The sequence below is a fragment of the Heterodontus francisci genome, chromosome 23 (assembly GCF_036365525.1).
Source record: "Heterodontus francisci isolate sHetFra1 chromosome 23, sHetFra1.hap1, whole genome shotgun sequence".
Taxonomy (NCBI): domain Eukaryota; kingdom Metazoa; phylum Chordata; class Chondrichthyes; order Heterodontiformes; family Heterodontidae; genus Heterodontus; species Heterodontus francisci.
Genome location: NC_090393.1, coordinates 50,704,134 through 50,810,578, shown reverse-complemented (window position 1 = coordinate 50,810,578; position 106,445 = coordinate 50,704,134). Strand labels below are relative to the sequence as shown.

The 106,445-nt window shown below is 45.7% G+C and overlaps 1 protein-coding gene across 4 annotated transcripts; it reads left to right on the top strand.

Moving 5' to 3' along the window:
* Positions 1–16,978: 16,978 nt before the first annotated feature.
* Positions 16,979–105,894, top strand: LOC137382804 (solute carrier family 2, facilitated glucose transporter member 11-like). Of its 4 annotated transcripts, none has more exons than XM_068055234.1 (13): positions 16,979–17,106; positions 23,884–24,058; positions 25,558–25,656; positions 25,759–25,919; positions 33,837–33,961; positions 39,960–40,089; positions 44,238–44,386; positions 45,284–45,471; positions 47,409–47,519; positions 80,452–80,553; positions 88,556–88,631; positions 91,504–91,631; positions 102,546–102,730. In XM_068055234.1, the coding sequence occupies exons 2-13, from the start codon at positions 23,906–23,908 to the stop codon at positions 102,717–102,719; spliced, it is 1,596 nt and encodes a 531-aa protein (XP_067911335.1). In that variant the 5' UTR covers positions 16,979–17,106; positions 23,884–23,905; the 3' UTR covers positions 102,720–102,730. The 4 variants fall into 4 exon arrangements, with proteins under 4 accessions (XP_067911335.1, XP_067911334.1, XP_067911336.1 ...); XM_068055233.1 differs by having other exon boundaries at positions 23,658–24,058; XM_068055235.1 differs by lacking the exon at positions 102,546–102,730 and adding an exon at positions 95,451–98,631 and having other exon boundaries at positions 23,658–24,058.
* The last annotated feature ends 551 nt before the right edge of the window (positions 105,895–106,445 follow it).

Sequence of the window (106,445 nt, the reverse complement as noted above, 5' to 3'; positions counted from 1 at the left end):
GATGCAGAGGGATCTGGGAGTCCTCGTGCATGAATCACAAAATGTTAGTATGCAGGTACAACACGTAATTCGGAAAGCTAATAGAATGTTATCATTTATCGCAAGGGGAATTGAATACAAAAGTAGGGAGGTTATGGTTCAGCTATACAGGGCATTGATGAGACCACATCTGGAGTACTGTGTACAGTACTGGTCTCCTTATTTCAGGAAGAATGTAAATGTATTGGAGGCATTTACTAGACTAATACCTGGAATAGGTGGGCTGTCTTATGAGGAAAGATTGGACAGGCTGGGCATGTATCTGCTGGAATTTAGAAGAGTAAGAGGCGACTTAATTGAAACATATAAGATCCTGAAGGGTCTTGACAGGGTGGATGTGGAAAGGATGTTTCCCCTTGTGGGAGAATCTTGAACTAGGGATTCACTGTTTAAAAATAAGGGGTCGCCCATTTAAGACAGAGATGAGGGGAAATTATTTCTCTCTGGGGGTCATGAGTCTTTGGAATTCTCTTCCTCAAAAGGCAGTGGAAGCAGAGTCTTTGAATATTTTTAAGGCAGAGGTAGATAGATTCTTGATAAGTAAGGGGGTGGAAGGTTATCGGGGTAGGTGGAAATGTGGAGTAATCAGTTCAGCCATGAACTTATTGAGTGGCGGAGCAGGCTTGAGGGGTCGAGTGGACTACTCTTGCTCCTGTTCGTTTATATGATCTCCCCCACCACCAAAGTTCAGAACCTTTGTCCTTTACCCCTTCCCATCACCCCCCAAACCAATCTGAAGAGTTTGAGCCTGCTCACCAGCTCCCCCTCCGCCCCCACCCCACCCCCCCCCCCCCCCCCAACACTGAGAAAAGTACCTCCACCCCCTCCCCACAGGAGCCGCCAGAATGAAGATCGGTGCAGCAAATAAGGAGGCGACTGGACATTTAATAATTCAGGTAGGTTAATTTATTTACATATGGAAATTGTGGTTCTGTTGCCAAGCGGCGGGGTTAGTGGGGTAGTGCCGCCACAAGGCCTGTCCGCCTCCGTTGAGATTGGGCCAGGCCTTGCCAGCGTCGGGTTCAGTGGCGGGCCTCATCCGTAGCAATCTACATGCTCCCCCCCCCACCTACCCCCACCACCGTTCCCGGTGTCAGGGACCCTTTAAAATCCACCCCTTCATTCAGAATAAAACAATAATGTTATTGTTTATTTTAAAAACTTGGTTGTTGTGCTTTATTAGAGTCATGGAGTCATTGGAAACAGGCCCTTTGGTCCATCGTGTCCATGCTGGCCATCAAGCACCTATCCATTCTAATCCCATTTTCCAGCACTTGGCCCATAGACTTGTATGCTATGGCATTTCAAGTGCTCATCTAAATACTTCTTAAATGTTGTGAGGGTTTCCACCTCTACCACCCCTTCAGGTAGTGTGTTCCAGTTTCCAACCACCCTCTGGGTGAAAAAGATTTTCCTCAAATCCCCTTTAAATCCCCTCTCCTGCCCCTTACCTTAAATCTATGCCCCCTGGTTATTGACACTTCTGCTAAGGGAAAAAGTTTCTTCATATCTACCCTATCTATGCCCCTCATACTTTTGTATACCTCAATCAGCATCCCCCCCCACCCCCAAGCCTTCTCTGCTCTAAGGAAAACAACCCGAGCCTATCCAGTCTCTCTTCATTGCTGAAATGCTCCTCTGCACCCTCTCCAGTGCGATCACATCCTTCCTATAGTGTGGCGATCAGAACTGTACACAGTACTCCAGTTGTGGCTTAACTAGCGTTTTATACAGCTCCATCATTACTTCCCTGCTCTTATATTCTATGTCTCGGGTAATAAAGGCAAGTATCCCATATGCCTTCCTATCCATCTTATCTATCTGTGCTGCTGCTTTCAGTGATCTATTGACAAGTACACCAAGGCCCCTCTGACCCTCTGTACTTCCTAGGCTCCTACCACCCATTGTATATTCCCTTGCCTGTTAGTCCTCCCAAAATGCATCACCTCACACTTCTCAGGATTAACTTCCATTTGCCACTGCTCTGCCCATCTTACCAGCCCATCTATAATCGTCCTGTAATCTATTTACGACACCACCAATTTTCGTGTCATCTGCGAACTTACTGATCATACCTCCAATATTCACATCTAAATCATTAATGTACACTACAAACAGCAAGGGTCCCAGCACCGACCCCTGTGATACACCACTGGTCACAGGCTTCCGATCGCAAAAGCAACGCTTGACCATCACCCTCTGTCTCCTGCCACTAAGCCAGTTTTGAATCCAATTTGCCAAATTGCCCTTGATCCCATGGGCTCTTACCTTCTTAATCAATCTTCCATGCGGGACCTTATCAAAAGCCTTACTGAAGTCCATGTAGACTACATCAACTGCTTTATCCTCATCTACAGATCTAGTCACCGCCTCAAAAAATTCAGATCTCCCCCTGACAAAGCCATGCTGACTATTCCTGATTAATCCTGTCCCTCAGACTATTTTCCAACAGTTTCCCTACCACTGATGTTAGACTCACTGGCCTGTAATTACTTGGTTTATCCCTGCTACCCTTCTTGAACAATGGTACCACATTCACTGTCCTCCAGTCCTCTGGCACCTCTCCTGTGGTCAAAGAGTATTTGAAAATTTGTGTTATTCTGGGGACAAATAGAGTATCTAATCGGCTGTTTCGGTAAGTGGGAAAATTTGTTCATGTGTTGTGACCTGTGGAGATGTAGGACTGAATTGACAGTGCACTCCTCCCACCTCAGTCATAACATTTAGATATAACATCATCTTTCTGTGATGACCTAGCACGACTAACCAGAATGGAAGTAACACTCTCTAAATAGGATTGTCGATTTCAAGTTTTTCAGACCTACTCTGCTTAATATTTAAACCAATGTATTTAAAAGCCTCAGAAGCCAATCTTAAATTCTACTCTAATCTTATTAATAACACATTTCTCAAATTTCACAATCCAGGCCAGAAGAAATCATCAACATGCATCATGAAGATGTATGAAAGTTTGCCTTTATGATACCAATGAAACATTACAGGATCTACTTTTAGTTGAACACAACCTAATTTCAACCAAACAGATCTCACTGAAAAATGCCACATACTGGAAGCATCATTCAGGCCATAGATTCATTTGTTTAGTTACCATAGTTTTCCTTCTGCCTCTGTTGCTTCTTTAGGCAGTTTCAGAAACACTTCTCTCTGAAAACTATTGCCCTTTTATATTGATTGATCTACACTCCCATGAATATGTGTCCAAAAGAGCTAAAAAAAACTTTCAAGATTACTTTTTCAACTGTGGAACAGTCCACTCTAACGTCTGTATCACCCAGTCGCTCTTCAAAATGTCTATAACTAGCCTCACTTTAACCTTAAAAGTCCCATCTGCAAGGACTTTTCCAGTACAAATCCATCTGTTCATCAAGGTCAGCTGCCCCTTATCTGGTATTTCAGAATAAACTCCGAACTCTCTCCAACTATCTAATTCCTTTTGTTTTGCTTCTCTAGTTTGTTTATTCTCAGGTTTATTGGCAGCCACCAAATCTTCACGGTCACGAGGACTTCTCCTTCTAGTTCTGTTCCGAGACTGTTCTGTAGCCTTCATTTCATTGTGTAATCTATTCAAGCTACGGCCTCTACTTGCACTTTGATGTCTGTCTGGACTACTGCTGTGAGAGCTCCCTCACATGCTTGTGGAGGCTGTGCGGTACGTGATTGTTTTCTGATGGAAGAGTCATTTTCAAACTCACTATTAGAACTTACTCTGCGCTTTCTTACTCTCTGCTCTTTCACCCCTTGCTGCTAGTCCAGGAACCTCACTTGTTGGCCATCATCCTGAGCATTCAACCAATATTTAAACTTGCCAGTAGTTTTTCCTGCACATCCCATAATTGTCACAACCCTCCTTTCATTTGACATCTCTGGAATATATGTCACCCTAGTACTCACACTGAGCTATTGGCCTTCGGATGCAATAGTTCTGTTCTGCGAGTCATGATCACCTACATTACCACTATCCAGCCCTTGATTTATTGTATTCTGGTTCCTTCATGAGCATTTGAGGTACAAGGTGCCTCATTTACTTCTATCAGCTGCTCAGAGTCTGAGACTTTCTAATTAATCCCAATTAATCATGAGGAATGAACAATAACAGTTTGATTGTCATGTGTGATAACTACTGTTTTACTATCACAACCTATTACCTTACCAGGGCCTTTCCATTCCCTATGACCTCTTTTATAATACACCAAATCTCTTGAATGAAGTTCTGTCACAGATGGTCTTATATGATGCCTCAGATCTCTCCTAATTTTCCCTGAGACCTCAGCCTTGATGAAAGCCCATCTCCCTGTAATGTGCAAACCTGCTAATGTGCAATGGGACTAATTGTAGTATCTCGTAGAGCAGGAGTACTATCGCACAGCACGTAAGGCAGTTTGGGATTTCACCCATAGTCCAATTTATAGGGACTAATTCTTTGCATGAACCGCCCATGCTAAGGCAGTTGTCAATTTGCGTGCTGGTTGATCAGCAGGTTTTATGCAGAATTTAATTGATCACTGTATGATTCTTGCTGGCATGGACTCAATGGGCCAAATGGCCTCCTTCTGTGCCATTCTGACTCTATGTCAGATCCCATTGCTGAAAGGATTTTCAGCTGCAGTATTCGTGGCCATAATGTTCGTGTTTCATACATGTCTCTGGATTTGTCATTGGCAAATTCCCCTCCATTTTATCCATCTAACTGGTGCCCCACATCCAGTCCTTATCTACTTCTCCATGTTTTTTTTTTCTATACCATGTATTATTGTAGAAAATCTAAATCAGGTTGTCACCTCTATAAAATGTAGAATGAAACTGTTTCTATCTTTGTCCCGTACCTTTAGATAAATGGCAAATTGGCAACTACTTTGTTTAAGTCATGGGCCAATGGAAGGCTTACAATAGGAAATTGCAGCATCCTACAATACTCTATACCGATTTCACACCTCACAGTGGCATAGTGGTAATGTCACTGGACTAGTAATCCAGAGGCCCAGGCTAATGCCCTGGGGACATGGCTTCAAATTCCATCACGGCAGCTGGTGAAATTTAAAAACAATTAATGCATAAATTCAATTAATAAATAAAAATCTGGAATTGAAAGCAAGTCTCAGTAATGGTGCCATGAAACTTTCATCGATTGTTGTAAAAACCCATCTGGTTCACTAATGTCCTTTCGGGAAGGAAATCTGCTGTCCTTCCTTGGTCTGGCCTACATGTGACTCCAGACCCACAGCAATGTGGTTGACTCTTAACTTCCCTCTGAAATGGCCTAGCAAGCCACTCAGTTCAAGGGCAATTAGGGATAGGCAACAAATGCTGTCCTTGCCAGCGATGCCCACATCCCATGAAAAAACCCTAATCTCTTCTATTAGCCTCACATATTCTTGATCAATCTCACCTGCATCCTCTTAATCTTTGACAAGTCTATGTCTATGTACTGTCTATGTAACTTTAAGACAATTGCTTTTTTCTCAATGGTTCTTATCACCTGATGCTATTAATACTTGTCTAACACTCTGATGAGAAATATCAGGTTTTGTTAAGGGGATACAATAATGTCCTGATTGGGTAAACTGCAGATCCACTTACTTTCCAAAAACAATTGCCTTATCATCCTGCAACACAAGGTTCATTTGTGCCTTTTTCATAGAAGATTTACTCAACAGCGAAGGCATCTCACCAAAGACTACATCAGTAGTGATAAAGTGTCTTACTCCAGTGATTTTACATGGAATTACATATCTCTTTAGTGACCTCAAGTTGTTGTCATCACCAAACCTAAAGCAAGTAGTACTTTTATATTCCTTAACCTTGCGTCAGTCCTTACTACTGAGTGAATCTACATACTGTAGAAGTGCAAGCACTATCTAGCATAGTGCAGTTAAATGAGTTCTTGATGAACACATTCATCACAGGACTAAAACTCCTTGTGACGAGTACAATTAATTGTGATTCATCATCATTTGCATCTTCTGCCTCAGGATTCTCTGTGTCATATGCCATTTCTGTTATGTTTGATTGCTCAGTGATTAATTGTTCTGTGCTTTGTTTGTAAGACTGCTCACTATGCTATCAGTCAACTGTGAGGGAGCATGGCTCCAAAAGTGAAACTAAGACTGATTGGTGTAGCCATCTGAATAAAGCTTACACACACAGAAATTGTGAGTCTAGTTTCTTCATGCTTGGGGTACAAAGACAGCGAGTAATTTAGATATACCGTCCCCAGCACATTTCCTGTTATCAGCAGGAGATCCTCCCATTCTGGGACAGATGGATTTCTGGGTTTGAAATCTATTTGCTCACTGCTGGTAGTGAAGCGACCTGCAAGACAGCGATACTTGTGCATTTCCTTGAAGCAGAGGGCCAGCGTATATTTGAGCAGTTAATGGATGATAGATCTACATTCGATAAGGTGATAAGTACTCTAAAGAAATACCTTGGCCCAAACATAAGTGTAATAATTGAACAATACATGTTCTGCCAGAGATGCCAGGGAAATGGTGAGCCCATAAAACAATATGTGGCAGCATTGTGTCTGTTGGCTCTACATACAGATTTGGCACACTAACTAATGAACAAATTCATGACCAACTAATTGAAAAAACTTCAATCCCACGAATATGCAAACGGCCAATCATGGAGGATGATGGTTTGACTTTGGAAAAGGCCACAACCTTAGGTTCAAGATGTTACAGAAAAATACATCTTCAGGCTCTGAGTTGCAGACAGAGCTTGCCTAATCAGCTCAAGTGCAAGGGTTACAAACAAAGAGACCTCAACAGGCTCATCAACACTTGCCCTCTCACGGTCAGGCACCCTCCCTCAAAAACTGCCAAAATTGTGGGGGTGCTCATGGATTCAAAACACTATGTCCAGTACAAGGGAAAAAGTGCAACTCATGCTCAAAGATGAATCACTTTGAAAAGCATGCAGATTGTGGAAGATGATGACTTCATCAGTTCGACACATGGAGGAGCCTATTCTTGAGAGTGAAACACAGTATGTGTATACTATCGCATTTAGTAAAGCACCTAGTTCCATGCATGGGGGTCACTTCAAGGATTGCACAGTTGCGATCACAGGCATTTCAGTGTTGCTCCTCATTGATGTGGGTGAGAAAGTATCCATATTGAGCAAAGACCTCTACTGTCATTATGTTTGGCAACTTTCTCTCATTCCTGTGACAAACACTCTTCAAGCTTACAATGACTTGATTATCCCAGTCTTTGGAATGATCACAGTTCTAGTCAGATACAAAAATATCAAGCTTGCTAAATTCACATTCTATGTAGACAAAGGCAGGAGCCTTATGGGCGTGGAACTGTTCAATAAGCTTGGCTTCAAACTTGCAGACCCCATCGGAGCACATATTAATATGATCGATGATATAGACCATGTACAGCAGTATCCTTCCTTATTCACCATATTTGGGTAGATTAAGGGGTACTGTCATGCTCCTCACATTGTGATGGAAACCATACCTGCCAAATGGAAACATATTAATTTTGTCATGTGAAACACTACTTGAACTTTTTACTCAATATTGAACATAACTTGTTTAAAAGGACCACGGAGCTGAACAGCTAAAACATGGCTGTACATTTGCATTCCAAGACAGTTGCATAGGGAGGCAATGGAAATGCTCCCTGATTCAATTAACGAGATGGGTTTTGTCAATAGTGAAGATCAGCGGACATTGACAGCCATTGACTTTGTAAGAGACAGCATGCCACCACCCCTCTCCGCACCCCCCCAACATCCCCCCCACACCGTGGATGCTGGATATGCGCACAATCCACCACCGAGTCCATAAGCCCTGTGCATCAATGGCTGGGCAAGAGGGGAATGAGGTGCCTCACTTCACTGCCAGGTCCTCGGACTACTCAGATCAGCAGTGTGCCTTATGAGGGAGGAGGAGCAGCCGCCTTCTGCATCTGGGGGCTCCTCTCAGGGTGCTCCTGCTGTGGACAGTGGCTCCTCAGCCCTCTGCCAATGACACCAGCACCTTAAGGAGCTGCAATGACAGAGCAGGCTGGGGCCCTACAGGTCTCAGGGGGCCAGAGGTCGGCCTCCAAGGTCATCCCAAGCCTCAGGATAGCAAGGTCAGCAGACTGCCTCCACCTCAACTGATAGCGCAGAGTGAGACCTCACAGAAGCACACACAGAAGAATTAAGAAGTGCCACTAGCTGCATTTGGAGGTCCATGGGTGAAAACACTGTTAAAGATTTATTGTTTTCGTCTTTGTATGTGCTGTGAAAGTGTACTGTGTTCTGCCGATAACTTCTTTCCATTACTTGCAGCCATCTGGAGCTTTAGGAGTATGCTGGCTCACCCCAAGGTCTGGCTGGGAGGGCCATACTGCATATGTTCTTTGCTTTCCCCATGCCAGAGATCAAGATGTCACTGGGTGCAGGATAATGGGATATCAAATGAAGCAGAATGAACAGTCCAGCAGAAAGGCAATGTTTTATTGGAATGAAAAGATCAGGTAGCAAGGGTCATCTGAAACATCCCTGTATTAGGGCGTTCCAAGTCTTCCTTGTGCCTATCTCATGGCACCTTTCCTGTGGTCCCTGAGGTCCTTCATGATGCATCGCCTGGTCAGCAGCTTGCTCCATCCTCGTTGTCTGAGGAGACATCGCATTTTACTATATCCTCATTGTCCAATTGCTCTCCACTCTGTAGCGCCAGGTTGTGTAGAGCGCAGCAGAGCACCACAAGATGCAAGACCCTTGTTGGTGCATATTGAAGGGCACCACCAGATCGATCCAGACACCTGAATCGCATTTTCAAGAGACCAATGGTCTGCTCAATAGTCACTTGGGTTGCCCCGTGGCTTGCATTGTACCTCTCCTCTACGTCCATCCTTGGGGTCCTTACAGGAGTAAGTAGCCATCTCTTTAGTGGGTAGCCCCTGTCTCCGAGAATCCATCCTTGAACGTGTGCGGTAGGTGTGAAAAGGTCCAGAACCTGGGACTGTCTAAGTATGCAGGCATCGTGGCTGCTTCCCAGGAACCATGCACACAACTGCAGGATTTTTTTTATTCTTTCGTGGGATGTGAGCATACTGGCATTTGTTGCCCATCCCTAATTTCCCTTGAGAAGGTGGTGGTGAAGGCGCCTTCTTGAACCACTACAGTTCATCTGGGGTAGGTACACCCACAGTGCTATTAGGGAAGGAGTTCCAGGTTTTTGATCCAGCAACAGTGAAGAAACAGTGATATATAGTTCCAAGTCAGGATGGTGTGTGGCTTGGAGGAGAACTTGCAGATGGTGGTGTTCCCATGAATCTGCTACCCTTGTCTTCCTAGGTGGGAGAGGTTGTGGATTTAGAAGGTGTTTTCGCAGGAGGCTTGGCGAGTTGCTGAAGTGCATCTTGTATTTGGTACATCCTACTGCCAGTGGTGGAGGGAGTGAATGTTTAAGGAGGTGGATGGGGTACCAATCAAGTGGGCTGCTTTGCCTTGGATGGTATCGAGCTTCTTGAGTGTTGTTGGAACTACACTGATCCAGCAAGTGGAGAGTATTCATTCACACTCCTGTCTTGTGTCTTGTACATGGTAGACAGGCATGAGTTAGGAAGTGAGTCAGGAGGTGAGTTAGTCAACGCAGAACTCCCAGTCTCTGGCCTGCACTTGTCGCCACAATATTTATATATCCCAGGGTGCTTCTCAGGAGTGTTATCAGAAAAAATTTGATGCTAAGCCACATCAGGATATGTGACCAAAAGCTTGGTCAAAGAGGTTTTAAGTAACTGCTTAAAGAAGAGAGAGATGTGGAGAGGCAGAGACATTTGGGCAGAAAATTCGAGGGTTGAGGGCCTTGACAGCTGAAGGCATGCTGCCAATAAAGGGATGGAGACCAAGGTGAAAACATAAGGACAACAAACAAAAAGTGCTGGAAAATACTCCGCAGGTCTGGCAGCATCTGTGGAGAGAGAAGAAAGTTAACCTTTCAAGTCAGTGATCTTTCATCAGACCTTTTCTGAAGCTGGACTTTGATCATTTTAGACCGTGTAGTCAACCTGCTCATCGCTCTGGTCAAAAATCTGCAGTGTTCTCCTTGCGGATCATGGCATTGCCATTCACTAGCTGCCTTGTTGTCCCTGAGAACTGTTGTGAGACAGCTTCCAGTTCCATGGTAGAGGATTGCCAACTGATTAGGAGAGAGGCTCTGGAAAATCCTTTGGGTAATGCATCTTCCCACAACTCAGAAATAATTTGCTATTACTAACTACATGAGCAACAAAGCTTGTCTTGCCAGTTATCGAGTCCTGTGTCCTAAGAATGAGGTGGTCATGTTTTGTTTGACATAATGGGTTTGAAGTGAACTGTTGTAGTGTCTGAAGTGCATGCAGAATGGTACATTTTATGATTCACCAGCAGCAATTAGACATCATGGCTGGTGTTGCCTCATTAGAACATGTCTTTTAAAGATTCCAGAAAGTTCATAAAATAACAGATAAAAATATATTTTTTTTATTTTTATTTTAATCTTTGGAAATGAAGCTCCTCAGTGCAGTAAAAGTGACAATTTTCAGCAACTGAGCTTTAATTCCGAATAATTTTTATATTTAATGTGTTTATGAGCTATTCTTACATTGTAGAAAGTTACTCCCTGTTATCATTTCTGTAAGTTGCATGTGCAAATGTTGTTTAACTTGTTAGCTTCTTCTCAACAAATTGACTTAGATTTGTACTGTGCCACACATCTCTCAGCAGTGCAGATATTCTCCAAGATTACTTCGACAGTACCTACCTGCCTTATAACCTCTACCATTGAGAAGGACAAAACCTGCAATATCGTGGGAATAACATGATCTCCAAGATCCCTTCCAAGTCCCACACTGTGCTGATTTGGACATGTATCAAGTGTTCGAGGAGAAGACTTTTGTGGAGAACAAGGGATGGGCAATAAATAATGGTTTTATCAGCATCAGCCTTCTCCATATCCTGAATACAAATAAAAATTCATATGTATTGAATTATTTTGAAAATGCAATAACTGTTTTGAAGGCAAATGAAACTGCCATCTTGCACACAGCAATGGGATGGATGACTAGATCATCTATTTTTGGTGGAGTTAGTTGAGGTGGTCATGTCTTGTTAGTTGAAGGACAAATGCTAGGCAGGACAGGAAGAATGATTCCTTCTCCATTAAGAAGTGCCATGGGATTGTGAATGTCCACCTGAGCCAGTGGGGTATCTTTTCAACATTTCTTCTGAAGGATGGCACCTTCAACAATTGACCACTCCCTCCATATGATGCAAGATGGACAATATGTCCGTTGCAAGGACATCTAGCACAATTCAAAAAATGCAATGCCTCTCTTACATCGTCCAACTGGGTGGGACTACACTTGGCTGGTTCCATTCTTATCTGTCCAGTCATGGCTAGAGAATCATTGAGAATGGCTTTTCTACCTGCTTCTGCAGTGTTTGATCTGGAGTTTCCTAAGCATCTGTCATTGGTCCCCTTCTATTTCTCATCTAATTGCTGCCCCTTGGCGATATCATCCGAAAATACAATGTCAGGTTCTATATGTAGGCTGGCAACACCCAGCTCTGACTTACCACCACCTCTCTCGATTCTTCAACTGTTTTTGATTGGTCATGTAGCTTGTCTGACATCCAGTACTGGATCACAGAATCACAGAATAATACAGTGCAGAAGAGGCCCTTCGGCCCATCGACCCTGCACCGATGCATTAAAGACACCTGATCTGTCTACCTAATCCCATTTTCCAACACTTGGTCCATAGCCTTGAATGTTATGACATGCCAAGTGCTCATCCAGGTACTTTTTAAAGAATGTGAGGCAACCCGCCTCTACCACCCTCCCAGGCTGTGCATTCCAGACCGTCACCACCCACTGGGTAAAAAAATCTCTTCCTCAAATCCCCCTTAAACCTCCTGCCCCTCACACTAAACTTGTGTCCCCTCGTAACTGACCCTTTAACTAAGGGGAACAGCTGCTCCCTATCCACCCTGTCCTTGCCCCTCATAATCTCATACACCTCGATCAGGTCACCCCTCAGTCTTCTCTGCTCCAGCGAAAACAGCCCAAGCCTATCCAACCTCCCTTCATAGCTTAAATATTCCATCCCAGGCAACATCCTGGTGAATCACCTCTGCACTCCATCCAGTGCAATCACATCCTTCCTATAATGTGGCGACCAGAATTGCACACAGTATTCCAGCTGTGGCCTTACCAAAGTTTTATACAACTCCAACATGACCTCCCTGCTTTTGTAATCTATGCCTCGATTGATAAAGGCAAGTGTCCCAAATGCCTTTTTCACCACCCTATTAACCTGCCCTCTGCCTTCAGAGATCTATGGACAAACACGCCAAGGTCCCTTTGTTCCTCAATGATCAGAAATGTTCTCCAACTAAATACTTGGAAGACCAATGTCACTGTCCTTAGTCCCTACCGCAAGCTAAATTCCTTAGTTACCGATTCCATGGGCTGAATTTTCTCAGTCCTGCGGAGACGGTTTTCAATCTTCCCCGTGGCAGAGCTGTCCCTCGCTAAGGCTGAAATCTGGCCTTTGTCTGGAGACAATCTTCCAGTGGCATGGCCAGAGGTCCATGGCGCCTACTTTAAATTCCACTCCCAGAGGAGTTCCCCTCCACGATGATGTCCTGGCAGCTGCGGCCACACTTACTTTTAACTATTTTAGAAGTCATCAGAGAGCGCCTCCAGCTTGAGGCACCCTCGCAGTCTCCCACCAACATTAGCAGTGCCAACCTATCCCAGTGGGGCTGCCGGCTGCCCACAACCTGGGGTGCTCTGATTGGCCCTCCCACCTGTGCAACTCACCCGCCATCCCTAACTGGACACGGCTCCCGGAGGCTCCTTGTTAGTTGGCAGCCTCTGGAAAGATCATGCTGGCAGACCGGACTTAGACATCATCAGTGTCAGGTCCCGTAAATGGTCTCAATGTCGGGGTCCCAATGTCCGCTCAAAAATTCAGCCCCAGTTGCTTGGCAAATGCCTGAGGCTGAACTAAATTGCTCGCAACCTTGATTGATCATTGACACTGAGATGCGCTTCTGCCCACATATAGGGGGAGATGGTGGTGTAGCGGTAATGTTACTGAACTAGTAATTCAGACTAAGCCCCTGGAGCTATGGGTTCAAATCCCATTATGGCGCTTAGTGGAATTTAAATTCAATTAATTAATAAAAATCTGGAATTAAAAGCTCATCTCAGGAATGGTGCTATGAAACTATCATCAATTGCTGTAAAAAATCCATGTGGTTCACTATCCTTTCAGGAAAGAAAACTGCTGCCTTCACCTGCTCTGGCCTACATATGACTCCAAACCAACAGAAATGTGGTTGACTCTTAACTGCTCTCTGAAATGGCCTAGCAAGCCACTCAGTTGTCAAGGGAAATTAGGGATGGGCAACAAATGCTGGTCTTACTAGTGATGAAAGAATAAAAAAAATCTGTGACATCACAGCAATCTTATATTTCTACCTCCATAACTTGGCCCAACTCTGCTGATGCCTCAGCTCATCTGTTGCTGAAACCCTCAAGCATGCCTTTGTTACCTCTAGACTTGACTATTCCAATACAATGCTTGCTGGCCTCTCATCTTTCATCCTGCGTACTCTGAAGCTGATTCAAAATTCTGCTGCCTGTATCCAAACTCGCACAAAGTCCCATTCACACTTCACCCCTGTGCTCCCTGATTACATTAGCTCCTAGTTAAGCAGGGAATTTTAAAATTCTCATCCTTCTTTGCAAGTCCCTCTATGGCCTCGCCCCACCTCTGTAGTCTCCTTCAGCCCTAGAACCCTCTCTTATTCTGGTCTCTTGTACATCCCTGCTTTTCATCGCTACACCATTGGCGACCATGCCTTCAGCTCTTGGCGTCCTAAGCTCTGGAATTCCCTCCCCAAACCTCTCCGCCTCTCTTTCCTCCTTTGAAATGTTCCTTAAAACCCACCTCTTTGACACCTTATGTACCTCGGTGTCAAGTTTTGTTTGATAACATTGCCTTGGGATGTTTTATTCCATGAAAGGCACTAAAAAGTTGAAGCGGTTGTCGATGCTGCTACTTTCTGAGGTTTCCTCATTTATATAAATATGCAACATTTCCCATCCCTGATTGGGTCCTGGGCTGGGGGCATTGAAACTTGAAACAGGAGATGAGAGGAGGGATCTTCAAAGAGAAACAACATTTTAAGTTACTGATGAAAATCTTTGTATCCTCATTGGCTACAGATGAGGTCCCAGAGGACTGGAGAATAGTGAATGTTGTTCCTTTGTTTAAGAAGGGTAGCAAGGATAATCCAGGAAATTATAGCCCAGTGAGCCTTACGTCAGTGGTAGGGAAATTATTAGAGAGGATTCTTTGGGACAGGATTTATTCCCATTTGGAAACAAACGAACTTATTAGCGAGAGGCAGCATGGTTTTGTGAAGGGGAGGTCGTGTCTCACGAACTTGATTGAGTTTTTTGAGGAAGTGACGAAGATGATTGATGAAAGGGCAGTGGATGTTGTCTATATGGACTTCAGTAAAGCCTTTGGCAAGGTCCCTCATGGCAGAATGGTACAAAAGGTGAAGTCACACGGGATCAGAGGTGAGCTGGCAAGATGAATACAGAACTGGCTCAGTCATAGAAGACAGAGGGTAGCAGTGGAAGGGTGCTTTTCTGAATGGAGGGCTGTGACTAGTGGTGTTCCGCAGGGATCAGTGCTGGGACCTTTGCTGTTTGTAGTATATATAAATGATTTGGAGGAAAATGTAGCTGGTCTGATTAGTAAGTTTGTGGATGACACAAAGGTTGGTGGAGTTGCGGATGGTGATGAGGATTGTCAGAGGATACAGCAGGATATAGATCGGTTGGAGACTTGGGGGGAGAATTGGCAGATGGAGTTTAATCCGGACAAATGTGAGGTAATGCATTTTGGAAGGTCTAATGCAGGTGGGAAGTATACAGTAAATGGCAGAACCCTTAGGAGTATTGCCAGGCAGAGAGATCTGGGCGTACAGGTCCACAGGTCACTGAAAGTGGCAACGCAGGTGGATAAGGTAGTCAAGAAGGCATGCGGCATGCTTGCCTTCATCGGTGGGGGCATAGAGTATAAAAATTGGCAAGTCATGCTGCAGCTGTACAGAACTTTAGTTAGGCCACACTTAGAATATTACGTGCAAATCTGGTCACCACACTACCAGAAGGACGTGGAGGCTTTGGAGAGGGTACAGAAGAGGTTTACCAGGATGTTGCCTGGTCTGGAGTGTATTAGCTATGAGGAGAGGTTGGATAAACTCAGATTGTTTTCACTGGAACGACAGAGGTGGAGGGGCGACATGATAGAGGTTTACAAAGTTATGAGCGGCATGGACAGAGTGGATAGTCAGAAGCTTTTTCCCAGGGTGGAAGAGTCAGTTACTAGGGGACATAGTTTTAAGATGTGAGGGGCAACGTTTAGAGGGGATGCGCGAGGCAAGCTTTTTACACAGAGGGTGGTGAGTGCCTGGAACTTGCTGCCTGGGGAGGTGGTGGAAGCAGGTACGATAGCAACGTTTAAGAGGCATCTTGACAAATACATGAATAGGATGGGAATAGAGGGATACGGACCCCGGAAGTGCAGAAGGTTTTAGTTTAGGCAGGCTTGGAGGGCCGAATAGCCTGTTCCTGTGCTGTACTTTTCTTTGTTCTTTGTTCTTTGAAAATGTTTTAATTTTTTTTGCAATTTCTGTTAGCTTTGCTGAATTTTGCTCCATGAGTTACTTGGTTTTACCAGGTAGTACTTTTACATTTTCCGTTTTTCCCTTGCCGATATTCATCCTCCCCCATGGCAGCTGGACAAAGACAGACTGATTATTGCAAAGTGACCATTTGTTGATTTGTCTTTATGGAACAGGTAATGCACCTTTTGCTCGAGTAAGGAAGCTTGATTTACCTCATTCTCTCTCCTCCTCTTTTCAATCTTGGTACTGTCCTGTCTTGTCTTTGGAACCTGATCCCCCACCTAACGTCCTCACTAGGAATGTTTCTAGATGGTTGAACATTGTTAATAGTAGAGTTTTGACAGAGGAGATGGAAGAAGTGCTATGGTTCCTGTCAATAATTGATGTTAAAATAACAAGCTTTTCACATGCATGGAAGAAATGGAAATTATGCACGAATATCATTTGGAACATAAGTTAATGCAAACCCTTTGAATCAATACAGATTTCAGAATTTTCTGCTGTGCATTTCACAAGCACTTTCTGAGGGATCCAGAAGCATTGCCCATTCTTCAGTTATTGAGAGGAATTGGCTGAGACCTTTCATTCATTGATAGGACTGGTGTCCACCACAAGGACACACCATTAACCTTGGCTGATTTTATGACCTAAGAGTCATCATTTTCCTGGTAGATCTTCCCCACTACAGGCAGATCATGGTGGCTTATGTGTCGTATCCTAACATGCCAGGGATCTGATGTGGCTTTAAATTCATTGTCTTTTATTCAACTGTTTGAAAGCATTGCCTATCTGTGATTAATTACATTGGCTTTTGGCCATATTAAATGTAAAGGTCGATAGCAACCCTGGATGCTATCAATGAGCAGACATGCCTATTGTCAGGTGATACGTCAGATGATGTATTTCCACTCTATTCTCTGGTCAGACTACTCCTTGAATACTTGAGTTCTGGTCACCAAAGAGCAAGGGCACATTCAAGTACTGCAGGCCTCCCATTTTTGGGTGTCAGTATTTAGGGATTTTCTGGTAATGGCAGGGCGAGGACAGAGCCAGGGGAGAGATGCACAGTCAATCCTCCACTCTTCACCTGGTGGCAGTTAGTTCTACTGCTACTTGTAAATGGGTAACTTTCGTGTGACTATATAGATGTACCAAATGAAAAATAATTCATGAGTCAACCATCCGTGAACTGAATCCATCATTCACTTGGGCTTTTCTCATGTGATCCTGGAATGTGTAGATGTATAATATTTTTTTAAAACACTGAATAAATAGATTGGCCAGTATCAACAACTTCTGCAATACCTGGTGGGCTGAAGACTCATCGCACAGATGCTGAGCAAGTTGGTGAGCGTTTAAATGTCTTTTTCTTTAGCTGAAAGATTTTCAAGGTTTTTAATTGAATCAGCAAAATTTCTTCCAGAAAATGGGCTCCAAATGTTCCCAGCATAACTCAGTCCCTTTACAGAGGTATTTTCGGTCTTCTGCTGTGATATTAGCCAAAAACAGGGACTGGGTGAGCGAACATTGTTTCCTTTTGATTTATTTTCCCAATTCTGATCAAGGAAGGTTTCAGATAACATGGTAGTTGATTCTGGTAAGTGCACCATTAAACTGCTAGGTGTTAATATAAAGAACTTGCATAACCTGAAGTTTCATGGATGATGTTCACAATGGATACTCAATGTGTTGTGTCGCAATATGAAAGGACAACAACACAGTGGCACAGTGGTTAGCACCGCAGCCTCACAGCTCCAGGGACCCGGGTTCGATTCTGGGTACTGCCTGTGCGGAGTTTGCAAGTTCTCCCTGTGTCTGCGTGGATTTTCTCCGGGTGCTCTGGTTTCCTCCCACATCCAAAGACTTGCAGGTGATAGGTAAATTGGCTGTTATAAATTGCCCCTAGTGTAGGTAGGTGATAAGGAGTATGGGATTACTGTAGGGTTAGTATAAAATGGGTGGTTGTTGGTCGGCACAGACTCGGTGGGCCGAAGGGCCTGTTTTAGTGCTGTATCTCTAAATAAAATGAAATAAAAAAAATAAAATAAAAGGATACAAAATTGTTACAGAGCTCGACAGGGTAGATGCAGGAAGGAACTTTCCCCTGGAAGGTGAGTCTAGAACCAGGGGACAGAGTCTCAGAATAAGATGTAAGCCATTTAGGACTGAGATGAGGAGGAATTTCTTCACTCAGAGGGTGCTAGATCTTTGGAATTTTCTATCCCAGAGGGTGTGGAGGCTCAGTCATTGAGTATATTCAAGACAGAGATCAATAGAATTCTAAATATTAAAGAAATCAAGGGATATGGGGATAGTGTAGGAAAGTGGCATTGAGGTAGAAGATCAGACGTGATCTAGTTGAATGCAGAGCAGGCTCAAGTCGAGGGGCCAGATGGTCTACTTCAGTTCCTATGTACAACCGTCTTCCTTTGTGTAAGGTACGACTCCAGCAAGTGGAAAATTTACCCCAATTCCATTGGCACCACTTTACTAGAGCTCCTTGTTGCCACTCTCAGTCAAATATTGCCTTGATGTCCAGGATAATCACTCTAACCTCACTGAGGTATCTGAAAACCAGAGATTCAATAAACCTAAAGTAAGAACAGGTCATGCTGGAAATGTTGGGACGTTTTATTGCATTAAAGGCAATACTTAAATGCAACTTGTTGCTGTTGGACCTTAAGAACATACGAATTAGGAGCAGAAGTAGGCCATTCAGCCCGTCAAGCCTACTCCACCACTCAGTAAGATCATGGGTGATCTGTTTGTGTCCTGAATTTCACACTCCTGTCTAACCCGATAACCTTTGATTTCCTTGCCTAACAAATATTTATCTACCTCCACCTTAAAAATATTCAATGACCCCACCTCCATCACCTTCTGAGGCAGAGAGTTCCAAAGTCACACAACCCCCGAGAGCTAAAAATTCTCCTCATTTTTGTCCTAAAAGGGCGACCCTTAATTTTAAAACAGTCCCTCCTAGGTCTGGACTCACCCACAAGAGGAAACATCCTTTCCACATCCACCTAGTCAAGACCATTCAGGATCTTATAAACTTCGATCAAGTCTCCCCTCACTCTTATCAACTCCAGTGAAAACAAGCCCAATCTGTTCAACCTTTCCTCAAGACAACCCGCTCATTCCAGGTATCAATCTAGTAAACCTCCTCTGAACTGCCTCCAATGCATTTACATTCTTCCTTAAATAAGGAGCCCAAAACTGCACACAGTATTCTAGGTGTGGTCTCACCAATGCCCTGTATAACTGAAGCCTAACATCCTTACTTTTATTTTCAATTCTTCTCTTCTTTATTACTTGCTGTACCTGCATACTAACTTTTTGTGACTGATACATTAGAACACCAGATCCCTCTGAACCACGGAATTCTGCGGTCGTTCTCCGTTTAAGTAATACTCTTTTTTTTATTCTTCCTGCTAAAGTGAACAAGTTCACACTTTCCCACATTATACTCCATCTGCCAGATTTTTGCCCACTCACTCAACCTATCTATACCAGTCTGCAACCTCCTTACAGCCTCCTTCACGACATACTTTCCTACCTCTCTTTGTGTCATCTGAAAATTTAGCTACCATGCCATTGTTCCTGTCATCTAAGTCATTGATGTAAATTGTAAAATTTATTTCTCCTGATTAACCTTTTAGAACTTTGCTGTTCTTCATATTCTGACCAATCATCTGAGCTGCAACTCATCTTTGTGCAATTATGTGCTTTTTCCTTAAGTTTGATGTTTTCTTTAACTTCTTTAGTTAACCAAGGATGGTGGTTCCTCCCCTTAGAATTTTTCTTTATAGTAGGAATATACTTATCCTGAGTATTCTGAAATATCCCTTTAAATGTCTGCCACTGCTTCACTATTGGTCTATCTCCTAGCCTAATCATAGAGTCGTACAGCATAGAAACAGGTCCTTCGGCCCACCGCGTCCATGCCGACCATAATGCCTATCTATACTAATCCCACCTGCCTGCATTAATTCCATATCCCTCTATGCCTTTCTCATTCAAGTACCTGTCCAGATGCCTCTTATATGTCGCTACTGTTCCTGCCTCCACCACCTCCTCAGGCAGCTCATTCCAGATACCACTATTCATGGTGTGAAAAATTTACCCCTTTGATCCCCTTCAAACCTCCTCCCTCTCATCTTAAATCTATGCCCTCTAGTTTTAGTCACCCCTACCATGGGAAGTGGCCTCCGGCTATCTACTCTATCTATGCCTCTCATAATTTTATATACCTCTATCATGTCCCCTCAGCCTCCTTCGCTCCAGGGAAAACAGACCCAGCCTATCCAATCCCTCTTTATAACTCAAGCCCTCCAAACCAGGCAACATCCTTGTGAATCTTTTCTGCACCCTCTCTAGCTTAATCACATCTTTCCTGTAGTGCGGCAACCAGAACTGCACACAGTACTCCAAATGTACTTCTCGTAACCCAGTTCACTTCAGCTAGCTCAGCTTTAATTCCCACATAGTTGCCCTTATTTAAGTTTAAAATATTAGTCAGACCCACTCTTCTCTCTTTCAAACTGCATGTAAAATTCAATCATATTGTGGTCGCTACTACCTAAAGGTAAAGGCCTGTTCGGGTATAAAATGGAAACCTGACCTGGGCCCGACCTGACCACAGCCAATTGAACCTGACCTGGGCCCGAGTCCTTTAATATTTTTTCGCACCCGGCCTGACCCGACCCAACCCGAATATCACAATAAATTTAATGATATCAAACATGTTATTGTGCTCAACCGTGTCCAAATGGTAATACTTGTGATCCTGTTCATCCATTCTGGCAGCAGGCTATTCCTGCAGATGCAGTTGTGGGGAATCATGGGTGAGTCAGATCCCATGAGTTACCAGAGGCAACATTGTCCAGCCCGACCCGACCCGAGCCTGAATGCTGGACTCAGAATACAGACCCGACCCGACCCGAACCCGACATATGTAGTCGGGTTTGGATCGGGTGGCCAGGCTTTACCTCGAGGTGCCTTTGCTCTGAGGTCATTAATTAATCCTGTCACATTTCACCACATTACAGGAAGGACATAATTTCTCTGGAGAGAGTACAGAGGAGATTCACAAGTATGTTGCCAGGGCTAGAAAATTGCAGCTATGAGGAAAGATTGGATAGGCTTGAGTTGTTTTCCTTGGAACAGAGGAGGCTGAGGGGTGACTTAATTGAGGTATCCAAAATTGAGGGGCCTAGATAGAGTATACAGGAGGACATGTTTCCCCTAGCGGACAGGTCAGTTACCAGGGGGCAAAGATTTAAGGTGATTGGTAGAAGGATTAGAGGGGACATGAGGAAAAGCTTTTCCACCCAGAGGTTGGTGGGTGGCTGGAATTCACTGCCCAGATCGGTGGTAGAAACCCTCAACTCATTTAAAAGGTATCTGGACCTACACCTGAAGTGCTCTAACCTGCAAGGTTGCGGACCAGGTGCTGGAAGGTGGGATTAGATTGGGCAGCTAGTTTTTTCAGCTGGTGCAGACATGATGGGCTGAATGGCCTCTTTCTGTGCCATAACATTTCTATGACTCTATGATTCTATTACACAATACCAAGTCTAATATAACCTATCTCTGGTTGGTTCCAGAACGTGATGCTCTAAGAAACTATCTCGAAAACATTCTGTGAACTCATCATCCAGGCTATTATTGCCAGTCTGATTTTTCCAGTTTATATGTACATTAAAATCACCAATGATTATTGCTGTCCCTTTATCACAAGCACCCAATATTTCTTCTGGTACACTTTGTCCTACATTGTGGTTATTGTTAGGGGGGGCCTGTAGACCACTCTCACTAGTGACTTCTTACCCCTACTATTCCTCATCTCCACCCAAACCAATTCTACATTCTGAGCTCCTGAACCAAGGTCATCTCTAACTATTGCACCAATGCCATCTTTGATTAACAGTGCTACCCCTCCACCTTTACCTAGTGTCCTATTCTTCTTGAATGTCATCTACCCCTCAATATTGAGGACCCAATCCTTATCATCCTGCAGCCATGTCTCCATAATGGCAATCAGATCATATTTATTTACTTCAATGTATGCTATCAGTTCATCTACTTAGTTATGAATGCTACATGCATTCAGATACAGAGCCTTTAGTTTTGTCTTTTTGTTATCTTTGTAACATCTAATATTGACTGTTGATGTGTTCTTAGGTTTTTTGTCTCTGTCCCTTCCTGCCATTCTCTGACCTTCATTTCCTATATTACTATTCTGCTATCCTGCCTTGACTCTACCCCTTAATTTGCGACATCTACCCAGGCTTGATCCCTCATCCCCCTTGTTTAGTTTAAAGCCCTCTCTATTTCCCTAGTTATATGGTTTGCTAGAGCACTGGTCCCAGCACTGTTCAGGTGCAGACCGTCCCAATGGTACAGCTCCCACTTTCCCCAGTACTGCTGCCAGTACCCCACGAACCCAAACCCACTTCTCCCACACTACATATTCATTTCACTAATCTTATGTGCCCTCTACCAATTGGCACATGGCTCAGGTAATAATCCTGAGATTATTACCGTTAAGGTTCTGCTCTTCAATTTGATGCCTAGCTCCCCATACTGTCTAACCAGAACCTCTTTCCTAGCCCTATCTATGCTGTTGGTACCTACATAGACCACAACAACTGGATCCTCCCCCTCCCACTCCAAGTTCCTGTCCAGCCCAGAGCAGATGTCCCGAACCCTGGCACCGGACAGGCAACACAGCCTTCTGGATTCACGCTCTTGGCTGCATAGAACAGTGTCAATCCCTCTCACCAGTGCTGTAGCAAACCGTACAACTAGGGAAGTAGAGAGAGTTTTAAACTAAACTTTTTGTGTTGTATATTTTGTTAGATTTCAGCCAAGATTCGGTTAGATGAGAAAAATCAGTACCAACTTAACAACCTGAAATGTGGTTTGATGTCAGATAGGAGGGAGATGAAAATGATCCCAATGGTTAGTTACTGTACATTTATCTTAGGCATGGCGTCTCACCTCTGATCTCTTAACCCTAGTTTAGGGATCTCAGCAAAATCTGAGCTGCGAATTGCTAGCTCTCTGGGTCAACCAAGGCCCAGAAGGATGGGCATGCTGAGATGATTGTCCCACATTTATGTGGTTAGTTTACTTGAATAATTAGTATAAGCCCCCAGCGTAGCTTTGGCCTCGTGCTGGCAACAGACCTAAAGAAGAGATGGGCAACTCTGGCCAGCAACTCAAATTTTAAAAATGTGTGCACCTAAGGTAAGTGGCTGCATATGGATTCAAAAACAAAGTTTCAACAAGATGAAGTGAAAGGAAACACGCAGTGGATGCATGAAATGGAATCTGTGGGTAGGGGATGGTGTAGCAATTAATGTCCAGCAAAATATACTTGCAACTGTGCAAGGTGGGTACAAGGAGATTGTACTGCTTGTTGCTTCAGGGCATCCCCTGCAATGGTCAGAACTACTGCAGCCAGGCTCAACAGTCTGTTCAGTGCACTCTTAGGAATCCTGATATCTGGAAAATGTGGGGTGTTACATTGAGCTGTTGAATCCTTTCCATGGGAAAAGTAACAAAAATATTGACCTGGAATTCGACAGATACCCTCCTCATTTCCCATCATAACTTCAGCTGAAAATGGCCAATTAGGCCATTTCCCTGGCAATGCTGGCCATCTGCCATCAATTTTCTGACCTAAGAGTCATTTGCATTTTCCAGGTAGACCGTCCCTCCCAGCCTCTGCCAAATTGTCTGGGGGCTCGGGGGAAAAGGGGGATGTTGGCATGATTGGCTGCAGCAGATGACCTCAGATGGTCTCTGCTGCTGCTTTAAATTCTTTTTTGTGGAACCATTGATTAAGCACAATTAGTCACAATGGCATTTTTGGCCATATCATTTTAAAGGTCCCTTCAGCTGTCAGTAGCAACACTGGACACCATCAACGAGCAGATGTTCCTGACATTCAAACTGATCTGCCATCAAAGTTCTGGTAGGAAATCGGGAGAATCCCTGTGGAATTACTGGTTGCAGTCTCTGCAAATGAGGCCTCTTTGACTTGATGCGTGCATCGATGGATTGTTGATGAACTAATTTCATATCAGTCACTTGGATTGGCCCTGTTTTGTAAAGGTTTAATGTCATTGTGACCTTCATGCTCTGTTGGCGCAAGTCTGTCTCCAAGCAACGGCATTGCAATGTGGCAGACTCTTCGACAAGAGAAGGCTCCTCTGACATGACCAGAAGGGATTGTTTGTGCAAGCATGTGAATTCTGAGGTGAAGACAAGTGCGTACATAATGCTTGAGGGAGCTGTACCATTGGGACGGTCTTACTTACCTTTCTTGTCCCTTCAAGAAATGTTCTTCCTTCTCCAAATTTAGAGATGCAATTAGAATATCCCTACCCTCCACTCCCCACCTCACCACCACAAAGGAATTCCCATCCTGCCCATTTTGGTTTCTGCAAGCGAAATAGCAGCTATAAGATAGACTGCTGAAATAAGTAGAGTTAAAAATAAGTGTCTTGCAATACAAAACAAAAAATTCAGACATGATCAGCACTAAAGAAAGCAGCCAAATAATGTAATAACCAAAAAAGGAAATATTCTATCCAAAATTGACATGTGATACTTATTTTTAATAAGCCCACAAGTCAGTATACAACTTGGCTGCCTCATCTGCCTGAACGAAAACAGTGGCTATCGTTGAAAAAAAATGGCTGTGAAACACTCCAGGATGTTCTGAGGATGTGTGTGATGGAAATCACACCTGCCAAATGGAAACATAGTAATTTTGTCATATGGGACACTACTTGAGCTTTTTTTAACTGGACATTGCACAGAACTTGTTTAAGAAGAAAGAACTAGGCGGCTGAAAACATGGTTGCACATTTGCATTCTAAGAGACAGTTGAGTAGAGAGACAATGGAAGTGCGCGCTGATTCAATTAACAGGATTGGTCTGGGCAACAGTGATGATCCACATCTTGTAAGAGCCAGCACTCCACCCCCCACTGGGTGTGTCTAGTAAGCTTTGAAGTCCATTAACCCTCACCACCCCCCCCCCCCCCCAAGAACCTGCTGGCCAAACTGGGGACTGTTTGAATTGTGCCACACAGAAAGGAACAGTCTGCAATTTGAAGACAAAAGAGAAGGAAGGTCTCTTCCTGTCTCTCTCCAGCAAAGTCCCAGGGACCCACGGTAACAGCTTCAGCCTCAAGACAGGGCACTTCTTCAGCCTTCTGGTACCAAAGTAGCAAGTTGGAAATTGTGCACTTGGCCCCAGCAAGAACTCCCAAGACTTCAACTTTTATCAAGGGTGAATTCTATTTCAACCCCGCACCCACCCCCCACCACCCCCCCCCCCCCCCCCCCCCACCACCTGCCTAATTCTTTTCTCCCCTCTGTATCTATTTGTGTGTGTGTGTTTCTCTCATATACATGCTAGCATGGTTGGGTCACGTATTTTAATAATTTGAACTGAGTTAGAGTGATAAGGCTAATAAACTTACATCTTTCTTGTTTAAACCTAAGAAAACCTGTCTGATTGATTCAATTGCAATTACAATTAGAGTGCAGTAAGCAAAGGGCTCACTGAGGGGGTAAGCTAAAATCACTGTGTTTTTAAAAGATAAACCCTGTTATGGCCAAACCAGGAAAGGGGCAAGAGGGGGGCCTAAGACCCCTTCCTCACCCGGTCGTAACAATGTGAAATGCCCTGTGTATATGTAATCTCTTTCTTTTGTTTTTCAGTATAATTAAGCCTTGCTGGAAAATAATTCTACCTATTTCCTTTGTGCCCCTGTAGCTGCAGATCAGAAGTCTCCTTCTGACTATTTTTGCTGCCTGTATTGGTGGTACCTTCCAATATGGGTTTAACCTGACAATCATCAATGCACCAACAACTGTGAGTCCAGATGTGATGATCAACATTAAAAGGTCTTGTGTCTCCATATTTGTAAAGGCATAATTAAACTAAATCTGTTTTTTTTTATCCTCAAAATGACAGTTCATCCAAAACTTTATCAATGAAACCTGGACTGAGCGCTATGGCACGCAACTGGAGAGCTGGGTCATCACACTGCTCTGGAGCTTTATTGTGGCCACTTATTCTGTTGGAGGATTGGTTGGGGCACTTATTGCTGGACCCATGGCTGTAAGGGTTGGAAGGTATGAACTACAGGGGGAATGTTGAGGTTAAACCCCAATAATCTGACTATTTTCTGTCAAGAAATGGCATATCTGGGTCAGGACTTGCATAAACCACAGGAAAGAAAAACTCAATCGGGTAGATCTTGGCTTTGGATGCCAGTGTGAAACTGGAGATAGCGAGTTGGCAGCCTGGTTTCCAGCTCTCCCATTTTAATTTCCATTTACCTCAGCAGAAGAGAAAATTGGGCAGGATGTCAATATCACCCATTTCAAACCATCATCTGAAGTGAAAATAAAACTTCAGCACTTTGCTAACATGACTCTTACAACCTGTCTAATTATTTATGCCATCCTTTTCCTTCTATTCATACCCCATTCATTCCCTTCCCTTCTCACCTCCACCCTCTTCCTCCATTCTCACCCTATCAATTCCTTCCATTCTTATCACCATCTTCACCTATCTTTCTATCTGTATCCTCACTCCTATCTTCTCCCTGTACTCTCTCCCTCCATCCTCACTCCCATCGTCCCCCTCCATCATTTCCCTCCATCTTTCTCTCCATCGTCACTTCTGCCCTCTCCCTCCATCCTCTCACCCTCTCCTTCTTTCCTCACTCCCATCCTTTCCCTCTATCCTCACTCCCATCCTTTCCTTCCATCCTCACCTCTAACCTTCTCCCTCATCCTTCTAATGCAAAGTTGTCCAACATACGACCTGCGGGCCAGGATCAGGCCCATCAAAGGTTTCCATCCAGTTTGTGGATGTATTTCAGATATGAGAAATTTTCCATTGTTGTCTACTTTCAGAGTGGGTTTTAAAAAAAAATCACATCAGTTTCACAGCTGACAGGTACTGACATTGGGAACAACGGTTTCTGGGTTTTCTGGCAGGTTCCAATTTTTTTTAAAGCCTGCCGGAAAACCCTGAATCTGCCCGAAGTTCAGAAACTGCTGTTCTTGATGTCAGTATCTGTCAGCTGTCAAACTGACCTGCAATGTTTTAAAAAACTGACCAACCCCAAAGCTGCTGTTCTGAGCACTTGTGCTCTTTACAACTGTCAGAGAGAGAGGGAGAGAGGGGCAGAGAGAGAGAGGGACAGAGAGGGGGGAACAGAAAGAGGGGGGGAACAATGCAGAGAGGGAGGACACAGGGAGAGAGAGACAGAGAGAGAGCGAGAGAGAGTGATCAAGATCACTCTTGACAGATGGACATATATCTGGAATACTCCGCATCGCTATAAGTACGGGGGCAAACATTGACTACTTGTGCAAGCAAAGAAATGCCAGTATCTCACTAAATCAGTGTCCAACATAGTGATGAGAAAGTAAGTCAATAAATTAATCTTCTCATTTAAAGCTTCTTCACAAAAATGCACATTTGTTGCTTTGATTAATAGTAAGATACATTTTTAATGCCTTTATCTTTCCGAAATTGTCTCATCGGCCCCCCATGCGAAAAGATTGGACAGCCCTGTTCTCATTCGTCTAAGTTTGAAAGCCGACTAGACTGAGCTACAGCTTTTTCAACTCCAGAGGCTGGAGCCTGATTGTGGCCACAAGTCTGTTCCCCGATTTGGCTAAATCCACCAATGAGGGAACAGCCTTTTAAATCCTGCAGCCCTGGAGAGTTTAGAGTGGCTGCACCGAGTTTTCACTTCTAATATTTAAGTGTAAAATGCCAGCTTCGATTATGGTCAATTGGAGCTCCTGGTGAAACTACCTGTATTTGAAATGAGCTTTGTGTGTTTCATGCAAGAAGTAAGGGACAGATGAGAGGAAGTTATGGGTCATATTTGTCCTCTGGGTCCACTTGTTTGGACACTGCTGTGTCAAAGCACACTTGCTATTTAAATAACCCCAGTCACAACACTGTTCTGAGCTACTCCTGATTCTGCAAGTGTAAATCCCGTTCAGATTGATGGTATTGACTGTCTGCTGGCTACAAGGTTTATGAGTGACATGAGCTTCTGCACTCTCAAGCAGTGTCTTGTGGCCTCATAACTTGATGCAGTGGCATTGTTTCAGAGGATCAAGGCAGTTCTGGTGAATCAGACTACAACTACAGATTGTATTGAAACAGAACTACTTGGCGGTGGGTCAAAGGCAGAACTGCAATCTAGCTGTCCAGATAATGTGTGTAAATCACTTGCGCCTTTTCTCCCCTGGTTTCTGATGTTATTAAATCCCTGTGTGATAGCTTATATCCAGAGAATAGTTTATTCACAGTCTGTTAAGGTTCACAGCAAACTCATTTTTCAAAGAAGAAAAACAATCTACTTGCAATGATCATGAATTCACCAGTAATCTGTTACTGACTAATGAAGCAGTCTGTGCTCACCTGTAGCATGTCCTGGACAATATTCAGGCTTGGGCAAATAAATGGTAATTAACATTCATGCCACACAAATGCCAGGTTATGACCATCTCCAATAAGAGAGAATGTAATCACCTCCTCTTGACATTCAATGTCATTACCATTGCTGAATGCCCCACCATAAACATCCTGGGGGTTACCATTGACCAGAATCCTAACTGGACCAGCCACATAAAAACTGTGGCGACAAGAACAGGCCAGAGGCTAGGAATTCTTCAGCAAGTAACTCAGCTCCTGACTCCCCAATCCTATCCACCATCTGCAAGGCACAAGTCAGGAGTGTGCTAGAATACTCCACACTTGCCTGGATGAGGGCAGCTGCAATAAAACTCAAAAAGCTCACTACTATCAAAAACAAAGCAGGCTCCTTGATTGGCACCCCAACCACCATCTTAAACATTCAATCCCTCCACCACCGGTGCACAGTGGCAGCTGTGTGCACCATCTACAAGATGCACTGCAACAACTCACCAAGACTCCTTCAACAGCACCTTCCAAACCTGCAACCTCTAACACCTCAAAGAACAGGGGAGCAGGTGCATTGGAACATCACCACCTGCAAGTTCCCTTCCTGATCACACATCATCCTGACTTGGAAACATATTGTCATTTCTTCAACATCACTGCGTCAAAATCCTGGAGTTCCCTACCTAATAGCACTGTGAGAGTACCCGCACCACATGAACTGCAGCAGTTTAAGAAGGCGGCTCAAGGGTAATTAGGGATGTGCCATAAATGTTGGCTTTGCCCATAATGTTGAAGAGGTAACAAAGAAAAATATCAGAGCTGATCCCTGGGAGTAAACTGCTTCTAATCTACATATTTTAAATGGAGAAAACTGTAAGTCTTGAATATAAATATCTGCTCTGAGGATGCAGGCACATTTACTATATCGAGGAATGTAAGCAGTTCTGAAGAGTTCAGTTCCATTGATTTTTTTTTTTTAATATCCAAAATATACTTTATTCATAAAAATCTGGACAAATTACATTGCCAAACAGTTTCCAAACAGCACCAAAAAATACAAACATTGCAAGGGAGATCAGTTTCCTTCAATACTGTCATGAGTTTCTTCCCAACCCTTCCGTTTCACAATTGTCATGTCAATTACAGTTTTACATTTACAGCAATTGAGAATATTAACGATACAGTTCGAGAGGTTTCCCATGGATCCAGCCCCTCAGTCCAGCTTGGTGGGGGAACCTTACACTGTGGTCTTTCCCCATTGAGCCTTTGCTGCGGCTGCCCCAAGCTTTAGTGCGTCCCTCAGCACGTAGTCCTGGACCTTGGAATGTGCCAGTCTGCAACATTCGGTGGTGGACAACTCTTTGCGCTGGAAGACCAGCAAGTTTCGGGCAGACCAAAGGGCGTCTTTCACCGAATTGATAGTCCTCCAGCAGCAGTTGATGTTTGTCTCGGTGTGCGTCCCTGGGAACAGCCCGTAGAGCACAGACTCCTGTGTTACAGAGCTGCTTGGGATGAACCTTGACAAAAACCACTGCATCTCTTTCCACACCTGCTTTGCAAAGGCACATTCCAGGAGGAGGTGGGCGACCGTCTCTTCCCCACCACAGCCAACGCGGGGGCACTGTGCGGAGGGGGCGAGACTTCGGGTGTGCATGAAGGATCTGACGGGGAGGGCCCTTCTCACCACCAGCCAAGCTACGTCTTGGTGCTTGTTTGAAAGTTCTGGTGATGAGGCATTCCGCCAAATGACTTTGACGGTCTGCTCGGGGAACCATCCAACAGGATCCACCGTTTCCTTTTCCCGTAGGGCCTTGAGGACATTCCGTGCAGACCACTGCCTGATGGACCGGTGGTCAAAGGTGTTTTCCCGCAGAAACTGCTCCACGAAGGATAGGTGGTACGGCACGTCCCAACTGCATGGAGCGTTCCGCGGCAATGTGACCAGGCCCATCCTTCGCAACACCGGGGACAGATAGAACCTCAGCACGTAGTGACACTTGGAGTTTGCGTACTGGGGATCTACACACAGCTTGATGCAGCCGCACACGAAGGTGGTCATCAGGATGAGGGCCACGTTGGGTACATTTTTCCCGCCCTTGTCCAGAGATTTGAACATCGTGTCCCTCCGGACCCGGTCCATTTTAGATCCCCAGACGAAGCGGAAAATGGCTCGGGTGACTGCCACGGCGCAGGAGTGGGGTATGGGCCAGACCTGCGCCACGTACAGCAACAACGTGAGCGCCTCGCACCTGATGACCAGGTTCTTACCCACAATGGAGAGAGATCGCTGCCCCCACATGCCCAACTTTTGTCGTACCTTGGCTACTCGCTCCTCCCATGTTTTGGTGCACGCCCCGGCTCTTCCGAACCATACCCCCAGCACTTTCAGGTAATCTGACCTGACGGTGAAGGGGACAAAGGATCGGTCAGCCCAGTTGCCAAAGAACATGGCCTCGCTCTTGCCGTGGTTAACTTTGGCTCCCGAGGCCAGTTCGAACTGGTCGCAGATGCTCATCAGTCTGCGCACGGACAGCGGATCCGAGCAGAAAACGGCGACGTCATCCATGTACAGGGAGGTTTTGACCTGAGTGCCTCCGCTGCCTGGGATTGTCACCCCTCTTATGCTCGCATCCTTCCTAATAGACTCAGCAAAGGGTTCAATACAGCAAACAAACAAGACTGGGGAGAGAGGACAGCCCTGTCTGACTCCAGATTTGATCGGGAAACTTTCAGAATCCCACCCGTTGATTGACACTGCGCTACTGATGTTTGTGTAGAGCAGTTGGATCCAATTGCAGATTCCCTCCCCAAACCCCATTTTGGAAAGCACGTCCATCATGTAGGTGTGCGATATCCTGTCAAAAGCCTTCTCCTGGTCCAGGCTGATGAGGCAGGTGTCCACCCTCCTGTCCCGTACGTAGGCGATCGTATCCCTGAGTAGCGCGAGACTATCAGAGATCTTCCTGCTGGGTACAGTACAGGTCTGATCGGGGTGAATCACCAACTCCAGAGCAGACTTGACTCGACTGGCTATGACTTTGGACAGAATCTTGTAATCAACATTAAGCAGTGAGATGGGCCGCCAATTTCTGATTTCTGCCCTCTCCCCCTTCTGCTTGTAAATGAGGGTGATGATGCCTTTTCTCATGGATTCTGACATGCTGCCGGCCAGGAGCATACTCTCGTATACTTCCAGCAGGTCCGGGCCGACCCAGTCCCACAGGGCCGAGTACAACTCGACCGGTAAGCCGTCGCTCCCGGGAGTTTTACTCGTCTCGAAAGACTCGACGGCCTTTGTCAGCTCGTCCAGAGTTAGCGGCTTGTCCAGTCCCTCCCTCCTGCTGTCATCTAAGACCTCTGTGATAGATGACAGGAAGGACTGGGAGGCTCTGCTGTCTGTGGGCTTCGCGTCATACAGCCCAGCATAAAAGGATTTGCTGATCCTTAGTATGTCGGACTGCGAAGACGTTACCGAGCCATCTTCTTCCTTCAGGCTGCTGATAACAGAGCTCTCTCTGTGTACCTTTTGGAAGAAGTAACGCGAGCACGTCTCATCCTGCTCGATGGAGCGGACTCTGGACCGGAAGATGATCTTGGAGGCCTCCTTGGCAAAGACCGAGGCCTGCTGGCTCTTCACCTCTTGGAGGTCCTCCTTGACCTCGACCCCCATTGACTGCAACCGGAGTAGATTTTGCATAATTTTCTGGAGTCGGGACAGTTCCCTCTGTCTCTCTCTCGCCTTCTGAACACCTTTGTGGATGAAGAACCTCTTGATGTTCTCCTTAATCGCTTCCCACCAGTGAACTGGAGACTCAAAGAGGGGTTTCACGGTCCTCCAACCATTGTAATCCCTTTTGAGTTCCTCAACGTTCTCTGGGGTCAGCAGTGTCGCATTGAGCTTCCACGTCCCTCTGCCAACCCGCTGGTCGTCCTGTAAGTGACAGTCGGCCAGTAAGAGGCAGTGGTCGGAGAAGAACACCGGCTTGACGTCGGTGGATCTGACCGTGACAGCACGAGACACAAACAGGAAGTCAATCCTGGAACGGGCAGACCCGTCCGATCTTGACCATGTGTATCTGCGCTGCGCTCCGTCTGCAGGTTTGCTGAAGACATCGTGCAGTTTGGCATCCTTAACTGTTTCTACTAGGAATCTGGACGTAGCGTCCAGTTTGCTGTCGTCACTGCCGGATCGTCCAGCCGCATCGATGATGCAGTTGAAGTCACCGCCTAGGATGACCGGCCTGGACGTCGCCAGCAGCAGTGGGAGCTGCTGGAAGACGGTCAGCCGCTCGCTGCGTTGTACCGGGGCATACACGTTGATCAACCGGAGCGGAGCGTTGTTGTACATCACGTCTGCTACGAGGAGGCGGCCGCCCACCACCTCCTTAACTTCGGAGATGGTGAAGTTACCTCCCCGCAGCAGAATACCCAGGCCGGAGGAACGGCAATCATTACCCCCCGACCAGATCGATGGCCCGTGGGACCACCATCGCGACCACTGCCTGTAGGTGCTGAGGTGTGGTATTCCACACTCCTGCAGAAACAGTAGGTCAGCTTTGACCTTGGCAAGGTAATCCAAGGTTGAAACATATCGCGTAGTAGATTTAATGCTACGCACATTAATGGAAGCAATTCTTACACCCATTTTTTACTAAAAATTAGTTGTTGCTTCCCATACCATTTGTCCTCGCTAGTCCCAGTCCTTCGGGATGTTCCTGCATACCCATCGTGTGCGCAAGCAGTTTCACGTTGGTTGGGCTCAGAAACCCCTCCTGATTTTTCATGCAGGGTTTGTGCCGCTCGGGTGACATCGGGGGGGTCTTGTAGGCAGAGAGCATTGGGTTGTCCTCAGCTGCTTCCATCTGTTCCTCCTCGAAAACATCACAGCTCCCGGTCTCCCGGAGCTCAGGTGCGCCAGACGTGTCTTTGCTCCCGGTGTCCTGGAGCTGAGATGCGTTGGCCACGTCGTTACGTGTGGGGCATTGGGGTTGGGGCACGCCGGGCCCATCACAGCTTCCAGTACCCGGGGGCTGGGATGCTTTATCATCCATCTCGGAGTTCTGCCGCCTCTTTTGAAGGGGCTGTCGTTCCAGCATTTCCCCGTCCAGTGAAGAGGAGTTGTTGCAGTCTGATTCAGAAGAGAGCCTCCTCTTGCCACTGGTTTGGGTGGTGGCTTTGGGATGTTTTTTCTTTGTGGTTTTCCTCTGGACCACTTGCCACTGACCTGTTTGTCCATCTGCTGCCTCCTCCTCCATTGATTCTGTCTGTGGAGGAGGGGTTTCCAGGCGCTGGGTAGGTGCTGGGTCGTTGTTTTCAGCTGCCTCCCCTTCCTTCTCAGGTTGAAGTTCCTCACTGCGGAGAAGGTTGCTGGTCTCCTTTCGAACAGCGGACGCCTTCGTCGAACCTTCTCCCGGCCTTTCCTTGGACCTTGCCGCCTGAGCATAGCTGAGGCAACGTTTAGTTCCATTGATATGACTGAGAAAAATCTGGTGAAAGTTTTCAGAGAGGAATTTGCTGCTGTTGCAATTAGCATGATATGGAGGCGCTTGCAGCACATTTTACTGACTAACTTTCATGACTTTGTTTTCTCCCAGGAGAAATTCGCTGTTACTAAGTAACATTTTTGTACTCGCTGGTGCTTTGCTAATGGGGCTGAGCAAAACAATGAAATCCTTTGAGTTGATCATAATCGGGAGATTCCTTTCTGGAATAAACTCAGGTAACTTTTACAAACAAATCAGGGGGTAGAAATTTGCCTTGGGCAGGAGTACAAAATGGAAGATATAGTATTAGCCTCCTGTTATATTCCTGTCTGGTACACCCGCTGCCCGATATACACCCCGCCCAATATGCACACCACCCGATATACACCCCGCCCAATATACACACCACCCGATATACACACCACCCGATATACACACTGCCCAATATACACATTGCCCAATATACATACCATCCGATATACACACTGCCCAATATACACACAGCCCGATATACGCACCGCCCAATACACTCCTTGCCCTCTATTCTCTTTGACCAAGCTTTTGGTCATCTGGCCTAATAATGCCTTATATGGTTCATTGTCAAATTTAGTTTGATAATGCTCTTGTAAAGCAGCTTGGGATGTTAAATTACTTTCAAGGTGCTATATAAATGTAAGATGTTGTTATAATGGTGAAGTATGTTTGTGTAATGTGCCTGTCACAATTGAATAGCTGGCACTGTGTGTAAACTGTGAGATTTGAGTGTGAGGCTTGCAGCAATGCTAAGTGTGTGAGAGTGAAGTGAGGCAAGGGATATTGGCTGCTTGATTAAGACTGTTGGTTGATGAGTGAAGTGGGGTTGGTGAATGGAAGAGTGTGGTTCATTTGTAAGGATACAGCATGTGAAGATGCATTCACTAAGACTGACCACTCATGTGAGGTCATTGAACTATTTTGCAGCACTGCATCCAAGTACATAGAACATAGAACATAGAACAGTACAGCACAGAACAGGCCCTTCAGCCCACGATGTTGTGCCGAACCTTTAACCTACTCTAGGAACCTACATACCCTTCATACTACTATCATCCATGTACCTATCCAAGAGTCGCTTAAATGTCCCGAATGTATTTGCTTCTACTACCACCGCTGGCAGTGCATTCCGCGCACCCACCACTCTCTGTGTAAAGAACCTACCTCTGACATCTCCCCGAAACCTTCCTCCAATCACCTTAAAATTATGGCCCCTGGTGATAGCCCTTTCCACCCTGGGAAAAAGTCTCTGGCTATCCACTCTATGCCTCTCATCATCTTGTACCCCTCTATCAAGTCACCTTTCATCCTTCTTCGCTCCAATGAGAAAAGCCCTAGCTCCCTCAACCTTTCTTCATAAGACATGCCCTCCAGTCCAGGCAGCATCTCCTCTGCACCCTCTCTAAAGCTTCCACATCCTTCCTATAATGAGGCGAGTACTTGGAATGAGACATCAACCGCGAAGGCTATTTGCTCCCATTGCCTTTGTAATGTCTGTTTGGAGGGCATCATGGCCACCTAAGGGAGGAGGACTCTTCTCCTCCTGTCCTCTCTTATACCAAGGCCTCCAGTGCTACATTGGAGAACCTACGGGCATGCTTTCTGCCCTGTTGCACCATTTCCACTCCTCTTTCTGCTCATAATCTCCTCTTTAACCAGTTCCAACAGCTGCTGCAGTGAGAATGAAACTCATAGTTCATACTGTGTACAGTATTGGACTCCTTACTGAAGGAAGGATGTAAATGCATTGGAAGCAGTTCAGACAAGGTTTACTAGACTAATATCTGGAATGGGCGGGTTGTCTTATGAGGAAAGGTTGGACAGGCTAGACTTGTATCCGCTGGAGTTTAGAAGAGTAAGAGGTCATTTGATTGCAACATATAAATAAGATCCTAAGGGGTCTTGACAGGGTGGATGTGGAAAGGATGTTTCCCCTTGTGGGAGAATCTGGAACTAGGGGTCACTGTTTAAAAATAAGAGGTCACCCATTTAAGACAGAGATGAGGAGAATTTTTTTCTCTCAGAGGGTGGTGAGTCTTTGGAATTCTCTTTCTCAAAAGGCAGTAGAAGCAGCGTCTTTGAATATTTTTAAGGCAGAGGTAGGTAGATTCTTGATAGCAAGGGGGCGAAAGGTTATCAGGGGTAGGCGGGAATGTGGAGTTGAGGTTACAATTAGATCAGCCATGATCTTATTGAATGGCAGAGCATGCTCGAGGGGCCGAGTGGCCTACTGCTGCTCCTAATTCGTAAGCTCGTATGCAGTTAAGAGGTGTGATCTGGCTTTAATTAGGGCAGGCTAACTTTAAGTAAAATAAAAACAAAAAATGCTGGAAATGCTCCGCTGGTCAGGCAGCATACCTGGATAAAGAAACAGAGTTAACGTTGCAGGCTGATAACCTGATGGTGCCATCCTCGAGTCAGCTTGGGACCCCTGCTGAAGCATGCAGTCATTCAGCAACTCTCTTTTTCTGGGCTATGTGCCATTTTTTTTTATTCATTCATGGGATGAATTTTAAGAGGCATCTTGACAAATACATGACTAGGATGGGAATAGAGGGATATGGGCCCCGGAAGTGCAGAAAGTTTTAGTTTAGGCTGGCATCAAGATCGGCGCAGGCTTGGAGGGCCGAATGGCCTGTTCCTGTGCTGTACTGTTCTTTGTTCTTTGGATGTGGGCGTCGCTGGCTCAGACAACATTTATTGCCCATCCCTAATTGCCCTTGAGAAGGTGGTGGTGAGCTGCCTTCTTGAACCGCTGCAGTCCATGTGGGGTAGGTACATCCACAGTGCTGTTAGGAAGAGAGTTCCAGGATTTTGACTCAGCGACAGTGAAGGAATGGTGATATAGTTCCAAGTCAGGATGGTGTGTGGCTTGGTGGGGGACTTGCAGTTGGTGGTGTTCCCATGCATTTGCTGCACTTGTCCTTCTAGTTGGTAAAGGTCGCGGGTTTGGATGGTGCTGTCCAAGGAGCCTTGGTTCGTTGCTGCAATGCATCATGTAGACGGTACACACTGCTGCCACTGTGCGTCGGTGGTGGAGGGAGTAAATATTTACGGTGGTGGATGGGGTGCCAATCAAGTGGGCTGCTTTGTCCTGGATGGTGTCGAGCTTCATGAGTGTTGTTGGAGCTGCACTCATCCAGGCAAGTGGAGAGTATTCCATCACACTCCTGACTTGTGCCTTGTAGATGGTGGACAGGCTTTGGGGAGTCAGGAGGTGACTTACTCGCCGCAGGATTCCTAGCCTCTGACCTGGTCTTGTAGCCATGCTATTTATATGGCTACTCCAGTTCAGTTTCTGGTCAATGGTAGCCCCTAAGATGTTGATAGTGGGGGATTCAGCAATGGTAATGCCATTGAATGTCAAGGGGAGATGGTTAGATTCTCTCTTGTTGGAGATGGTCATTGCCTGGCACTTGTGTGGCGCCAATGTTACTTGCCACTTATCAGCCCAAGCCTGGCTATTGTCCAGGTCTTGCTGCATTAGAGGAGTCGAAAATGGTGCTGAACATTGTGCAATCATCAGCGAACATCCCCACTTCTGACCTTATGATTGAAGGAAGGTCATTGATGAAGCAGCTGAAGATGGTTGGGCCTAGGACACTACCCTGAGGAACTGCTGCAGTGATGTCCTGGAGCTCAGATGACTAACCTCCAACAACCACAATCATCTTCCTTTGCGTTCGGTATGACTCCAACCAGCGGAGAATTTTCCCCCTGATTCCCATTGACTTCAGTTTTGCTAGGGCTCCTTGATGCTATGCTCGATCAATTGCTGCCTCAAGGTCAAGGGCAGTTACTCTCACCTCACCTCTCAAGTTCAGCTCTTTTGTCCATGTTTAAACCAAGGCTGTAATGAGGTCAGGAGCTGAGTGGCCCTGCTGGAACCCAAACTGTGTATCACACTGAGCAGGTTATTGCTAAGCAAGTGCCGCTTGATAGCACTGTTGATGACACCTTCCCTCACTTTCCTGATGATTGAGAGTAGGTTGATGGCTGCTTTTTGTGTACAGGACATACCTGGGCAATTTTCCACGTTGCAGGGTACATGTCAGTGTTGTAGCCATACTGAAACAGCTTGGCTAGGGATGCAGCAAGTTCTGGAGCACAGGTCTTCTGTCCTATTGCCAGAATATTGTCAGGGCCCATAGCCTTTGCAGTATCCAGTGCCTTCAGTCGTTTCTTGATATCACATGGAGTGAATTGAATTGGCTGAAGTCTGGCATCTGTAATGCTGGGGACTTCAGGAGGAGGCTGAGATAAATCATCAACATGGCATTTCTGGCTGAAAATTGTTGCAAATGCTTCAGCCTTATCTTTCGCACTGATGTGCTGGGCTACCCCATCATTGAGGATGGGGATATTTGTGGAGCCACCTCTTCCAGTTAGTTGTTCAATTGTCCACCACCATGCATGGCTGGATGTGGTAGGACTGCAGAGCTTAGATCTGATCCATTGGTTATGGGATTGCTTAGCTCTGTCTATCGCATGCTGCTTACACAGTTTGGCACGCAGATTGTCCTCTGTTGCAGCTTCACCAGGTTGACACCTCATTTTGAGGTATGTCTGATGCTGCTCCTGGCATGCCCTCCTGTACTCTTCATTGAACCAGGGTTGGTCTCCTGGCTTGACGGTAATGGTAGAGTGGGGGAAATGCAGTCCATGAGGTTGCAGATTGTGGTTGAGTACAATTCTGCTGCTGCTGATGGCCCACAGCACCTCATGGATGCCCAGTTTTGCATTGATAGATCTGTTTGAAATCTCTCTCATTTAGCACGGTGGTAGTGTCACACAACACAATAGAGGGTATCCTCAAAGTGAAGGCGGGACTTTGTCTCCACAAGGACTGTGTGATGGTCATTCCTACCAATACTGTCATGGAGAGATGCATCTGTGGCAGGCAGATTGGTGAGGACGAGGTCAAGTATGTTTTTCCCTCACCACCTGCCGCATACCCAGTCTAGCAGCTATGTCCTTTAGGGCTCGGCCAGCTCGGTCAGTAGTGGTGCTACTGAGCCACTCTTGGTAATAGACATTGAAGTCCACCATCCAGAGTACATTCTGTGCCCTTGCCACCCTCAGTGCTTCCTCCAAGTGCTGTTCAACATGGAGGAGTACTGAGTTATCAGCTGAGGGAGGGCAGTAGGTGGTAATCAGCAGGAGGTTTCCTTACCCATGTTTGGCCTGATGCCATGAGACTTCATGGGGTCCGGAGTCGATGTTGAGGACTCCCAGGGCAACTCCCTCCCTACTGTATACCACTGTGTAGCCACCTCTGCTGGGTCTGTCCTGCTGGTGGGACAGGACATACCCGGGGATGGTGATGGCAGTGTCTGGGACATTGTCTGTCAGTATGACTATGTCAGGCTGTTACCTGACTAGTCTGTGGGACAGCTCTCCTGACTTTGGCAAGAGCCCCTAGATGTTAGTAAGGAGAACTTTGCAGAGTTGACAGGGCTGGGTTTGCCGTTGTCGTTTCCAGTGCCTAGGTCGATGCCGGGTGGTTTTGTTCTTTTGTTATTGACTTTGTAGCAGTTAGATGCAACTGAGTGGCTTGCTAGGCCATTTCAGAGGGCATGTATGAGTCTACCACAGTGCTGTGGGTCTGGAGTCACATGTAGGCCAGACCAGGTAAGGACAGCAGATTTCCTTCCCTAAAGAGCATTAGTGAACCAGATGGGTTTTTACAACAATTGACCATGGTTTCATGGCCATCATTCAACTAGCTTTTTAATTCCAGATTTATTAACTGAATTCAAATTCCACCTTCTGCTGTGGTGGGATTTGAACCCATGTCCCCAAAGCAATACCCTGGGTCTCTGGGTTACTAGTCCAGTGACAATACCACTACGTCACCGCCTCCGTCTACACCACTGCCTCCCCCTTGTTTAATTGTTTAAAATAGTAAGCAGAAGGAAGTTTGTGAGTTGCCTTCGTCGCTATGCCCTGTGTAGTTAATCTTGCATTGCAATCCCTGCACCTAATTACCAGCCAAATCCAAATTTTCCCACTATGATCCTATACAGCTGATATCCAAGCAAAATACTCGTGCATCATAAAGCACCTTGAAACTAAATTTACAGATTGAAGAAGTCAGCAGCGTTGCGAACATGCACTAAGAGTAAAGTAGAAACAACAGTGGACAAGAATGGCCGGATCCGTAAAAGTGGCTCATATAACTTAATTTTTCCTTTGCGTAAGGTGTGGGATTGAATGTTAACCCCATGTATCTCGGTGAGAGTGCACCAAAGGAAATCCGAGGCATGGTGACCTTGTCATTTGCTCCGTTCACTGCAGCTGGATTAGTGGTGGGTCAGACCATCGGTCTTAGGTAAGTCTTATGTTTTACTTATTTTACAAGATCTGTGGGTAATTAAGTTTTACACTGCTAGGTGTGTTTCTGACAAAATGGTGCATAAGATACAGGGCCCAAAATTCTGCTTTTTATTTTTGATGCAGAAGTGGTTTAGATCTGGAATGGGGGGGAGCAGATTTAAATGTGTAACCAACATACATCTGTTCTAAAATACATGTTAAATTTCAATAGAATTCAATGCTTATAGAGGATGAGCCCTCTGCTAAGAAAATTCTACAGTTTCCTCTTCCCACCCTTCCGTCATCGGGCCCTTACAATGAAGTTCACCATGGCCATTCCCATGTACAGTCTTATGGTGGAGGCACAACAGGAGCAGGAGGAAGAGGAATTGACTAAGCCACATTGCAGAAGGAGTGCCCATCACCTTACCCATGCCATTGAATTCAGACAGGGTTGGGGAGGGACGACGACAGCCTTTCCTGCCCAGAGGTCAATTGAGGCCCGTAAGTGCCAATTAAAGGCCTCATCCTGCCGCAACTGGTATTTTACCAGCAGCTGTTGGGGCCCCTGCCATGTAGGGAGAGTGCCCAATAACACCAGGCAGCCTCCCTGTGCGTTGGGGGTGGGAAGTTTCCTGCTTAGGCAATCTGTGGCCCATGGAGGGACCTCTGGTGGCAAAGGCCATACCTCCCCCACCCCACCCCTGTGAGAAGCCCCAGTCCTCACCAAGCATCCACCATCTCCCGCACCTCTCACCAGGGCTTGTCTGACTGGCCCCAACAAACCCATCCCACTCACCTGCTTCCAGCGTCCACGTTGCCTCTTCTAGCTGGGTGCTGTCCCAGCAGCAGCCACCGCTCCCCGTCCTTAAAGGGACAGGAACCCTGGCAAAAGGCAATTAAGTGCCTGAGCGCTGTAAAATGCAGCTGGGCCCCCCCCCCCCCCCCACAAACAGCCAAGGTGGGGATCCCCCTGCTTTTCTGACCCAGTGTTGGGATCCCCACCACCTCCATAAAATTCAGCCCAAAGTCTGATGGTGGAGACAGAACAGGAGCAGGAGGAAGAGGTATTGACTGAGTCACATAGGCTAAGATTATGGTAAAAGAGAAAACTGGCAGAAGTACCTTTCTGTCAGAGGCTACAGACCAAGCCATTCCCTCAATCGTATCAAGAAGCAATTCCTGCTTATGGAGGCAGTGGTTCAGTAGATGGAGCTGTTGTCTATTGCACACCAACCTCTAGACATCCTCACAGGCCCTAAAACCAAATTTACTTTGGAACACTGAATGTCATCTCACAAAATGGTTTTACTGTGCACATATATACTTCATATTACTACTGTATTTGCCCCAGCACATCTTGGTGATGATCTTAAGCCTAACCTGGTGCAGCACAATGTGCTACCTGAGGGACGGGGTCAATGGTGGTCCTTGGTTGTCCACTCCAAGGTGGTCCTCATTGCAGGGATTATGAGTCCCAGGAGGATTATTCTACAGGCCATGTTACCACTGCAAGTGCATGGGCAGCCTTCTCCTGTATCCTGAGACTTAAATTAAGCAGCCATTTTAAGAGGCTGGCTATCAGAGAGACAGGATGGCATCATGAAGCAAGACTTCATGCACCTACTGGATTGCTGTAAAAATGCATCTGGTTCACTAATGGCCTTTAGGGAAGCAAACCTGCTATCCTTACCTGATCTGGCCTACATGTGATTCCAGACCCACAAAAATGTTGTTGACTGTTAACACAGAACGGTAGTATTGTGGTTATGGGCTGGATTTTGTGACAATGGCGGGGAACCCTGCCTGGGCCAACTAACAAAAGGGGGAGGCTCCATGAACATTCCCATCCTCAAAGGTAGTGGAGCAAAAGACAAGGCAACCATTTTCAGCCAGAAGTGCCGAGTGGATGATCCATCTAGGTCTCCTCCTGAGGTTTCCATCATAACGAATGCCATTCTTCATCCAATTCGATTCACTCCATGTGATATCAAGAAACAGCTGAGCGCATTATATGCAGCAAAGGCTATGAGTCCAGACAACATTCTTGCTACAGTGCTGAATATTTGTGCTTCAGAACTAGCCGTGCCTGTAGCCAAGCTGTTCAGTACAGCTACAACACTAGCATCTATCCAACAAAGTGGGAAATTGCCCAGAAATTTGTGTCTGCAAAAGAAGATAAATCATCACCAGTCCACTGTGAATCAGCAGTAAGGTGATGGAAGGTGTCGTCGATAGTGCTATCAAGCAGCAGTTACTTACTCAGTTTGGGTTCTGCCAGGACCACCCTGCTCCAGACTTCATTACAGCCTTGGTCCAAACATGGACAAAAGGGCAGAATTCCAGCAGTGAGGTGAAAGTGACTGCCCTTGACATCAAGGCAACATTTAACTGATCATGGCTTCAAGGAGCCCGAATAAAAATGAAGTCAATGGGAATCCTGGGAAAACATTTCACTGGCTGGAGTCATACCAAGCAAAAGAGAAGATGGTTGTTGGAGGCCAATCATCTCAGCCTCAGAACATTGCTGGAGGAATTCCTCAGGGCAGTATCTTAGGTCAAACATCTACAGCTGCTTCACCAATGGCTTTCCCTCCATCATAAGCTTCAGGCTTTGGCTGATAAGTGGCAAGTAACATTTGAGCTACATAAGTGCCAGGCAATGACAATCTCCAACAAGAGAGAATCTAACCACCTCCTCTTGATGTTCAATGGCATTACCATCATTGAATCCCCCACCATCAACATCCTGGGGGTCACCATTGACCAGAAAACCTAACTAGACCAGCCACATAAATGCTACAAAAGGTCATAGACTGGATATTCTGTAGCAAGTAACTCAACTTCTGACTCCCCAAAAGACTATCCACCATCAATAAGACACAAGTGAGGAATATGATGGAACATTCTCCACTTGCCTGGATGGATGCAGCACCAACAACACTCAAGAAGCTCAACACCATCCAGGACAAAGCAGCCTGTTTGATTGGCACCCCATTTTCCACCTTAAACCACCAGTGCACAGTGGCAACAAGATGCACTGCAGCAACTCACCAAGGCTTCTTTAACAGTGCCTTCCAAACCCATGACCTCTACCACCTAGAAGAACAAGGTCAGCAGGCGCATGGGAACACTAATGCCTGCAAGTTCCCCTCCAAGTCACACACCATCCTGGTTTGGAAAAACATCACCGTTCCTTTACTATTCCCTAACAGCATTGTGGGTTCACCTACAGCACATGGACTGCAGCAATGCGAGAAGGCAGCTCACCACCGCCATCTCAAGGACAAATAGGAGTGGGCAATAAATGCTGGCCTTGCCAACGACACCCACATCCCATGAACAACACTAGTTATACCACAGGTGCTGGGTGCTGGATCTGATTGTCCACTGACCAGCGGGAGGGCGGACTGATGGTATCAGATAGATCCTGTAGACACTGAAAGATGTTGCACCGAGGCTTTGAGAAGTTATTTTCCATCGTTTGGTCCGAAAGGTTCAGGGTGCCATCACCTACTCCAGGTAGCAGGGCATTGTGTCAAATCATTCTGATATTAGTGCTGAAAGTGGCTGTAAACCTGTTATCTGCCTCAATAACTACCTTTACAAGCATTTAAATGGCACCTTTAATGCACGAAAACATCTCTGGATGGTCCTCAAAGCTTCTGCTCATCCAATATCCTTTTCTTTGAAGCCAGGGCTGACTTCTGTGAACCTTCCTCTCCCCAGTGTCAAGATCCCGTTTCCATCTCTGGCATTGCCAAGCTAATGAATGAAGGAGTGTCACACATTTAAGGAAAGGTTGGCAGGAGCAGGTAGATTACCCAGCCTGCTCTGGTGAAGTTGTTTGTGTGCCAGTGTGAAAATTAACAAGTTTGATGCCTTTACTGCAAATATACCTATCAATAAATGTTAGTTAGTAACTGGGAAATGTTTGTTCCATATATAATTACATATTTATATATATTCTACATCATTATAATTTTTAACTTAATTCTTTGGGATGTGAGCATCACCGGCGGGAACAGTATTTCAATATTGTCCCACCACAGATCTCTGCTCACTGCTGATCCTTTGTCCCTATTGTGATTATGTTGGTTGGCCATGTTGCTAACGCAAGTGTATCCATAAGGAAATGAAACCATTTTATAATACTAATTGCAGGGAGATTTTGGGCAGTGAAGAATTGTGGCCTCTACTGTTGGCGTCCTGTGCAGTGCCAGCTCTGATCCAGCTAATCACCCTGCCATGGTGCCCAGAGAGTCCCAGGTACCTGTTGATTGACAGGGAGAACAAGAACTTGTGCATGAAGGGTAAGTGGTGGAGACAGGAGAGAATAATTATTTTTGCCCATTGGCTCAGGGATCTTGGAGATAGCTGGAAAAGAAGTGACCCCAAGCTGCTCTTTTCCTCTATAAGCAAACCTTTCCTCATCTTAGTTGCAGAGTTTTATTTATTTTTATAACTATAGTTTGTGAAGGGAACAAATTTATTTCTTTGATCATCTACCTGTAATGGATAAGGAAGATGCTATTTGTATTCCAGCAATCAAACAAAAGAAATCATTGACTTCATTGTCTCTGAATGCATCTGTTGTAGGCTTCTTTCCAAATTCCTTCATTGGAAATGTGCTGTCCTCTTCCATCCCTCTTGCCACAGTATAACCTCCAAATCTTTGTGATCAACACCATAGGATATTTGCTAATGCAGATAAAACAATGGGGAAAATCAGTTGATGGGGACTGTAAGAAAACTGAGGTGTTTTTATCCAAGATTTAACTTGATATTGGCTTTTATCATTCTATGAAGAAGTTAAAAATACAGTTCTACTCACAGAAATCATAACCCAGTATAATCTAACACAATGTTGCAACAATAGTTTAGTTGCTTTCCGGGTGGTTTGCTTGAGGGAAACGCCAAGTCACTCAATTCAAATGCAAGTATGCTGCATCATTGTTCAGGTGTGCCTCTGGCTGGCAGCTTTCTGAGCTAAACATACAGTTATGTAAATCCTGGCAGGCTCCAGTTACTGTCTCAACAACCAAATTCTTTTGAGACAGACCTGGAGCCTTCAAAGAAATGTTATCTAAATGGAACTTAACTGAAGAGAATAGAATAAGAAAGACAACTTCCATAGTTGGTAGGGAAAGGATTAATAAGGTCTGATTGCCCCTCTGGTCACCAAAATATCACTCTTTCCATCTCTGTAGCATTGAGGAAATTACGTGGCGAGGGTGATCTCACCGCCGAAATTGATGAAATGCTGGAGGAGCAAACTGCGCTTGAAGGTCAAAGGGCAAAGAAACTATGGGATCTGTTCCGTGACCGCTCTGTCCGAAGACAGTTGATCATCACCTTTGTGCTGGGTAGTGCCATGCAGTTATGTGGGAACGATGTCGTAAGTAAGACTGAGGTCCACTGGTAGCCTAGCTCCTAATAATGGAAAATAAATCCACTGGGGCCAGTGTAAACCTGCAGCCATGTATACGATGACTAGACTCTCAGCATGGTGAACTCGAGCTGATTTCCAAACGGCTGTAGAAAAGTAAAATACTGTGGAGGCTGGAAATCTGAAATAAAAATAGAAAATGTTGGAAAAAGAAAACACAGTTAATCTTTCAGGCCTGTTGAAAGGTCACCGCCCTGAAACGTTAACTCAGTTTCTCTCTCCACAGATGCTGCCTGAATGCTGAGTATTTGCAGCATTTTCCATTTGCATTGCTGAAAGGGTGTGTTGTGCTTTTAGCCTTGTGTCTGCCTTCCATCATCAGGTGCGAAACCACACTGTGCCAGCCTAGCAGTGTGGTCAGGGTAACAGCCAGGTGTTGCCCAGAGGGTAGCAGGAAATATCAGATCCCCCTGCCTATTTTATAATACGCTCCAAGCCATGGGATGGCAGACCCTGTCTGTATCGAGTCGATCTGTAAAAGCCCTCCATGTTGCAAATGTTCATGACTTTACACCCTCCCCCTCACCACTCCTTGGTAGTTCTTGCCCCCTCCCAGCATTTTCTCCATTGCCAAGCCCCTATGCACAAATAAAAACTCTACTTCTGTGCACCTAAGCAGTACCTGTGAAATGACATTGCTGCAGGAGTTCCTCAGGATAGTGTCCTAGGCCACACCATCTTCAGCTGCTTCATCAATGACCTTTCCTCCATCATAAGGTCAGAAGTGGGGATGTTTGCTGATGATTGTACGATGTTCAGTACCACTCTCAACCCCTCAGGTACAGAAACAGTCTGTGCCCATATGCAGCAAGACCTGGACAACATCCAGGCTTGGGCTGATAAGTGGCAAGTAGCAGTCGCATCACACGAGTGCCAGGCAATGATGATCTCCAACAAGAGAGAATCTAACCATCTTCCCTTGACATTCAATGTCATTACCATCGCTGAATCCCCCACCATTAACATACTGGGGATTACCACTGACCAGAACCTGAACTGGAGCAGCCACATAAATACTGTGGTTACAAGAGCAGGTCAGAGGATGGGAATTCTGTGGCGATAACCCACCTCCTGACTCCCCAAAGCCTGTCCACCATCCACAAGGCACAATGCAGAAGTGAGGTGAAATATTCTCCACTTGCCTGGATGAGTGCAACTCCAACAACTCTCAGGAAGCTTGACACCATCTGGACAAAGCAGCCCACTTGATCGACATCCCATCCACCACCTTAAACATTCACTCCCTCCAACACCAGCACACAGTGGCAGTAGTGCGTACCATATACAAGATGCAGTGCAGCAACTCACCACGTCTCCTTTGATAGCACCTTCCAAACCTGGGACCTTTTCCACCTAGAAAGACAAGGGCAGCAGATGTGTGGGAACACCACCAACTGCAAGTTCCCCTCCAAGCCACACACCATCCTGACTTCGAAATATATTGTAATTTCTTCACTGTCGCAGATCAAGATCTGGAACTCCCTGCCTAACAGAACTGTGGGTGTACCTGCACCAGATAGACTGCTCCAGTTCAAGTAAGTGGCTTTCCACCACCTTCTCAGGGGCAATTAGGGATGGGTAACAAATGCTGGCCTTGCCAGTGACGCCCACATCTCATGAAACAAATAAGAAAAACCTTCTTTAAGTCTTTCGGAGAGCAATGCTATGGGGTATCCATGAATAAAACGTATACAACCACCACATTGCAGGAAATAGCAGACCTTGTATATTCTTAATGGATAAGATAATGGAATAGCAGACACTTGTGTATATTAAAGTTAGACTCTGAATTTTATTTGTATTTTATCTACTTTCTTCACATCTACTGTATTGGCAGAGCCTCTGTGTATTTCGTTGGACTCAGTTTAATGCCTTTCCCCCACCAGACATATACATATGCTGTGTATGTATTCCGTGCTGCTGGAATTCCCAATGAAAATATCCAGTACGTCACTATTGCAACTGGGTGCTGTGAGTTCACTACTTCACTAACAAGTGTACGTACTGTTTTAATTCTGCTTTGTTTCACAGAGAACGAATTTTTGTTGTGATTTATTTGTTATGTTTAGTTGATTAATATTCACTTATTTGAAACTCCTAAACTACCTTCTTTTCCCACTTGAATCACAGGTGAGCAGGACTGCACCAGTGTTGACTGTCTCACCATCTTTAATTTTGACCCATGATAAATTGGTGCACCTAACAACATCAAATTACTCAGTAACCCTTCCTTTCTCAGAGTCAAAAGGATAATTCACAGTTTGAAACATGCTATCCAAAGGATAACACACAGGCTTAAACAGTGGTTCTAAAACTAGGGTCTGCTGACTTCTGGGTGTCCATCTGATAATGAACTTACTGTATTATTGTTGCAAACATTCATTTTAAAACTCCATACAGAGCAGTACACATTAGCTTTATGGCAAAAACATATATGCAGAGAACTTTGCGGCATATATATGCATGGCGTATCCAAGCCTGTTTAAGTTACTTTGCCTTGAAGGTAGTGTTACGACTTGGTGAGGAAGGGGTCTCAGGTTTCCCTCTTGCCCCTTTCCTGGTTTGGCCGTAACAGGGTTTATCTTTTAAAACACAGTGATTTTAGCTTACCACCTCAGTGAGCCTTTGCTCACTGAACTCTAATTGTAATTGCAAATGAGCCAATCAAATAGGCTTTCTCAGGTTTAAACAAGAAAGGTCTAAGTTTATTAACCTTATCACTCTAACTCGGTTAAAATTACTAAAATACCTGACACAACCATGCTCACATGCATACGAGAGAAACACACACACACAATAGATACAGAAGGGAAGAAAGAATTTTGGAGGGGTGGAATTGAAGTAGAGTTTGTAATAAATGGAATTTAGTTACTGGCTGGTAATGTCCTTGATACAATGTCCTGAATTGAAGTTAAGGTCTTGGAGTCCTCACTGGGCCGCAGTGCACAATTTCAAGTTTGCTTCTCTGGTACCAGAAAGCCGAAGAGAGGCTTTGTCTGTAGTCTTGCAGTTTACTTGTCACTATGGTTTTCCTGGGACTTTGTTGGAGAGAGAGAGAGAGAGAGACACTTTTCCTTCTGCCAGTCCAGTTGCATTCTTTCTCCTTTCTGTTCAAATTGCAGTTTGTTTCCTTTCTGTGAGGCACAATTCAGAAAAGCCCCAGTTTGTCCAGCAGGTAGGTCATGTGACCATCTCTTTGTTTGCAAACAGCAGATTCTTGGAGGGTTGATGATTTCAAAGCTTTCCATATACACATGGGGGGTGGAGTCAAAGGATGTTGATCACCACTATTGACAAAACCCATCTCACTAATTGAATCAGTGAGCACTCCCATTGTCTCTCTGTTCAACTGTGTCTCAGAATGCAAATGTGCAACCATGTTTTCAGCCACTCAGCTCTGCTTTTTTTAAACAAGTTCTTTGCAATGTCTGTTAAAAAGTTTCAAGTAGTGTCCCAAATGACAAAATTAATATATTTCCATTTGGCAGGTGTGATTTCCATCACATCTCTGCCCATCGCCCAATGAAATGCGATATTGGGAGCATTTCATTATAAGTTAGAAGGAAGAGAAAATGCAGGAAAGCACACATCCAGAAATCTTAAAATTGTTTCAGCCTGTCTTTTGCTTTGTAGCAGTGCTGCTTTAAACTGTCCCTTTTCCCCTTGAGGTAGGTCTGAGATAGTTAGGTGTTGCCCAAGGGATTTAATGTTCTTTAACAACAGCTTGCAATAAGTCAGGAATGAACATCCCAATAAACATGTGATTTTTGGGGAGCTTCGATATTTGCATATTTCCATAATTGTCTAGGGTGCCTTTGTTCCTGTTGGGGTCTGCAGTGGGATGGTTAGATTTAATTAGCTCTGGGTTGGAGCTCTGATCATCAGAGTCAGCAATGGGTGGATCCGCTCTGACCTCACTTTCAGTGCTCTGGTGTGTCATGCAAGTGCTGTTCACTTCAGGGCATTGTTGGTTCCCTTTGCTCCTGATTGTGGGGGTAGATTCTTTGCTAATCTTCCTTATGTCATCTGGGACTTTTCTGCTTACAGGTATTTGTCCACCTTCCGCTGCACTCCCCTGCAGCACTCCGACTAGGTGAGGGATCACCTTCACTGGTTCTCTTGCCCACTTGAGGACTTTCTTCATCTCTGCAGGTTTCTGCCAATGCTGTTAGCAGCTCTGGTAGGGTGCTTCTGTTGTCTGCATTTACATAGGAGGATGTGGGGTCTAATTTTTCCAACGTTTCAGTGTCGGCTGACCAGACAAGAGGGGTTTTCATTTGGGAATCCTCCCAGACCTCCTTTAACCTGTCTCCTTTGTCCTTTTTCCCCTTTCCTCTCTAACTCTCTGCCAGACCTGTGTCTGTTTGTCCCCTTTTGTTCTTGACCGGGGTCCCTTACAGTTCACCAGTCCTGTGCTGGAGGGTCCTCCAAACACCGGTGCAGGAATTAGAGGTGCAGACTTCACTGCAGGTTCGGGTTTTCTCACAACTTGGCATATGTGGCAAGTTCTACAGTGCTCCACCACATCTTTGTGGAGTTTTGGCCAGTCAAACTGCTGCCTTATGCTGGCTTTGGTTTTTTGTATACTGACATGTACAGACATTGTCAACTCATGGGCCATTCTTAATATTTCTCTCTGGTACCTCTGTGACACCACTAACTGGTGAACCACTGTCCACTCTTTGTCCTCAAGTCTGTGAGGAGAACTCCATTTCTCATCAGTACCTTATTCTTCAAATTGTAGCAATCAAGGACTATCTCTGCTTCAGTTTCAGTCTGAGAAGCCTGTACTAACTTTCTCAATACTGGGTCGGCTTGCTGAGCCTCAGCTCGGGAAGATCCATTTAATCCATCCCCTGGGTCTTCTAACTTTCCAAAGAAAGTTTCAGACAGACAGACCTCATGGTCTGCAGTGCCAATTCAGTCTACTCTGGGGGAGCTGGTTTGGCCATGGCCCGATTCACTACACATTCAGGGGAACTGTAGGGAACCGTCTCCTGCCACTGCCCTGTCTCTCTGACCCCCTTCAGTCTCTCTTTCACTACTGAGGAAACTACCAGCCTCACCCCCGCCAGATCATTACCTAGGACCTGGTCAACCTCGTCCACAGGTAACTAGGGACAATCCCTACAATCACCAGTCCCAAAACTGGGTCGCACTCCATGTGCACCCGATGTAAAGGTATGGGCGTACACTGCCCTCCAGTACCATTTACTATCATTCTGGTACTTACTGCACTCTCTGGCAGAAAGGTCATGCCTTTTCCTAGAAAAAGGGATCTAGTGGCTCCTGTATCCTGGAGTATTACTATGGGCTTGTTTGCCCCACTCAAGGGTTTTGGGGTTACTTTCCCTTCAGATACAAAATCCTGATAACCTTCAGGGATCTTATTAGATTTTCCTGGACCTGCAGCATTATGTTTTCTGGGTCTTACTGCTGCTGCAGTTAAAGCCACAACCTGCTTGGCTGCACTTTCCATCAGGGTCCCTGCTGCTGCACTGAGCGGGTATGCCCTGATTAACCCTACAGGCTTTCCCCGTAGTTTCCATCAGTCAGCTCTTAGATGACCTGCCTTATTGCAATGGAAGCACACAGGCCTCTGGGTCTGACTCCTACTTTCAGCAATATCCTTTTTGGCTGGAGGAGGGCCCCGGTGTGTCCAAATTTTCTTTCTGTCCCAGGACTGCTTGGGCTCCTATCACCTTGCCACCCTTTGTCCTTTTCGGATTTGTGGGGGTGATTAGGAAAGGTTTTCCCCTGGGGAACCGACTTGTCAATGAGGGCAAACCCATCTGCTAGAACTGCAACTTGCCTTGCTCTACGTACTCTTTGTTCCACCACATGGGTCTCAATGGAGAGGTGAGAGAGTTTTTAAATTCCTCAATGAGAATTACCTTTCTAAGGTTTTCATATGTAGGCTGTACTTTAAGAACCCTCAGCCACTGGTCAAAAGTCAGCTGCTTATTTCTCTCAAACTCCAGTTAAGTTTGTTCAGCTTGTTTCCTGAGGGTTCGAAACTTCTGGCGGTAGGCGGTACTAGCTCATATGCCCAGAGGATAGCATTTTTAGTCCGTTCATAATTTGATGAACTTTCGACAGGCAACAGGGCTTTTCCTGTTAACTTGCTTTGCAGCAGGAGAGTCCAGCTCTCAGTCGGCCACTTTAACTGCCTTGCAAGTTTCTCAAAAGTTACAAAAAATACTTCTACATCTCCCTCATTGAATTTTGGAATCAATTGGGAAAATTTTAAAAGCTCAGCACATAGCCCTGAATTACTTGTATTCTCCATATTGGCCATGCCTTCACTGGGGTTACTTTGTCGCCCCCTAGCTAACTCAAGCCGCCATAGTTCCCTTTCCTCCTATTCCTTCTGGAAAGTTCTTTCTCTCTCTCTGTCTTCCAATTCAAGTTTCCTTTGTTCCAGTTGTATCTTTGCTACCATTACCCTGTCAGACTCTAATTCTGATCCTTTCTCTGATTCTTCAGGTTCGAGGGAAAGATGGTTGGCCACTAGTCTTAGGCATTCCGATTTTAGAATTAGAATTAGAACATTACAGCGCAGTACAGGCCCTTCGGCCCTCGATGTTGCGCCGACCTATGAAACCATCTGACCTACACTGTTCCATTTTCATCCATATGTCTATCCAATGACCACTTAAATGCCCTTAAAGTTGGCGAGTCTACTACTGTTGCAGGCAGGGCGTTCCACGCCCCTATTACTCTCTGAGTAAAGAAACTACCTCTGACATCTGTCCTATATCTATCACCCCTCAACTTAAAGCTATGTCCCCTCGTGTTTGCCATCACCATCCGAGGAAAAAGACTCTCACTATCCACCCTATCTAACCCTCTGATTATCTTATATGTCTCTATTAAGTCACCTCTCCTCCTCCTTCTCTCCAACGAAAACAACCTCAAGTCCCTCAGCCTTTCCTCGTAAGACCTTCCCTCCATACCAGGCAACATCCTCGTAAATCTCCTCTGCACCCTTTCCAAAGCTTCCACATCCTTCCTATAATGCAGTGACCAGAACTGCACGCAATACTCCAGGTGCGGTCTCACCAGAGTTTTGTACAGCTGCAGCATGACCTCGTGGCTCCAAAACTTGATCCCCCTACTAATAAAAGCTAACACACCATATGCCTTCTTAACAGTCCTATTAACCTGGGTAGCAACCTTCAGGGATTTATGTACCTGGACACCAAGATCTCTCTGTTCATCTACACTACCAAGAATCTTCTCATTAGCCCAGTACTCTGCATTCCTGTTACTCCTTCCAAAGTGAATCACCTCGCACTTTTCCGCATTAAACTCCATTTGCCATCTCTCAGCCCAGCTCTGCAGCCTATCTATGTCCCTCTGTACCCTACAACATCCTTCGGCACTATCCACAACTCCACCGACCTTAGTGTCATCCGCAAATTTACTAACCCACCCTTCTACACCCTCTTCCAGGTCATTTATAAAAATGACAAACAGCAGTGGCCCCAAAACAGATCCTTGCGGTACACCACTAGTAACTAAACTCCAGGATGAACATTTGCCATCAACCACTACCCTCTGTCTTCTTTCAGCTAGCCAATTTCTGATCCAAACCTCTAAATCACCTTCAACCCCATACTTCCGTATTTTCTGCAATATCCTACCGTGGGGAACCTTATCAAACGCCTTACTGAAATCCATATACACCACATCCACTGCTTTACCCTCATCCACCTGTTTGGTCACCTAGCTTTGGCATGGAAAGTGATCGTACGAGCATACGAATTAGAAGCAGGAGTAGGCCACTCGGCCCTTCGAGCCCGCTCCGCCATTCAATAAGATCATGGCTGAATTGATTATTCCACATTTCCACCTACCCCCGATAACCTACCACTCCCTTGCTTATGGGGAGGTGGTGGCGTAGTGGTATTGTCACTGGACTAGTAACCCAGAGACCCAGGGTATTGCTGTGGGGACGTGGGTTCAAATCCCACCACAGCAGAAGGTGGAATTTGAATTCAATTTATAAATCTGGAATTTTAAAAAAAAAGCTAGTCTAATGATGGCCATGAAACCATTGTTGATTGTTGTAAAAACCCATCTGCTTCACTAATGTCCTTTAGGGAAGCAAATCTGCTGTCCTTACCTGGTCTGGCCTACATGTGACTCCAGACCCACAGCAATGTGGTTGACTCTTACATGCCCTCTGAAATGGCCTAGCAAGCCATTCAGTTGTATCTAACTGCTACAAAGTCAATAGCACTGTGGGTGTACCTACCCCACATGGACTGCAGTGGTTCAAGAAGGCAGCTCACCACCATCTTCTCAAGGGCAATTAGGGATGGGCAATAAATGCTGGCCTGGCCAGCGATGCCCACATCCCATGAATGAATAAAAAAAAAGAATCTTTCTACCTCTGCCCTAAAAATATTCAAGGACTCTGCTTCCACTGCCTTTTGAGGAAGAGAATTCCAAAGACTCATGATCTTCTAAAAGAAAAAATCCCTCCACATCTCTGTCTTAAATGGGTGACTCCTTATTTTTAAACAGTGACCCCCTAGTTCCAGATTCTCCCACAAGGGGAAACATCCTTTCCATATCCACCCTGTTAAGACCCCTCAGGATCTTATATGTTTCAATCAAGTCGCCTCTTACTCTTCTAAATTCCAGCGGATACAAGCCTAGCCTGTCCAATCTTTCCTCATAAGACAACCCGACCATTCCAGGTATTAGTCTAGTAAACCTTCTCTGTACTGCCTCCAACGCATTTACATCCTTCCTTAAATAAGGAGACCAGTACTGTACACAGTACTCCAGATGTGGTATAGCTGAAGCATAACCTCCCTATTTTTGTATTCAATTCCCCTTGCGATAAATGATAACATTCTATTAGCCTTCCTAATTACGTGCTGTACCTGCATACTAACCTCTAGCGATTCATGCACTAGGACAACCAAATCCCTGTGCATCTCAGAGCTCTGCAATCTCTCACCATTTAGATAATATGCTTCTCTTCTATTCTTCCTGCCAAAGTGGACAATTTCACACATTCCCACATTATACTCCATTTTCCAGGTCTTTGCCCACTCACTTAACCTATCTATATCCCTTTGTAGCCTCCCTACTTCCTCTTTACAGCTTACTTTCCTACCTATCTTTGGGTCATCAGAAAATTTAGCAACCATACCTTCGGTCCTTTCATCTAAGTCATTTATATATATTGTAAAAAGTTGAGGCCCCAGCACAGATCCCTGTGGCACACCACTCGTTACATCTTGCTAACCAGAAAATGACCCATTTATGCCTACTCTCTGTTTCCTGTTCGCTTACCAATCTTCTATCCATGCCAATATGTTACCCCCTATACAATGAGCTTTTATTTTCTGCAATAACCTTTGATGTGGCACCTTATCAAATGCCTTCTGGAAATCTAAGTACAATACATCAACCAGCTCCCCTTTATCCACAGCACATGTAACTCCCTCAAAGAACTCCAATAACTTGGTTAAACATGATTTCCCTTTCACAAAACCCTGTTGACTCTGCCTGATTACCTTGAATTTTTCTAAATGCCCTGCTATAACATCTTTACTAATAGCTTCTAACATTTTCCCTAAGACAGATGTCAAGCTAACTGGCCTGTAGTTTCCTGCTTTCTGTCTCCCTCCCTACACTACTCAGCCATATTCCTCAACTACTCCATAGATAGTGCCTTTAACTTATCCCAAGTTACTTCACCCTGGCTTCAATCACAGACATGTTAGTATTATAGCACACAAACCATCAGAAAACCTGAAATAAAAACAAAAAATGCTGGAAATAATCAGCAGGTCAGGCAGCATCTGTGGTGAGAGAAGCAGCGTTAACGTTTCAGGTCAGTGACCTTTCATCATGCTCTCTCTGCCTCCAAACAGGGGACAGCATAAATTTCCCCCAATGTTTCACTCAGTAGGAACTTTTGACCACTGTGACAGAAATCACACCTGCCAAATGGAAACATATTAATTTTGTCATATGGGACACGACTTGAATTTTTTTTACAGGAGATTGTAAGGAAGTTGTTTAAAAAAAGCAGAGCTGAGCAGCTGAAAACATGGGGCTGAATTTTACCGGCCCCTCGACACCGCAGGTCGCGGCGCGGGGGCCGGTAAAATGCTGCGGGGAGAGGCCCGCCTCGACCCATGACGTTGAGCGGCAGGACATTGGCATGGTACCGGTGGCGGCAGGACCTCAGTGCAGCCCCCCACTGCACAGTGGTAGCACCACTGACCTATGCTGATTATGCAGCCCGCCCGCCGCCTCTCCACCGACACTGCCGGATTTTCCGTTGAACCTGCGGCCGTCACGTGCCTTCCCATTCACGATCTGAAAAGCCGGTGTGTCCTCACTCTGCATTACGGAAGGGAGGAGAGAGGGGGGATATACAGGGGTCTAACTCTGCATTTTTAAAGGGAGGAGGGTGGGGGGATACACAGGGGTCTAACTCTGCATTCTGGAAGGGAGGGGGTCTGGGATTACTGGAGAGAAAGCTGTGCTGGCATGAAGGGAGGTACCGTGTACCATCCCTCCATTAACAGTGTATGCTCTGTGTTTGTGACGGGGCAATGGCAACCTAGGCACCCTGTATGCGGGGAGGGTGCCAGAAAGGGCAGTAACGTTAGGTTTTATGGACAGTGTGGGCAATCGATTAAGCTGGTAGGATTTTGATGTGGTCATGCTGTACCACTCTGAGTGTTGGCCAAGATGGGCAATGCCATGGCACGCCACATAGTTGATCCAGGAAAGCAGCTGATGTACCCATCAACACCAGCCCATGCCCTGTTAGGAACCTTCGAATACAATCAGGGTTCAACTTTATTTATCACATAGAAATAGGTGTGGCTCATCCTAAATTGTGTGATCCTCGGCATGTTAGGATCCGTATGCGCCAGAGGCAATATCAACAGGCAAGTGTGATCCACATAGTGGCTCTTGGTCGTGAGCAGCAGTCCCCAAAGGGAGCCCGCCATTATGGTTGCTGTGCATCTACAGGCCCCACATGACATGTCATCAGACGTCAGTGCAGCAGTGTCAGAGGAGATTGCGCGTATAGAGAGGGTGGTGACACATCTCTGTGCTCAGCTCAAGGATGACCTGCAGCCCAGGGGCTCCAGTGGACATCCCATGCCTTTGTTCCTCATAGTGGCAGCGGTTCTCAAGCCTGACCCCTCTGCAGCCTTTTTGGGGCCCACCAGAGACTTTTGTGGGGTCACACAGTCAGCAGTGCACCGCTGCATCAGGGAGGTCACCAATGCCCTGCACCGGAGGGCCAGTGAGTATGTCTGTTTCAGGAGCGACTCTCACAGCCAGGCCCAGAGGGCCATTGGTTCTGGCACCATTGCGGGAGAATCATAGGTTGTAATGTTCATTGACTGCACTCATGTGGCCATCAGGTCTACTGCCAGACTACCACCTGCAGATGTTACCATTAAAGGATCCCTCTCAATCTAGGTGAAGCTGGTATGTGAACACCACAGATGCTTGCAGCGAATGTGCAACCGCTTCTCAGGCAGCTGCTATGACACCTGGGTCTTGCGCCAGTCCCGGCTGCCACCGCTGTTCACTGAACTGGCTCAGATGGAGGGGTGGCTTCTTGGAGATAAGGACTATCCTTTGCAGACATGGCTCCCAACACGAGTGAGAGACCCCACCACTGCTGCAGAGGAGAGATACAATGCCAGCCACTGAGCTACATGAGCCACCATTGAGCAGGAGATCGGCGTGCTGAAAGAGCGCCTCCAATGCCTGTATGGACAGGGTGATGCCCTGTAATACAGGCCGAAAAGGCCAGCTCCTTTCTTTGCTGCTCTGCACAACTACACACCCAATAGGAGTCAGGCCTGGCATGATGAGGAGAGACATCAACAGGATTCCTCCTCGGACTATGAGGATGCTGAGGACCTTCAATGTGAAAGACGCATGGGAGGGCAGATGGCACCCAGGCTCTGCACGCAGGGCTAGCAGTGAGGTCGGGATGTACGGCAGTGGCTTATCAGCCAAAGGCTCTCTGCTCCATAGGAACTGACATGAGCTCTGCAAGCCACACATCACCCTCACTCTCCTGCTGTGCAGCAGTCCACATCTGCAGCATCTCTGTGTAAACCGTTAGAGGCAGCAGCTGATTGAGCCAATGTCCATGTCACTGCATCTGCGGAGATGCTCATGTGTAATGGTGGCACAGCAATGATATTATTGCATACGTTGGCTCTTCAGAAGGGCCAACGGTGCAAAGGGATGTGACATTGGCGCTACATGTTGGCACACATCATTCGCACAGAGAAAAGGACACACATGTTGGTGAGGAACATTTAGTGAAAGACGTATTTACATTGGTGTGACACCTGTGCATTCCCATTTGTGTCAGTGAATCTCTGTAATACCTTTTATGGTGTATTTAAGTCTCACGTCCTGGAATGTGCAAATTTAAGATTATTCACCCAGGTGTGGCACGCCTACTGGATGGAATGTTACACTTGAGAGGGAGAAGAGGATCGCAATTTCACAGGACACAGCAGGGTAAGTATGTGGCAGCAAAGCGGAAAGTGCTGGAATCACTCAGCAGGTCAGGCAGCATCTGTGGAGAGAGAAGCAGAGCTGCTTCTCTCTCCACAAATTCTGCCTGACCTGCTGGATTTCTGCAGCGCTTTCTGCTTTGCTGCTAGATTGACAGCAGCCCCACTCTTCAGCAGATTAATATCGCGGGGCCTTGGCAGTTGCCGATGAATGCAAGTGCACCGCCAAGTTCAAAGGGCGTTGCCGCAGATGGCGTAGCCCCAATAAAAATCAGCCCATGGTTGCACATTTGCATTCTGAGAGACAGTTGAATAGAGAGACAATGGGAGTGCTCACTGATACAATTAGTGAGATGGGTTTTGTCAATAGTGGTGATCAACATTCTTTGACTGTGTAACAGCCAGAACTCCACCCCCTACCGAGTGTGTCTGGAAAACTTTGAAATTATCAACCCTCCAAGACGTTGCTGTTTTGAAATAAAGAGATGGTCACATGACCTACCTGCTGGCCAGACTGGCGTTTTTTGAATTGTGCCTCATAGAAAGGAAACAAACTGCAATTTGAACAGAAAGGAGAAAGAAAACCTGTATTAAAGTCTTTTTCTCCTTTTGATTGGGATCAATTTGATTTTTCATTTCCAATTTCTCATTTGTGGGTCCAATCTTGGATGATAGCCTCCAAATTTCTGTTATGACTGAATGAGGAAGGGGTCTCAGGCCCCCCTCTTGCCTGTTTCCTGGTTTGGCCGTAACAGGGTTTATCTTTTAAAACACAGTGATTTTAGCTAACCACCTCAGTGAGCCTTTGCTCACTGAACTCTAACTGTAATTGCAAATGAACCAATCAGACAGGTTTTCTTAGCTTTAAACAAGAAAGGTCTAAGTTTATTAGTCTTATCACTCTAACTCAGTTAAAATTACTAAAATACGCGATGCAACTACGCTCGCAAGCATACGAGAGAAACACACACACAATAGATACAGAGAGGGAGAAAGAATTGAGCGCGGGGGTGGTGCAGGGGTTGAAGTAGAGTTTGTAATAAATGGAATTCGGTTACTGGCTGGTAATGTCCTTGATACAATGTCATGAATTGAAGTTAAGGTCTTGGAGCCCTCACTGGGCCTCAGTGCACAATTTCAAGCTTGCTTCTCTGATACCAGAAAGCCGAAGAGAGGCTTTGTCTGTAGTCTTGCAGTTTACCCTACCACCATGTTTTCCTGGGACTTTGCTGGAGAGAGAGAGAGAGAGAGGGACTTTTCCTTCTGCCAGTCCAGTTGTAGTCTTTGTCCTTTCTGTTCAAATTGCTGTCTGTTTCCTTTCTGTGAGGCACAATTCAAAAAAGCCCTGGGCTGGCCAGCAGGTAGGTCATGTGACTATCTCTTTGTTTGAAAACAGCAACTTCTTGGTGGGTTGATGATTTCGAAGCTTTCCAGACACACTTGGTAGGGAATGGAGTTCTGGTTCTTACACAGTCAAAGAATGTTGCTCACCACTATTGACAAAACCTATCCCACTAATTGTATCAGTAAGCACTCCCATTGTCCCTCTATTCAGCTGTCTCTCAGAATGTAAATATGCAACCATGTTTTCAGCAACTCAGCTCTGCTTCTTTTAAACAAGTTCTTCGCAATGTCCGGTAAAAAGGTTTCAACTAGTGTCCCATATGACAAAATTAATATGTTTCCACTTGGCAGGTGTGATTTCTGTCACAGTAGTCAAACATTCCTACTAAGTGAAACATTGGGAGAAATTTATGCTGTCCCCCGTTTAGATGCAGAGAGAGCATATAATTGGTTGGGATGGTGGCAGGGTGACACCGCCACCATCCCACCTCCACTGAAATTATGTCCAAGGCAGGATGGCCTATGAATGGCCTTCCTGCCCCACCGCCAATTGAAACCCTTAAGTGGGCAATTAATGCACCATTAAGGGCCTCATCCTGCCACCGCTGTCATTAATTGAATGGCAGATGAGCCTGTTGCTGCATGGGAAGCATGGCAGGAAAAACTGTGTGGGCTGCTTGCTGGGTCTGAGAGTGGGGGGGGTGGGGCTCCCTCATTAAAAGGCTCAGTGCCTGAATGAGGGACCTGGCATCAGGAGGAGGGGGACTTGCTGGGAGCCTACCCCCTGCCCTTGCTGCCGACCCCCTACACCCCCCACGATGCTCAGCCCACGTGATTGCGCCTGCCCTGACCTAGCTGTTGTCTGGGTTCAGCACCGATCCTAGGCCTTGACTGGATGCTCCACCGTGGCGGTGCTCAGTTAAAGAGCTGCTGACCTCTGATTTGCTGGCAGCTGTCAGAAGGCGGGACTTCCATCACTATGGTCCTTGATCCCATGGTAGGTCTGTCACTGTCCAGTTAAGTACCTAATTGGCACTTGATTTGATGGGTTTGAGACCCATGCCGACTGGATAAAATCCTGGCCATTGTATCACTATTCATTTCATTTTCTTTCACTGTCTAGTTCTTGCTTGATTCAACCTCACTGGGTGTTTTATGACCCTTAGGTCTTTAAACAAATTACTGGACAACTTTGGGATGTGCTTATGTCCTATTATATTGTACTTTACTTCATATCTTTGCTCTTCCTGAATTATAGCCTTCATTGTACAAGGCTTGATACAGGTTTTAACCTAACAACCCTTTTAGTTCCATATTCTATCAATAGTGCCAACTGGCTTATTTATTTAACATTCTACATATGCCTATCCTTGTAGTATAATGTCTTTAGCCCTGAAATACATCACTCTCCAATGTTAAAAGTGACATTAGTATAACAATACAATATAACGGGATTATAATTACAGTCCTTTGAGTTCAATGTGGAGTCTTTGGTTTCCGGTAAGTCCTGCTGTTTGTTAGGGCTCAGTTCACGTTTCAACGTGTTTCGATGTCGGGGTCTTTTCTCTCTTGAGGTTTACGTGTCTTCTGTGGGTCCAGTGACTTGGGAGAAGGCGAGAGAAAGACAGCCAGGAGAGAGGCTTTCTTGTTCCAGCTTCAGTTGCAAAACTCTGCATTCTCAATTCAAACTGTCCTGTGTCTCATTCAAAAGCCTAGACCAGCCAGTTAGTCATGTGACCTGCTGATTTAACCAGTCCTGTCCTTGTGGATTGTATCATCTTAGCAGTTCCTGGAATGCACTTCCTTACACCTTCAGTGTCTGGTGATCAAAATCCATTTGGGTTAATTGGCCCAGGGAGTAGTTCTTTGTCTCCACAAGCACCGTCTCTTAGTATGCAAATGTCCTCCAGTCAAAGGGCTGGTGATCTCTTTAACAAGTCATTTCTTCACTTCAACAACAGTTTAAAATCAATGTTCATATGGCAAAATTAATATGCCTCATTCTTGGCAGGTGGGGGTCTGCATGATACCTCCACTGCCAGCAGAATGAAATACGATTTTTTTAAAAAGAGCATTTCATTAAAAGGGACTCGAGAGAAGATAAGTATTGGAAAACACACATGCCTCTCTCTCATTCATTCTGAACCGGAAACAATTGTTACAGCCTGTCTTTTCTTGGTAGCAGTGCTGCTTTAAATGGCCCTTTTTGGCATCCCAATAAACATGTGGTTTTTGGGGAAGCTTTTTCCAGTTTGCACATTTCCATGACTGCCTAAGGTGTCTTTGTTCTTGTTCAGGTCCCTAGGTTGGAGTTCTGCCCATGGGTGGCAGCAATGGGCGCTTCCACTCTGAACTCTCTTTCAGTGTTTTGGTGAGTCATGCTTTTCACCTCAGGGGACGGCTGGTTCCCTTTTCTCCTAACTGTGAGGCAGAAGTTCTTGCTAATCTTCCCTTTGTCCTCTGGGACACTCCTGCTTATAGAATCCTGTGATATAGAATCAGTTTGGGTGGAAATAAGGAATAGCAAGGGAAAGAAATCACGGGTGGGAGTGGGCTATAGACCCCTGAAGAGTTGCCTGTCTGAAGGACACGATATAAATCAGGAAATAACGGAGGCGTGTAAGAAGGGCACTGTAATTATCATGGGTGATTTTAATCTGCATATAGACTGGACAAATCAAATTGGCAAGGGTAGTATGGAAGACAAATTTGTAGAGTGCCTCAGGGATTGTAACTTAGAGCAATATGTTGCAGATCCTACCAGGGAACAGGCTATTTTAGATTTGGTAATGTGTAATGAGGTAGGATTAGTAAGAGATCTCATAGTTAAGGTTCCTTTAGGGGGAAGCGATCATAACATGGTAGAATTTCAAATTCAGTTTGAGGGTGAGTAACGCGGGTCTCAAACCAGTGTCTTCAACTTAAACAAGGGCAATTACGTGGGTCTGAAGAAAGAGTTGTCTGAAGTGGGCTGGGAAGATAGACGACAGGGGAAGTCAGTAGATGAGTAGTGGCAGACTTTTAAGCAGACATTTCATAACACTCAGCAAACATTTATTCCAGTCAGAAGGAAGGACTCGAAGAGAATGATGTATCACCCGTGGATGACAAAGGAAGTTAAAGAGAGTATTAAATCAAAAGCAAAGACATACAATGCAGCGAAAACAAGTGGTAGGCCAGAGGATTGGGAAGTTTTTAGAAACCAGCACTGGATGACTAAAAAACTAATAAAGAGGGAGAAAATTGATTATGAGTGTAAATTGGCAATAAATATAAAAACAAACAGTAAGAGCTTCTATGGGTATATAAAAAGGAGGAAAGTAGCTAAAGTAACTGTGGCGCCCTTAGAGGATGAGAATGGGGAATTAATAACAGGGAACAGGGAAATGACAGATAATTTAAACCAATATTTTTCATCAGTCTTCATGGTGGAGGACACTATAAACATCCCAACAATAATAGATGAACAAGGTGTAAATGGGAGGCAGGAACTTGTAACAATCTCTATCACGAGGGAAAAGGTGCTGGACAAACTGATGGGACTAAAGGCAGACAAGTCGCCAGGACCTGATGCCTGCGTCCAAGGGTTTTAAAAGAAGTGGCTGCAGAGATAATGGAGGCATTGGTCATAATATACCAAAACTCACTGGATAGGGTATCAGCGGATTGGAAAACCATTAATGTGACACCCCTATTCAAGAAAGGAGGGAGACAGAAAGCAGGAAACTATAGACCAGTTAGCTTATCATCAGTTTTGGGAAAATGCTTGAGTCATTTGAGATAAAGAACAAGAACAAAGAACAAAGAAAAGTACAGCACAGGAACAGGCCATTCAGCCCTCCAAGCCTGCGCCGATCTTGATGCCTGCCTAAACTAAAACCTTCTGCACTTCCGGGGTCCGTATCCCTCTATTCCCATCCTATTCATGTATTTGTCAAGATGCCTCTTAAACGTCTCAATGGTACCTGCTTCCACCACCTCCCACGGCAGCAATTTCCAGGCACTCACCACCCTCTGTGTAAAGAACTTGCCTCACACATCCCCTCTAAACTTTGCCCCTCGCACCTTAAACCTATTTCCCCTAGTAACTGACTCTTCCACCCTGGGAAAAAGCTTCTGACTATCCACTCTGTCCATGCCGCTCATAACTTTGTAAACCTCGATCATGTCGCCCCTCCACCTCTGTCGTTCCAGTGAAAACAATCCGAGTTTATCCAACCTCTCCTGATAGCTAATGCCCTCCAGACCAGGCAACATCCTGGTAAACCTCTTCTGTACCCTCTCCAAAGCCTCCACGTCCTTCTGGTAGTGTGGTGACCAGATTTGCACGCAATATTCTAAGTGTGGCCTAACTAAAGTTCTGTACAGCTGCAGCATGACTTGCCAATTTTTATACTCTATGCCCCGACCGATGAAGGCAAGCATGCCGTATGCCTTCTTGACTACCTTATCCACCTGCGTTGCCACTTTCAGTGACCTGTGGACCTGTACGCCCAGATCTCTCTTCCTGTCAATACTCCTAACGGTTCTGCCATTTACTGTATACTTCCCACCTGCATTAGACCTTCCAAAATGCATTACCTCACATTTGTCCAGATTAAACTCCATCTGCCATTTCTCCGCCCAAGTCTCCAACCGATCTATATCCTGCTGTATTCTCTGACAATCCTCATCACTATCCGCAACTCCACCAACCTTTGTGTCGTCTGCAAACTTACTAATCAGACCAGCTACATTTTCCTCCAAATTATTTATATATACTACAAACAGCAAAGGTTCCAGCACTGATCCCTGCGGAACACCACTAGTCACATCCCTCCATTCAGAAAAGCACCCTTCCACTGCTACCCTCTGTCGTCTATGACCGAGCCAGTTCTGTATTCATCTTGCCAGCTCACCTCTGATTCCATGTGACTTCACCCTTTGTACCAGTCTGCCATGAGGGACCTTGTCAAAGGCTTTACTGAAGTCCATATAGACAACATCCACTGCCCTTCCTGCATCAATCATCTTCGTCACTTCCTCAAAAAACTCAATCAAGCTAGTGAGACATGACCGCCCCTTCACAAAACCGTGCTGCAGCTCGCTAATAGGTTTGTTTGTTTCCAAATGGGAGTAAATCCTGTCCCGAAAAATCCTCTCTAATAATTTCCCTCTTCTTTGGCCTCCTTATCTCGAGAGACAATGGGTAAGCGCCTGGAGGTGGTCAGTGGTGTGTGGAGCAGCGTCTGGAGTGGCTATAAAGGCCAATTCTAGAGTGACAGGCTCTTCCACAGGTGCTGCAGAAAAATTTGTTTGTCGGGGCTGTTGCACAGTTGGCTCTCCCCTTGCGCCTCTGTCTTTTTTCCTGCCAACTGCTAAGTCTCTTCGACTCGCCACACTTTAGCCCCGCCTTTATGGCTGCCCGCCAGCTCTGGCGAACGCTGGCAACTGACTCCCATGACTTGTGATCAATGTCACAGGACTTCATGTCGCGTTTGCAGACGTCTTTAAAGCGGAGACATGGACGGCCGGTGGGTCTGATACCAGTGGCGAGCTTGCTGTACAATGTGTCTTTGGGGATCCTGCCATCTTCCATGCGGCTCACATGGCCAAGCCATCTCAAGCGCCGCTGACTCAGTAGTGTGTATAAGCTGGGGATGTTGGCCGCCTCGAGGACTTCTGTGTTGGAGATACGGTCCTGCCACCTGATGCCAAGTATTCTCCGGAGGCAGCGAAGATGGAATGAATTGAGACGTCGTTCTTGGCTGACATACGTTGTCCAGGCCTCGCTGCCATAGAGCAAGGTACTGAGGACACAGGCCTGATACACTCGGACTTTTGTGTTCCGTGTCAGTGCGCCATTTTCCCACACTCTCTTGGCCAGTCTGGACATAGCAGTGGAAGCCTTTCCCATGCGCTTGTTGATTTCTGCATCTAGAGACAGGTTGAGTTGAGCCTTGGTAGGTGAACTCTTGAACCACTTCCAGAGCGTGGTCGCCAATATTGATGGATGGAGCATTTCTGACGTCCTGCCCCATGATGTTCATTTTCTTGAGGTTGATGGTTAGGCCAAATTCATTGCAGGCAGCCGCAAACCTGTCGATGAGACTCTGCAGGCACTCTTCAGTGTGAGATGTTAAAGCAGCATCGTCAGCAAAGAGGAGTTCCCTGATGAGGACATTCCGTACTTTGGACTTCGCTCTTAGACGGGCAAGGTTGAACAACCTGCCCCCTGATCTTGTGTGGAGGAAAATTCCTTCTTCAGAGGACTTGAACGCATGTCAAAGCAGCAGGGAGAAGAAAATCCCAAAAAGTGTGGGTGCGAGAACACAGCCCTGTTTCACGCCACTCAGGATAGGAAAGGGGTCTGATGAGGAGCCACCATGTTGAATTGTGCCTTTCATATTGTCATGGAATGAGGTGATGATACTTCGTAGCTTTGGTGGGCATCCAATCTTTTCTAGTAGTCTGAAGAGACCACGTCTGCTGACGAGGTCAAAGGCTTTGGTGAGATCAATGAAAGCAATGTAGAGGGGCATCTGTTGTTCGCGGCATTTCTCCTGTATCTGGCGAAGGGAGAACAGCATGTCAACGGTCGATCTCTCTGCACGAAAGCCACACTGTGCCTCAGGGTAGATGCGCTCGGCCAGCTCCTGGAGCCTGTTTAGAGCGACTCGAGCAAAGACTTTCCCCACTATGCTGAGCAGGGAGATTCTACAGTCGTTGTTGCAGTCACCGCGATCACCTTTGTTTTTATAGAGGGTGATGATATTGGCATCGCGCATGTCCTGAGGTACTGCTCCCTCGTCCCAGCACAGGCATAGCAGTTCATGTCGTGCTGAGAGTATAGCAGGCTTGGCACTCTTGATTATTTCAGGGGTAATGCTGTCCTTCCCAAGGGCTTTTCCACTAGCTAGAGAATCAATGGCATCACTGAGTTCCGATTTTGTTGGCTGTATGTCCAGCTCATCCATGACTGGTAGAGGCTGGGCTGCATTGAGGGCAGTCTCAGTGACAACATTCTCCCTGGAGTACAGTTCTAGGTGGTGCTCAACCCAGCGGTCCATTTGTTTGCGTTGCAGAGTGATTATGTCCCATGCCTTACTGACGTAAGGCTTATAATTTCCTGGATTATCCTTGCTACCCTTCTTAAACAAAGGAACAACATTGGCTATTCTCCAGTCCCCTGGGACCTCACCTGTAGCCAATGAGGATACAAAGATTTCTGTCAAGGCCCCAGCAATTTCTTCCCTTGCCTCCCTCAGTATTCTGGGGTAGATCCCATCAGGCCCTGGGGACTTATCTACCTCAATGCTTTGCAAGATGCCCAACACCTCCTCTTTTTTGATAACGACATGACCGAGACTATCTACACTCCCTTCCCTAGACTCGTCATCCACCAAGTCCTTCTCTTTGGTGAATACTGATGCAAAGTACTCATTTAGTACCTCGCCCATTTCCTCTGGCTCCACGCTTAGATTCCCTCCTCTGTCCTTGAGTGGGCCAACCCTTTCCCTGACTACCCTCTTGCTCTTTATATACATATAAAAAGCCTTGGGATTTTCCTTAATCCTGTTTGCCAATGATTTTTTATCACCCCTTTTAGCCCTTCTGACTCTTTGCTTAAGTTCCTTCCTACTGCCTTTATATTCCTCAAGGGCTTCGTCTGTTCCCAGCCTTCCAGCCCTTATGAATGCTTCCTTTTTCTTTTTGATGAGGCTCACAATATCCCACGTTATCCAAGGTTCCCGAAACTTGCCAAACTTACCCTTCTTCTTCACAGGAACGTGCTGGTCCTGGACTCTAATCAACTGACGTTTGAAAGACTCCCACATGTCAGATGTTGATTTACCCTCAAACAGCCGCCCCCAATCTAAATTCTTCAGTTCCTGCCTAATATTGTTATAATTAGCCTTCCCCCAATTTAGCACCTTCACCCGAGGACTACTCTTATCCTTATCCACAAGTACCTTAAAACTTATGGAATTATGGTCACAGTTCCCGAAATGCTCTCCTGCTGAAACTTCGACCACCTGGCCGGGCTCATTCCCCAATACCAGGTCCAGTACGGCCCCATCCCTAGTTGGATATTTAGAAAAACATAATGCAATCAAACAGTCAACATGGTTTCATGAAAGGGAAATCATGTTTGACAAATTTGTTAGAGTTCTTTGAGGATATAACATGCAGAGTGAATAAAGGGGAACCAGCAGATGGAGTGTATTTGGATTTTCAGAAGGTGTTTGATAAGGTGTCACATAAAAGGTTATTGCACAAAATAGGAGCTCAGGGTATTGGGGTTAATGTGTTGGCATGGATTTAGGACTGGCTTACACACAGAAGGCAGAGAGTCGGGATCAATGGGTCCTTTTCAGGTTGGAAAGCGGTAACTAGTGGGGTGCCACAAGGATTGGTCCTAGGGCCTTAACTATTTACTATCTATATTAATGACTTAGAGGAAGTCCCAGGGAATAGGACTGAGGTTTCTCAAGGCTTTGTCTCTGAAGATAAAGTACAAGGAAATGGGGAGTCACAGAAGGCTGGAGTCCGAGAAACAGAAAACATGGAAAGAGATGTAAGGCAGGAAGAGGTAACAGAGATAGGTTTTGATAAGATTGTGAAGGGATTTGTAGAGAAAGATTTTAAATTTGAACCACTGGTGAGGCCTGGGTGTAGGTCAGTAAAGATGATTGGGTGATTTAGGCTGAATATGGGAAAGGAATAGGGTGATTGAGTTTTGAATAATTTGAAGTTAATAGAGAGTGTACATCAGAAGGCTGACAAGGAAGGCACTGCAAAAGTCAAATCTCAAGGTATAACTAAGACAGGCAGTAGGGGTAAGCTCGAGGCAGAGGCAATCAATGTTGCTTTTTGCTTTTGGGCCTCCTTATCTCGAGAGACAATGGATACGCGCCTGGAGGTGGTCAGTGGTTTGTGAAGCAGCGCCTGGAGTGGCTATAAAGGCCAATTCTAGGGTGACAGGCTCTTCCACAGGTGCTACAGAGAAATTTGTTTGTCGGGGCTGTTGCACAGTTGGCTCTCCCCTTGCGCCTCTGTCTTTTTTCCTGCCAACTACTAAGTCTCTTCGACTCGCCACAATTTAGCCCTGTCTTTATGGCTGCCCGCCAGCTCTGACGAATGCTGGCAACTGACTCCCACGACTTGTGATCAATGTCACACGATTTCATGTCGCGTTTGCAGACGTCTTTATAGCGGAGACATGGACGGCCGGTGGGTCTGATACCAGTGGCGAGCTCGCTGTACAATGTGTCTTTGGGGATCCTGCCATCTTCCATGCGGCTCACATGGCCAAGCCATCTCAAGCGCCGCTGGCTCAGTAGTGTGTATAAGCTGGGGGTGTTGGCCGCTTCAAGGACTTCTGTGTTGGGGATATAGTCCTGCCACCTGATGCCAAGTATTCTCCGGAGGCAGCGAAGATGGAATGAATTGAGACGTCGCTCTTGGCTGGCATACGTTGTCCAGGCCTCGCTGCCATAGAGCAAGGTACTGAGGACACAGGCCTGATACACTCGGACTTTTGTGTTCCGTGTCAGTGCGCCATTTTCCCACACTCTCTTGGCCAGTCTGGACATAGCAGTGGAAGCCTTTCCCATGCGCTTGTTGATTTCTGCATCGAGAGACAGGTTACTGGTGATAGTTGAGCCTAGGTAGGTGAACTCTTGAACCACTTCCAGAGCGTGGTCGCCAATATTGATGGATGGAGCATTTCTGACGTCCTGCCCCATGATGTTCGTTTTCTTGAGGCTGATGGTTAGGCCAAATTCATTGCAGGCAGCCGCAAACCTGTCGATGAGACTCTGCAGGCACTCTTCAGTGTGAGATGTTAAAGCAGCATCGTCAGCAAAGAGGAGTTCTCTGATGAGGACTTTCCGTACTTTGGACTTTGCTCTTAGACAGGCAAGGTTGAACCTTGCAGCACCTGTGGAAGAGCCTGTCACTCCAGAATTGGCCTTTATAGCCACTCCAGGCGCTGCTTCACAAACCACTGGCCACCTCCAGGCGCGTATCCATTGTCTCTCGAGATAAGGAGGCCCAAAAGAAAAAGAGGAAGGGACAGAGTGCAGTGTATCCAAATTTACTGACGATACAAAAATAGGTGGGAAGGATGTTGTGATGAGGACACAAAGAATCTGCAAAGGGATATAGATAGGTTAAGTGAGTGGGCAAAGATTTGGCAGATGGTGTTCAATGTGGGAAAGTGTGAGGTAATCCACTTTGGTAGGAAGAATAAAAAGGCAGATTATTAGTTAGATGGAGAAAGACTACAAAATACTGCAGTACAGAGGGATCTGGGTGTTCTTGTACATGAAACACAAAAGGTTAGCATGCAGGTGCAGCAAGTAATTAGGAAGGCGAATGGAATTTTGGCCTTTATTGCTAGGGGGTTAGAGTTTAGAAATAGGGAAGTCCTGTTGCAACTGTACAGGGTGTTGGTGAGGCCACACCTGGAGTACTGAGTACAGTTTAGGTCCCTGTATTTAAAGAAGGATATACTGGCATTGGAGGCAGTTCAGAAAGAAATTGTAGCTGATTCCTGGGATGAAGGGGCTGTCTTATCAAGAGCGGCTAACCAGGTTAGGCCTTTATTCATTGAAGTTTAGAAGAATGAGAGGTGATCTTATTGAAACATATAAGATTTTAAGGGGGCTCAACAGGGTAGATGTTGAGAAGATGTTTCCACTAGTGGGGGAATCTCGAACTAGGGGACATATTTACAGAATAAGGGGGCACACATTTAAAACTGAGATGCAAAGGAATTTCTTCTCTCAGAGGGTGGTGAATCTTTGGAATTCTCTGCCTCAGAGTGTTGTGGAGGCTACGTCACTAAATGTATTTAAGGAGATGGTAGATAGATTTTTGAATTCTTGGGGAGTTGAGGGTTAGGCAGAGCAGGCCCAAGAGAGGAGTTGAGTCCTGGGACAGATCAGCCATGATCTTATTGAATGGCGGGGCAGGCTTGAGGGGCTGAATGGCCTACTCCTGCTCCTATTTCTTATGCTTGCAGGTATTTGTCCAGATTCTGCTGCACTCCCCTGTGGCACTTCGACTAGGTGAGGCATCACCCTCACAGTTTCTCTGCCCCAGAGGTCTTTCTTTGTCTCTGCAGGTTCCTGTAAATGCTGTTAGCCACTCTGTTGGGGGGCTTCTAATGACTGTATTTACATAGGAGGATGTGGGGTCTAACCTTTCAAATATTTTGGAGTTGGTTGATCAGACAGTAGTGGTTTCCATTTGGAATTTCTCCCAGACTTCCTTTAACCTGCCCTCTTGATCCCTTTTTCCCATTCCTTTCTAACCTGTTGCCAGCCTTGTGCCTGCCTGTCCCCTTTTGTTCTCAACTGGGTTCCCTTGCAGTTCACCAGCCCTCTGCTGAAGGGTCCTCCTAACACCGGTACAGGACTTAGGGGTGCAGGTTTCACTCTAGGTTGGGGTTTCCCCTCAACCTGGTACATGTGACAACTCCTACAGTACTCCAACACATCTTTGTGAAGTTTTGGCCAGTCAAACTGCTGTCTTATGCAGGTTTTGGTTTCTTGTATACCAACATGAACATCCAATGTAGTCTTATGGGCCACTCTCACTATTTCTCTTGTGTACCTCTGCACCACTAACTGGTGAACTACTGTACACTCCTTGCTCCTCAGGTCTGTGAGGAGAACTCCATTTCCTCATCAGTACCTCATTCTTTAAATTGTAGCAATCAGGAACTCCCTCTGCTTCACTTTCAGACTGGGCAGCCTGTGCTAACTCTCGCAATACTGGGTCAGCTCGCTGAGCCTCAGCTAGGGAAGATCTATTTAACTCATTCCCTGGGTCTTAACTTTCCAAAGAAAATCTCAGACAGACAGACCTCATGGTCATCTGCTTGCAGTGCCAATTCAGACTCCTCTGGAGTAGCTGGTTTCATCATGGCCTGATACATTGCACATGCAGGGAAACTGCAGCAGACTGTCTCCTGCCACTGCCCTGTCTCTCTGACCTCCTGCGGTCTCTCTTTCACTACTGGGGAAGCTATCACCTTCATCCCTGCCAGATCATTACCCATTCACAGGCAAACTAGGGACAATCCCTAAGGTCATCAGTCCCGAAACTAGGTCGCACTCTAAGTGCACCCGGTATAAAGGTACAGGCATACACTGCCCTCCAATACCATTCACCACCATTCTTGTGCTTACTGCACTCTCTGGGGGAAAGGTCATGCCTTTTCTCAGTAAAGGGATCTAGTGACCCCTGAGTTCCTGAGGATTACTAAGGGCTTGCTGGTCCCACTCAAGGGGTATGGGGTTACTCTCCCTTTAGACACAAAACCCTGATAAACTTCAGGAATCCTATTAAATTTTCCTGCACTTTTAGCCGTAAGCTTCCTGGGTTACACTCAAACTGCAGTTAAAGCCACAGCTTATTCTGCTGTGCTTTCCATCAGGGTCTCTTCTTCACTGGGCAGGTGTGCCCTGATTAACCCTACAAGTTTCCCCCATAGTTTCCAGCAGTCAGCTCGTAAATGCCCTGCTTTATTACAATGGAAGCACACAGGTCTTCGGGTCTCACTCCTACTTACAGCACCTTCCTTTTCCCTGTGTCTTCTGCTTTTCTTTCCCTCCCAGGACTGCTTGGGCTTCTATCACCTTCCCACCCTCTGTCCTTTTCAGATTTGTGGGGGTGATTAGGGAAGGTTTTCCCCTGGGAATCCGACTTATAAATGAGAGCAAACTCATCGGTCAGGACTGCTGCCTGCCGGGCTCTGTGAACTTTCTGTTCCTCTACACATGTGTCTTTATGGAGAGTGGGAGAGAGTTTTTAAATTCCTCTAACAAAATTACTTCTGTGAGAGTCTCATAGCTGAGCTGTACTTTAACAGCCCTCAGCCACTGGTCAAAAGCCAGCTGCTTGCTTCTCTCAAACTCCAGGTAAGTTTGATCAGCTAGTTTCTTGAGGGTTCTAAACTTTTGGCGATAGGCTTCCAGTACTAACTCATATGCCCCGAGGATAGCATTTTGTGTCAGTTCATAATCTGATGAACTCCCATCTGGCAACATGGAATAAACCTCAAGGGCTTTTCCTACTAACTTACTGTGTATCAGCAGTGTCCAAGCCTCAGCTGGCCATTTTAACTGACTCACCAATTTTTCAAAAGAGACAAAAAATGTTTCCACATCTCCCTCATTGATTTTGGGATCAATTGGGAGAGTCTTAACAATTTTGTACACAACCCTGAATTACGCTCCTCCATATTGGCCATGCTTTCACTGCGGTTACTCTGTCGCCCCCTAGTTAACTCAAGCTGCCTCAGCTCTTTCTCTTGGCATTCTTTCTGGAAGGTTCTTTCTCTTTCTCTCTCCTGTCTCTCTTTCTTTCTCCTCTCTCTTTCTTCATGTTCCTTCTGGAAGGCTCTTCCTCTCTCTCTCCTTCCTCAAATTCAGCTTCCTCTGTTCCAATTTTATCTTTGCTAGCAATACCCTGTCAGAGTCTACTTCTAACCCTGTTTCTGTTTCTTCAGATTCAAGGGAAAAATGGTTGGCCACCAGCCATAGGAGTTTAGACTTCCTAGCCTTGCCACATACAGTGATCCCACACTGCTCAGCCATTTTCCTTAATTCCTCCATAGACATTGCTTTTAACTTGTCCCAAGTTACTTCACCCTGGCTTGGGGGCTACTGGCTGCAGTCACAGACATGTTAGTACTCTAGCACACACAACCACGAGAAAACCTGTATTGAAATCTTTTTTCTTTTTGATGGGGATCAATATGGCTTTCCACTTCCAATTTCTTCATTTGTCTGTGGGTCAGTTTCAGGACACTAGCCCCCAAATTTCTGTTATGACCAGGTGAGAAGGGGTCTAGGGGTTCCCTCTCAGCCTTTGGCTGGTTTAACTGTAACAGGGTTTAATTTTGGAAACACTGTGTTTTTAGCTCCCCCTCAGTGAATCCTTGTTCACTGCTCCAATTGTAAGGCAAAGAAATTAGACAGGTTTCCTTAGATTTAAACAAGAAAGGTAGAAGATTATTAATCTTAAACTCTAATCCAGTTAACGACTACAAATATGTGACGCAACCACACTAGCATATGCGATAAACACACACGCAGATAGAGACAGAAAATGTAGAAAAGAATGAAGGGGAAAAGTTTGAGGCAATATCGGGATTATAATTAGAGTCCTTTGAGTTCAATGTGGAGTCTTTAGTTGCCGGTATGTCCTGCCTTTCAATGGGGCCCAGTTCACGTTTCAACTTGTTTCAATGTCGGAGTCTTTTCTCTCTTGAGGTTTACGTACCTTCCATGGGTCCAGTGAATTGGGAGAAAGCAAGAGAGAGACAGCCAGGAGAGAGGCTTTCTTGTTCCAGCTTCAGTTGCAAAACTCTGCAGTCTCAATTCAAACTGTCCTGTGTCTCATTCAAAAGCCTGGACCAGTCATGTGGCCAGCTGATTTAACCAGTCCTGTTCTTGTGGATTGTGTCATTTTAGCAGTCCCTGGAATGCACTTCCTTACACCTTCAATGTCTGGTCATCAAAATCCATTTGGGTTAGTTGGCCCAGGGAGTAGTTCTTTGTCTCCACAAGCTCCGTCTCTTAGTATGCAAATGTCCTGCAGTCAAAGGTCCGGTGATCTCTTTAACAAGTCATTTCTTCACTCCAGCAACAGTTTAAACTCAATGTTCATATGACAAAATTAATATGCCTCATTCTTGGCAGGTGGGGGTCTGCATGACAGTACATACAGCATTACACACAGTCAACACTTTAGGGAAGAGAAGGCAAGAGATTCCTTTTGGAGACTACCAGAAACTAGGAGATAAATTAAGGAACAGGACCTCAAGGATTATAATCTCTGGATTATTACCTGATCCATGTGCAAGTTTGTGTAGGGATACACATTTTAGGGAGCTGCAAATATGCTGAAAGAGTGTTGCAGGAAAGAGAGGTCCCACTTCATGGGACACTGGCTCCAGGATTGGGAGAGGAAGAAACTGTGCCATTGAGATGGGCACCACTTGAACCGGGCTGGGACCCGAAAGGATAATAAGGTGGTCATGAAGACTTTAAACTAGTAAATGTTGGGGTGGGGGTGGGGGTGGGGAGCAGGCAGTGTGGTTGGAGGGCACAGGTGGAAAAGGGAAATGGTAGTATAAATATTAGTTCAAAAAAAACTAAGGAGATTAGAGTAACTGTCAGAAATTATGCTTTAGGCATTACAGATAAAGGGAAAAGATGAAAAATATTTAAACCAGGAGAGAGAAATAAGAAATATGTGAGTAAAACATTAGAGCTGAAGGACAGGTTAGGGCGTGTGGCCCAAATAGTTGTTCTTTATACAAATGCACAGAGTATATAGAATAAATTGAATGAATTGTAGGTGCAAATGCAACTTGGAGGATGTGGCATTCTAGTTATTACTGAAACATGGGCCTGAATTTTCCTGACCCTGTGGTGGCGGACATGGAGGCGAGAATGGCTCCCCGACACATTCCCACCATGGGGGAACTTTCCCAAGGGCAGCCTGGGACATGGATTGGTTGCCCGCTGGACAGAGGAAGGCAGCCAATTTGCATGCTTAAGGCCCAATTCGGAGCAATTTTGCGTGCTGCCAGTTATTTGTGGGTAGAGGCCGCCAGCTCCAGGGAGGCAGCCACCCTGCGGCAAACTGGGGAGCCCTCGAAGCCAGAGGCTCCATGCCCCAAAGAGGGGGCTGCTGGTAAGAAAGGCCACACCCATGGCCCAGACGCTTCCGCAGGAGGGGTTGTTCCTGCTGTCGGGTGATCCTACTGGCTTGGCCCATCTGAAATCTTCATATAAGATTTTGCCTCCAAGGGCGCCTCTATGTTGAAGCACCCTCGAGCTCCCCTACCTGCCTCAGCAATGCCCACCTCTCCCGGTGGAGCTGCTGAGGCTCTAGAGAAGCCAGCCCTCTGACTGAGCCAGCAGCATGGGTGCTCGGCTGCCCCCCTTAATCAAATGGCAAGCCTGGAGGTGGGCAATTAGGAAACTGCGTCTGGGAATATCGCAGAGTCAGGCAATTACGGGCGCGAGATCCACGTTTGGTTCCGAAATCGGGATCCTGAAGCCTATGGGAAAATTCTGCCCATGGCTGCAAGATGGTCAGGATTGGGAACTAAATATACCAGGGTATAAGGTCTATAGGAAAGATAGGGAAAATGGCAGGGGGGAAGAGTAGCCTTAATGAGTAAGGATGAAATCACTTAAATGGTAAGAGGTTATAACGGAGGTAAGCAGGTAAGAAATAGAAAAGGATTTAAGCCTGCAGTGGGAGTTTCTATAGGCCTCCTGGGCGTAGCAGTGAAGTGGTAGATGGCATAATTGTACAGATTAGACAAGCATGTAGCAAACCAATGTTCTCACCTACCTCTTGTAAAACACTGAGATGGCATCAATCTAGTCCTGGGGATTTGTCACTCTTCAGTGGCATTGTTTTCTTCATTGCTGTTCTTTCACTTATGTTAATTTTGGTGAGTTCCTGTGGTTTTAATGGGGGATTTTAACTTTTCTATGGATTGGGACAAACAGACTAGCACATGCCAGAAAGGTAATGAATTTCAAGGGATTTCTTGCAAAGCGTTATCAAAATCAACACAAAAGCATCAGGCCAAACATGGGCAAGGAAACCTCCTGCTGATTACCACCTACCGCCCTCCCTCAGCTGATGAGTCAATACTCCACCATGTTAAACAGCACTTGGAGGAAGCACTGAGGGTGGCAAGGGCGCAGAATGCACTCTGGGTGGGGGGCTTCAATGTCCATCACCAAGAGTGGCTCGGTAGTACCACTACTGACCGAGCTGGCTGAGTCCTAAAGGACATAGCTGCTAGACTGGGTCTGCAGTAGGTGGTGAGGGAAGCAACAAGAAGGAAAAACATACTTGACCTTGTCCTCACCAATCTGCCTGCTGCCGATGCATCAGTCCATGACAATATTGACAGGAGTGACCACCACACAGTCCTTGTGGAGACAAGGTCCCGCATTCACATTGAGGATACGGTCCATTGTGTTGTGTGGCACTATCACTGTGCTAAATGGGATAGATTTCAAACAGATCTATCAATGCAAAACTGGGCATCCAAGAGGCACTGTGGGCCATCAGCAGTAGCAGAATTGTACTCAACCGCAATCTGTGACCTCATGGCCCGGCGTGTTCCCCCACTCTACCATTACCATCAAGCCAGGAGACCAACCCTGGTTCAATGAAGAGTGCAGGAGGGCATGCCAGGAGCAGCACCAGGCATACCTCAAAATGAGGTGTCAACTTGGTGAAGCTACAACAGAGGACTACTTGCGTGCCAAACTGCATAAGCAGCATGTGATAGACAGAGATAAGCGATCCCATAACCAATGGATCAGATCTAAGCTGTGCAGTCCTGCCAGATCCAGCCATGAATGGTGGTGGACAATTAAACAACTAACTGGAGGAGGTGGCTCCACAGATATCCCCATCCTCAATGATGGGGGAGCCCAGCACATCAGTACGAAAGATAAGGCTGAAGCATTTGCAACAATCTTCAGCCAGAAGTGCCGAGTTGATGATCCATCTCGGCTTCCTCCTGAAGTCCCCAGCATCACAGATGCCAGACTTCAGCCAATTTGATTCACTCTGCGTGATATCAAGAAACGACTGAAGGCACTGGATACTGCAAAAACTATGGGCCCTGACAATATTCCGGCAATAGTACTGAAGACCTGTGCTCCAGAACTTGCAACACCCCTGGCCAAGCTGTTCCAGTACAGATACAACACTGGCCCCTACCTGGCAATGTGGAAAATTGCCCAGGTATGTCCTGTACACAAAAAGCAGGACAAGTCCAACCTGGCCAATTACCGCCCCATCAGTCTACTCTCAATCATCAGTAAAGCGATGGAAGGTGTCATCAACAGTACCATCAAGCAGAACTTGCTTAGCAATAACCAGCCAAAAGACTTGCAGGTTGGTAGGTAAATTGGCCATTATAAATTGCCCCGTGTATAGGTAGGTGGTAGGGAAATATAGGGACAGGTGGGGATGTGGTAGGAGTATGGGATTAGTCTAAGATTAGTATAAATGGGTGGTTGATGGTCGGCACAGACTCGGTGGGCCGAAGGGCCTCTTTCAGTGCTGTATCTCTGAACTGAACTGACACTCAGTTTGGGTTCCGCCAGGGCCACTCAGCTCCTGACCTCATTACAGCCTTGGTTCAAACATGGACAAAAGAGCTGAACTCGTGAGGTGAGAGTGACTGCCCTTGACATCAAGGCAGCATTTGACCGAGTATGGCATCAAGGAGCCCGAGCAAAACTGAGGTCAATGGGAATCGGGGGAAAACTGTCCGCTGGTTGGAGTCATACCTAACACAAAGGAAGATGGTTGTGGTTGTTGGCGGTCAATCATCTCAGCTTCAGGACATTACTGCAGGAGCTCTTTATCAATTTTAAACCCTTCTAGTGTCTGAATTACCTCCTCTTTCACCATTGCCTGGGTTGCATCTTCTTCCTTGGTAAAGACAGATGCAAAGTATTCATTTAATACCTCAACTATGCCCGCTGCCTCCATGTGTAAATTCCCTATATGCCTTTATGGTCCCTAATCAGTCCAACTCCTCCTTTTACCATTTTAATGTCTATAGAAAACTTTGGGATTCCCTTTAATGTTAACTGCCAGTCTCTTTTCATGCTCTCTCCTTACTTCTCTTATTTGCTTTTTCACTTCCCCTCTATATTCAGCCGGGTTCTTAATAGTATTTTCTACCTGGCATCTGTCAGAATCTGTCATTTTCTTCTTTATCTTAATCTCTTGTCATCCAGGGAGCTCTGGATTTGTTTGCCTTACCTTTCTCCTTCTAGGGAACATACCTTGACTGTACCCGAACTATCTCTTCTTTGAAGGTAGCCCAATGTTCAGCTACTGTTTTTCCTGGCAACCTTTGACTCTAATTTATTTGTCCCAGCTCCATTCTTAGCCCAATGAAGTTGGCTTTTCCCCAGTTAGTTATGGGGCATAGAGTACAAGAGCATGGAAGTTATGTTGCACTTATATAAGATACTAGTTCACTAGTTCGGCCTCAGCTGGAGTATTGCATCCAGTTCTGGGTGCCGCACTTTAGGAAAGACGTGGGAGCATTGGAGAGAGTACAGAAAAGATTCATGAGAATGGTTCCAGGGATGAGGAACTTCAGATAGATTGGAGAAGTTAGGACTGTTTTCCTTGAAGAGAGGCTGAGACGTGATTTGACAGAGGTATTCAAAATCATGAGGGGTCTGGACAGAGTAGATAGAGAGAAACTATTCCCACTCATGAAAGGATCCAGAAAGAGAGGGCACAGATTTAAAGTATTTGGTGAAAGAAGCAAAAGTGACATGAGAAAAAACTTTTTCATGCAGCAAGTGGTTAAGGTCTGGAATGTGCTGCCTAACGTTGTAGTAGAGGCAGGTTCAATTGAAGCATTCAAAAGGGAATTAGACTGTTATCTAAAAAAGAAGAATGGGCAGGGTTATGGGGAGAAAGCGTGGGAATGGAACTGAGTGAATTGCTCTTTCAGAGAGCTGGTGTGGACACGATGGGCGAAATGGCCTCCTTCTGCACTGTAATAATTCTGTGATCTAAGTCATTAATAAATACACAAAGAGGTGGTTCCCAACAAAGATCCTTGCAGGATATCACTAGTCACATCCTGCAATTAGAGTACCTGCCCATTATTCATACTCGCTGTCTCCCACCACTTAGACAATGTTCTAATCAGATCAATAATTTGCCTTCAGGTCCATGATCTTCAACTTTAGCTAAGTCTCTTACAAGGAACTTTATCAAGTGCCTTTTGGACGTCCATTTAAGTAACATTCATAGGCATTACCCTGTCCACTGCTTTAAGTCACCTCTTCAAAAAATTCAATCAGGCATGACCTATACTTTACAAATACATGCTGGTTGTCTCTGATCAACTAAACTATACCAAGACAGGTTATGAATGGGCCAGGCCGTAACTTAATATTGAGTAGATTGCCGAAGCTGGACATATTATGAACATAAATGATATTATAAATCACACGATGCTTCAGAATCAAGGCTCAGCTGCATCATGAGATTGTGTTTATGCTGATCTCTGTGCTCTGCTATTGTCTGAACAGTGTAAGAGTTTTGACAGTGTTACGACCAGGTGAGAAAGAGGTCCAGGGTTCCCTATTAACCTTCACCTGGTCTTGCTGTAACAGGGTTTAATTTTAAGCACAGCGTGTTTTTAGCTCCCCTTGGTGAATCTTTGTTCACCGCTTTCCAATTATAGGACAAAGAAACCAACACAAACAGGCTTTCTTAGGTTTAAAGAGGAAAAGTGAAATTTTATTAAACTTAAACTTAAACTCTAATTTGGGTAACGCCTACAGATACACAATGCACCCACGCTAGCATCCATACACAATACACAGATGCAGATAGGGACAGAAAAGAGGAGAAGAAATAAAGTGGAAAAGTTTGAGGCAATGTCTGAAGAGTTTTTGTTATGGGCCTTCGAGCTCACTGTAAAGTCCTTGATTGCAGGTAGATCTTGCTTTTCTTTGGGGCCCAGTATTCTTCTTAAACCTTGTTCACTGTAGGAGACTTTTCTCTCTTGGGGTTCATGTGACTTCAATGGATTCCAAAGCTGGTAAGAAAGAGATGAGAGCAGGCAGACAGACAGTCCAGGAGCATTCTGCTTTTTTGCAGGCTCTAAGTTCAAACTCTGCAATAGCCAGTTAGTCGTGTGACTAACTGGTCTGACCACATCTTGGCTCTGTGTATTGTGTGTGTCAGGGAATGGTCCTTTGTCTACACACACTGTCTGTTAATATGCAAAAATATCTTTCTAGCCAGGGGCCTGGCAACCCCTTGTAACAGGCCTTCTCTTCTTCCCAGCAACAATTTGAAATTTAATGTCCATGTGGTGAAATTATTATGCCTCATTCTTGGCAGGTGGGGGCCTGCATGATAACAGATTTAGATTGCACTGTACAAGACCCAGGAGTGTTTATTGCTTTCACTGGGATAGAGTCTGATTAATTGACAAGTTCCAACAGTTATTTTCCTCCCTTAGAACCTGTTTATTGACCGGATTGGGCGCAGAGTGCTGCTTTCAGGAGGTTATTGTTTGATGGTTGGCTGTGGAATATTATTCACCATCTCATTGGCTCTCCAGGTGAGTCACCACCTCTTTCTCACAGTTATAAGTAAGGAGTTAAGTTGGAATGAGTGCACTTTCAGGATATGATTCCAAATTCCAGGAACATGTATGTCTGGTGCATTTGTGTAGGATGAGAAATTCTTTTTGGGACTTTCAATAGAGAGGCTGATATTTTTGAGAGTCTGGGGAAGTAGAGAGTTACTCTAATTCCCGTTGTATTTGTAGGGGCTGATATTCCGTGGGCCACAATACATTCACTTATGCCAGAATCGAACCTTCTGGTGTCCCTCAGATTATGTGGGTGATGTGAAGGGCACCGAAAAGGCATGGGATTGGTGCATCCTTGTGCCACTACAGCTGCATCTCAGACATTCCTGCCCTGGAAGGCCACAAAATGGAGCCTTACTGTCTCTGCTATGGTAGGGGTGTTGGTGGGAGAGCAGAAATTGCCGTTGTTTACTCACCAGCCCTCTTGCAAAAATGACCCCTTTATTGGGGGTCCAGGACACATCCAATCCCAAACTCACAATGTGGACCCCACTTCCCCAATGCATGATGCCAGAATATCTCTTCCTTCTGGATGTACTGGATGATGATCCATGAAGGCAAATCTCAGAACCAGGCTCTGTGAACTCCTAGTCGTAGGAATTGCCCAGCCCTGGTCCTTCCTGCACCATGTTCATAAGGAGCTGGCTAAGCCCCTGCTGAATCTTCCATTCAAGGCCAGATCCCAGTATATCCAGGTCCTGGCAGTTTGCATTTTGGTGGACTCCTGCCAGACTTATATATTGGGTGTCCACCAAAACAGCCGAGGAATTTCAGTCCCATCATTTTCTAACTTTACTGCACAATATCGATTGGACATGGGATTTTTTTTGTCTAGTTTATATTGATAAATAATATAGGATAAAAAAGGTCGGTGGAAGAATATTAAGGTAAGTTGTAAACAAGTTGTCAATGACCTTGTGGAGCGGTTTACCAGTGCTATTGAGGAGGGTTTATACTAACTTGGCAGGAGGATGGGAACCTGGATGTAACATTAGAAAAGAAAAACAAGATGCACAAAGGACTGGGAGAGACAGATAGTACTGGAATAAGAAATGGTAAGGCATTAGGTGGGGTCAGATTAAAAAGGAATGCAATAAGATCTAAATTAGGTTTGCAGTGCATGTTTGTGAAAACACGGAGTGTAGTAAATAACGTTAGTGAGCTGTGTACTATCTTGTCAGTTTGTTATTAGTATTGAATGAGGATAGTAGACTTTGGATCAAAGTAATAGGAGTTGATTTACAGGGGTCTTCTCACTAAGGTATCTACATGAACACTGAGCAACACGGGGTACAGACTTGTGACATCACATCCTGTGATGATGCATAAGGTCTATATATATAATCTACCCAGCAACAGCTTATATGCATTATACTACAAGCCCGCAGGTGCAGATAGACATGGGCGAATATGATGCTGTGGTGATAATGGCTCAAAAAAGGGCAGGGCTGGGTACTATATATTCCTCGATACAAGGTGTTCAGGAAAGATAGGGAAGGAAAAAAAGGAGGATGGGAGGCAGTATTTATTAATGAGAATATAATAGCGCTGGAAATAGAGAATGTCCTAGAGTGGTCAAGGACAGAATCTATTTGGCTAGAGTTAGGAACAACAATTCTACACTACTGGGTGTATTCTACTGAAAAAGATATAGAGGAATAAATTTGCAAGGAAATTAAGAGAGATGCAAAAGCTATAGAGTGGTTATAATGGGGTAATTTTATTATCCGAATATAGACTGGATAATAAATGTAACGGGCAGAGAGGGGCAAACAATTTCTGAAGTGTATTCAGGAGCATTTTCTTCTTCAATACATTTCTGACCCAACGAGGAAGGGAGCATTGTTGGATCTGGTTCTGGGGAATGAGGTGGGTCAAGTGGATCAAGTGGCAGTAGGAGAACATCCACAGGGCAGTATTCATAGTATCATATAGAAAAGGACAAGAAACAATACAAAGTAAAAAATAATTAATTGGGGGGTGGGGGGGTGCAATTTCAGTGGGGTGCGAATAGGTCCAGGTAATTTGGAGTCAAAGATTGTCAGGCAAAACTGGAATGGAACAATCAGCTGCCTGGCTGAGGAGATGGTTCGGGAACGGTCGAGGTACATTCCCACGAGGGGAAAAGGTAGGACAAGCAAAGCCAGAGCTCCCTAAATGATGAAAGTAAGATGAGTACGATGATGCAGAAAATGGGTGCATATGACAGATATCAGGTTGTTAATACGAGTGAGAGCCAGGCTGAATATAGAAAGTTCAGAGGGGAAGTGAAAAAGGAAATAAGAGAAGCAAAGAGAGAGTCTGAGACGAGAAACTTCATGTCTGACAGACTAAATGACTACTTTGTACCTGTCTTTACCAAGAGAAGGCATTGAGATACTGCATGGGCTACAAATTGATAAAGAGGAGGGGGACAATTTTATGCTCTCCCCTGCAGTGTGTTTGGAGGTAGGGAGAGCATAAAATTGGCACACTAGGCTAGAAATACGGTTGCCCTGATTTTCAGGCATGGATGTCATGATTCACGACATGCTCATGCCCGTTCAGATTAAGGTGGGCAGCAGGCAAAATTTGTGCAGTCTCCTCATCTGAATGATTATACAGTAAATGCTTTGTTATCTGGCATGTGCTGGAAAGGGAAAAATTCCGGTTAATCAAGAGCTGTACTTACCAAGGCAGGTAGAGATCCGACCTTCCGACCCAAAGTTATTGCCACGAGAGTGAAAGGTACCCAGGGGCTGGTGTTGGCAAAGCCGATTCGTAATTTCCCCACAACCTTTTGGGGCAGTGCATCAATATAGTGTGTGGGAGAGTCCACCCTTTCAAACGAGCCATCCCCGGTGGAGATCGGATGAGGAACCCCAGAGCAAAACACTACAGGGACAGAGAATCCCATTATAGTAAAAGGGGAACCAGTCACCAAGGCAAAGTAGCATTTCTAATTGCAGATGGAAACCTGAATTCCCATGGAAATTCCGGATAATGGAGCTTGCCCGTTGGTAAAGTGCTGGATAACAAAGCTTTTCCTGTAGTGACTAGTTGAGCAGATCCTGCACTGTTGTCTTCTTCCTAACATAATCGACTTCCTCTGAACTCAGTAGAGGAGCCCAGTAGGGTTGTTCACAAATCATATTGTGCAGCCAGCATGCTTTTTTTAAAGGCAGGCTGTCCCTTGTAAAGGGAGCTGCACTGTAGAATATTACTGTAATCTAAATGATGGCAAAGTGAAGACCAGGGCAGAGAGAAGGTTCCAGGGTAACAGATATGGTGGTGGAGGCGTTAGTGGTGCAGGTGGGCAGAAGGAGAGATGCCATGGTTCATGGGGAGACCAGGAACCCTCAAGAACCACCCTTAGTAGGGAGCGGGAGCAAGTGGCCAGGAAGGTCCATTCCCAGAGTCTGGACCCAAGGACTGGGCAGCAGTCTAATCACTTCACGCAGGTGGTCAGAATCATAGAGTCATAGTGTTATACAGCATAGAAACAGGCCCTTCAGCCCACCGTGTCCATGCTGGCCATCAAGCCTATCTTTTCTAATCCCATTTTCCAGCACTTGGCCCGTAGCCTTGTATGCTATGGCATCTAAATATTTCTTAAATGTTGTGAGGGTTCCTACCTCTACCATCCCTTCAGGCATTCCAACCACCCTCTGAGTGAGAAAAAGTTTCCTCAAATCCCCTCTAAACCTCCTGCCCCTTTCCTTAAATCTATGCCCCCTGGTTATTGACACCTCCACTAAGGATAGTTTCTTCCTATCTACCCTATCCATGCCCCTCATCATTTTGTATACCTCAATCAGGCCCCCTCTCAGCCTTCTCTGCTCTAAGGACAATAAACCTTGCCTATCCAGTCTCTCTTCATAGCTAAAATGCTCCAGCCCAGGCAACATCCTGATGAATCTCCTCTGCACCCTCTCCAGTGTAATCATATCCTTCCTATAGTGTGGCGACCAGAACTGTACACAGTACTCCAGCTGTGGCCTAACTAGCATTTTGCATAGCTCCAACATAACTTTTTTTTTATTCATTCATGGGATATGGGCGTCACTGGCTAGGCCAGCATTTATTGCCCATCCCTAATTGCCCTTGAGAAGGTGGTGGTGAGCTGCCTTCTTGAACCGCTGCAGTCCATGTGAGGTAGGTACACCAACAGTGCTGTTAGGAAGGGAGTTCCAGGATTTTGACCCAGCGACAGTGAAGGAACGGCGATATAGTCCCAAGTCAGGATGGTGTGTGGCTTGGAGGGGAACTTGCAGATGGTGGTGCTCCCATGCATCTGCTGCCCTTGTCCTTCTAGGTGGTAGAGGTGATGGGTTTGGAAGGTCTTGTCGAAGGAGCCTTGGTGCGTTGTTGCAGTGTATCTTGTTGATGGTACATACTGCTGCCACTGTGCGTCGGTGGTGGAGGGAGTGAATGTTCGTGGATGGTGTGTCAATCAAGCAGGCTGCTTTGTCCTGGATGGTGTTGAGCTTCTCGAGTGTTGTTGGAGCTGCACCCATCCAGGCAAGTGGAGAGTATTCCATCACACTCCTGACTTGTGCCTTGTAGATGGTGGACAGGCTTTGGGGAGTCAGGAGGTGAGTTACTCGCTGCAGGATTCCTAGCCTCTGACCTGCTCTTGTAGCCTCTGTATTTATATGGCTACTCCAGTTCAGTTTCTGGTCAATGGTAACCTCCAGGATGTTGATAGTGGGGGATTCAGCAATTGTAATACCATTGAATGTCAAGGGAAGAAGGTTAGATTCTCTCTTGCTGAGATAGTCATTGCCTGACCCTTGTGTGGCGTGAATGTTACTTGCTGCTTATCAGCTCAAGCCTGGATATTGTCCAGGTCTTGCCACATAATGCAGCCAAACTCCTTGGCAAATTGAGGAACTCACCAGAGCACCTCCAAAAACATTCCAGAGTAATTAAAGACTTGCCAGTAACAAATGTTCTTAAAAATCACCTGACCTACAATGTGGGTCCTGGCTCTTTAAATAACACTCGTGAAGGGCCCATCTTGCAGCAGGATGCTTGTTGTTTGAGTGATCTACAGAGATGCTACCTGAGTCTGTGGTGCCCAAATTTGGAATTCTGGCATCACGTCAGCCAGTTGGGCTGTGGGATGTCAGGACAGCGTTGATTCAAAGCCTTCCGATCCATGCTGCGGACACCCCATATGCATCCTTTTCCTTACAGAACGCCGTGCGGGCCATGCAGGAAGCAGCTGGCAGTGCAGGACACCTTAATAAAGTGGCGCTAAGCAAGGGATTTTCTAGCTCATTGTCTGGAAGCTGAAGGACAAGGGCTGTAAAGTGGGTTTTAGGGCTAGCTCTACATTACAAAAGTAACCACATTGTGGAACTACTTCATTGGCTGTTAAGCACTGTGCGACATCCTGAGGTTGTCAAAGGCACTATACAAATGCAAGTCTTTCTTTCTATTGCCAGTCAGCAGAAAAGTGAGTTCATGAGTACAATGAGAGGGCCTAGTCAATTCACTGCGAACTTGAGGCAAAATAGCTTTTACCCAAAGGGTGAGTAAACACTGATAGTAATCTACCAAGGAGGCAGCAGAATGAAAGATAAAAGATGAAAGGTTCCCTAGATTCTGGAAAGGTCCCAGTGGATTGGAAAACCACAAATATAACACCTCTGTTCAAGAAAGGTGGGTGGGGGGACAGAAAGCAGGAAACTATAGGCCAGTTAGCCTAACATCTGTTGTTGGCAAAATGCTAGAATTCATTATTAAGGAAGTAGTAGCAGGCCATTTAGAAAATCATAATGCAATCTGGCAGAGTCAACATGGTTTCATGAAAGAGAAATCGTGTTTGACAAATTTATTCGAGTTCCTTGAGGATGGAAGAAGCAGGGTGGATAAAGGAGAACCAGTTGATGTGGTGTATTTGGATTTCCAAAAGGCATTCGATAAGGTGCCACATAAAAGGTGACGACACAAGAAAAGAGCTCATGGTGTTGGAGGATGTTAGCATGGATAAAGGATTGGCTAACTAATATGAAACAGAGTTGGGATAAATGGAGCATTTTCAGGTTTGCAAACTGTAACTAGTGGCGTGTCACAGGGATCAGTGCTGGGGCCTCAACTATTTACGATCAATATTAATGACTTGGCGAAGGGATCAAGTGAATTTGCAGACAATACAAATATAGCTATTAAATCAAGTTGTGAGGAGGATACAAAGAATCTGCAAAGGGATGTGGCTAGGTTAAGTGAGTGGGCAAAAATTTGGCAGATGAAGTATAATGTGGGAATATGTGAGGTTGTCCACTTTGGCAGGAAGATTGGAAAAGTTGAATATTATTTACATGGGGAGAGACTGCAGAATGCTGCAATACAGAGGGATCTGGGTATCCTTGTACATGAATCCCAAGAAGTTAGCATGCAGGTGCAGCAAGTGATTAGGAAGGCAAATGGAATGTTGGGGGATGGAGTATAAAAGGGAAGTCTTGCTACAACTGTACAGGGCATTGGTGAGACCACACCTAGAGTACTGTGTACAGTTGTGGTCTCCTTACTTAAGGACGGATATACTTGCATTGGAGGCAGGTCAGAGAAGGTTCACTAGGCTGATTCCTGGGATGAAGGGGTTGTCTTATGAGGAAAGGTTTAGCCGGTTGGGCCTATACTCAGTTTTGAAGAATAAGCAATGAACCTGTTGAAACATATAAGATGCTGAGAGGGCTTGACAGGGTAGATGCTGAGGGGATGTTTCCCCTAATGGGGGAATCTAGAACTAGGGGGCACAGATTCAAAATAAGGGGTGTCCCTTTAAGCCGGAGATGAAGAGAAATTTCTTCTCTCAGAGGGTAGTTAATCTTTGGAATTCTCTTCCTGGGAAGCAGTGGAGGCTGAGTCATTGAATATATCAAGGCTGAGTTAGACAGATTTTTGATCTACTAGGAGGTAAAGGATAATGGGGGACAAGCAGGAAAGTGGAATTAAGACCACTAACAGAACAGCCATGATCTTATTAAATGGCGGAGCAGGCTTGAGGACTGAACGTCCTACTCCTGTTCCTATTTCAGAAAATGCTGAAGATAGTCAGCAGGCCAGGCATCATCTGTGGAGAAACAGGGTGAATGTTTCAGGTTGATAATCTATCATCAGAACTGCATAAAGTTAGAGATGTAACAGGTTTTAAGGGAAGTACAGTGGCAAAGAAAGTGGGGGACGGACAAAAGTGAAGGCTATGATAAGGTGGAAGACAGAAGAGTTTGAATGACAAAAGATGATATGCAAGGCAAAAAGTGGGTGGTAATGGGACAAGTAAAGAAAGAAAAGATGTGTCTAGAGGAGTTGTAAATGGGCAAAACAGAATCATTACCAACAGCAGCCATCCAAAAACAAAAAAACCCAGAAAAATAACACAAAAAAGGGACATTTATTATGATCTGAAATTGTTGAACTCTATGTTGAATTCAAAAGGCTGTAAAATGCCTAATCAAGAGATGAGGTGCTATCCCTCATGCTTACATTGAACTTCATTGGAACACTACTGGAGGCCGAGGCCAGGAGGTCATGATGGGGATGGAGCGGAGAATTAAAATGACGGACGACTGAAAGCTTGGGGACATGCTTGCAGACTGAACGGAGATGTTCCGCAAAGCAGTCAGCCATTCTGCAATTGATCTCCCCAGTGTACAGGAGACCACATCAGGCGGTGTCTATAACAGGCAGCCCATCCACTGTGCCAGTTTTACACAGGTCAGCAAGTTGAAAATCTACCTAAATGAACACTTAGATTGTTGTTGTGAGGGTGATAGCACAGTACTCCCTCAGTAATGTGCTGCAGTGCCAGCCCCAGCTTTGCAATCTGGCCCTGAAGTGGTACTTGAAGCATAACCTACTGAGTCCGGTAACTGTTACCAACTGAGCCTTGCTGACATTGATTGGTAATTTAACTAGGAAGTGATGAGAGGAAGGGCTAAGCCCTGCATGCTTTACTGATACTCTCTGTCTGTTGACCTAGGACAAGATCAGCTGGATGCCATACCTGAGCATGGCCTGCATCTTTGCATCCATCTTGAGCTTTGGAATTGGGCCAGGTAGGTTGTCTGCTATAAATCATTGCTATAATACAGAAGGAAACAATTCCTCATTGAAAACCACCTCATGTGGGGCACCCTGACTACATGAGGAGTTAGTGTGCTCAGCTGTTCACCTACTGACTGAGACTGTCTGGGATTTACATCTAACACTGTCCAGAACTCAAGATTACAGAGAATTGTGTAGCATCTACAGCACAAAAATAGACCTTTTAGCCGAATTGATCTGTTCAGGTATTTATACTCCACATGAGCCTCCTTCACTCTATCCTCTAACCCTAACAGCTTATCCATCTATTCCTTTCTTCCTATTGCATTTATCCAGCTTCCCCTTCAGTCCATCTTTGCTATTCATCTCAAGTACACCAAGTTCCACATTCGAACCACTGTCAGGCAAACCCCTCACCCGCCAAGACTGAGGCACACATTATTTTGTCACATGAATATTAAAACTTAAAATTGCAAGTCTGCTGACTGGAAAGACATAGTACCAGACAATGTTGAAACAATGGGGACACAGTAGTTGCTTCCCCAATGTACAGTTAGTCACATGACTAACTGGCTGTTGCAGAGTTTTTGAACTTCCAACAAAGGATTTTGAAGACAGACAAAGCCATGTGCTCATGGAGTAAAGATCTCTCCTGGAACTGAAGCAAGAACTACAGCCTCTCCTGTCTGCCTGCTTCCATCTCCTTCCCACAGAACTGAATCTTGTGAAAACACGTGAAACTCAAACAGAGAAAAAGGTTTCCTACATGAACAAGGTTTTACAAAGAATACTGGGCCCCAACGAAACGCAAGAGCATATCTTCAATCAAGGACTACAGCGAGCTCGAGACACAGTATCAAGATATTGCCTCAAACTGTTCTATTTATCTTTTCCTCTGCTCTTTTCTGTCCCTATTGCAGGTGCATGCTAGCGTGGGCACGTCGTATATCTGTAGGCATGAACTGCATTAGAGTTTAAGTTTAAGGTTTGATAAATTTCATCTTTCTTCTTTAAACCACAGAAAGCCTGTTTGTGCTCATTTCTTTGCCTTAAAATTGGAAAATTGTGAACAAGGATTCACAAAGGGGGAGCTTAAAACACGGTGTGTTTAAAAATAAAACCCTGTTACAATAAGACCAGATGAAAATAGTAACAGACCCCGAGACACCTTTCGCACCTGGTCATAACACCGCTCTCTCAGTTTCAGTATCTGAATTCCTTATTAGATTCATTAATGATTATCTTATATTTATGGGACCTGGTTTTGGACCTCCCACAAGTGGAAACATTTTCTCTACATTTACTCTATCAAAACCGTTCATTATTTTGAAGACCTGTATCAGGTCACCACTTGTCTTCTCTTTTCTAGATGAAAGAGTCCCAGCCTATCCAGTCCTTTCCTGATAGTTATAACTTCTCAGTTCTGGTATCATCCTTGTAAATCTTGAATTAGTCTGTGGACAGGAGTAGCTGGACTTTCTTCACCTTGATGTGTCATTGGGCTCTCCAGCTGACTCAGCTTGGGTTCTGTCCTCATTGTACTCAGCAATGGCAACCCTGCTTGTGTTTCCTGTCCATGCCTGAACCGAGGGGAGTTAAAGGGGATGAAAATCAACTTTGGCAGGGGTAGGGTGGTAATATATGAAGAACAACATCACCAAATAATTGGGACCCTGTAATTCCATCAGGGCTGTCTAGGTCTCAGTGTAACTTGAGTGAGAGACAGACAAAACCTCCAAGGAAATGTTGGGTCTCTGTTGTTTCTGTGATTTTCTGGATTTATCTGTAAGGGATGGGACTTCTGTGAGTCCTTAACAAGGCAAATGATGAAGGTGTGGGGTGGAGCCAAAGGTAGAGAATCCCCGAGGAGAAGGCAGTGGCATAGTGGTAATGTCACTGGGCTAATAATCCAGAGCCCAGGCTAATGCTCTGGGGGCATGGGTTGAATCCCACCACGGCAGATGGTGAAATTTGAATTCAATTAATAAATTTGTAATTTTTTTTAAAAAGCTAGTCTAATGGTGACCATGAAACTATTGTTAATTGTTGTAAAAACCCATCTGGTTCACTAATGTCCTTTAGGGAAGGAAATCTGCTGTCCTTACCTGTTCTTGCCTACATGTGACTCCAGATCCACAGCAATGTGGTTGACTCTTAAACTGCCCATTGAAATGGCCTAGCAAGCCACTCAGTTCAAGGACAATTAGAGATGGGCAATAAATGGTGGCCTAGTCAGCAACGCCCACATCCCACAAAATCAATTTTAAAAAGCTGGAACTTTGTGATCTTGACTTTCTATCTTTAACTGACATTAGCAGTGGTAACTGCTATGTGGAGAGACATAATGTTAACAACTTCCATAAGGTTGCATGTGGGTTCCACCAGTGAGGTCTGGACCTGAAAAACTGCCTAAGCCATCACCCATCCCCTCCCTCACCTCCAAAGCCCAGATTAAAATTATCTGGATTGGCCCTTTTGCCCTGACACAAATCAGAACAGTGACAGCGAGGGGAGGGTGGACAGTCGGGCAACCCCTGCCCACCCCAGGCAGGTGTTCAAGTTTTTGGCCACATGGAGCGGATGAATGCCAAGGGTGTAGATGAAATGGTACTTGCACCCACCTGCCCAGTGCTAAGGAGGAGCCTTCCCACTGACTTCACAAACTCTGCTGGAAGTCAGTGTTGGGGAGCACGATCCTGGTGCAACTGTCAGGATTGCAGCCCATAGAATTTCAGCACTGTAACGCACCCCCCCCCCCATTTGTTTCAGCGGTACTCTGTTGTTATCTATTACAATGACCATGGTGTGTAAGGATTGTATTCTCCTCTGTTGACTGCTCATGAATGATGTCTTGTTGCTCCCCAATACTGCATTTGCCTTTAGCCGGAGTGACTGGGGTCATACCGATGGAGATCTTTGACCAAACTGCACGGCCCGCAGCCTACATGATCAATGGCTCCCTGTTCTGGATAAGCCTTACTGTTGTTGGGATGACTTTCCCATTCATCATTGTAAGTATCTTGAATGCAGATTGAAGTTAACTTGATATTGTGACACAGACTATACTCGTGTTGTAAAATACTCACTGATAAAACACCACCTTTGTTGTGAAGTGTCTCCTTTCCAGCTCCCTCTTTTTAATGCCCTTAATAACTCTTCCCCAATTAAAATTTATTTTTTCTGCCTCCCCCAACCCCACCTTTGGTTTCTTGAGACACACATCTAGCAAGCTCTGCTCTTCAGTCAGCCACCAAGTGTTGACAGATGTTGATATCTCTGGATTTTCCATTTCTGTCTGATAGGGTTTGGTTTAGCTCAAGGTTGTCAAACATATGGCCTGTGGCCAGAATCCGGCCTGCCAAGGATTAGAAATTTCTGCTGGAAACCTGTCATTGGCTTCTTCCAGCCTGCCAAAACTTTCTGAGACTGACAATGGCTGCAGCTTCTCTACTGACTTGGCAGAGACTCCTCACTAAGTATGTCCTCCTTTACCAAGATAGCAGATGCCCTTCAGTACTTGATGTTCTGGCTCCTGTAGTAAGATGGAGGCGCCAGGGCCGAGCTGCATGTCTGCTGGCGGTTCCTGCCCGAGCACCATTCCGAATGCAGCCTTCCCGGCCTTGAGCTTGGGCCCCAGCACTGGCTCTCAGGCTCTTCATCTCCACCACCATCACATAGGATGAGTTGCCTAAAGTGGTGACAGGGCCCAGGCCCGGGTCCTGGAAGCAGGGTTCTGGTGTATCCAGGCCCTGGGAGCAGGGTGCTGTGGTAACCGGGTCCCGGCAGCAGAGTGCCAGGGTAACTGGGGCCTGGGAACAGGGTGCTGGGATAACCAGGCACTGGGAGCAGGGTGGTGGGGTAACCAGGCAACGGGAGCAGGGCGCTGGAGTAACCAGGCACGGGAGCAGGGTGCTGGGGTAACCAGGCACTGGAAGCAGGATGCTGGGGTAACCAGGCACTGGAAGCAGGGTGCTGGGGTAACCAGGGCCCAGGAGCAGGGTGCTGGGGTAACCAGGCACTGGAAGCAGGGTGCTGGGGTAACCAGGCAACGGGAGCAGGGTGCTGGGGTAACCAGGCCCCAGGAGCAGGGTGCTGGGGTAACCAGACCCCGGGAGCAGGGTGCTGGGGTAACCAGGCAACGGGAGCAGGGTGCTGGGGTAACCAGGCCCCAGGAGCAGGGTGCTGGGGTAACCAGACCCCGGGAGCAGGGCCATAGAGAGATGGGGAGAGAGAGAGAGAAACACAGAGACAGAGAGAGACAAAGACACACGGAGTCAGAGGCTGAGATTACGTGATACTGGCTTAACTACCATTTCCATCGCATTTCCTGTTTCACATGCGATTTTACACGTAAATTAACTGTGCAGTGACGGGTGCGGGTACATGTGGGATCATGCGGTCGGGGAGGCTTTTCATTGGTGGAACCCGCCATCACTGCCTCAAGTACCATGATTGCCACAGATTTAAAACATTCTGTGCTTGCAGCCTCAAGGATCATCAGCATTCCTTTCATGTAAGTATCTTCAGATTAACCTAAATTGAAGCCTTTACTTAATTCAACATGTTTTTGCCTCCCTTATTTTGTGGAAGTCACCACCACTTCATATCATTTATTTTCCCTGCAGCAAAAGTGAGTCAGAGGTCAACCAGTTGGCAGAGACTAGCCCCACAGCTCAGTGATGCCTCCCTGCAAGTTCTCCACGAGACAGTCAGGGAAAGGTGGGAGGTCCTATTCCCTGCAGATGGAGTCAGAAGACCCTCCTGCCTCACCAAGGCAGCCTGGAAGGAGGTAGCAGAGGAGGTCTTGAACTATGGGAGACCTGCAGAACATGGGTGCAGTGCCGCAAGTGAATCAATGACTTGTTCAGACCTGTGAGGGTAAGGGTTCCTGGCAAAGCAGCTCCATTGTTTTCTTCCACGGCTCTGTTGTCTTTAAGGCAGAGGGGATGTAAGGAATGCAATGGAATGCGTGAGCAGCCTTGGTGCCATCCACCACATGATTTTGTGCCAAGATGAAGATTGGCATTGTTTATGTGATTGGATGTGTCGTGCGAAAGCCACTGCAGAATGAAGGATGTTGATGCATGTATGCAATGGTTGTGATGCATCATTTGCTATGTCATTAAATCTGCAGTGTCTCCTGCAGGATAAACGCACCCATAACCAGCATGTGCATGCTAGAATGGGAGAAGGGACCCTGACATCAGGGTGCTGACCACAGCTGAGGAGGAGGAGTTGGAGATCGTTAGAGAGGTGGGAGGCAGGACAAGCAGAGATGATGAAGCAGGAGCCACAAGGCGTAAGGATGAATTGACATCTCCACTCTTGCAGCCATATGTGGACACTAAAGGAAATTGTGTGAACTCATGTGAATCAGATGCTTAAAGTGTCTCTGTATGTGTCTCCACTGCAGGTGCCCACAGTCATGTCACAGAACCCCCATGTGGCCCAAGACTTCTCCTCTGGAGAGGAAGAAGCCAATACCCCAGAGGGTGCACCATCACCTGCCTCTTATTCCATCTCTGGCAGTGCAGATACATCCACATGGTCCATGGAGGGGGGGGGGGGTGGAATTAGAATCTGGGTAACAATCTTGTGGTCACGACACTGACACATCCCAGCAGCTGAGGACACATGTGCCAGCCAGGTTCCCTGACAATTGGAGGACTGCTGGGGACCAGGCCCCTGCTCAGCCCCACACTCATGATGATCCTCTGTTTGTCACAACGAGAAGTCTGTTGGATGTGCAGCAAAACCATGTGGAAAATATGTCAGAGATGCCTGAGGTCATGCCTGGCTTTGTGCATGCCATGAAGGAGTCCATGCCAGCCATGACATCTACTATGTCGCAGGCATTTGAGTGTATGGCTTCCTCATTTTTTTTTATTCACTCAGGGGATGTGGACATCGCTGGCTAGACCAACATTTGTTGCCCATCCCTAATTGCCCTTGAGAAGCTGATGGTGAGCTGTCTTCTTGAACCGCTGCAGTCCTTGGGGTGTAGATACCGCAACAGTGCTGTTAGGAAGGAAGTTCCAGGATTTTGACCCAGCGACAGTGAAGGAACGGCGATGAAGTTCCAGGTCAGGATGATGTGTGGCTTGGAGGGGAACTTGGAAGTAGTGGTGTTCCCATGCAGCTGCTGCCCTTGTCCTTCTAGGTGGTAGAGGTCGCAAATTTGGAAGGTGCTGTTGAAGGAGCTTTGGTGATTTGAGAGTCTGGCAAGCTCTGTGGTGAGTCTGGTTGAGCACTTGAGCCATATGCGATCTGACCTATCCTCCATCGCTGATGCTGTGGGCTCCATGCAACAGAGTCTAAGCGAGAGAGGGATGAGGAACCTGGACCTCCCTCCAGGTGCTCCTTCCCCTCAGGGAGACAGGCAGGTGCCATCATGCATCCAGATGGAAGACAAGCACGTGTCAGCTGCCCCAGAGTCTTCCTCTCAGAACATCTCTGGGGTAAGCGGTGTCTCATCCTTCCCCCCAGTATTGACCCTCTTTCCTCCAGCAGGCAAACACATGGGGGATACTCAAGCATCATTGCTGTAGACCCCCAATAGGATGGAGCCATCAAGGCCCCGTTCCTCCAGAGGATGCCCATCACGGTCATCCACAGCAACGGGGCAGTGCACTGAGCAGACTGCCTCTACCTCAGCTGTTAATGTCGGGGTAGCACCTGGACTTAGTGGGAGAAAAAGAGAATTGAAACAATTTTGAGCATGAAGGTGGCACGGGTGATGTACATATTGTGAGAATTGAAAAGATCTATCAATACATATTTATTTCATTTAAAATTTGATCCACTCTCATTAATGTTTTGCTTGGTTTCAGATGGACACAAAGATATTCTTTGGGGGCCTATGGCAGGAACGTATTGATGTTTGCAAAGCATCTCAGAAAATGTCTGGTGTCCATTTCGCATTGAAATTTAAGCCTTCAGTCTTCAGTGATGGCTGTTTTCCTATTGATGATTGTTAACTTTTGCCTCTACTGTCATGCCTTACTTTTGTTTTCTATGGTCATAACTTAACGCTGCTTCACTGGTGTTTAGTCGCATTCATCGTAGCCCATAGATGATTTCTAATGCCAATCATATGAAAGTGAGCAAAGCTTCGTTAAGATCACAGAGATAAATAAGAGCTCAGGCAAAAGTGAATTTCTGTAGGGAAGTGTTATGTTTCTCCTCCCAACGTTTCTTAATGATGCAGCTTATTGTTGGCTGAAACGTGCATAAATGAGGTACAGACCTGAGACTCAACTGCACAAATCCGACTGCTGCACACCATGGTAAAACAATCCTGAATCAAGTGGCACGGGAATAGCGCTCACTGTTCTCTTATTCGGGCAGGTAGGACTGAATTGTAACCATGCGTAGTGTAATGAGCATTCATGTTATTTAAATGATTGCAAAGGTGCAATCCGCCACTGTGCTGGGGGAACCCCAGAATGTCGCAAAGCCGTTGCCAACTTAATTCCTCTAAAATATCCCGCCATCAGGAATCCGAAAAAACACCTCCCACCTAATTATATCACCCTGCACGCTACCAAAATCCACTCTTGCACAGCCCATAAAATGTCGGTCAGAGAGACAGAAGCAGAGAGAAACAGAGACAGAGAAAGACAGGCAAGGTGACAGAGACTCAGAGAGACAGAGACAGAGAGGCAGACAGAGATAGACAGAGACAGAGACAGAGAGAAACAGAGGCAGAGAAAGACAGGCAGGGTGACTGAGACTCAGAGAGACAGAGACAGAGAGGCAGACAGAGATAGACAGAGACAGAGACGGAAAGAATCAGAGGCAGAGAAAGACAGGCAGGGTGACTGAGACTCAGAGAGACAGAGACATACAGAGACAGACACACAGAGAGGGAGAGAGACGAGAGGGGGAGAGACGAGAGGGGAAGAGAGAGACGGAGACAGACAGAGCGAGTGAGAGACAAAAAGAGGGAGAGAGACAGATAGAGAAAGAGAGACTGGGTGAAGGGGAGAGAGCGCAGTCAAGATCACTCCTGACAGATGACATCTATCCGGAATACTCCCCATCGCTAGATCAAGTGCACAGGCAGACTTTGTCTACTTCTGCAAACAAAAACAATGCCAGGTGTCTCACTAACTCCATGTGCAACACAGTGACAAGAAAGCAAGTTAATAAATTAGTCTTCTCATTTAAAGCTTGCTCACAAAAATGCACATTTTTGTTTTGATTAATAGGAAAATAAATTTCTAATAGCTTTATCTTTCTGAAATTTGCTCACTGGCCCCCTATATAGGACTAAAATTATAATGTGGCTCCTCACGCGAAAAGACTGGATACCCCTGGCTTAGCTCTTACTACCTAGGGCACAGCTGAGATCTGGAGCTTTCCCCTTGAACACCCGCTGGCACAATGGAGCACCAATGTATAATACCGACACCCCTCCATTTCTGCAACTAACTGAAACAAATCAAAACTGACTAAAACAACACGGGAAAGAGACAGAGTTCTCCCCATTCTTGGACAATGAGGAATTTCCACTGGAGTGAATCATAGTATAGATCATAGGGTCATAGAATCATACAGAACAGAAGCAGGCTATTCGGTCCATTGAGCCTGTGATGTCAATTTTGAACGAGCTATCCAAATAGTCATACTCCCCTGCTGTTTCCCTCATAGCCCTGAGTTTCTTTCTTTTTCAAGTATATATCCAATTTCTTTTCAAAAGTTACTGTTAAATCTGCTACCACAACCCTTTCAGTTAGTGCATTCCAGATCAGAATAGCTTGCTAAACAAAAAGATTCTGCTCATCAGCTTTCTAGCTCTTTTGCCAATTATTTTAAATCTGTGTCCTTTGGTTATCGACCCTCCTGCCAATGGAAACAGTTTCTCCCCATCAACCCTTCATAATTTTGAACAGCTCTATTAATTCTTCTCTTACCTTTCTCCACTCTAAGGAGAACAATCCCATCTTCTCTAGTCTCTTCAAGTACTGAAGTCCCTCATCCCCGATACCATTCTAGTAAATCTCCTCTGCACCCTCTTCAGGTCCCCAATATCCTTCCTAAAACGTGGTGCCCAGAATGGGACACAATACCCCAGTGAGGTGGAACCGGTGATTTCTTGTCTATGTTGAGGTCGTAGGGGGTGTTAAAATTGACTTCAGTTTGACTGGGTTATGGAAAGGAAAAGCCTGACAGGATTGGTGCTACCCATTGCTTTCCAATGACATGGAATGTAGCAAATGTCACCCCACTATTTAAGAAGGGAGGGAGAGAGAAAATAGGGAACTACAGATCTGTTAGCCTTACATCAGTCATTGGGAAAATGCTAGAATCTATTCTAAAGGATGTGATAAATGGACACTTGGATAATAATGATTTGATTGGGCATAGTCAACATGGATTTATGAATGGGAAATAATGTTTGACGAACCTGTTGGAGTTTTTTGGGGCTGTTACTAATAAATTGATAAAGGAGAATTGATGGACGTAGTATACTTCGATTTTCAGAAGGCTTTTGATAAACTCCCCCTCAAGAGGTTGGTTAGCAAAATTAAAGCACATGGGATGGGAGGTAATATACTGGCATGGATTAAGGATTGGTTGCAGGCAGAAAACAGACTGTTGGAATAAACTGGCTATTCTCGCGTTGGCAGGCTGTGACTAGTGGGGTACCGCAAGGATCAGTACTTGGGCCCCAGCTGTTTACAATATATATCAATGATTTGGATGTGGGAACCAAATGTAATATTTCCAAGTTCGCGGATGACACAAAACTAGGTGGGAATGTGTGTTGAGGAAAATGCAGAGTGGCTTCAAGGGGATTTGGAGAGACTTAGTGAGTGGGCAAGAACGTGGCAGATGGAATATAATGTGGAAAAATGTGAGGTTATCCATTTTAGTAGGAGGAATAGATGTGCAGAGTATTTCTTAAGTGGTAAGAGATTAGAAAGTGTAGATGTACAAAGTTACTTGGGTGTCCTTGTCAATAAATCACTGAAAGCTAACATACAGGTGCAGCAAGCAATTAAGAAGGCTAATGGTATGTTAGCCTTTATCACAAGAGGATTTGAATACAGGAGTAGTGAAGTCTTGCTTCAATTGTATAGCACCTTTCTTAGACCACACCTGGAGTACTGTGTGCTGTTTTGGTCCCCTTACCTTAGGAATGATATTATTGCCATAGAGGGAGTGCAACAAAGTTCACCAGACTTGTTCCCGGGATGGCAGGACTGTCCTCTGAGGAGAGATCGGGGTAACTGGGCCTGTATTCTCTAGAGTTTCGAAGAATGAGAGGTGATCTCAATGAAACCTACAAAATACTTAAAGGGATAGACAGGATAGATGCAGGTAAGATGTTTCCCCTGGTTGGGGAGTCTAGAACCAGGGGTCATAATTTCAAAATAAGGGGGAAGCCACTTAGAACAGAGATGAGGAGAAATTTCTTTACTCAGAGAGTTGTGAATCTTTGGAATTCTCTACCCCAGAGGGCTGTGGAAGCTCAGTCATTGAGTATGTTTAAAGAAGTGTTACGACCAGGTGAGAAAGGTGTCTAGGGGTCTTTTACTGTCTTCACCTTTTCTTATTGTGACAGGGTTTTATTTTTAAACACACTGTGTTTTGAGCTCCCCCTTTGGTGAATCCTTGTTCACCACTTTCCACAGTTGCAGTGGTGCAGTGGTTAGCACCGCAGCCTCACAGCTCCAGCGACCCGGGTTCGATTCCGGGTACTGCCTGTGTGGAGTTTGCAAGTTCTCCCTGTGTCTGCGTGGGTTTTCTCCGGGTGCTCCGGTTTCCTCCCACAGCCAAAAGACTTGTTGGTAGGTAAATTGGCCATTATAAATTGGCCCTAGTATAGGTAGGTGATAGGGACAGGTGGGAATGTGGTAGGAATATGGGATTAGTGTAGGATTAGTATAAATGGGTGGTTGATGGTTGGCACAGACTCGGTGGGCCGAAGGGCCTGTTTCAGTGCTATATCACTAAACTAAACTAAATTATAAGGCAAAGAAATGAGCATAAACAGGCTTTCTCAGGTTTAAAGAAGAAAGATGAAATTTATTAAACAGTAAACTTAAACTCTAATACAGTTAACGCCTACGGATATACGATGCACCCACGCTAGAATGCACACGCGATACACACATGCAAAGAGGGACAGAAAAGAGCAGAAAAAAATAAAATGGAGAGGTTTGAGGCAATATCAGAAGAGTTTCTTGTTTACCAGCTCACTGTAGTCCTTTTGTAAGTAGTCTTGTTTTTTGTTGGGGCCCAGTATTCTTCTTAAACCTTGTTCACTGTAGGAGCCTTTTCTCTCTTGGGGTTCATGTGTCTTCAATGGTTTCCAAAGCTGGTGACAGAGAGATGAGAGCAGACAGGCGAGAGGTGTTCTCAGTCCAGGAGAAAACAGCTTTCTGATTTCAAATTCCCTGTTGGAAGCTCAAATTCAAAAAACTCCAACTGTCAGTCAGTCATATGACCAAACTGGCCCAACCACCTCTGTTTGTGTATTTAGCCATCTTAGTAGTTAACCTGGAATGCTTCAATGTCTGATAATCAAAGGTCCACTATGGATTAAATTGGAGCAGGGAATAACTCCTTTGTCCTTTGAAGTACTTGTCTGTTGATATGCTAATGTCTCTCTCCAGCCAAAGTCTCCAATTGTTATTTAAAGCAAGTTCTTCCTTCACCATCGGCAGTGTAAAATCAATGTCCATGTGGCGAAATTAATTTTCCTCATTCTTGGCAGGTAGGGGCTTGCCTGACAGCAGATATTGACATATTTCTAAATACCAATGACATAAAGGAATATGGGGATAGTGTGCGAAAAGGTATTGAACTGGATGATCCCCCATGATCGTATTGAATAGGAGAGCAGGCTCGATGGGCTGAAGGCCTGCTACTGCTCCTAAGTTCCTATGACTCCTGCTGGAAAAGGCACATGGGTTTGACTGGAATTTTGAAAAAACATGCATTTATATAGCATCTTCCACAGCCTCAGGATGTCCCAAAGTGCTTTCCAGCCAGTGAAGTACTTTTGAAGTTTAGCCATTGTTGTAATGTAGGAAACACAGCAGCCAATTTGTGCACAGCAAGCTCCCACAGTTATCTGATAATAATCAGATAATCTGTTTTTAGTGAAGTTGTTTGAGTGATAAATATTGGCCAGGCCACCAGGGATAACTCCCCTGCTCTACTTCAAAATTGTGTCATGGGATCTTTTACAGTCACCTGAGAAAGCAGATGGGGATTCCGTTTAATATCTCAGTCGAAAGATGGCACCCCTGGCAGTGCAGCAATCCTTTAGTAATGCAGTGGAATCATAGAGTCGTACAGCATAGAAATAGGCCCTTCGACCCACCGCGTCCATGCCGACCATATTGCCTATCAATACTAATCCCACCTGCCTGTATTCATTCCATATCCCTCTATGCCTTGCTCATTCAAGTCCCTGTCCAGATGCCTCTTAAATGTCGCTACTGTTCCTGCCTCCACCATCTCCGTCAGATTGATTTTCATGCTCAAGTCTATGTGGTGGGTCTCCAGAGACTAAGTACCACATCTGCTGTCTCTCACTGTCAAGGTTCATGTATGAAGAATGGGTGTGTGGATAAGGTACTGACTGGCTGCTAGCATCAGTTTGCACTTTCAGAAGAGGACAGGAGGTAAGTTGCAACAAATAATTATTGACTAGACTGAAATGGAGTTTGCAGACCTCAGTCCAGTTACAGATTAACACTGCATTTAGTCCTTGCATTGCTGATCTGCCCATCGTTTTATTTACACCTATCGGGCAGAGGTGCCATGTTTCATTGGTGGGTTGCTATGCCTGTCGTGTTGCAGCTGCAATGGACTGGATTGCACAGTGCTAGGATGGAGTCTCCAACCCTTCATTTCCCACCTTATGATTTCTCAGCACGGGGATTACCAGCCCTCCAGGATTACTCTGGAGTCTCCAGGAATTAAAGACTAATCTCCAGGAAAAATATCAGAGGAACAGCCAACTGTAGCTGCTCTTGGCAACTGACCTAGTGACTTCTATTAGGAGCAGACAGCAGCAGGGGGTTACAGGGCAGCACTACTGAGGCCTACAGGCAGCATTGCTCGTCATGCCCTTGGCTGGTGTGGGAGAAAAAGTGGAAGAAGTAAAAATAACTTCTATCACTAAAGAAAAATTTAAAATAGCAAAAAATGCTGGGAATACCCAAGTGGCATCTATGGAGAGTGAAACAGTGTTAATTTTTTAAAATTCTTTCATGGGATGTGGGCTTTGCTGGCAACCCCAGCATTTATTTCCCATCTCTAATTGCCCTTGATGAAGGGGTGGAAGGAGTCACATTCTTGAATACAACTGAGCTGCAGTCAACCACATCGCTGAGAGTCTGAAGTCTGATGTAGGCCAGGCCAAGCAAGGCAAGGATGGCAGGTTTATGGCATATTTCCTTTCCTAAGGTGCATTAGTGAACCAGATGCAGTTTTAACAACAATCTGGTAGTTTTATGATCAACGTTACTGATTTTTGTTCCAGACTTATTTAATTGAATTTAAATTCCCCAACTAACATGGTGGGATTTGAACTCATGTCTCCAGATCATTAGCTCAGGCCCAGTGAATCCAGTAACATACCCACCATACTACCATACCCTATAGTCAGGTTGATGCCCTTTTCTCAGAAAAGAGAAGTTAGAGATGTCACAGGTTGAAAGCAGTTACAGAAACTGGGAAAGAAGTGAGGGGAGGAAAGAACAAAGGGGAAGGTGTGTGATAGGGTGGAAGGCTGAGAGATTACATTGCAAAAGGGTTGATGGTGCAAGGTATAAAGGGATGGTAATGGGACAAGTAAAGAAACAAAAGATGGGTCTAGAGGAGGTGTAAATGGCCAAAGCAGAATCATTACCAAATTTAAAATCTGATCTGTTTGCAACTCACCCTGTTTTTCTGTCTTTCAGGAGGGACTGGGCAGTTTCTTCTACGTGCCATTCTTTTCCATTAGTTTCCTCACCGCATTATTCGTTGGATTCTTTCTGCCAGAAACAAAAGGAAAGACCTTTCTGGAAATTTCTCAGGAGTTTCGCAAATGCAATTTCAAAGCTCAGCTTGAACTAGCTGGGACAAAACTGTGAAAAATCAAAGAATCTATTACTATCATGTTTCTGTATAATTATCATATTGTTTCGTTGTGTTGACTAATCCAGTTTTTCCATTTAATGATTGTCCCTCTGCATTAACAGTTTACGGCAAGAGTAGGTTTAATTGGGTCGGTTGTTATAAACTAAAAATATATGGAAGGTGGCACTGGATAAGGAATTGGATAAAAATAGGTAATGGTGAATCCTTGTCAGAGATATGGTCGAGATTGCCTTCTATCATGTGGTAATAGGGGGGAAATGGGGCCATGAAGTCTGCTGTCACATCACTGCCCTAAATTGAGATTTCCCTCCCCTTCCAGAACTGCTGCTCTTCATTCCTTCCCAGCCTGCAAATGTTGGTGGATGGGCACTGAGCCCAGATCACCAATGGATTCTACTTCTTTCGGCCCATGTTACTGCCACATCCCCGGGCTGCCACAGGGAAGGTGGTCGTGGGCAACTGAAAGCAGCTGTATTGGCCCTGAATTACCCCCATGGAGGAAGGGGGCCTTGTGTGGTCTCCTCTCCCACCATTTCACCCCCAATACTTACTCGCTCAAATCACCAGATCTCGCAGAGGCTTCCAGTTTCTAGTCCTGAAGGTGTTGCTGAGCACAGCGGGTCTGGTGGTCTGAAGTGCATTTGTTTCAATGCGAGAAGTATAACGGGTAAGGCAGATGAACTTAGAGCTTGGATTAGTACTTGGAAATATGATGTTGTTGCTATTACAGAGACTTGGTTGAGGAAAGGGCAGGATTGGCAGCTAAATGTTCCAGGCTTTAGAAGCTTCAGGCGGGATAGAGGGGGATGTAAAAGGGGTGGGGGAGTTGCATTACTGGTTAAGGAGACTATCACAGCTGTACTGCGGGTAGACACCTCAGAGGGGTCATGCAGCGAGGCAATATGGGTGGAGCTCAGGAATAGGAAGGGTGCAGTCACGATGTTGGGGGTTTACTACAGGCCTCCCAACAGCCAGTGGGAGGTAGAGGAGCAGATATGTAGACAGATTTTGGAAAGATGTAAAGGTAACAGGGTTGTAGTGGTGGGTGATTTTAACTTCCCCAATATTGACTGGGACTCACTTAGTGCTAGGGACTTGGATGGGGCAGAATTTGTAAGGAGCATCCAGGAGGGCTTCTTGAAACAGTATGTAGATAGTCCAACTAGGGAAGGGGCCTTACTGGACCTGGTATTGGGGAATGAGCCCGGCCAGATGGTCGAAGTTTCAGTGGGGGAGCATTTCGGGAGCAGTGACCATAATTCCATAAGTTTTAAGGTACTTATGGATAAGGATAAGAGTAGTCCTCGGGTGAAGGCGCTAAATTGGGGGAAGGCTAATTATAACAATATTAGGCAGGAACTGAAGAATTTAGATTGGGGGGCGGCTGTTTGAGGGTAAATCAACATCTGACATGTGGGAGTCTTTCAAACGTCAGTTGATTAGAATCCAGGACCAGCATGTTCCTGTGAGGAAGAAAGACAAGTTTGGCAAGTTTCGGGAAGCTTGGATAACACGGGATATTGTGAGCCTCGTCAAAAAGAAAAAGGAAGCATTTGTAAGGACTGGCAGGCTAGGAACAGATGAAGCACTTGAGGAATATAAAGACAGTAGTAAGGAACTTAAGCAAGGAGTTAGGAGGGCTAAAAGGGGTTATGAAAAGTCATTGGCAAACAGGATTAAGGAAAATCCTAAGGCTTTTTATACATATATAAAGAGTAAGAGGGTAACCAGGGAAAGGGTTGGCCCACTCAAGGACAGAGATGGGAATCTATGTGTGGAGCCAGAGGAAATGGGCGAGGTGCTAAATGAATACTTTGCATCAGTATTCACCAAAGAGAAGGACTTGGTGGATGATAAGCCTAGGGAAGAGAATGCAAATAGTCTCAGTCATCTCATTATCAATAAGGAGGAGGTGTTGGGTGTCTTGCAAAGCATTAAGGTAGATAAGTCCCCAGGGCCTGATGGGATCTACCCTAGAATACTGAGGGAGGCAAGGGAAGAAATTGCTGGGGCCTTGACAGAAATCTTTGCATCCTCATTGGCTACAGGTGAGGTCCCAGAGGACTGGAGAATAGCCAATGTTGTGCCTTTGTTTAAGAAGGGTGGCAAGGATAATCCAGGAAATTATAGGCCGGTGAGCCTTACGTCAGTGGTAGGGAAACTATTAGAGAGGATTATTCGGGACAGGACTTACTCCCATTTGGAAACAAATGAACTTATTAGTGAGAGACAGCATGGTTTTGTGAAGGGGAGGTCGTGTCTTACTAATTTGATTGAGTTTTTTGAGGAAGTGACGAAGATGATTGATGAAGGAAGGGCAGTGGATGTTATCTATATGGACTTCAGTAAAGCCTTTGACAAGGTCCTTCATGGCAGACTGGTACAAAAGGTGAAGTCACATGGGATCAGAGGTGAGCTGGCAAGATGGATACAGAACTGGCTCGGTCGTAGAAGACAGAGGGTAGCAGTGGATGGGTGTTTTTTTGAATGGAGGGATGTGACTACTGGTGTTCCGCAAGGATCAGTGCTGGGACCTTTGCTGTTTGTAGTATATATAAATGATTTGGAGGAAAATGTAGCTGGTCTGATTAGTAAGTTTGCGGATGACACAAAGGTTGGTGGAGTTGCGGATAATGATGAGGATTGTCAGAGGATACAGCAGGATATAGATTGGTTGGAGACTTGGGCGGAGAAATGGCAGATGGAGTTTAATCCGGACAAATGTGAGGTAATGCATTTTGGAAGGTCTAATGCAGGTGGGAGGTATACAGTAAATGGCAGAACCCTTAGGAGTATTGACAGGCAGAGAGATCTGGGCTTACAGGTCCACAGGTCACTGAAAGTGGCAACGCAGGTGGATAAGGTAGTCAAGAAGGCATACGGCATGCTTGCCTTCATCGGTCGGGGCATAGAGTATAAAAATTGGCAAGTCATGTTGCAGCTGTACAGAACTTTAGTTAGGCCACACTTAGAATATTGCGTGCAATTCTGGTCGCCACACTACCAGAAGGATGTGGAGGCTTTGGAGAGAGTACAGAAGAGGTTTACCAGGATGTTGCCTGGTCTGGAGGGCATTAGCTATCAGGAGAGGTTGGAAAAACTCGGATTGTTTCACTGGAACGACGGAGGTGGAGGGGCGACATGATAGAGGTTTACAAAGTTATGAGTGGCATGGACAGAGTGGATAGTCAGAAGCTTTTTCCCAGGGTGGAAGAGTCAGTTACTATGGGACATAGGTTTAAGGTGCGAGGGGCAAAGTTTAGAGGGGATGTGCGAGGCAAGTTTTTTACACAGAGGGTGGTGAGTGCCTGGAACTTGCTGCCAGGGGAGGTGGTGGAAGCAGGTACGATAGCGACGTTTTAAGAGACATCTTGACAAATATATGGATAGGAAGGGAATAGAGGGATATGGGCCCCGGAAGTGCAGAAGGTGTTAGTTTAGGCAGGCATCAAGATCGGCGCAGGCTTGGAAGGCCGAATGGCCTGTTCCTGTGCTGTACTGTTCTTTGTTCTTTGTTTGTTCTTTAGTGTCCCTCTGAACTGGTTGGGTACTGGGTTGTCAACTCTAGTTGGACATATTCCTGGTGGTTGCATCATGTGACCTCCAACCACCCCTGCTTGGTCAAACAACCCTTTGTGCCATCTTCAATATTTTTAGAATAAATAAATAGAAATATTCAAAGAAGGTGAACGAAAACACAGAATCTCTAAAATGATTTC

Coding starts and splice junctions, on each gene's coding strand:
- LOC137382804 (XM_068055234.1), top strand. CDS start 23,906: ATGCTCTGTTGGCGCAAGTCTGTCTCCAAGCAACGGCATTGCAATGTG. Junction 24,059..25,557: donor GTGCGTACATAATGCTTGAG/GGAGCTGTACCA, acceptor GTGCCCCTGTAG/CTGCAGATCAGAAGTCTCCT. Junction 33,962..39,959: donor CCTTTCTGGAATAAACTCAG/GTAACTTTTACA, acceptor CCTTTGCGTAAG/GTGTGGGATTGAATGTTAAC.